Below are 141442 nucleotides of genomic sequence, written 5' to 3'. Positions count from 1 at the left end.
ATAGGTCTCAGGTCTTCCGTAGTTTTGCACATGGTTTTTCTCTGTTGTGTTCACTTAGATCTGAGCGTGTTTTTTTCTTGGGAAGATAGTGCGAGGGAAACTTCACGGTCTTTTGATGTTTTTGGCGTTTTTTAGTGTGTTGTTGGTGGATATAAAATACAAAATACGGCAAATTGACCTATGTAAAATCATGGGTATTTCTGGGGTTCAACAATGATGGTGGAGGATTATTGGAAAATGTCGCATTAACTTTGTTTGGCTAGAAGATGTCTACCATCTCTTTTTTACTTCTCCTTCACATTATGAGCATTTACTTCTCATTCTACAAGTTTCATAGAGTTTCTGTTTTACTTGGTTTCACCGCTTGTAACAGGTCAACCAATTGAGTACTTGTGAAACTTTACGATATTTCATTATACAGCACAAAATAAACTCCCAGCTTTGTTCCATTTGAGAGTCATTTTTACTCTAGTGTGCTGTTGTAAGAAGCAAAAGGTTGTCTTGTTGATGACCAGCTATTTTGATGTGCTATTGTGCATCTGAGCATTAATTTTGGAGCTTAAACTGCTTCGATGGTAGCTGACATAGTGGTATTTTTGTCACAGATAAGATGATGCCAGAAGATGTTGGGTTAAGCGAGGGTCATTTCGCAAAAAACAATAGGCACGTGAAGGGAACTCCAAGAGTGACCTACGTTCACATATATGAGTGTGAAAACTTTTCGGTGAGTATGCATCACGAAAGTTCACAATAAATGTTTGGCTGGATATCTGTCACTGTTTATTGTTACTGAGTTTTTTTCATATATAATGTCTTTTCAGGATTAGCTGCAGATTATACAATTAAAATAATTGATAGCATTGTCTTACACACACGCACACACACGTAGACACACAAATTGGATACGGTTCCTTCCAGGAAATCGAAACTTTCTGATCCTTTACATAGTTGGTAATGTTGTACTTGTCTCTGTTCCTTGTAACCCAAAACTGATCCTCTTTAGTGCTATTAATCCTGGGTGCAGATTGGTATTTTCTTGCTCCCCACATCAGGAACTATACCACTTCATAACCACCCTGGTATGACTGTCTTCAGTAAGATTCTGTTTGGATCAGTGCACCTCAGATCGTTTGACTGGGTTGAACCATTTGAGGGGGAAGATAGCCTGCCTTCCAATGGTGAGTATAAAAATTGATTGCCAGAGAAATGTTTTTAGTTTTACTTGCAAGCAATTGTGATTCTGGAGGTTGGAGATTTGACAAGGGTAAATTTTGACAGTGGCACTGGCAAGACTGAAGATTGACAATGTCTTTACTGCCCCTTGCAATTCGTCTGTGCTCTATCCGGCTTCAGGTGGCAATTTACATTCACTGCAAGCTGTAACGCCGTGTGCAGTGCTTGATGTGCTTGGTCCGCCTTATTCAGGCACAGAAGGGCGTGATTGCATGTACTATCGTGAATTGCCTTATTCGAGCTTCTCTGGTTAGTGAATAATACTGCCTGAATCTTCAATTTCTTGTGTTTTCAACTCCAGTAATTTTCAATTTTCATTATATACCAATATGCCATACATTGAAGATCTTTATCACTTGAATTATTTTCTTACCCTCCAACCTTCACTGACTGTGATTTGCCTGTACTGATACTTAGGAGGAAGTCCTGTCGATGGAGACACTAGCTGTTATAGATGGTTAGAAGAGATCGAGCCGCCCAAGCCGGAAGATTTCCCTGTGGATGGCATGAGATATGCAGGACCGCAGATCGTTGAGGGCTTCTGATGTGGTGTTCTGAGTGACCGAGCAACTGATGTGGTGGCTGCATTGACTTTGCTAACAACAGCAGGCACTTGTCAGGATTTCGACTACCTTTCTTTCTTCTGATTTTCTCCTTCTGTAATTTCACGTTTTATTAATTCATGTAAACAGTTTTTTTCGCCTTCATATTTTTAATTGTTTGAGCTTCATGTTGTTTATTTACTCTCTCAGAGGCGATCTAGTTAATGCTAGGAAATTTTGTGACCAATGTTGATGAAGGAAACTTCATAGTTAGGAGTTGTCTTAAAACGATTAACTGAGAAACCAGTCATTCCATACTGATGTTTCTGAGCCTAGGTCCCAAAGGAGTTCTGTAAATCATGATCCCGTAAATATCTCATTTAAGCCCAAGTCTGCTTGCTGCTTGCCAACTGAGGCATCTTTTTCTCATGTATATTTTTTCCTGTCACGGTTTCCACTGCTGTACTAATCATATAGTGAAAACAAATTTGTCCCCCTTCTTGTGCATTGATTTGCTCTTATTGAGACGTCGCGTAATCTGCAATTGCGCTCATGCTACTGGAGTCTGATCCTGGCTCCTTCCATCTAGGCCTTTTGGTTCCCAGCTGACCGCAGAAGTGGTCTTCATGGTGGTTTCGTTTAGGATTGTGAACGAAGTCTCTGTTTCTAGGAGGTTACATGTAGATAGGTGGTCGGTTTTCATTTCAAGTTTTCGATGCAATACAAGTTGAAGCAAATACAGTTGAAGCAAATCCAAGTTGAATGTGGTCAGTCTTCATTACAAGTTTTCAATACAAAACAAGTTGAAGCAAATACAGTTTGAAGGTGGTCAGTCTTCATTATAAGTTTTTAATGCCATTATAAGTTTTCAATGCAATACAAGTTGAAGCAAATACTTGTCGAAGCAAATACAAGTTGAAGCACAATAGGGCGGTATTTCGAAAACTGTCAAGGTATTGAAAGTGGTTCTTTGCTGGTAGGTGGGACTCCACTGTTCACTCGGAACATTGAATCAGAAAACGGTTCTTTTCAGCGCAGTGAAACGCCCCTGCTCACTCGGAACATTGGACCAGAAAACTATGTAATCGAGATGCATATCGTTATTCCCATATCTGACTGTTCATGGTGAACACTTGCATTGGATTCCTCAAAATCAACTACCTTTCATGGTCGTTGTGGGAGTGCTCTGTGTATCAGAACTCTCCACAATGCTGCATTTCCTTAAAAACCATTTGCAATTGAAGTTGGCGTTATTAGCATGTTGATCACCACATCAGACGATGCGCAGTTAGTACATCAAGAGTCCATTGTAAGGCTCTACTTGGGAGCGTTGGAAAATGGGGAGTTCATGGACAGGGAGGAGAACCCTCCAGTTACTGCAAATAACTGTTCGTCTTCCATAAGGAAATACTGGGAGGACAGCTCCTGATTTTCGTTTGTCAGAAAACAATGTTTACGTGAAAGAAGAAGAAAGGATGCCGCCCATCACCCTTACAAGAACGAGGCTCTGAGGCTGCACATAACAATGGGGTAATTGCAGACTAAAACTTGACAGCGTACAAATAATACAAAAACTAGAAACAAGATATACAGATCTAAAGCAGCAGAGGAGACATGAGAGCATTGTCCCACGCCTTGTCTATGCATGGACTGTTTATGTCGTTTATTTGGAACAAGGTTACCGCACATCAACTGAGGACCTGTTGAAAAGATGGGTTTTCTGTTTTCGAGTGATGAGACGCCACTTTAGCTGGAAAGCATCTGAAACCAGCAGCCATCCTTTCCAAGCCTTTGTTGGTGGAAATTATGAAAGATGGGATCAATATCTTTAGTAAAAGGTGCAATAGTTCCGTCCGTGCTTAGACTGCATGCAAGTGGTGGTACTCCGCTCGTTCTAAGAAAGGATGGCTGCACTGGCGGAGCCAAAATTTTTTGGCTATGGGGCACTAGTACATAGTTTGTCAAAAAAAATTTCAACTGAACTACTTTGATTCAACTACTCTTGAATGTGCTTTATACCTTATCAGACTCTACTCACTTTATGATGAAAAAAGATATCCTTGGTGCATAATAGCATTGCCTTTATAACATAGCAAGATCAAACATATTAAAATTGATTTTCATTTCATTAACAGACAACTGCAAAGTATATTTCTTGTTGAAAAACATAAAACAATAACATAAAAGAACTTAGGAGATTAACGTGGAGCATATTTTCTTTACCCACGGAAGGCCATCGGCCTTGACATTGACAAAGTATGTCAATCCCTTATATAGGCATTACAGATGAGATAACTCCTTATTTTAAGGAGTTGTTACAAGATATTCATTATCAACAAAACCGTTCCTTGATTTTTGCTGTAACTATTTCTATAATCCATCACCTTGATTTTTGCCATGATCCTTTCCAAACGATCCTTACCATGATGCTGGCATCCTTATCATATGTGTGTGTCGTTAACCATCATTCTTTTCATTTCTACAATAACAAATTTCATATATCATGTCAAAAGCCATTTGGGTTGCATTTTTTGGTCGAATGACCATAGTTAAAGGATTGCATGAATAAGAGATTAAATATCCACACATCAGATGCCACATGGGAATCTATAGATCAAACGTGAAGTCAGTCGTAGAACAGAGGAAGTTTCTTGAGGATTTTTAAAATTAAACCTGTACAATGTCTATTGAGCAGTGGGCATACTGTCTTTTTTATGATGTTACTTGCAGAAATCAGACATCATACTGTAAGATGTCTATTGAGCAGTTGACATCCAAATCTGTAAGATGCTTAAGGTAAATGACTAATGATATGGGGACTGGGGTTCATATTTGGCAAAGTTAGGGCAACTCATGTTTGCATCAAATATCTTAGGAAACAGAGACGCATCAAATATCTTGGGAAACAGAGACATTTTCTGGCGAATTTAAGAAGAAAAGGCCCCTGCCTTAAAACAAAATTTCCCCACCAACAGAAATGAAAAACACCTGATGCCATCCGAGTCTTATCTACAGCAACCTTTTCGTCTGAGTTTCTACTTTTGGGTGAAATTCCAATGGGCGAGTGACTGTTTTATGTTTTCTGGAACTGGATCGCTGTGAACGGCTGAGACCCGATCTGTTTTGGCGTGGGCGGGCGTGAGGCTGGGTTGAGGCTCCATTTGACATGTAGCTTTCTTTGGCTGGCGTGGGCAGGCGCCCACGCCTGCCCCACGCTGGCTCCGCCACTGGATGGCTGATGCGATGCTGGTGAATTTGCTTCCAGACTGCAATCTAGAGGTTTTGGATGGCTATAAACCCTAGGTTGATTACATGGTGGAGAGACGGCTCGGCTTGAACACATAGGTACCAAAATCTGGGCACACTGCATTGATTGCTTTATGCTCAGGTTCAAGGAAAATTTCAGGGATTGCAAGGAGTTTGAGGCGTGGTTAGCTACTCCTTATGTGGTGGATGAGCGGCCGAGGATTCCAGATAAGGACCTTTGTATTCAGGTGGCCATGCGAGTAGGGAGGTGGGTGGTATTTGCTTTTAGGCACGGCAGTAACAAAACTAGAACGTTCCAAAGACTCTACAGCTGGTTTAGACATGTTGGATGAAGTCATTATGTCATTTTCATGACAGGTCTGACATGAACATCTTTTTGGCTTTTAACAACAAATTTTGGCTTCGTCGGCTGTGGAGAATTCTGGAAGATAGTGCTTCTTGCCAATCCAGATCGCATAATCTTTAGGAAGTCAGCATTGGTTTTTCTATTCTCCAAATCAACCACACCCTCAATACTGTTGCTGTCCTTTCATCTATGTAAATGCCTGCCCATCGTGCTTCCATCCCTTGAATAGCAATTTTTGTACGTTATTTTTTGCTAATAAATGGTTGGTGGTCTATCCTCCAGTAGAGTTGATATTCCGAGATCAATATCCTATCCTGACTGGACTCTAACCAGGTGCACATAAGGCTCATCTCAACGCGATCTGCTCCTTCTTGGGCTTCTATAAATGTTAGATTGCACAGCTCTGCGTTTCGTTCCTCCAAATTCAATATCCTTTTAGCTTTATGAGGCCAGAGCGTCTGTCCCCTGTATTCCAGATTATTGCTGCTGCATATTGGCCCATGTATTTCCAAGCATCAAACAGTTTCTTTTCCTCTTCATGTAGTTGTCGAGTTTCAAGGCAAGCTTTCTTTATCAGATGATGCTGATAAATACGTGAGGTTATATACAGGTTGTAACCGTAAAGAACTTAGTGTGAACCTGCTGTATCCCACTGTGATCTTCTGTAAATATCTATAATGTAGTCACTCGATTATTCACTGAACAAATGCAATATTCTTCACCCGCAAGTTTCCCTTGTCTTCTTCCTCAAATCCTCTGTTACGCTTCCTCCTCTTCTGCAGATTCTAGAGCTTATGCTGTCTATTGATATGGTATCACAGCCAAGCAATAATTGAAGCTGATATCCACAACGTCAAAAGTGCGTGAGGTTGGTGGAATCTGAAGGTACATCATCAATGAACCAGAGAATATGGGTGAATGTAAAGGCAATAGTAAAAGAACCAGATCCTTCACTGAAGATCATCACGATGTCATTGAACAGTGTGAACTATGTCGTATGGGCAAAATCAGCCAGTCTATATCTGTGCAGGAAATTGAAGCTGGGATATGTGAATGGAAAGATCTGACCTCTAGCAAAAGAAGATCTCAACTATGCGGAGTGGGATGCCAACGACCGAATCATTATGTCGTGGCTCTTCAACTCAATGGAGCCTGTAATAGCAGAAGGTTTTCTATTTCTAGACTCAGCTAAAGAGTAAGGAGACTCCCTTGCAGAGATCTACGGGGAGAAGCAAAATCTGTCACGAGCGTATCAGCTTCAACATGACATGTCCAAGCTCGCTAAGGGAGATCGCCCTTTCCACGTATATCTGTGCGGTTTCAAAGGGATGTGCGACGAGTTGATGCAGCATCATGCACTCATGTTAGATATTATAGGTCTAAAGGATGCACTCAGAAGAAGACAAAACCTTCAAGCTTCTTGCTGGCCTTTAGGCAAGGCTGTGACAATCTTCGAAATCAAATACTAATGGCATCTCTCATGTCGTCTACTAACAATGTCTGCATCATAGTTCAAAAAGAGAGGAAACAAGGCTAAAGGTAATGATTGGCGAGAATTTAGCGAAAACTACACGCGTTCAAAATAAAAAACGTTTAGCATTCAAAGCATAAACGAAGGAAAATGTAAATCCAAATGAATTTGAAGACACGTACATGGCAGTATGAAAATCAAGTGTGACAGTAAAGCTGGAATGCACATATGGAGTAATCCGGTTTTCGACTAGAGGACAAAACATATCGAACTGGGCTACCACTTTATAAGAAGAAAAAAATCAATCAAGTATGACTCACCAAAACAACAATTAACAGATGTTCTCACCAAGGCATTGAGTAGAGAAGCATTCAACAACGTTACAGTCAAGTAGGGCCTGTATGATAAAGGGCAGCCAACCTGAGGGGGAGTATCAGATCCAACAAGAGAGCAAAAGATCCTCCCCTTTCCTTCATCCTTCCAAGGTACGAGGCCTGCCTTCACATCTCCACTATGTTCCAACTTATCTCGTTCTGTCATGGATGTAGCAACAAATTTTTTGATCCATATTACTTTTGATGAAAGAATACAAAGAATGGCAGAATTTTGATCGAGATAACTTCCAGTGGCCTATATGAAATTAAAACCTTTCAGCACCTCTGCAACCAAGACAACTTTCATTCTAGACACCAGAACCTGGAATTCCTTGGAAAATCAACCGTGGGACTCGCAGGAGGCCAAATTTGTAGCTTATATCAGAAGGTCGATTGGAATTTTTTGCCTTCAAAATCTATATTTGGAATATATTATACGAATTTATTTGATTAGATTGATTCAACTAGATAGTTTTGTTGTCCTTTTGGATAAGTTTGTAGTTTCTGTATATGTAGAGTATAATGAACTATACTTATAAATCTCTAAGTTTTTTCGCTTTAAATAATGTCTTATTGATGTGGTCGCTTTGTTAGTTTCAACATCTAGATCATGTGATCTTTCGGATGTTGAGATCAATGAACCTAGAGATTTTAAAATGAACACATGCATAAACTGCCACCTGTTTCAACATCTTAATATTTTATGCATCGATCACCACGGTACTTATTACACTATCATATGTTTTTATGTGCACTCCGTTTGTTACTTTACTAGCTTTTAGACCAACTTATTTCTTTTTGTGCGTGGATTTTAATGTTCTAAGCACCTAATGTTGCTTTTTTCAATGTTTTAGAGAAATATGGGAGCACATAATGAAGATTTTAGGCCCGATTGGACTTCACAAACAGAACCTGATTTTGCATAAAACTCATTACTCAAAACCCAGTTTTGTAACATCTTTTTATAGAACTTTGAAAATCCTGATCATTTTAACTTTATTTTGACTGTAGAAAGCCAGAAAAAGTAATCCAAAATGGGGGCCTTTGTACTTGAAATTAATAGTGAGTTAGAAGACACTTGAAAGGATTGTACTTACGAAAGTTTCAAATAATGTTGTTTGCGGGTGTTTGGCAATAGAAACGCTAACATAGTGTTGGATGAATAGGGAAAATTTGCGGAACCCTGGAATGCATTGCTCCATGAATCCATGTCAAATAATGAATTTTATCGGGGTTTGGCAAAAGGAACACTAACATAATGTTACATGTACCTGTGCTAAAAATTCGGACAAATTCATGCAACACTGGATTAATGCAGTATTCTAATGTGCCCCAATCTTTAAGAAAAATTCATACATCATTGTGTTAATATTCGTATTGCCAAACACCCCCTCATGACACTGAAATTCTTGGTTTTTCCTTAATAAAAGGGAGGTGAGTCTCATCTCCCAGCAGATTCGTGTCAGAATATAAAAGTTTGGCCCTGATATTGGTATAAATGAAATTTTGGATAAGATCCAATATACACCGGCACATAATTTTGATCGAATTTGAAGCAGGAAAACTTATTGAATCTAGGAGTTCATAAACCATTTTGTATAAATATGATGTTGATAGGCATTGTTTAAGTGGCTATGCCTTGTGAAGATGGCATATGCATCAAGTAAAAAAAAATAGATGAGCCACAACTAATCATGCAATCACGTGGTCCATAAAGAATTTAAATATATTATTGGAGGACTACACTCTAAATGCGGTCTAGCAGTGAGAAACAAGAATGCATGTAAGGCTAAGAGAATTAACTTAAGTGCTTATAAACCATAATGAACCATTTAAATGGATGCCATGCTTTTGCAAAAGCTCTACAAGAAAGATATCCAAGTAAGGGATTCACATGAAACAATAAGAACATATATATATATATATATAATTTTATCAGGCCGAATTGTTTTCTTATATGTAAAATGGACTAATATGAATGTGCATGGTCTGTATGTAGGTTTTTAGTGCTCCACAAATTTGTCCGAGGGCGTAGAAGGTTGGCTTGAGTGTCGTGTTGACAACATGTCTTGAGTTCAATTTTTTTGAGTGCTATTTTTTTGAACCGTAAACGGTGACATGCACGACACTGAGTTGAAAGGTGTACTATAAAATCAATTAGGTCCCGAAGCTGCTCTAAATCTTGGGGGCGGGGAGAACGGAGGTGGCTTTACATATCGCCAACCACCATTACTCCACGAATTAAAAAAAAAAAAATTGAGTGCTGTCACCAACCGCATGCAGAAGAATATGTATGAAGAATATGTATTTTAAGTACAGATCATCTTGGCGAGTTGAAGATTTGGGGGACCCAAATCTTCACAAAGTAGGCGCTCATTTGAACAGTGCTATGTGTAGAAGCTGTAGGCACCGACGGCACAATCAAAGAGTATTCAAGGAACTATTGCACGTAAATGAGATTTAAATTAGTGTACAGTCTCGCAGCTCTGTAAATAAGCGCCTCTTCTTGCTCAGATTCCATATCAAATGGTATAGGAATGGAGATTGAAGTTTCCTGAAGGATCCTAAGTTATTGTCGATTGTATATCATTAGTCACAAATGTCGTTTTCAAATTTTAAATGATGAGGTTTTATATGGGCATAAAACATGAAAGTTGTTTTTTACAGAAAAAAAGGAGGAAATTCGGCAAATTTTAAACAATTCATCTTTCAGCAATAAAAAAAAAAGTTGGCCTCAATCTTACAAACAAAATGCGAAAATGTGGAAATAAAAATGTGGTAACTCAAAACTGGAAAAACGTGAAAATTTGAAAAAACACATTTTATTTTTTATGCGAAAAAAAAACACATTTTTTCATGTTTTATTCAGTTAACCAGTTTTTGATGCTTTTAATGCGTTTTTTGAATAATACGTTTTCTGTAGCTATAGAACTTCAAATATAGCTTTCCAATGACAAGATGACTAGTAGTGAGTGATGTCGGACTATTCCTACTTCAAGGAAGGCACCAATGTTCTAGAAGAAAGTAAACATCACCAACCCATTTCTTCTCAGTTTGGTGGTTGATGGTTGAGGTTTGATTCTCTGCCCGTTTGATGGGCGGTTGAAATCCACCAGGGGAGGGAAAATTGGTGCGGGCGGGTGAAATTTGAGCGGGTGGAATTCCACCCGCTACAAAGTCCGAGGTCGGAGCTCGGACTTTTGAGCGGGTGAAAATTTCACCCGCTCGTTGTTTCGGGCGCTCGACTTCCCTCCTCAGCGCACTACCTCCTTCCGCAGCTCACATCACACCTCTCTTCCTCCCTCGAGCCTTCTCACATCGCCCCAAAGTGGTCGCACCGCCGTCACCGCTGCCTCTCCCCTCCACTGCCGGTAAACTTTTTCTCTTTCTCCCTCTGATTCCCTCTCTTTCTCCCTTCTTCTGATGCCCTAAATGGAGGAGGAGGACCGATATCTCCTTTTCCCATCGTGCAGCTTCTTCCTTTTCCCCTTTCCTTCTTACTCACCAACATCATCTCATTCTTATTCTTCCGCATTTCCTGCTGTTTTGCTTTGGGGGTCATGCACTTTGTATGAGTGGGCATTGGGCAACCGCTCATTCGATTCCCTCGCCTTTTCTTCCTTCTTCTCGATCGTCCGCTCCCCAGGATTCCATTCGAGTCAAGCAGAGAGAGAAAAAGTGTTGTGCGAGTTGACATTGCCGTCATCACCGACTTGCCGTTTGCCATCCGACATCCACTGTCGCTGCACGGTCGGTCCGCCACCACCACCGCCATCGCTTCACAAAACGGTGCATGCCCTGTAGCTGCGAGCCACCACAGTCCACCATTTCGACATCCACGGTCTTTTTTGGTTAGAAAATGGTGATCTAGGTCTTTTTAAGGACGGAATTTGCTTGTTGCCTCTATTGTTTTGCTGTTTAGTGCATGAATTTTGTTCTTAGTTTATGGAGATCGATCAAAATCGTAAACTTTTTTTTGTGATTGATTGTCGAATAGATCAACTTGGGTTCTGTTTATGGAGCTTCTTCATGGATGTAGTGATTTACTTCGTCTTCATTTTTTGCTTCATTTAGATTGCTGAGATGTGCAATTTAGTAGATGTATTGGTGTTTTTTTTGGCTGGATTTTGTCTCCATTTTGATGGTTTTCTCGCTTGCTTAGTTACTGGAATTGAGAAGCTTGTTATTCTAGGCGAGTTGTGTTGTGCTCGTAGGTGATTGTGGGCAAGTGGTGCTCGTATGATAGGAAAGCTTGATTGGGTAATAAATTTGATATATGTTGTCATTCCTTTCTAGTTGTCTTTTTGGTGTAAATTAAACGTGCTCTCTTGATCTCTCTTAGCCTAATAAACGAGTCCATTTGTTTGAGATTTTCCTCCGCTGAGCTCGTTATATTTGCCAGTTTGTGAATTGTATGTTCAGTTAATTTTGATGGCCTAGGTTGAAGAATTACTGTTTCTGGACTTTGATTCATGAATGAATATGTATTCTACATTAACGTTCAACAAAGGATCTTGATTCTCTGGAAATTGGTTTAGAATATGCTCCAAGTTTGAAACTGTGTAGGATGTTATGGTTTTAACTGTGTTTTGGAAGATCATCTTCCAATTTCTTTGCACGTCATATTTGGCGAGGAGAAGACACAAAAAAAAACAATATTTACCAAGTTCAATTTTTAAATTTACCAGGTTAAATTCTTCTTGTGCATCAAACATGGTTAAATTTACCACGGTAAATTCTTCTTGTGCATCAAACACGACTTCAAATTGGAAGAGGGAGAAATTTCAACCTGTAAATTTTTCCAAAAAAATTTACCACGGTAAATTTACCGCGTTAAATTTTCACCTGCCCATCAAACGGGCCCCTACGTACAAATCTTTATTTTAATTGATAGATGTTTCTCTCTCCGCTCACGTCCCAAATCTGTTGTTATAGTTGACGGGTGTCCAGCTCTCCACGGAGGTCCCAAAGCAAACTTAAATCTAAGCCTAGGCATCGGCCCGGCCACGCCCAATAAGAAGTCAGGCGCCAGCTTGACAACTGAAACCCAGGCCTGACCTCGGCCCGGCCAGGCCCAATAAGAAGTCAGGCTCGGGCCAGCTTGACAACTGAAACCCAGGCCTGACCTCGGCCCAGTTGAATTATAATATATATATTTTAATATAAAATAATATATAAATATTAAAGTTATAATAAAAATATGATACTTATATATAAAATAATAATAATAAATATATTAAAAAACTGTTATCGGGCCCACCCAGGCTGGCCCGATAACATTTCAGACCGGCCCAATAACTCTTTTTCTGGGCCCGAGTCGGGCCAGGTGTCGGGTATGCTCCGACAGCCCAACCCGGTGTCCAGCCTTACTTGAACCCTTAAGGCAGAAGAAAAAAGAAAGGGCCTTTGGTCTCTTTGAGGTATCCCTTCAAGCTAAGGCTGGAGCTTAGCCGAACTGTATATGAAAATCATCTTTTTGCTATAAAGTTAAGACATTCATGGTTGAACGTGTGGGTTGACAACCTTGACGAAGACGATTATGATAACTTTTTTACCTGTGATTAAAAAGGGAAATAATTTTTATTTATTCTTTCTCCATAACCTTAATCGAGTTTAACCGAGTTGACTCTCTAACTCAAGCTCGACTCATTAAATAAAGCGAGTTCATTTTTTGACTCCAACTCGGCTTGCTTATTAAAGAGTAGAGTTTCACTGGGTGAGTTCGAGGCTCAATCATTAAATAAAACGAGTTCATTTTTTGACTCGAACTCGGCTCGTTTGTTTAAGAGTCAAGCTTGGGTCAGTTTGAGGCTCCATTCGTTGAACAACCCTATTGAGTTATATAGAGAGGATATCTTGAACAGGTCCAACCCTGTTAAAAATTTTGAACGCCGGCCCTGATTGAGAGAGCAGAATAGGCTTCTTTAAACAGTAAGTACAACAAGTTGGCAGTAATCTGCTGAGTTCACTATAGGAAATATCATTAAACAAGGAACAGTTCCACTTCCACTTATTAGTCCACGATGTTACCTTAGATCCATCTCTTATTGGCCAACTTACCTCTTCCCTACCATTCCGGCACAAGCTGCTCTAGAAGACATCTATTTCCTGAGAAAACTACACACAAAAACGTGTGGCTGTTGTTAACTTCTAGTTGAAGAGATTCAAACAATGTTTCTTCAAGTTTTTTCCAGGAGAAGAGAGAGAAATAGCTTATTCATCTAAATGAAATAATATATATAGTCTTGAGAACATCTTGCCAGGGTTTAGATTGTGTGGACCATCTTAACATGAAATACTTTTTGGTTGTTTGCCTTCATCTATGCTTCAGTTTGCAGCCTGCTTTTATTGCTGCAATTAATTTATTTGTTCCTATCTCCTGACAACTTTCACTATTGGTGGTTTTATTTGAAGATTTTTTCTTAGAGAGGTGTTCCAAAAATCCAACGGGTTGGACTTGTTATGTGACACGTCTCGAGTTCGATCTATGGAGGCTATGCTCTTATACCGTAAAGGAGAATAGGTTTATATGTACAAGTTACAGCATATGGAGAGCCCATTGCCGAGTATAGGCTTAGTTCTGGATCCGGGAGGCAAGAAGAAGAGGGGAGAGGGTTTCGGCTCTCACTCGTATGGTGGGATTGATCTTCTTGCTCACCTAATTCCACTGAAAACACTTACAGAGGAAATGCAATAGTGATTTCATTTATGGAAATTGTTGCATAGCTGCAGTGGACTTGTGCTTGCACAACAAATGGGTTTGCCATGAGTTGTTTATAAATTAGCAGAGTTTGAGTTTACAAAGATACTCAAAATGATAAACGAGTCGAGTTCGAGATTCAGGAACTCGGCTCGTTTATACTCTACTCGATTCGTAAACTGGTACTTTATATAATATTGTCAAAACTGATTTACTGATGAATCACTGGTTTTAACTTTTAGGGCAAAAACAAATTTTCACAAGCTACACAAGTTAAACGCTTAGAGGAGTTAATGCTTACACGAGTTAAATAAGTTAATGTTTATACGAGTTAAATAGGTTAAACGAGTCATGTTAGAATTCGATTTTGTGTAGTCAAGTCAAGCTCAGTCTTTCTATATGGCGCTCGACTCGAGTTTGAGCCGAGCTCAGGCTCGAGCTTTTTTTACCCGAGTCAAGCTCGAGCTGGCCAAGCTCTCGACTTGGCTAGTGTGCAGCTCTAGCCGGCATGACTTGGTTAACAAATAATAGTTTTCGCATATTTGGTTGTTTAAAAACGGTGACTTGCCATGCATAAAAAGCCAGCGGGTCCAAAGTCTCGTGATTATTTTCATAAATATGAGCGGAAGCATGAATATTTTTGACAAGTTAAAAACATTGTTGACGTTTATGCAATCAAATTCAGTGAAATTATTGTCTTTTAGCCGGCTAGGGGACACAATGCGTGTGCTCGTCCGTGTCAAATGAGCTTTCTTTTTTCTTGAAAGAAAAATCCATGATTCTATCAGCTAGTTGATTCGCATCCACAGCAATGCATCAGAGAGATTGTGTCTGTATGTGTTCATCTCCATTACTCTGACCAAAGACTGGCTTTAACAATTTTATATATATATATATATATATATATATAAAAGTTAAATCCTTTTGCATTTAATCTTGAGAATCTGGCATCTGAATGTCTCTTTTGTATTTGAAAGGTCAGTAAGGGGAGCCCACACCAGTCTTTCAATGTTTTATTACTTTTATATTAATATTTTCGAATATTTGTTCGATTGTATAAGTAGTGCCCATTTAGATATAAAAATCAGACTGAGTGCCCCTCCAAAAAAATATAAGATAGGGAGAGAGAATGCATGCATGACTTGTTAACAAATAATAGTTTTTGAAGTAAATTTTGTTGTTTAATAAACCAGAGGATCATATTTTGTTTTCATAAAAACGTCTGGAAGCATTAACAAGATGAAGACATTAAAGCTTCTGTTGCAATCAAATTCAGTGAAATTATTGTCCTCTAGGCGACAGGATGCGTGTTTGTGCGTGCCGAAGGCATTTTGTCTAAGAGAAATCCATGATCCCCACCTGCTAGTTGATCGATTTTTTCAATTAAAGAGTTGGAGAAGATCAAAACATGCATCCAAGAAATAAATTTGGCATATCACGGGAGCTCCTGTTGTGCTCTCCCGCAAAAATTAAATTTTTTGTTTTTGACTTGCTCGGCTTTCTCTACTGTGGCAGCAGTCAATTGTAGTGATGCGTTCAACGAACGGTGCAGATGCGTTAAAGTTAGCCAGCAACAAGGTGGGCAGTCTGCAAACACGGCCTTCAACAGACTTTGACATGGTTTTCTGCACTACTGTACTCTCTCTTTCTCTCCCCAAGGGAAAGAGGGCAGTTTGACCACACAGCCTTTAAAAGAGGTTGTCTAATGAGTGGAGGATTAATCCTACCATCCCAGCAAAGCGGCCAGTCTAACTGCACTGCCTTTGAACCAGGTTGCCAGATGAGTCGGAGAATTAATACCACCATCCCAGCAAGAGCTGATGCTCCCCTCTCCCTTTTTAAAGCATTGTCGATACTAGACGGTGAGAGGGTCCCATCTAGGGGTGGGCATTGGGCCGGCCCGGCCTGGTAAAACCGGGTTCGGGTCGGCCCATCTGGCCCGAAACTCGGGCCCGAGCCCAGGCCCAACCAGACCTGTTTAGGTTATATTAAAAATATATTATTAAATAAAAATAAAAACCCTTTTTAATGTTAACAGGCCAAATCTGGTCGGGTCGAGTTTTTTCGTCCCAAACCCTGGCCACCGTTAGCAGCCCAGCCCAACGCCCACCCTTAGTCCCATCCCCCTTTTATAATACAAAATATATAGTCCCTGGTGGGAAGAACCGAATACATGCTGCATAACACGTTATGAGCGACGCCCGTTGGGGTTTGAACCAAGTTGAGAAAATATTATTTATTAAAAATTTAAAACAATCAAAATTATTATTATTTTTACAAGGGGTCATAGTACACTGGACGGGGAAGCGGCTCACTTCAAAGGGGCCTGAGATTCAAATATTGTTGTCATTGTCACTATCATGTAAGAAATTATTAGTCCCAATTATCCAACTTCCTCCCATCTATGATAGAATCCCTTTTGAATATTTTACAAAATGGTACCTTTATTTTAATAAGTTTTAAAAACCTGATGTTTGCATGAGGGTCAAGTTTTTCACTCTCTTTTGAAAAAAAAAAAACAGATTTTGTCAATACTGGGTTTTTCTTAGAACATATCGCCCAAATACTTGAGAAATGCTGTCTTAGAGGGAAATTTTTAGGTTTCGCCTCCAAAACAGTGTTTTAGTATGTCATTCTTACGCCCCTTTAATGAATAACAAAATCATGCTTAAGTGACAAATTTTTCATTTGATATGTTTTTTTTTTTATCCATACAAAAAATTTCAAGCGCCCAAATGTAGAATATTCAAATATTGGAGTTTCCTTGTAAAGTTTTAAATGCAGTTTTAGTTCCACTCCCAATGATAACGTATTTGCAGTGAGGATCTCCAGCTCATGATTGGTGAAAAGGTTTAGAATTTACTTTTTTTTGTTTTTTGTCTTGGTAGACAAGATGAAATAGTTTTTTGATGCTTAGAAATGCACGTAAGGATAGAAATATATCCGATTTGAATCAGATATCCAAATGAATTGTTCCGAAAAAAATAGGATGTAAGAAAAAATTCAATATTCCGATGGAATCAGATTGGACTCGGACTTAGAGAACGACATCTGATCGGATCAGATTTGGATTTGGATCCATATAAACATTTCGGATTCAGATCATATTTAGTTTTAGATTCATATTTTATATCCAATACTCTTATATTTTAAAAAGCGGCTGAGTTATGTTCAAAATTCGGATTCGGATTGTGAAACCAGATTTCGGGTTTGGACTCATATATTATTTATCTTCATTCACATTCGAATTCAAGTACATAAATATTCAAAGAAGTGGATATAAGTGTGTATCCGACTCAAATCTGGAGTGTGACTAACTCTCATGTCCGGAGTGCTACTTTTCTGGATAGAAATTTACAAAAAAAAAAAAAAGAAATGCAATCTCCTATTCCATGTTTGTGGTGAATTGACATGTGGGTTTCTTTTTTTCTTAACTTCTGTAAAATATATATATATATAAAGAGAGAGAGAGAGAGAGAGAGAGAGAGAGATTTCAAAAAATAAATGAAGTGAATATTCAAATTAGTTTAAAATAATGAAAACTTGACAAGTGGTGCTCTTAGATTGGCCCCAGACCGATTCAATTCGGATAGGCCAATTCAGGCTGATTATGACAACATTGATTCGAATTACATATTAAAATGATCTAATGCAATAATACTCGCATTCGTCCGATCGGGTCCTGCCCGTACTCGTACCCGTATTTTATAACACAAGCTCCCTTTGCATAAATGAACAACCCAGTGGACCCTGGTCTATTCAAGCCCCCAATTATTCGGATCCGAGACAGCTAAGTACAGTCGAGTTAATAGTGGCAATGGGACAAAGTACAAAGAAAATATGACAAACGCTCTCGTGCCATATCTGACCCACTTGGAGTCTTGGGATCCACAAGATTTGGGCAGAGTTTGAATGAAGAAATTTAGTGACCCACGTTCAAAGGGTGGACCCAAGATGCCTTTGGGCTCACTTTTGAGCACTTCATCGGAAATTGAACTCAAAATGATCTTGGATTCTCTTTTTTTTAGGGCATTGAGTCATATTGGACTTTGGTTCCATAGATCCGTATTAAGATGTTGCTACAATTGGTTTGGCAAATCATTAATGATGATTTTTCCACTTAATTGTTTGCTTACTTTTCTCTATGAATTTTCACTGTAGTTATGTTCATCAAAGAGGCCGTTTGGTAACAAAAACATATTATCACCATCAAATGGAGAAAGTTTATTGTAACTAGATATACTTGGCTAAAAAGGTCACATAAAATTTTGAGGTTCAGAGAGACAAAATGTTTGATATTCAACGCATGGTTTTGGTGAACCCTAAACCCTAATTGTTTGCTTAATTGTTTGCTTACTTTTCTCTATGAATTTTCAACTTTTTTAGATCTACCATAGTTATTTTCATCAAAGAGGCTGTTTGGCAACATAAACATATTGTTACCATCAAATGGGGTAAGTTTATGATATAGTAACAGAGTGTTACTATTGCCAAACAACCCCTTGTAGCTAGATACATTTAGTTAGAAAGGTAAAATAAAATTTTGAGGTTCAAATAAGCTAAATGTTGGATATCTAATGCATGGTTTTGGTTAAGTCTAGCAAGTTCATCAAATACTACTAACTTGGGTACTTTCCATAATCTTATGTTGCATATGCAGCACAATTAAAGGATACGCACTGTTATCATGAATTTGCTTCAAAAAATAAAACAGATTTGTGGAACACTTCATATCAGAAAGTGTGATTTTAGTTAGTCTTTCACATTTATAGTCCATTCTAGTAATGATGCCTCATAAATACTTGTTTGTACCATCATCATGCAAACACAATAGAAAGTAACACCATCTCTTTTGAATTTCTCATAATTTCTTTCAAATTTTTTGTTGCAGTGCTAGAGGGCTTTCATAAGAAGTACATTGTATTCTTAGAATACTTATTCACATAATGTGTTTCAAGAATATCATATTTTTACCTCAGAAAAAATAGTATGATTATATCAACATTTAATCCTGGCATAGAAATTAACGATATCCATATATAATCATATAATCTTTCTAAAACAAAAGTATGGGGCTTTAAATTATATATTGTAAAAACATGTGCTTCAGTACCACAATGTTCTTTTTGTCAAACACCTCATTAAGCCTCAAGACATTTCGCTTAGAGCATTTTTCATCATTATTCAAACAGTTCTCAGATGACAATCTTGAGCACTCAATTAATTAGATTCCCGTTGATGCCATGTTTTGTTTAATTTTGCAACTCCAAAAAAAAAAAAAAAAAACTACCAACTAAGAAAGATCGCCGACAAAGGGACACACATACTACTTATAGTATTTATTTCATTTCGTATTTTAGATTTGTAATGTATTCGATAATTAAGATCCACGGCAAACTAATAGCAAAAAAGCTCCCAAAAAAATTTGAAACCCCGCTGTCTTTTTTTAGGATCAAAATAAGAACTGATACAAAACTTAGAAGAACATAAAAGTGACCAGATCACAACGAAATGTTGGCCCTAAGGGAATATTTGGATTAATAACAATGTGTTACTATTTCATATATTTATCAAAAAACGTGGAGCAGATTCATGGGATACCTTTTGAAGTGTCCAACTAACCTAACCAATTTTTTGGTCAGATGCATCTGTTCCCTAACATCTCCTAAGACATCATTTCGAACCAAGAAGGTGAGTGTTCCATGAATTTATCCTCAATACTATAATAGGTTCATGGAATGATAGTTTTAATGTCTAATAAACATGTCCCAATTTTGAAGACAGATTCACGAGACATTCACAAAGTGTCCCTGATGTCAAAGATGTGTCAAAATGAAACTACTTCAATTTTAAGATAGATTCATGAAACACTCACCAAGTTCATAATGCCAAACCTTCTCTTTGGGTTTTTTTTTTTTAGTGATGCGTTGTAATCCTCTCACTCACCTACCCAAAAGAAATTACATGTTTATCTTAATAATTAAAAAAATACCAGACTTATCTGGCAAATTACTTGAAACACAGATTGCCCATGCTGCACTAATAATATTCTATGAGCAATAAACCTAAAACTTGAAAGCACCTGCCACCAACCAACAATTATGAGGAATTGGCAGGAACTATGGAGAGACATATTTCATTAACGAGTTGTCGAAGTTTGAAGGTGAATTGTAAGTCAGAAATGAAAGTTGGGATTTTTTTGAAAAAAAATATAGAAAATTGCATAATATAGTTAAATAACAAAACACCTTTCAATTTTTCAAAATTAACAAATGGGTGCTTACCTTTTAAGTTCTTTTTGCCCGGGTTGGGCCGAGTTCGTCCCTAGCCTATAATGTCATCAGCTTTGTTACCGTTTGATAGAAATTCATTGATTTCTGATATAGAACTTAGTCCTTGAGTGAAGAAGAAAAAAATATTTCAATTTCCTGTTTCAAACTTCCATCATTTTCCTCATTACTCGTAAGATATCAAGATTGCTTTGGATGCTTTGAGGTGGCACATTTAATATGTTTTAACTTGTATATCAACGTCTTCTCGTGTGAAGTCAGACACTTGAAGAACTCAAAACAATATTGACTGCCTACAACACCTAACCCATCCATTGCATCAACCCCCATAAAATGTGTTTGCTAACTGTAAAAATTAAAAGTGATTTAATGTTTGCTTTTAAATATTTTTGTTTAAAAGATAAACATAAGAACTATTTTGAAGCATTCAATTAATTTGACCTCAAGAAACATAGCTAGTCGAACAAATGGCCTATAAAAAGTAAGTTATGGGGTCGTAGTAAAAGGTGAGATCATGACATTTAAATTGAAAAGTGTATCGTATCTTACTCAGGTCTCTCTTAAAAGATTGAAGACATGAAAATGGAGTTCTTTGAGACCTTAAAAGATTGAAGACATGAAAATGGAGTTCTTTAGGTCGTTTCATGATTTAGGCAAAGCCAGGTAGGGCCTACATGAGCCCTTTATCTCACCTTAATATATATATATATATATATATTAAAAAAAATTACTGGGTTTATATAAAAAATTTGAAAAAATTATTGTGGCAATAGTCACAATTTAAAAACTTTGATTCTGCTATCCATGAAAAATTCTTGGTCATCCTCACAAAAAATTTTTTTGCTCCCCGCCTAAAGATAGTCTGTTAACTTCCTGTCGTTCAATTGAACTAATTTCATTTATATTCTAATAAAACTATGGATTTGGCTGATTAGATTTTATTTCCAGACATTTACGGCGTTGAAGTAAAGTGCAAGAATGAATGACGAACTAAGAATGAATTCGCTTAGAGCAGTGCGAGTGAGAAGGAGAGAATTAATGGCCAGATTCTCAGAAGAGGAAACTGGAAAGCGAGTTCAGTTCCTTCTCGGAGGCTATTTGCTTACCGCTGGTTGCTCGCGACTTACGGCACGGGGCGAGCGCACCCAACCTTTCCTCTTTACGAGCTGAAAGGAATGCCAACGTAAAAATGTCGCCACAGGTGGAGACGAAGGTGGCGAGTTGCAGAGAAAGCGAAGGCGACCTCTTTCAAAAGGGAAATTAAAGACAAAAGAATAGAAAAGCAACCGCCAACTCATGAGGAACCCTGTTTTTCTCGGACGTTCCCGCCTTTTCCAGAAATTTGGTAGCTACAGAGCCTCTAATTTCTTGCCTTTTCCGGAGAATTCATTCCTTTTCACCGCGAAAGCGGAAGCGTGAAAGCGACTGGTTTCACCTCACCGGGCTTCTCTCTCTCGCCGCGCGCTCGGTCGCTCGGTCGCTCATGCAGAGAAGTGGAAAGCAGAAAACCGTAGCTTTCTTTTTCTCCACTTTCATTCGTGGCGAGAGGAAGTGCGGAGATGGACCGCTCTCAGAGGAATAAAGAAGGGCGGGACGAGATCAGAATCTTGCTTTTCGCTCTTCTCCTTCGGTGGGGATGGCCACGGAGAGGTAGAAGAAAAGGTGTAGACGCGAGAGAGAGAGAGAGAGACAGAGAAGAAGCGATTCTTTGCCCCGCGTTCCGTCTCTGCTGTGTGCGCTCTGACGTCGTCATCAGAGGCTAGTGGGAAAGAGAAACTAAGGTACGATTTTGTCGGCTCCTTACTGCTGCTCTTTTGTTCTTACGCTTCTTTTTCTATCTCGTGAGTGATGGGATCATAAGAGTGTGGGGCTTTGTGTTTCCTGCGCTTCTCGTGACTAAAGAAGCGAGATTTTGTGTCGTTTCCTTGCTTGGATGGGGGGAGTATTTGAATGCAGGAAAATGGGGGTTTCTTGGTTGATTCTGTGCTTCTAATGAAATTATGAAGAAGATGAGCCCCAAACGTAGTGTTGCGCACGTTGGTTTTGGTGGTTGGATGGAAATTTCGTTTGCTCTTTTCATGGAGAAAAGAAGCTGCTTTTCTCAAAGTTATACTCACGTAGTTTTCTTTTCCCTTTTGTCCACTGGTGTGTGAAGCATCGGACAAGCAGCAATCCTGAAGCACTTATTGGCATGATTGAAAAGGAAAGATTATTCAGAGAGATCGTTGTGGACTGAATTTGAGGGCGCTCTCGCTTTGCTTCTCTTCGAAAAGAGTGAGAAACAAACAGGTCGATTTGTTCGCTTGCATGGTCCTGCTAGAGCGCTTCGGACATCGACGTCCTGCTCCTGATTCTTCAATCCACCGCTTGGACCAAGCAACAGAACCACGTTGGTGGTTTGATCATGGAGGAAATACCCCAATGCAGGGGAGCCCATTGTCTGCGTGTGGCCTAAACGAGAAAGCTCTTGGCTTTGGAAGCACGCCAAGAAATTTTATCGTCTGGCCTTTTGGTGATCTGTGGGCCATTTGAGTTCCATGGAAGTAGATAAGGTAAGCCCCTTCTTTTGATTTTGATTGTAAAATAGTAAACTGCTTTAAACAGGTTTCCGATATGAAGCGAACCAAACCTGTGCCTTCCCATTAACTTGCAAATCTTCTTGGCAAAATGTTGCAAATGAACTGCATCCGAAGACTTAATTCGCAGATAACAGTAAAAGGGATGAAATGAACCAGTAACTCTTCTAAGTTCTGGTTGAAATCCAAGAAGAAAGTAACCTTCGGTTGCCTTCCAGTAGACGGGACTACGCAGCGGACAGATGTTAAACAATTATAAGATACACCCCGAGAGAAGTTTCTTTGATGGTGATGACCACTAACGAGATTGAAACTTACAGATTAATGGTGGGGACATTGATGGTATTTCCAAATCTTCAATTCTGCACTGTTCACGAGTCCCGGTCAGAGTAACACTAATTGCATGAGGGGCATCTGACAAAATACTCCCAGCTGGATCTCTTGTCTCTAGATCGGTTCACAAGGAAATGTTTCTTTTATAAGCTTTGCTAGGTGATGGTGCCTGGCCTGGGTGGCCCCTCTCCCACAAAATATAAAATGCTTTTCCTTTTACAGGCATGGTACACCTTTCTTTTCCGTTGGTTCAAGCCTCTAACTTCGAAGTATTGGGTAAACAGCAGAGTTGCAGTGATCTGCAAGGGCCACTCCACTGCTTCATGAGAGGGCTTTGAAGTCCGTTATGATCATCCGACGACTTGTGCGAACCTTTTAGAAGTTTGTCAATCACTTTTTGAGACTGGTGGTTTTCTTTTGCCTTGCGAAGCTGGCCGGATAGAGATAGAGAGAAAGGGAGAGAGGTTTCTTGCTCTCGGCTTGCTGTTGACAACCGCAGCTTAGCAGAACTCCATGTGGGGTGATCATCATCGGGTGGTTTCTTTTGTTTGTGAAGTTTCAGACTAATGAGAGAGTGAAAAGGAGATATTTTCTTGCGTCCAGCTTATGATGATGACCAAAATGGCACCATTCCTCATTTGGGTGATCATCGCTTTATTCTACCTTCCTTCTACTCAGCAACTACAATCATCACAATCTCAAACGCTGCTGAGGATCAAAGGACTTTTGGGGCTTCCACAAGCATTGCAACCATGGAACATCTCGACAGACTTCTGCAGCATCGAGCCTTCCCAAACTCTAACCATCGTCTGCTACGAAGATAGCATTACTCAGCTGCATATCACGGGTAACAGAGACCCCCCGCCTCCTGCACTAAAGTCGAACTCCACAAATTTTACTGCTTCAGATTTCAAGCTATTGAGATCATTCTCTGCGCCTTCCTTCTTCACTACTCTTGCCAGACTTCCAAATCTAAAGGTTCTTACCTTGACTTCCCTTGGTCTTTGGGGCCCTCTTCCAGCCCAGGTTGCTCATTTATCTTCCCTGGAAATTCTTAACATTAGCTCAAATTTCTTTTATGGTCGCATACCGGAGGAGATTTCTTTGCTCAAAAACCTTCAGACTGTTATACTTGATTCTAACATGTTCAGTGGCGCTGTGCCCGAGTCTCTAACCATGCTTCCTGTCTTGGCTGTTCTGAGTTTGCGGAACAATTTCCTCAATGGGTCCCTACCCTCTTCTTTAAGTTCACTGGAGAATGTCCGGATTTTGGATCTGTCCAGCAACTTTTTATATGGGAAAGTGCCTGACCTTAGCAGTTTGACAAATCTGCAAGTGCTGAATTTGGCTGACAACTATTTCGGACCGCAGTTTCCTGAGATTGGTAATGAGCTGGTCGTTCTTGTACTGAGGAATAATAAATTTGCCTCAGGAATCCCGTCTTCCATTAGTTCTTGTTATCAATTGCAGACACTAGACATATCTTCCAATCGGTTTGGGGGGCCGTTCTTGCCTGATCTGCTTTCGTTGCCTGCCATGCGTCATCTGAACATTTCTGGCAACAGGTTAACTGGGATACTTGCAGAAAACATGTCTTGCAATTCTAGGCTTGAGAATGTGGATTTGTCTTCGAATCTTTTAACAGGAAGTTTGCCTAGCTGCCTAGTTTCCAACTTGCAGAATGGAGTTTTCTTTTATGGAAGGAATTGTTTATCCAGTGAGAGCCAGAACCAGCACCCATACGCATTCTGCAGGACTGAAGCATTAGCTGTAGGCTTGTCGTTGGCTAACAAAAAGAAGGAAGCACCTCGGAAGATGGAAATCGCATTAGGTATATTGGGGGGTCTTCTTTTAGCTATCGCTCTTTCCACTGTCTTGCTTTGTGTGCTTCTTAGAAGATCAAGGACCAGAAGCGCTGTGATGAAACCTCCAAGAAGGCTAGTTGCAGAAACAGTCACAGCTGATCTCTCCTCAAAGCTTCTTACCAATGCAAGTAAGTTATCCTGTCGTTCCATTTTTTATGTGCTTCTTATTCATAAATTACTCTCTTTTTTATTTTCGATTTACTGGTTTCTTTCCATGTTTTGAGGATCTTGGTTGTTTGTGGTCACATAACTTTGGCATGCATCTTCTTGTACTGGTAGGGTATATAACTCAGACAATGAAGTTAGGAGCTCTTGCACTTCCACCATATCGAACGTTTGCACTGGAGGAACTTGAAGAAGCGACTAACAACTTTGAACCATCTTGTCTTATGGGTGAAGGAGCACTGGGACCGGTATGTCATGGCCTGTGTCTCATTACACTTTCTGTTCTGTGTTTCAAAATGCGGTTTGTCTACGAGATGATAGAATCTTTTGACCAAAGGAAAAGAAAAAGAAAATGATAAAGATAAGTTCATGGTAAACTGAAATAGCTCTTCTTAACGAATAATTTTCTGGTTCCCATGATGTCTCAGATATATCGCGGTAGATTAAGAAATGGTTCTATGGTGGCCATCAGATGCGTGAAGGTGAAAAAGAAGCAGAATGCCCACAATTTCACAAACCTTGTCGAACTAGTTTCAAAACTCAGGCACCATCATTTAGTCAGTGCTCTTGGACATTGCTTTGAATATTATCTTGATGACTCTAGCATCAGCCGTCTCTTTTTGGTGTTTGAATATGTGTCCAACGGGACGCTCAGAGAGAATATTTCTGGTATTACCATCAGTTGCTTCCTTTTCTTTCTCTCTTTGTTGGTTGTTTAATTAAAAGGGGCAAATAAAAAGACACAATTTTCTCTGTGGGGAACATATTCATGGAAAATTTTCTTTCTAAAATATTCTTTTTCTTTATCATGGAAAAGCAGGAGGAAACCTTAATTGGACCCAAAGAATATCGACTGCAGTCAGCATAATGAAGGGTTTGCAGTTTTTGCACAATGGAGTTGTACCAGGAATTCTTGGAAACGAACTGAAAGCCACAAACATACTTTTAGATCAAAACCTTGTTGCAAAAATTAGCAGTTACAATCTGCCTGTATTGGTGGAAAACACAAGAAAGGAGGTAATGCCATAAAAGATGATTTTATTCTGAATTGCTTTGTCATGCACCTTCCTGTGGAATTTTATTGTTCCTTCGGAACCAAATAAATTTTAGCCTCGGTTGGCCTCACACAGTACTCTGCCACAGGTGGCCACGGGATTTCTTTCACATGGATCAAAAGAAGCTAATGCCGTTAGGTAGGAAAGTTCTCTTTCTATAAATTTTGATTTACAATGCAGGAAAGGTGGACAACCTTTTGATGTACTGTGTGCTAAATGTCCCATTACTTGTCGGAAATTAAGTATTCTTAACCCTGTCAATGTGCTTGTTGCTGCCTATTTTACTTGCTCATAGTCTGTTTATTTCAGCTTGTTCTTGGAAGATACATGTCTCGTTTCCTGAATGATAGTTATCTTGACTGCTTATTGCAATTGTCACTCTTAATTCTTTTGTAGATTCTTTCATAATATTATGCTTGTTTCTGTTATATTTTATTGGAGCTTTGCATCGTTAGTGTTTTCTAAGCTTTGTTATATATTTGATTTTCCTCTTGAACTTTCAGACTTAATTTGTAATGGAATATGCTGTCTTGTTTACGTATGACTGTAGGCAATAAACTACTAATTCTCTGCTTGCATCACCATTCAGGAACAAGCAAAAGGATAAGATTGACATTTACGACTTTGGTGTTATCCTGCTCGAAATCGTTACAGGAAGAGCCATTTCATCACCCGTTGAGTTAAAAGTGGCGAAAGATCAGGTAAAGGCTAGTTGTGTTAAGTGTCCTTCGGTATATCGACTGACTGACTTGCATTATAATAAATTCGATTATTATAGTCAATATTTGTTGTCTATCAGCTTTCCATTTCATTAGGCAGAATATAAAATGCAAATGGGAATCGATAAATAAAAAACTAAGCAACAAGAAGACAAGAAACCCCTCTTTTGCAGATATGTTTGAGAAAAATTCCAAATGCATGACATGAAAACAAGTGTCAGCTAATTTGCAGTGTAGGGGGAGAGAGAGAAAGAGAGAGATCAATTATTGAATCCTGAATTTCCAAAAAAAACGATTGAATGAACAACCTTTGAATTGTGAATTGTGATCAGTTGTACCATCCTGCAAATTCCTACCGGGACCCTCCCATTTTTAGTCTAATTGTAAAGGAAAACAATAATAGCAGCTTCCAAGTTGCACTTAATCATCAGTAAAGGTCTCCATAAATAGAATGGGACAAAGTTCCTTTTTGGAATTAACCAATAGCTAGGGACAAGCACCTGCTGAGTGTTTTTTCTTGGTTGGTTTGATGAGGATCTTGAACCTACTTTTAAAATGTATATCACTCGTGAGATACCTATAAATCCAAATTCCCCACTACCTACTTCCCTTTTGCATCTGCATGAACTGCTTTCTGCTACAAATCAATTTCTCAAGTTAACACAAGCTGGCTATTGTCTTTTTCTTTAGCTTCCCACCACTTGATGTATACCTTGAAAGGACCCTTAAATGTTCCCTGGGCACTTTCCAGCACGTTACTATTTCATGAAAGCATGTTATTATTTCTTGAAGGCATGACAAATTTAGCTAATGACCTATATGTTCGATCACCATTTTCTCTTGTTACTGTGCAGGTGCTTACGAGCGTAACAGGTGACCAAGCCGGTCTGAGAAGCACGGTTGATCCACCCATCAGAGATGCCTGCTCAGAGCAGTCACTAAGAACAGTAATGGAGATAGGCGTTAGATGCTTATCTGAAGAACCTACAGAGCGGCCTTCAGTTGAAGATGTTTTGTGGAACTTGCAGTTTGCTGCTCAAATTCAGGAGGCATCAAGAAGTGATGGGTCGCCGGTTTCCTTGCAGTAACTGGATATACTAGTTCCTGCAGATTTGGAGTCCCGCAACCGCAAGTTTTTTCGTCATGTGTCGTCTATATTCAATAATCTTAGATTGTTATCACGCACGGGTGACTTCTGTATCGAATTGAAGATCTGGAATAGTAGTACTGTATGTTTTCTACTCGATGTTAGTTTGTGAGAGAAGCGTCTTGAGAATATTGCAACCTCTAAAATTGCCAGCTGATCCCCATTTGCTTAAGGGGCCCAGTTTGTGGCTAAAAGTTCCTTCTTTGAGGTTACAATTTCTAAAATCACAGTAATTGGTTTTCTTTTCTACTCTTTCTAGTTTTTCACCATTTCACAGGGAAAAGCACGCTTGATTTACCTTGGGATCAGCGATGCTCTCTCAATTGATGGAACAACAAAGCTTTTCGCTTATGTTTCACAGAAAATGACTAAATATTAGCAGTTTCACGGGGAAAAGAATCAGATACCTACATAGGTGGCGTCTAGCATTTTAGTTGTTTTCGTTATGTGGACAAAAAAACTCCAGCACCAAGGGCTGCCCATTTTTTATTTTAACCAATGATTCCAACAAGTGGAGGGTTTAAGTGGTTACTGTTACTGCAAGAGGAGGGTTTAACTGGCGGTCGCTTAATCTGAAGAGGAAAAAGGGCAGCCGTTTTGAGACAGAAGGGGCAGCCAGACAATTAATATAATATTAATAACCTACAAGTTGGCAACCGTTTCATAAGCAACCCTAAAAATGGTAGGGTTTTTTTCAATGGTTGTACCAGGGTCGAAATTTGACTCAAGGTATTCAACCTGACACCGAAAAGCCAGTAGACCCAAGCCTGCTAGCGAATGCGTCCCAGCTTTGGAACGCCTGCACTCCTTTAATTTAAAGGCCTTCACTCAATCTAACCAGCACAATAATTTTTCCAGTAATGGGACTACCGACCTTCTTCAGTTCTCCGACTTAGGGAATTCTTTCTCGAATTTCTCGACGCATATCTTTCTTCTACGTCCATTCATTGCTTCATTCACTTATGGAATCCCAGGTAAAAGGCTGCAAGCCACTCGCAACAGCCTCAGGATTCTGGTCCCTAGGTTTTGGGAAAAGTCAAAAGTGGGGGAAGAAAAAGGAGCCGTTAGAAGCTATCTTCTCTACTTTACATATTCAACGGCTAGTTGTTATTGCCTCCTCTTGGTATCTTATCCTCGCCTCGGTTCTGCTGTTCCATAAAACTAAGTCAAAAGTAATTAGGCCCACAAGAAAAGGCAAATAATTCAAGTTCATAATGATTAACTCTGTCGTACGTAGATAAAACAGCAATCACCAAAACTAGAAAATGAATTATTTCTTCGTTTTCCGTTACAAGCTTCAGATAAGCAGATTCGTAACAGATAACACGAGGTCCAAAATAGGCACCTGTGTGCATGCAACTTCCTTCAGTTTGAATGTCCCAACGAATTCACCTAGCTAGGTATACAAACCTCTTGTTAGCAATAAGCTCATTAAGTAGACATTTAAGAAATACAAAACATCAGCTCCTTAAATCCTATAATTTTCAGGCGATATGTAGCAATTCAAAGAACAAACTAAGATTTTAACATGTGCTATAGAATGAGGCGTCCAGGAGAAGACAGACATGAATCCACAAGACCAATTATGCCAAGCATAGGAATAGTGTTATCCATTTTTCAGCAAATCAAACGTGAGCATTACAAGCCAGAAATCGCATATTATACACAAAATGCCAAGATAATTGGAGAGACCCATTGTAGTATAGTAGTGGTAAAAGTTGGAAAAGGTGCTAACTTTTACTTTAGACACTCCAATTTTTGTATAAATGACATTTAATCTGCTGTCCAGCTCTGCTCAACAATCTCCCGCACTCTCCTGTTGTATTCACGCTTATTCTCGCTGAACATGCGAGCTGCCTCAGAATTTGCTGGTGAGTTAGGATTTGGATCGCAAAGAAGAGACTGGACCAAGATAAGATGAAGTCAGTATTATAATCTTAAACAGAGCATAGACAATCTGCAGTCAAAGCCAAATTAACAGAAAGATATCCACGAACAATGTCTGGAGGCACCTAGCAACACATTTTGAGCAAGAAAAATTTTAAAAAAGAAAATCATTAATATAAAAAGCTGCTTCTGCTTTAGGTTTAGCATTGGCTTTAGCTTTTACAAGATCTTTTTTTCCTCTTTGGGCAGAGAAAAATGATTGTGTTTCAAATATCCGGGTGATTTAACTCACCTCAATATCTTTCCACTTTCATGCTTCTCATCTCCTACTAATAAAAAATGCAAAGGACAGAAAAAATGGTGCGCAGAACTCTTGCAACCATTTTTAAACGCCTTAGTCATTGTAGCTATCACTAAAAAAATAATGATGGATCTATGACATCAAAAATATTCACAATGACCAAGTGACAATGGTGCCAGCAATGTGCTCCTGACATGCAAAATGCAAACAAGGGCCAACTACATTGACATGAACTGAGGATGATATTCATCAAGCTATTGTGGTGGTGATGGTGGTGGTGGTTGTAAATGTGAAGGCAATGAAGGTGACATTACACAAATGAGGATGTGACTGCAATGTTAATACTTACATGACAATCTAACACGAAGAGGACTGTGATGCAATAGATGATAATCATGAAGAATGATGAAAAAAAAATCATAGAAGATGGCTGCAAGAGCAATGATGCTAGAGGCAGATGGCAGATGGAAAGAGATACGATAAATTGTACGATGATGGATAGATGTGGACATGTGATTATAAAATTACAAAGATGCTTATGTAGTTAAACGGTCAATAAGATAAACTCCATTTCATTGAAAATCTGCAACGTGGATATTTTTTCCATCAAAGATTTCCAATATAATCTCAATTGCCAGTTTGAAATTTGGTCTTGAAAAAGCATTTCCAAATATATTTTTGATGTTAGAACATCCATTTCTGAATACTTTCATCTAATGTATTGTGCCTTCAGTCTTGAATCTCACTGTCAAGAATACAGCAATGATGAAACCAATGATGTTATTGATTATGACATAAATATCTCTACCAACAATATACTGAGAAAAACTAGAACCAGCAGCAGTGCCTAAAGAAGAGACTTCAAGCTCATGTTTACAAGGTCATTACTTCATATTCAACAAGAAATAGAACCAACAAGCAACAGCCTCCTTTTAGGAACTAAAGTTAAGTAGTGTTCATGGCCAATGCTGAGCACTCAGCCAAATGTGAATTCATATCTAAATTTTTTAAAAGAGAGAGAGAGAGAGAGAGAGAGAGAGAACGAAAGGCTCATCTCTATGGAGCAATACTGTCAAGTCAAAATGTCAAGCTGCTCTACATCCTAACGGGAATCAGGTAACTACTTGTTCCATGCAGAACCTCCTCCAAACAAGACGCTTCAGAACAAAGACTAAAGAGGTCAAGTTCAAAATGAATCAATCAAATGCCAAATCATCCCAAGACCACCAAATCCTGCAACTTTTAAAATGAATAAAATGACATGAGGCAAAACTGAAAACAACTAATCAAATGCCCAATCACCGGAAGGCCACCAAATTCAGCAATTTTTAAATCAACAGAATGACATCAAGACAACGAGCTAAAAACGAATCAATCATTTGCCAAACCATTCCAAAAGCCAACCAACTTCTACATTTTCTAATATGAATATAATGAATAACACCATTCAAGAAACTCATACCTGGATAGATGTGAGAATTGCTGCCACATCGTAGATGGGACTCCACTGATTCTGCAAAATGTCCAAGCAGATGCTTCCATCTGCATAGACTATTGGTACCACATTCCAAAAAGAAAGACAAGGCATTAGCTAACAAACACCAAATAATGCACACATCATCCAAAAAAAACATTTATACAAAGGGTATGCCTCCAAATGCACCACAAATTGAAGGTTATTTTGAACTTACTATTTGGATGAAACATTCGAGAGACGAACCGCACAGTTGGAGGTTTATTGGGATAGTCCTCTGTGAACTGGAGGGTTAGCTTAAACGTGCCTGGGAAAGCCCACAGAATTAGTTAGACAACAAATGTTGATTCATTTTCAAGAGGAAAAGAGGTATCCGTTATCTACCAATTGAACCAGTGCAAAAGGTAAAAAAACAATAGTGTGATTGATAAAGCTGCTCATCCATGAAAAAAACAAAGTACTTTAACATGTTTCTTCTTCTTTTCATGGGAAAGAGGAGCATAAATATGAAGGCCAAGAAAATACTTCAACTTAGATTCGGACTCATTTATGTTGAAGAAAGAAGGAGAGGTTAGGGGTTCAGGCATCACTTTTCCAATTTCCACTTTTCAGAAAAGTGAGGGGGGCCTAATCAAATAGTTTCATTAGAGGACCGGGAAAGCTTCCAAGGTCTCATTGCTTTGGTGAATCACCTAAACCTGATACATTTTCAGTGCCATGGAGCTAGACCAGTGAGCTATTACGTTTTCTTCAAAGGACCACCGGGTGGTGAGCAAACCAATGACGACACTCCTTGGTTGTGGTGTAAGTTTGGGTGCCGCATCAGATGTCAAAGGTGTTTGAAGAAGGGTTCTAATGGAGTTTCACAGTCAAATTCGATGACCGTAGGCTTGTCAACAAGATGATCGAGATACTACTTGACAAGAAAGTCCATAGTCACAAAAAATGCAATATTTTCAAAAAAAAAGACGAGTAAAAAAATGAGATTTGGTTTGTAGAAAAAAAACGCCAAAAAATGTGTTTTTTTTTAATAAACGGTCGCAAAAAACGCCTTTTTTCTTTATGGGCAGACGGTGGCATCATTTGTAATTTTTGAAAAAAAATTAATGGTAGATGCGGAATAAACTTAATAAAATTTAAAAGTTAAAAAACATTCATCGACAAAGAGGAAATCAGTCGACGAAGAAAGGGTGAAAACTCATCGGCATTTTAGGTTAGGTAAATTTCTGACTTCTAGCAAGCCTTTCCGACGAAAAAACTCACCGGCTTTTATCCCTTGGGCATTTCTGGCAAGCCGCAGCCACAATGGTGGTACTTGCCACTGGAAGGGTGTGTTTTCCAGCACCCAGCAGACCTCCGACCAGCAAGCAAGCAACAGCAGTAGGATTTGATTACAAACAATGGATTTTTCAGTCTATTTGCATTGAATTTTTTAGTCTATTTGTAATGAATTTTTTAGTTTATTGTGTGTTGGCTTTTTGTTGGTCGTTTTGGTTTTTTTAAGGCTTTTAGCTACGCACTCTGTCCATCAGAAACTCTGTCCGTTAGAAACTCTTTGGTTTTTGTTTATGGATTTTCTGTCTTGGAATAGTTATTGCGTTATGTGTATTTCTAATTTTTTTATTTCTGTGAAATCCATATTTTGTGCATAGCTCTTCTGCTGAAGACTGGTTTTTTAGTTTGATGTTTTGATTCTATAGAAGGGGTTAATATAGTATAACACTATAACTTAATAATAATTCATAGTTCATACTTTATAGACGTGTGAATCAATGTTTGGAGAATAGTATGTTGTTGTGCATAGCTATTTAGATAAGGCCTTACTTTCAGTTGTCTTTGTCTTACTTTTATGATTTTATCATTTATGAAGTATGATTTTTTTAAGATGAAATGAGATTTATGATGTTACGTTATGTCCTTTTTTAATGTTGTCTCATTTCTTTTGTTTTTTCCTCATTCTTAGGAGTTTTTAAAATTTTTTAAAAGTTGACCGTATTCTTCCTTTTTTTTTCATTTTTTTCAATCTCGCCGTATTATACCCAAGAAAAACCTCGTCGTTTAAAACTCCAAAACGTTATTTGTGACTATGCAACAAACATCCGGATCATTTAGTACTCTTCATGTATAAAGCTATAGACTACAAAACAGCAGGCATTTTGCTTTAATTTAACAATGTTTCTGCGGCAAAAGAGTTAATTTTCAACAAAGTTTAATTGTTCTTTGCATCAAATAAGAACATAACCAAATGAAGATTAGCCCAACCGTAAATCAAGGGGTTGACAAATTAACCAATGTGACCATCATAAATATACAAGTTACCAAAATTGATAAGGCTTCCTCAAGAACCACGAAAGGATTCACCAAAAGTTAGAATTTCAAGCATATATGCTATCATCACTAAAGGTTCACACTGAGTTTTGAAAATTGAACCCATATAATGTGAAGTCCACCGTTTACCAAGAAAAAAATATGACAAATGAGAGAGAAGGAGCAAGGAGCAAAGAAAAAACGAAGGTAGCACAATATGTTAAAGGAAAGTTAAGTTATAGAACTCTTGCAGGAAAACTAGGATCCAAGGTGCCCTGACTAGAGATTATAAAGAAAATGACTTGTACATGACACAGAGAAGCATAAGCAACATAGTTGTAGACGATCATAAAGTTAGAAGAAACCACCGAATTCTATAGAAGCTACAAACATCAGCATGCATAAGCCTAAGACAAGCATCAAGTAAATATTTCTTCCGAACAACAGAGAGCATCAGGACGATATAGAAGCCAGATGTCGATTAACAACAATCAAGAAAACAACAAGAACAGCAAAAGTTGGAACCACTAAGACAAGTCATCGGCACGAAGAAAGTAAATGATGGAGAAACATAATAACTCCTAACAATTATTGAGCAAGAGACTAAGCCACCGAAAGCAGCATTCCAGTCCTCAAATCCCTCTACAACCACCAAGTAACTGATTCTGTTGAACATCAACACAAAAAAAGGTTCTGAGGGGCATATGAGCTAATATATTATCGAAAAATAAAATAACGAGAATATCCACACCAACAACAATCAGACCCCAGAAAATGGAAACCTTCAGGAGATACGAAGGCCCTACCCCTTCCCTCCCCCCCACCCCCCAATAAATAAAAAGGGAAAGCAAACATCCATCTCAATTCCAGAGTAATGAGCGGAAAAGAAAAAACAAAACAAAACAAGGAAGAACGCTCACCACCATCCCAAGGAGTATCATCAGGGCTGCAACCAAAACCACGAGGCCAAAAGAATCACGAATCGACCCAAATTTTAACTAAAAATTGAAACAGAAAACTTTAAAAAGGCGTGAAAATGTACCCGAAAATCACAGCGTTCCACAGCATGATGTTGTTGTCCTGTGGGGCGCCGCTGATTCCCGCAGGAGGATCCTGCTGCAACCGCTTGAAATCCCTCATCAGTCTCTTCCTCGCAGGAGTCGACATCCTTTTCCGCTTTCCTTTTTTCTCCCTTCTTTTAACCTAACCCAGGAACAAACGGAAAAAAACAACTGCTCCTTATCCCCCAGATGAGCAGACCTGAAATCTCAGACGATTCCTTTTGTATGGGGAAGAAAGGAGAGAAACCAATCTGAGACTGGACGGGAAAACCTCCCCCGTTGCCGAAGATTTGATAGCCCCGCTCTCTCCCACCCCACTTTTCCCAGGAAGGCTCCCCGCGAGCCCCAGATTTCGAGAGTGGGGAATCAGGTGCGGTCTCCAATTTATAGGGGCGAATTGACCAGGGCAGTGCGCGTCATTCCATGAAATGACGGACATGTCTCCACAAATGACCATAATGCCCTAGACACCACCCCTTGAACGGGTAAATATCGGGTCCAATTCGTCCGACCCAATTTGAATCCGCTGAACTGAAGTACCGTAACAAGTAGAGCGTCTCGTCCGATACGCATCCTGTTGCCTCCTACCGATACGATGCTGGTTGATATAAAATTCTAATTTTTTAAATTTAAAAATAGTAAATTTAATATATCTAAAATTACACCCAAATTTAAATGGTTTAGCCATATGCTAGAGCATCAAACTTGAGCATAAGACTTTTATATGGCCGTCAAATCTCACCTCAAGTAGAGTTGGTCAGATTAGTGAAAGTCTGGTCTTCAGTTTGATTTCGATTATCGCTATTTTTTTGAATTGTAATTGATCAAATGCATGTAGGATACTTTAGTTTAATGGGTATGCCACTTTCGTGCATATCATATAACAACTAACCACATGCGGGTTTGTATGGGCATTTGCCCACACCAGCTTACAAAATTTCAAGATTTTACATATTCATATCTGCGGCAATTTGCACTTTTATATATATCTTTTGTCCCTAAAATTTAAAATTTTATATTGATGCCCTTCAGAGGAGAATTTTTTGCTCTAGCAGTATGCCATGAACTAGTATTTCCTTTTTATACATAGTTGAATGGAGGTGAAGGTGTTCATGATAGAAAATTAAACAGTTACATATAAAAATGTGGCTATGGAACAAAGTGGAAGAACTTTATAAAAAGTTTTGATTATTCTTATCCCATCACCTTTTCACGGGTCTGCGTGTGTGGAAACGATGCATGTTGACGAGATGCTATCCATTTACATGGCTACCATGCCTCTGACAGTTGATTCTTTAAGCAACGCGTGAGATATTTTCTTTGGCTCCACTACAAATGTTTGCTTCTTATATATATATATATATATATATATATATATATATATATATATATATATATATATAAGTGTTCATGTTTGAGACCTTGTTTGGGTGAATTTTCTACAATAAAAAATTGTCAACCAAACAACCTAAATAGATGTTTTTGGAGTCCTATTTTTATGAGATGCCATTGTTGAGAGAATGTTATATTTTTATGGTTAATATTTTCCCCTTGTTTAATTAAAAAATAATTCAAAATATTTTCAGTGATTAAAAGAATAAAGAATCTACACCAATTATGTATCAGCGATATGGAATAAAATTAACAACGTTGGCGAATGGTGTCTGATTTCTAATTGAAGGAAAGCCATGTTCACTGCTAAATTGCTTTCATGCACTTTACTCGAAGTTTTTAGATTAAAAGCAAACTTATTGGAATGTTGTTACATTTATACACCAAAAGGCCCGTTGGGTAACTGTAACAAATTGTTATTGTCTCGTAAAATTGTTCCAAAAATTGAGGCAGTTTCATGAAACTGTGTAACGTACTGTTCCAAAAAATTAAGGAGGGATTATGATTGTGGGAATTTTCCTTCTGGAATCATATTAAGACCGGCCGGCTCCAAAACTTTTCTAATTTCAATCAAAACAAATGAAATAACACAGGTCATTCTTTAGACTAAATCTTTGAAGTACCATCTTAAATAGTTCAGTAATATTTGTAAACTAACATGTTTCCATTACTAGATAGAATTTTCATTTTAGTTGATAAAGAACCAAAAGGCAAATATGATCATAAATTGTTACATAATAGGTAGAGAATGATTGAACATGTATAGACCCTTGGTCTAAACACCATAATGGCATGCATTTAAGGCAATGAAATATGACAAACTTTTTGAAGGGAAAAAGTAAGACAAAAGATAGAACTGATACCTTTAGTAGTGGACGAGGCCCTGATTCTTAATGCTCACATACATACTGGCTTTTACCGGATGTGTAGTGAATCTATGACTTTTCCGTCTCTCAATCATAATTGGAAATCCTTGAGATTTGATATCCTCTTTCAAATGAGTAAATCTTAAAATTACTCATTTTATATATATATATATATATATATATATAATGCATGAACCCTGACTCCTAGGTTCACAACAAATTTTTCCTTGATGTCTTTAAAAAAATTTAGAAATATTGCCATTGAGAGGGGTGATTTTATAAATTATTCATCTAACTTAACCCTTTTTAATATTTGAAAGAAGTGATTTGAGAATTATAGGGATAACTTAATAGCCAATTTGTTAGGCTCAAAAGTTAAGCAGTTATTTGCTAATCGCCAGATATTGGGTGGTTTTTAATTTTTTTTTTCTTAGTTTTAAAATTTGATGTTTGCTGACAAAAGCTTTGCATATTTGGCAGATGCATGTCATGTATAAGTGTCTCAAAGTTTAATGGTTGCAACATTTGGATTGAGTATTAATTGCCTCTCACTTCTATATTGTTAGGGAGCTAATCAGAAATACAAGTAAATAAATAGTTGTTTATGAAAGAGCAGGAGGTTAACAACTAACTACCTAAAAAAAAGAAAAAAAAACTTGAAGCCTCCCTCAATTTCCCTCTTTGGCTGTGTATGGGACCTCGTTAAAGTACCGTATAATTACAATCCCACAGTTTGTAGTTTCAGAAGAATATCACCGACAGGAATCAAACCGATAACCGATAACTCCTGATTAGCTACGCTATGCATATTGAGGCAAACCAATGATTATTTCATTCCTAAAATAAAAATTGCAAAGAAAAAAAAAACTTTTTCTCAAGGGTTTTGTCCTTTATATCTGTACACATACAATTAAAAAAAAAATAAAGACAAAAAAAGGTTGCTCATGGTAGAGCCAAAAATTTATAGTTGGAGGCACTATTAATACATCAAAAGCTGGCAGTCTGTATATAAGAATAAAAAATAAATTATATGGGCCGCTGACGGCAATTACCTACACCAGCCCACCACAGTGTTATGAACCAACCATTCACAAGGATTTGTATATTCCCCATTATTTTGGGGATTTATGCTTCAGAGGAATCGTTCTCCTACTTTTATTTTGGTCCAAACAAGGTACCAATATGCTTTACTAGTTGAACATTTCAGAAGAATATGATTACGTGAAGGAATAAAAAGGACCATTCTTACGACTCAATTGTTTGCGTTTCACCTCTAGCATCCTCATCACCCAAAACAAGTAATTAACTGATATTTTTTGAGTTTTAGTGCATGTTCCAGTTAACCACGAGTTATCAATTTATCTCTCAAAGATAAAATAGTTGTTCATAAAAAGGATAAAGCGGTGTTCTTATAAAGAATGTATTTTCTTAGACGTCCATATGCAATTTTGATTGTGGAAAAAAAAGGGCGAGAACATTTTATATATATATATATATATATATATATATATATATATATATTATATATAGAGAGAGATATATATATACACACACAACAGAATTTATGTGAATGAATATCTGAACCATTGATTATTGGTGTTAAGAAGATTATACTATGAATATTAAATTAAAAAAAAATGGAACCTTGGTTGTATTTTAAATAAGAAATCTCAATTAAGAAAACTCATGAATTTGTTTCTTCCATTGAGAGGTATTTTAGTCTCTTAAAAGTACGACTAGATTTTCATCTTGTCTAACTCAATATCCATCATCAAATCTCTTTGAGATCAACAACCCAAACAATTTTCATCTAATCTGGTATATGAGGATCTAGTAGCTACACATTATATATATATATATATTGGAGGAGGGAGAGTGATGAAAACCCGTCGGCTACGGTGAGACAGAGTTAACAACTCTTGACAAAAATAAAACATGAGACTTGGTCAAGTTGCTAGAATGGAAAAAGCTGGTAGCTGCAGATGGACTTATAGAACAAAGTATAACAACAATGAAGAAGTTGTTGGATAAAATGCAGTGGAACATCACCTATGTTCAGTCCTTCGTTTTTGCACAGTAGCTTCTCATCTGGCATCTCGCTCAAGAAAATGGCACCTGAAACAGATAGAGAATAGGAAGAAGAGAGATATTACGGGTTTCCTTCTATGAGGCACCGTCTAGAGAAATCGATCGATTCCACGCTAGATCAAAGAATAGCTGGGTATATATAATGCCGCCTCATAGGTTTTTCCTTAGCCCAGCGGACAGTTACAGCGAGTGAGAGATTTTAGGAGAGAATTAAAGTTCGTAACTGCAAGTGGGCTCCCTTGCAGTTAAGAGATGAATGGGTAGGGCTCTTGGCCACTATCCAACAGAAATAGGTGCTACAAGGCAAGGTTTGTAGCCAAAAGGCATACATAGGTCCAAGCAATAGATTATCATGAAGAGACTTGTATAGAGCTCGAAATTGCATATAATTCAACATTCACAAACAATTATAGTTGTTTGTATGGATGATCTACTGTTGACTGAGGATACAAATTTTATTGACAAAACAAATGAAGTATTGAAAAAAAAAAATATACTTGGAGACCAAATGCCTAGGTACATTACACTATTTTTAGGCATGGAAGTTTCACACTCAAAATAATGATTGCTTGTTGCCAAAGAATGCATGTATGAGACTTGCTTAAGGAGACATTAATATTAAATGCTAGAGTAGTTGATATGCCTATGGAATTAAATCTGAAACTATATTGCTAGAAGGTGAACCTGTAGCAGAAAGAGGATGCTTCCAAAGACTGGTTGGTAAGCATGTATACTTAACAACTACTAGACCAGATATTACCAATTCATTGAATCTATTAAGTCATTTTATGTACTGTTCAAGAAAACCACACTTGGAGGCAACAAATAGAATTTTAAGATGCTTGAAGAAAACTCCAGGTAAAGGAATCTTGTTCAAAATAAGGAACAACTTACAGATACATGGATGTGCATATGCAGATTGCGTAAACAACCCGAATGATCGCCGATCCACTATTGGATATTGTTGGTACAAGAAATAAACAGTGCTAGCACAAGTGCAAAGATCGAGTACAGGTCACTGGCACTAACAATGTGTGAATCACTGAGGATTACATCAGTAATAACCCTGTGTTTCATGAAAGAACTAAACATATCGAAGTGCATTGTTACTTTGTAAGAGAGAAAATACAACACTTATTCATTTGAGTCCAACACATTAATTGTAGACGACAACTTGCTGATGTATTAACAAATATTGGGAGTAAAGAGGTGTTCTACAAGCTAATAGACAAGTTGGGTGTAACTATATTATGTGTACACAATATATATATATATATATAGGAGGTGTTCTACAAGCTAATGGACAAGTTGGGTGTAGCTATATTATGTGTACACAACATATACACATATATACAAAGGAGTGAAGAAATAAAAATTATATTCACATCTTTCAAATTATATGTTCCCATTTCTCTGGGTTGCTTTCCTCTTTCCTGTAAAATCTCTGTAAAGTGTTCCTCTTTTCACAAGGTCTCTGAAACCTAACAAATGAATGTGTTAAGAACATAAAAAAACAAGTCAGCCTAACAAAACAAAACAGTAAAAAATGCCCTTAAAAAAAACTAAAACGAGAAGAAAGCCAAAAAAAACACATTTTTTTGTTTTTGTATTTCAAGTGTTTTTTCATATTTTTTAAATGCAAAAAAAACTGATTTTTCTATTTTTTATTTTTATTTATTGCTTATCTATTTATTTTTTAATGTTGTCTTATTAGTTTTTATTTATTTTATTTTCCATAATTTTTTTTACATTTTTCTATTTTTTAAACCTTTACCTAAACGGTATCTGTGAATATGTTTAGATACGTTTAAGCTATTGTTTTGATCCTTAACCTTTTGATGAGACAAACTCAAGAAAAGTCATAGGCAAATCCACCAGACCAGACATTTTTGAAAACAAATCATGATAAAGCATGTAAAGAAAGCAAAAAAAAAAAAAAAGTGTTACCTAAAAACTAGAGAGAGAAATTTATCATGTTTCTGGTTAAGGGGCATTAACAGTTCAAATTTTAAACTTTAAAAGGTGTCCATCTGTAAATAAATAAACAAATTTATCATGTTTCAAGGATACGCTAGTGATTTTTATTAATCTAATGAACTGTTTAGCAAAAATATTTGATATTAATTATTTTTAACAATATGAAACTAGGTGTGTTTTTTATTACTGTTTGTTCTTCTGAGCTTGGCTTTAAAAATTTCCCTAACTAAAGCAAAAATTCTTATCAAGGTAGCTGTTGATAAAATCTGAAGCTGCATTAAAGAATGTGGTTTGAAAGATCTTCAGTAGATTTTAATCTTAACATGTTACATGTAAAAAATCATTAATTTAAATTAAAGAGGTCAGAGTTAACTCTTAAATCTACGGATCTAAAATTCTAATGTGGGATCTTTGATTCCGCTAACAGTTTCAAACAAATTGAATCTCAAACACAACCGGTTCGAAATAAGGTCCGATCCATTTGGCAGGCGGACACTCTTTCTTCGTGACTAAGGCGTCGGAACTCCGGTGACACTGGAGACTTGGGACTCTCCCGCGCGTAAATGTGAAGCACAGGCACTCGTGTGGGCCAAGTCGGCGCACCAATGGCGTCTGCTGGTTTCTCCATCGTCGTCTTCCTCTTCCTTTGTCTTGCTCCCTTGGGATTGCTAGCCCTAGCAGACGACGATATCCAGGTTGTTGGTGAGTTTCCGACTCGAATTTTCTCATATAAATATCTTAAGCGCTGGTCGAGTTAGGGTTTTATGCATCCTCAAGGATCATAGTCTTTGATTATGTTCATGTTCTTCGAGTTTTTTTTTCGTGTTTTTTTGGGGGTTATAGGAGAGTTTTGGGTTGATACATGGGGTTTAGGACTTTGCGTCTCCTTATTGGTTGGGAATTTGGTGCGTTCCTTGGAAATTTTTTTTTTCCCTTGAACTTTGGGGTCTCTTTTGGTAGCTGTATAACACGAGATTGACTAGTGGGGCCTTCCTTTGGGGACGGTCGAAGCTGGATACTGCACGGAGGGACCTCAAGAAGCCCACCCAAATGCCATGTTTTTTCATTTTGCCTCCGTGCACGCTTTGGATTCAGCGCCTCCGTTTTCTGGTGGTTGACGTTAACCCCGTACTTAAAATTGAATTGTTATTGAGAAATCTATTCCGCAAGGATCGGGACCTGGTTATTGTCTGCGCAACTTAACTTTCTGTTTCATTTGTTCAAACATTTGGGACGAGACGTGCCAATCTTTGAGCGTTAAAATTTTCGTTTCCCATTTCTGGAACGAAATTAGTATGAGATTTTTTGTGGGGAACGGTTTTTTATTCTTGAATTGATTAACTGGTGCCGGGTTCTTCACGTGGAATGTGATGTTTTTTTAGATGAAGCGCTTGATTTTAGATTTAGTGTGCGACATAGCGTACAGTTTTGAGCGAATGAGATTGTTGGGACGTTGAAAACTAGCACTAGGAATACAAATAAATAAACCTTCATGGTTCATATAAGAGAGCAGAAAATGTGGTGTGACTGTTTAAGGAACATTTGAAAGGAGTTAAGCTTACGCTTGCGTTGTGGGGGTGTCCCATTTTTAGTTATTCTGTATCCTATTTTCTTTGCTTCGATTTTTCTTTTTGCTATTTTCTATTTCTATTTTTTTGGATCTCAGAGATTCTCCTTCTTTCTCTACTTAAGGGGTTTAACTGCCTGCTGTAAATTTATGCCGGTAAGGTGTTTAGACAAGTCCTTTGTTAGTTGAAGTACTACTTTCCTTTTGCGTATGAGTTGTGTTTGTGAGATTAAAGTCGATACTGGAGGCCCATCTTTTGCTCTTAAGTGTGTGATTGTGAGTTGAGGTGATTTTACTCACTTTTTTTGTGCACCCACAACCAGTTAATGCAGCTTTTTCATTACAGTTTCGACTCTTTCTATCTATGCATGGTGCAGTATTTTCTCTTGTGGATGATGGACCTTTAGTTAGTCTGTTTTTGTTACTCAAGCTTTAAAGAGTAAGAAAAACATGAATGAAGGTGGAATTATGCTTGGGTTTGATTTGTGTATTATAGATGTTCGCTACTTAAGTGCAATTGTGCAGATAATCACAAATAAATGCAATAGTACTAATGAGTAGTTTGAGGTTTTATGAGGTGGCTTAACATTGCGCCATCTTACATCAATTAGTGGTAGAGTTACTGCAACGAGTGTTTGTGTCTCATGTAGGGTAACCCATTTCCTTAATCTATATTGTTATTTTAACTGCAAATAAATTTTTATACACACAGTCATTGGTGCTTCAATAATGCCTGCTTCATGATAGTCAGGTAAATGATTAGGTCTTGTGACTTTGTAATTAATTAAATCTTTTGCATTTGATGGTCGCGGATTTATTTTATTGCAGGCATTAGCTTGGAGAACCCTACTGTTCTCTTGGTCCCAACTGGTCAGCCTAAATTATTGCCTGGTGGCAAAGCTGGTGCTTTCTCTGCATGTAAGCGTGCCAAGGTCTCTGGATTGTCAAGAACAAATATCAGAAGGTATGCAAATGCATTCCACATTGCGTTGAAGCCTTCAGAAGGAATACCAGAAAAGAATTATGGAAAGATTGGTGTATGTCTTCACAGGTGAGAGTGGATATTTGTTTAATATAATGGCTCAGTAGAATACATTTTCTTAATGTAGAGGTTCTGGAGACAACTCAAGGTAATTCTGCAGTTTGCCTAAAAAAAAGGAAAAAAATGCTTGTAGTTTTCTAAGGGACTTGGCTTTGTGAAAAGATTTTTAATTGACTAAAATAGAACAAAATAGGCAACCATTCATGGGATTTAAGGACAAAACTTCAATGCCTAGACCTATCCTTTGCCATATTTTTATTTCTCCATTTTTCATCCATTTCTTTTGTTTTATTTTATGGATCTGGGACACACATTTTGTATCCTCAACTGTTCTCCTAAAAGCTGTTCCTGGATTACCATGCATTATCAATTTCTATTCAGAATTGTTTTATGAAATTGATGCAGAGAATGTTTTCATGGGAGGAAAACTAAATATGGTTGCACAATATGCACAGGAATGCTTCTGTTGCTCATTGTCAATGCCCAGAAAATGAATGGAAGTCCATCCAAGATGGTTACTGGAGCACTTTTACATCACCTTATAGAGAAATGTACATAGATGTCAAGTTCATGGATGGATTAACAGGCTTTATTACCATTTCTCTTGAAGAAGGTTGGTAGGAATGTCTTTTACTGTAAATTTGACTTTATTCTTGTACGTATGATGTAAGAGTTAATTGGTATTGCAGTTGTACAGCAATGGCGCTTGCTTTTCCTTGGTCTTGGGCTTGTCATATTGCTTTTGGCACCAGTGGCCAGCCAGTGGGTGCCGTTTTACTATAGCACTTCAATGTTCCTCGGAGTCTTGCTTGTCATTCTAATACTTCTCTTTCAGGTACAAATTATTTCTTTATATTGATCCTCATTTCTAGTTTAGTTTGTGTTGATAGATTGTGGGTTTCGGGTCCGGATCCATACCCGACCCGCCTTGTAGCCCGTTTTGGGCTCTACTTAAGTCATGTAACCCTAATCCTTAAGAGTTAATGATAATCTTAAGAGAGAGAGAGTCTGGCTGCTAGTGGGCACCAACTCCTCCTCATTCGTGGTTTTTTCTCCCTCGTGTCGAGGGTTTTCCAGGTTACATCGTGATCATTGCTTCTCTTCCTCTTCTTCTTGTTCGTATCTCTACATGGTATCAGAGCCGTGAAGTTCCGGCGTTTCTGGTTGTCTTTTGCCCGTGTTAGAGGAGAATCGCCCGGCACTGTTCATCGTCTCGCCCGTGCCCGACGCTCGTGCCCGAGCGTCGTCTGTCGTCCCGCCGCCGTCTCCGCCCAGCGCCGCCCTGATCAGCGCCGCTCAGGAATCCGCTACTTCCGCCCAGCGACGCCCTGCCCAGCGGCGTTCCCGTTCAGCCGCTTCCGCCCAGCGTCGGCCTGCCCAAACGACGACCTGTCCAGCGGCGGTCTTTTTCCGCCCAACGCCGTGTCCTTTTCCGGCGCCGTGCCGCTCTGCCTGGTCTGTTTCCGCCCAGCGCCGCGCCGACTGCCTGGTCTGTTCCCGCCCAGCGCCGCGCCGCTTTGCCTGGTTCCGTTTCCTGCTCTCTGTCCGTTTTTTGGTGTTGTATCGTGTGATTGCTTCCTGCTGCCCTTGCAGCCTACTGGTCTGTGATTATGGCAGCCTCTTCCTCGTCAACCGTCAACACCAATCCCACTGAAATAGGGGCTTTTAGAACTGAGAATGTTCCCATGCAGGTCATCACTCTTCGCCTCACCAAGGATAATTATTTCTCGTGGTCGCCTGCTATGACCATGGGGATTGCTGGCCGTGGTCGCATGGCCTATATTGATGGGAGCAACCCCGAACCAGCAAGAACAAGTGATGTGTGGCATACTTGGTTTCTTGAGGATAATCAAGTGAAAACTTGGATTGTCAATTCCGTTTCCGCCGATATTCAGCCCCTTATCCTTCGGAAGAAGACTGCTAGAGACATGTGGGTGGTCCTCGAGCAAATGTATGGCCAAAAGAAGACCGCAATTCGTACTTACCAAGTAATGAAGACAGTCTATGGCATTCGACAAGGGACCTCGTCTGTTGCAGAGTACTATGGGGCTTTGAAAGCCAAGTGGGAAGAGCTTGACTATCATTCTGATATTCCTTGGCATTGTCCCCATGATCAGGCGCTCTATGTTGCTCATGAATGGGAAAACAGGGTGTTTTTATTTTTAGCAGGTTTAAATGATGAGTTTGAAGGTGTTCGAAGTCAGATTTTGAATTCAGGGGAGGTGTCCAGTATTGAAGATGTGTACTCCTGTGTTGAAGCGGAAGAACAGAGAAGGCTTGTTACAAAAGAAGGGAAGAGGGAACTTGTGCCCTATAACGAGAGATCTGCTCTCGTGAGTCGTGGTCTTGGCGGCCCATCTAGGTCTCTTCGCCGGTGCACTCACTGCAAGAAGACAGGTCACACTGTGGATTATTGCTGGGATCTTCATCCAGAAAAGAAGGGGAACAGAGGGAGATCTTTGACTGGGAGAACGCCCGTGTCTGAGGTGCAAGCCTCTAGTGGAGAAAAAGTCTCCATTTCTGCTGACCAGCTTCGTGAACTAAGGGCTTATTTGGGCAGGCTCGATGTCAACAAGACTGAGACCTCAGAGGGAACTACAGCTAATCATGCTCTTGCAGCTATTGGCAATCAAGGTAACTCTTCTGTGGGGGAATGGATTGTAGATAGTGGTGCTACTCATCACATGACAGGTAATCCAAAATTGTTTCATGAGTATAAGTTGTCCTCGGGAAGGGAACGTGTTTCTCTTGCAGATGGTTCCTCTACCTGTGTGGCAGGCGAAGGCACTCTGTCCTTGTTGGACAAATTTCATGTGCAGGGCGCTTTACATGTTCCCCAGTTTCCTTTAAATCTCTTATCAGTCAGTAGACTTACTAAAGAATTGAATTGTGAACTTATATTCTCTGCCGATCGTTGTGTTTTGCAGGACTTGGTGACAGGGAAGAGGATTGGGATTGGTTTAGCTTCTGATGGATTATATCGTCTTCCCATACGTGTGGCTACTGCTCTGTTGACAGCGATCCGCAAGACAGATAAGAGAAGAGAAGATTGTCTTCAGTCTTTTATGTACTGGCATGAACGTTTTGGGCATTTACCTTTTGGGATTTTGAAACATTTGTTTCCAGACTTGTGTTCCTCCTTTGATGTGTCTTCCATTTCTTGTGATGTTTGTCAGTTTGCCAAACATGTGAGGGCTTCATACCCTCTTTCTTCTAGTTGTGCTAATGAAGTTTTTTCTTTGATTCACTCTGATGTATGGGGACCTTCGGGCATTCATACCCGTCAAGGTTTCCAGTATTTTATCACTTTCATTGATGATTTCTCTCGTGCTACATTTATATACTTGTTAAAAGACCGCAGCGAGGTTCCTCGAATCATCGAGACATTTATTCTTCTTGTGCATACCCAGTATGGTGCGAATGTTAAAACTTTCAGGTCCGATAATGCCCGTGAGTACATGTGTCGGCCTGTTGAGGAGTTTCTTAGACAACGGGGGATTGTTCACGAGACATCCTGTAGTTACACCCCCCCTCAAAATGGGGTAGCTGAAAGGAAAAATCGTCAACTTCTTAATGTCACCAGGGCTCTTTTGTTTCAGAGAAATCTTCCTAAACACTATTGGGGTGATGCAGTTCTTACTAGTGCCTATCTTATTAACCGCATGCCCAGTCGTGTTTTGAATGGTAGGACTCCCCACTCGTTGCTTCCTGGCAGTCGTCCACCATTTCCTCTTCCTCCTCGTGTTTTTGGTTGTGTATGTTTTATCCATGATCACAGTCCAAATGTCAAGAAACTTGATCCTAGGTCTATCAAAGGTGTCTTTGTTGGATACTCCCCTACGCAAAAAGGATACAAATGTATTGATCCTATTACTGGTCGAGCTTATGTTACGAGGGATGTTACCTTCTTGGAACATGCCTCTTACTTTGGTGCGAATCCTCTTCAGGGGGAGCAGCCTGTGGGCAGGGAAGAGTATTCTCAGAGACAGGGACTTCAGTTTATAGATTTTTTGGACTACAAGAAAACAGAATCACTTAATACTGTTGATGTGCCTGAGAAGGAGGAAAGGGGTGACAATAGCATTGAGAAGGAAGGCCCTCAGTTGTTTGGACAGTTCTACTCTAGACGAGGTACTCGGACAGAGGTGATGACTTGTGATGCTAGATCTACTTCCAATCCCAATGCCACTCCTTTCCTGGATGAACCAAGTCCTACCGAGGAGACCGTGGAGACCCATGATGAGGTTGAAAAGAAGAATGACGATCTTCCCATTGCCCTGAGAAAGGGTGTCAGGTCATGTACTCAACACCCCATTGGTAATTTTGTTTCTTATTCCAGACTTGGGAAAGATTACAAGTGCTTTGTTTCTACTCTTTCTTTGGCTGTGATTCCCAGGACTGTCGCTGAAGCTCAAAGTGACTCCAAGTGGGCCGATGCAATGAAAGAAGAAATAGATGCCCTAAGAAGAAACTTGACATGGGAAGTGGTGAAGATTCCTGAAGCCGCTCACCTAGTTGGATCCAAATGGGTGTATACCATCAAGTACAAACCAGATGGGAGTGTTGAAAGATATAAAGCTCGACTTGTGGCCAAGGGGTTTAGCCAGAAATATGGAATTGATTACTTGGAAACCTTTGCTCCTGTTGCGAAAATGAAGACTGTGAGGGTGGTTATATCCCTAGCTGTGATGAAGGAGTGGAAGATGTATCAACTGGATGTTAAGAATGCATTCCTCAATGGTGACCTCGAAGAAGAAGTATATATGCATATGCCTCCAGGATATGAAAAACCAGAAATGTGTTGTAAGCTGAAAAAGGCATTGTATGGCCTTAAGCAATCGCCCAGAGCGTGGTTTGAACGACTGAGAAGAGTGATGATACGTCATGGATACAAACAAGGAAATGGAGATCACACTCTGTTTGTGAAGAAGAAGGAGAGCAAGGTTACTCTCCTGCTCGTCTACGTAGATGACATGATTGTTACTGGAGATGATGAGGAGGAGATTATCAAGCTAAAAGGGTTACTGGCTACAGAATTCGACCTCAAAGATCTTGGAAAACTAAGGTATTTTCTTGGTATGGAGGTTGCTAGGTCTAGTACTGGTCTTGTACTAAACCAAAGGAAATATACATTAGACCTGCTGGAAGAAACTGGTAAATTGGGATGTAGACCTACTCCTACCCCTTTTGACACTGGGCACAAGTTGAGTCTTAGAGATGGAGAGCCTCTCTGTGAAGAAGACAAGGGAAGATATCAACGTTTGGTTGGGAAGCTAATTTATCTTATCCTCACGAGACCTGATATCACCTTTGCGGTGAATGTTTTGAGCCAATTCATGCATGCGCCAATCGATGCACATCTGAAGGCTGTGGACAGAGTGCTATGCTACCTGAAGAAAAATCCTGGTAAGGGACTCCTGTATGTGAAACAAGAGACTGTGGAAATCGAGGGCTATTCTGATGCGGATTGGGCAGGTTGTGGTGATACCAGACGATCCACTACAGGGTACTGTGTCTACTTGGGAGGAAACCTTGTTGTATGGAGGAGCAAGAGACAGGATGTTTGCTCTAGATCCAGTGCAGAGGCAGAATATAGGGCAGTTGCTATGGGAGTGTCAGAGTTATTATGGTTGAAGATATTGTTGACTGACATTGGAATAGAGATTGAAGGACCTATGAAGATGTATTGTGATAACAAGTCTGCAATCAACTTAGCCAACAATCCTGTACTTCACGACAGAACAAAACATGTTGAAATTGATCGTCACTTCATTCGGGAAAGGATTGATGCGAAAGAGTTGATCTTACCTTACATGAAGTCTGAAGACCAAACTGTTGATGTTCTGACGAAAGCTCTTCCTTCAGCTTCATTTGAGAGGAATGTATCCAAGTTGGGCATGTTTGATATGTACGCCCAACTTGAGGGGGAGTGTTGATAGATTGTGGGTTTCGGGTCCGGATCCATACCCGACCCGCCTTGTAGCCCGTTTTGGGCTCTACTTAAGTCATGTAACCCTAATCCTTAAGAGTTAATGATAATCTTAAGAGAGAGAGAGTCTGGCTGCTAGTGGGCACCAACTCCTCCTCATTCGTGGTTTTTTCTCCCTCGTGTCGAGGGTTTTCCACGTTACATCGTGATCATTGCTTCTCTTCCTCTTCTTCTTGTTCGTATCTCTACAGTTTGAGTAATTTGACTAGAAGATCTGGTCATAGAAAGCATGGTCTATTTGTCATATAACACCTGATTTGAGACAAGGGCTTGAAAGCTGCTTGTCATATAGCCCACATACCCGCTCTGGCACGCCGACATGCGGATATGGGTATGGGACATGGGTGGGGACACACCAAAAAATAAACTATTTATTTATTTATTTTTTCATTTTATCATTTTTTTGTGATGCATCCAATTATTTCCATGAGCAATCCTTTCAAATACTCAACACTTTTGTGATAAACAAACTTTCTTACCATATTGTAAAAGTGAACTATTAATTTCATGTTTTTTTTTTTTCATTTTATCATTTTTGAGAATATTAAATTTGCCATATCCGTGTATCCAAAATTTTCAAAATTGCCGTGTCCGTACCCGTATCGTACCCGCACCCATGTGACATAGGTGCCTTACTGCTGCCAACTTCCACCATTCATGGCCAGTCGTCGTCTGCCGATGAGCGAGGATCCTGTCTCATAGATTCTGGTGGCCAATTTTTATGCAAAAGTGAAGGTGAGAAACTCGATAGAGCAAGGGGTAGGAGTCGGGGGATGCTTATTTATTAAATTCATATGTTTTGGATCTATCCAAAACGTATCCAACTGTGTCGCTGTACCTGCTTCCTGGTCGACATGGGTACGTGGGCTATTTAGCTGTAACACAGTGACCTAGCTCAGCAGGGGTCGAGTCAAGCTGAGTCAACAAGTTGACTCATCGAGTTTTTAACCACTGATGTTACCAGCTTCTGAACATTAATGGTGAGCGAATCTCCAGCTTCAAAGCACATAATCTTTGTTGAGTCTTCAATAAATTAAGGTACTTATGAAGTTTTTATATAAATCTTATTGTTAGAATTTTCATTTTGAACCAATCAATTCTAAAAATTTGTTGCTGATGAAGAAAAGGGTCCTGTGTTTCTTTATCTAAACGTGAGTGCATTAGATGTTAGCAACACGGTGAAATCCTCTAATTAGTAATTATTTTATTAACATGGTCTAAAACATTAAACCCTTGCTGCTACTTTAGCTTAGTCATCCACCTGATGCAAACCATTTGAGATGTCATTCCTTTTGTCTAACTCTTCAGAATATTCATCAGGAAAATCTCCATAGATTGACATGACTCTGAGAATGGCCTCCATCTGAGTAAGCATCATAAAGCAACAACTACCAGTCTTGTGGACAGTTCATCATAGCTATTGAAAATCAATGAGCTATTACTATTGAAAATTTTCAAATGTCATTTGGTTCATTTATGTGAAATCTCCTAGTCTTTTACTTTGGGGAGGCATGAAAAAGTTGGTAGTGAATGGGAGTGTGTTTTTTTTTTTTTTTTTTCTTCTGGTCACTTGGTAGTTAAGAAGGGGGACAAGAACCTGCAGAACCAATCTTTCTGGGTCAGGTGGTTAGAAACCAGAGTTTTCTGAATGGATGTGAAACTGGTTTTTTCTCTCACAATTACTCATGATAAAATAAGCAATAAGGGGGAACATGTTGGAGGTTTCTAGTCATTTTGAACATCTGTTTGCTTATTTTCTTGGGAACAATTTACTAAAGCATGCTCAAAGATTGATCCTTTTACAAAAGTTGCTTTTGGTTTTTCTATATGATTGGAGCTATATAGCTCTATCCATTTATTCACTTGACTCAACTATGAATGAATTTTGAACTGCTCTTTTGCTAAAACTTGAGCGGTTTCTTGAAAACTAGCATTTTTAAAATGAATCATTGTTGGATCAAATTATAGCGAATCCTTAAGAAGAAATTTGTTTAGAACATGAGGAATAAGAGTACTAAGATTCTCATGCATATATTTCCTGGAAAAAGGATGGGTAAGTACACTAATTTCTATTTAGTTTAGATCCACACTTTTTCCCGCTTTAGTTCAGATGCTGGTAGTTGGTGAGTGGCAGCTGAAGAAGGAAAAGGGTGATAGGAAGAAGGGGAGGGATATCCTCAATGTTGTAGATGTTAACCCCAACAGGCACTTATGATTGAGCTTTCATTTGTCTATTGAGGTTTACCTACTCAAATATCTGCTTGACTGTCACCAGTTGAGAACATTCCTTGCTTCTCTTTCCAGAATCATGCTTGGATTTTCCTTCATTATCTTTTATGTAATTGTTTTCACCTTTTGATGCTTATCTATGGACAATGAAATTGATTTAACTGTGTAATCAATAGCTGTTGTGCAGAAAGGGTAGAAAATGTTAAAAAAGAGTGAGGGTATAACACTGCTTAACATTTCCCAATGGTGGCCATCTTTGAGGTGGTTTTTTGATAAATATTATTTAGGAGGTGAAATGTGATTTTTTTTATTGTCAGGTGTGATTTTGTAAAATTATCAAACATTGGGTTGCTTATTTTTGAAATTTTCATTTCTTTGCTTGTTTGGGACAAAAATCTATTTTGTATCCTTGGACATCTTCTCACATTTGGTGCTGCCTCTTTTTATGAGAATAAGTTAGATTGCTTCTGTTTAAATCACAAACTACTTCTAAACACTAAAAGTATAATTATTACATATCAATTATAAATGCAATTCTAATCTTTGTTTCGTCTCAATGTTTCTCCTCGCGATATGCCAAGTGTGTGATTGTAACAGGAAATATCTTAAACTTTAACTGATTGACATTCATGTGTCTCATGAACAAGCCTTTTGATATTGGCACCTCATTCCTTTGTAGGGCATGAAGTTGTTGCCAACTGGTAGAAAAAGTGCCTTTTACTTGGCTATATATGGATCTTTGGTAAGTTTGGGTTTTCTTGTATACTGCTGCATTTTGAATTGATTTCATCATGAATAACTAATTATGCATTGTTAATTTTATCAGGTTGGCATTGGATCTTATATTGCACATTATTTTTCCATGGTTGTTAATTCCATCCTTGAGAGTTTTGGGCTCAGCCAAGAGATGCATAATCCGGTAAGGCTACAGAATCATGCAAGGTATAGTTAGATATGTGACCTTGCCCCAGGTTGATCAGCCTTTTTATTTGTTTGGTCAATTTCACTGGCTGATCTAATTTCTATAGAATTTTTTATTTGAAAAGTTATATAGGTTTGGTGAAAATTCTATGGAGCAAATGATCCTAGTTTCATGTTTCCGAGTAGAAGAAGAAACAACACGAGTCATTGCCATTGAGCTTACTATATTACTGGGTTACGTGATTCCTCTACTTCCTTTGTTTCAATACGGAATGTTGCAGATGCCAGCGAAGGCATCATTGGTTTTAGCTGAATGTGCTTTTGGTCTGGCATGTTTGTCATGGGTTGATTAAACCATCTATCTCTTTTGACAAATGATGTTGAGGAATGCATCATGCTTCCAATCATTGTCACAGAAAATGCGTATTAGTCAAAAACACACACGTTAAATACACGAAAAATAAGTCAGCCGTATAGAGCAGCATTTAGAGTCTTAGACTCATCTTTTTTAGGAAACGCAAAAAAAAAAAAAACGTACTATACGTGTTTTTTTCGTATTTTTATTAATTTATTATTTTCAGGATTTATTAAATGTTTTAATTTTTTTTTAAAATTTGCTAAGATTTTCCCGAGATATATAATTTTGCCATATTATACCCGAGAAATTCCTTGCCGTATAAATTATACCTGTACACGATATATATGACAATGCTTCCAACCTGGCCAGAATATTGTTTTTGTGTTTGGTGCATGTTTGTATATGTGTTTGTTATGTCTTGTTGAGTTTAAGCAAATGAATGCATCTATGTTTGTGGGGACCATTAGGGACTGAACAGAGACAAGCCTGGTTTGCATTTCATGTTGGTGGCACAATAGGTTGCCGCTGAATGTTTATTAAATCTGTCATCTTAATAAAGAGATGGAAAAAATGGACAAAACCCCTAGGCTGGTAAGTCAGATTGGATCCATTTGTCCTTAGTATGTGTGTATGCACTCACAAGCTTTAAGGATTTGCATGGATTTCATTAATATGTCAAGTTTACCCTTTTTGGCCTTTTCACAAGTTTGTATTTCTATTCATGCTTTATTGCTTTGTTTTGAAGCAACACTATTCAATTGTTGCTTGTTGATATTTCTCCTCTCACTACAATTTACAGGTATCATTGTTTGTATTTGTGGGAATTCTTCTCGCAGGAGCTGGATTGGGTTATTGGGGTGTGCGGAAATTTGTTCTCTCATCTGATGGGAGTGTTGATATTGGTGTAGCTCAATTTGTGAAATGGGCAATGCGAATTATTGGGGTGCTTTTTATTTTTGAGGTTTGTTCTTGATCTGTGTTTCTTTGCGTTGCATATGTTTTTGAAAGGCACCTAACTTCCATTGAAATGACCAGAGCATGTGTAAGTTTCAAAATTTTCACATGAATGCTTATTTTGTAATTCAAGCGTCTAAATGTAAGGTATTCATAATTCATACTTAAGCGTCTGCTGTTCATTCAAAAGTTAAGTGTGGCTTTGGGAATATTTTAAAAGTACTGTTTGTGTGTGTCTATATGAGGTTTTATGAAATATTTTGAAATTCTCTTTGTGTGTTTTGTTTGAACACCCAATATTTGGTTCCATGTCTCCATGCCCATGCATGCACTTCTCTGTGGTGTTGTGTTGTTTTTAGATGGCCATGCTGCAGCCCAGCTCTTGCTTTTCTGGGTCCATAATGATGTTCAAGTTGTTTCACTGGGCTGCTAATACCAATAAATAGATGAGTACAAAGCATGCCTGTGTATGATTATGCATGCCTGTGTATGATTATCAACATTTTGTTCTTTGACTGCAAAAAAATAAAAAACCATGAACATATGTGTGTCAGCTTTGTCTTGTCCTTTAGCTTAGATTAGATTGACCATATTCTTCTGTTGCTCCTTTTTTCTGCCAGAGTTCTTATGATACTCCTTTAGCACTTGCAGCTGTGGTTTCTTCTCTTGCTTTGTGCTTGATTATTTCATCCAAGGCAAAGAAAGGGTTAGTAATCTGATGTTCTTTTCAAGTTTAATGCTTCTTTCTTATTCTTATTGACATTGGTAACTGTGGTTTTCAGGTCACAAGCACGGTTAGCAAATCGCAGTCTGTGGCGCCCAGGAGTAAAACATACATCTCCATATCAAAATCGAGCAGAATTCCTCAGCAGGCCATCAAAGCTGGGTTCAGGGGCTGGAAAAAGTGTGACACGATTCATCAGCCATCAGGAGAGCATGAAGTCTCCATATGCTTTGTCTGACTCTCCTGTTAAAGGTTTACTGTCTGCCTCATATTCTTTTTAGTTTCCTAGACATGATACAGGTTCTTTTTTTTTTCCCACATTAGCATGTCAGACGATGTCTTTAGCCTGCTTTTATCATTTGTCATGAACAACAAAGATGCACTGAGTCTTCTGAATGTCAGATTGGTCCATTTTTACTTTTCTAATGGTGAGCAAGAACCCCCTGTGCTTGTGGTGGGTAGTTAGTTGCCTTAGACCCTGATATGGTCTGCAACCAATCCATCCTGGCCGGAGGATACGGGGCTGGCTTCAGGTCATGCAAATGCTCCCCAACTGAATGCAACTACTTGCTATCTAGTCTGCGGCTCAAGGTACTTGGTGTAAATATGGGGCCTTCGAGCTCCAAAGACTTACAACGTGAGCTTGAACACAGGAGATGGTTAACAGTTATGTGTTATTGCATCTGTATTGGCGTGGACAAAATCTATGTTTTATAAAATTGGACACCCTTGTCTGGGTCAGAGTTGTAGTTAAAGAGTGCTATTTATTTTCTCACCCTTGTGCACATCTGATTTTTTTTTTTTTTCCTTCTCTCTCTTTTCACTATTAAAGGGTTGATATCGTCATCATCATCTAAGAGCACAAGTCTGGTCGATTCCAGCTACTACTCCACTTTCCATAAAACTCCAGCAAGGAAGAGGTTCTCAAAGAAAGAATGGGAGGATTTCACGCGTGAATCAACAAGAGAAGCCATGAGAGAGTGGGCTTCTTCACCGGAATTTTCTGAATGGATCATTGAGAATGCAAATCGAATTCAAATTATGCCAGAGGACAGCCCAGAGGAGAGTGTAGGAAGCGGGTCAGATTCATCTGGAGAAACTGCAGTTAGCAATAGTAGAGTTGGCTTGTTCAGATGGCGCTAAGGCAGAATGTGCATGGCAGCTACACTAAAATAGTATGCAAGCCTGTGGCAGAGGGTGGCAACATGGGTATCGCCACATCATGTTTTTTGTTGGGAATTATCCATGGTTTTACCATGAATATCATTACTCCTACCTGTTAATGGGATCAAACTCGTCCGACATCTAATGTACTTTCACTAACATAGAATGTAGAATTCAGTTTATGGGCTCATGTTCTTGTACTCCACCATTTTTCATTTTAGGACCGTTGAAAGAGGAAGGTGCATGTACTTGCGGACGGAAAATTTTGATAGGTTTGTTTTATGGTATGGGGATCTATAGATGATGTTTGTTTGATTAGGTTCATTATTCTCGTTCTGAAGTAGAAGAATTCATCCTTTTTTTGTTTTTTGTTTTTTTTTTTTGTAAATGCACGTGTATATTCCATCAAAGAAACTGATGATATTTTTTCTAACCTTTGGCCGTATAATGTGTGCGCACCTGCATGATTGATAAACGACTTTAGAGGTGGAAATCTCTTTGCATACAAAGTACTAGTAAATGCAGCAATCATGGTCTTGGAAGGGGTAGAAGCGACGATTGTTTTTTAAGTTTTAATTGTTCTCAGCTTTGATGTCTACTCGATCTTTATAAAAATCTGGTATGCACATTTAAGAGCAGATATTATGATTTCTTGTTTTCTGATTCTTAGTTTTTGAACGTGGTTTTCTTATTGGATTCGCTTGTAAAAAAGTTTTGAGGCTTACAAGTTCAGAAAAAAGAAAGCACTGCAGTTGAGAATATCTGTTTCTATTTTGAACGGGGACATGGCGTTCTGTGAACGTTGGAAGAGTGGTAACAAAAAGTACCCAACCATGACCGCCTACAAGAAATTATTGCCAAGAGCTGAAGCTTAGAACGAAAATTTTCACTCGACGGCTTCCAGGAAGGTTCTTCTGATCCACATGCTTATAAAGCAAGGAAAGATTTCTTCGAGAATCGACCTTTTGCATTTAATTTTGTGGCAAGTGCTTGCCATCCCTGGTATTTAATGTGGTGGCATTAGAGAAACTGTGGAATGGGGAACCTACTTTTAATTAATTGCCCATTAACTCAAGTTTGTTCTCTTCTTTTTTAGATTTGAACAAAGTAAAATGAGCATGTTATCTTTCATCATTAATAACAAATGCTTGTCTTATTGAGTCATTTTCTTCCTTTTTTTACCTATGTTGTTTGTTACTTAGTATAAAAGAGTTAGGCCGTATTTGAGTGACACCTTTAAATATCATTTTGGAGGCAAAACGTCGTTTCCCCATTAAGACAGAATTTGATTTAAGCCTTCAAAGTGACATTTAAGGTATGTTTAGGTGATCTCTGTGAAAACCCAATTTTAACATAATGATGTTTTCAGAAAGATGTAAATAACTTGCCCCAAACTGTTTACAAGAAAAATGTTGTTTTAGTCATACCACTTAAACACACGAATCAGGCATAGAAATTCGTTGAAAAAAAAAATCAAATTTTCACAAAACTTGATTGTCGTGAAACAACTTCTAGCCTTGTTATTTTCTGGACTGGATGAACTATTTGGCAGAAAAGTGTGTGATTTTGAGATTTTACTTCGATATCTTGAATCTGCTGTGTTACCACTTGCGTTTTACTCACAAAAAGTAAAGTTTCAGAAAAGTATTTGGCACCCATCTCAAAATTCGGAAAATTTTGCGGGTTTTGAAGATTAGCGGTGAAGAATTGGGGCTCAACAAATACCGCCATCTTTTTCCCTGCAAGTAAGACACGCCATCTTCCGCTCTTGCTTCGCTAAAGTCTCTTCTTTTTAAATTGCTAAGAACCAACGCCTTTTCCCTCATTTTCACGAAGAAGACGGAGAGAGAGAGAGGGAGGAGAATTCCGGTAGAAGCGAACGAGAGGAACCGTGAAATTTTTCCGTCGATCGCACGCCGGAAGTCCCCAAATTTCTGTCGGCATATCCCGATTCACCGGATTCATTTCCCCCGGAGCCCTAAACGGGGGCGAGCAAACGAGGGGTAGGGTTTTCGCGTGATTCTGCGCTCGGTTCTTTGTCAAAACCCTAATTTTCCCCGTTCAACGTGTCCATCGTCCTAGCGGGGATTCTTCTCGCAAGGGAATCGGGGTCTTCGCAGCCGTGTTCGTGTTAGGGTTTTGCGGACGATGCGTGGACGCCCTCTCTGGGAAACCTAATTCTTGCCTCTTGCACGATTGATCGCTTGTTGGAAGAGGAAATGCCTGACGGCACTCTGGAGGGCCTGGCTCTTTCGCCGACGAGCTCCCGCTCGGTAACAGAGACGATCAACGGGTCGCATAAATTCGTCATCAAGGGGTACTCTCTGGCGAAAGGGATGGGCGTTGGGCGCCACATAGCGAGCGATAATTTTACCGTTGGGGGTTATCAGTGGGCGATCTACTTCTATCCCGACGGGAAGAACGCCGAGGACAACTCCCTCTACGTCTCTGTGTTCATTGCCCTCGCGAGTGAAGGCACAGATGTCAGGGCGCTCTTTGAGCTCACCCTTGTCGACCAGAGCGGGAAGGGAAAGCACAAGATTCACAGCCATTTCGAGAGGTCCCTTGAGAGCGGGCCGTATACGCTGAAGTACCGCGGTAGCATGTGGTTGGTATCAGGAGTTCTGCTAAGGCTTTTGTTTGGGATATCTGCTGTGTTTTCTAGGCTCTATATTGTTGTTCATTTATATGTCTATTCGTTTTCAGAAGTCTGTAATGAGATTCTTTCTGTTTTTTTTTGGGGTAACAATGTTAAAAATTCTATTCACCTTGTTAGGCTTCGCTTCGCTTGCCTTTTGTTATTGCTTTGGTTAATCTTCTTGTTTGTTATGTTATTTCTTTTTCTGTAATCTTTGAAGACGACTTGCTTCACGTTCAATTCGCTTTGAAATAGTTGGTATTGCATAAAATCACTATTCATACAAATCATCGTTTCGGTTTATCATCTTTCAGAGTTTTTGTTAACTTCTTTGCACACATCTGCTGAGAAGCTGTACATTGTTGAACGTTGTTGGGTTCTTTACATCTGATGTTTTTGATTCATTTTTCTAGGGGATACTCTTTCAGGGTTTCATGGCATACCTTAAATTGTCAAGAACTATTCCAGTTCTGGGATATTAGTTTCTTTTTTTGTTTGTTTTTTTTACATTTAAGTGATTTTTAGAGGGAAGGTATACTGACCGTCTTATCTAATATGAGGGCCATTAGGTGCGATAATTTCACTAAGGCCTTTCAATTTGAAGAAGTTTATGGATTCTGCTTTAGGTGATCTAAATCCTTCTCATTGCTCATGGTTATAAAATATGCAAAGCTGGTCACTAGCAAGACGATGTTTCCTGCGTGTTGTTGCTCAAATTGAAACTCCACACATTTTTTTTTATTTGCGTGAACTTGAGGACAACCTGCACCCTGTTCTCTTGGACTTCTACAAGAATATACGCATGCTTTGCTGTTCTATTTATTCTTTTTCCACGCATCACCAGCCTGACGTCCCTATGATATGGAAAAGTTTACTGGGTGGTTGATAAATGTAGAAGGGAATTTTTCAGTTGTTGTCTAGAACCCGTGACTAGCTATAACAAGAAAGCGTGCTGAGAAGTAGGTCTAATCCTGGTAAAACTTCAAATTCCTGATGGCTAGAACGGGACATCATCCTGTACCTGGTGAATTGCCAAGAGGCACAGCGGGAGTGTGGACGTGAGGAGATTCAGTGAGTTGATCAAGAGATAGGTTCTGACTTTTGGCTGATCGAGGAGGATGACTAGCTAGAGGATTGTGGTCCTGAGTGCGTCTCTGAACTTTGCAGCAGCAGGTCCAGTTCCAGACCTGAAATTTAAATAGATCCAATTTAGAGATGCATCTTCATGTGAGTTCTTGGTAATACTATAGAGAACATGTGCAAACAGCAAAAATGATTGGATTTACTTGGCATTCGGTGAATGTTGGTTTGAGGCTGTTGCAAACCTGAGAGAGTTTTGATCACGTAACATGACCAAATGTTGGTTTGAAGCTGATGCTGGACCCGATGAGGGTAACTCACTAACTCTGATTCAACATGTATATTGTAAATTGTAATATAAGATTGCTATCCAGAAATGGCATTGTGGGATTTATTTGAGTGTCCAAAGCATTTCATTTAGTTCTAACCCTACAAACTGATCTATGCTTCCATCTTGTCATTTGACAAACCCGCCTTTGAAATCTTTCAGTTGACTTTTCAGAATTCATTGTCTTGTTCATCATTTTTCTATATACGTTTGATCATAATCCAGAATATGACATTCTTGAATTATGACAAAGTTTGGTTAACTGCATGATGTGGGGATCTGTTGTGTGCTTAGATGACTGAGAGCTGAAGGAGTCCTTAAGCATAATTGGTGAAGTCATTTGGTGATGGACGTTGCAAAGTCTCTGTAATTTCAACAAAGATTGAGTTCCTAAAGAGGATTGTTTGGATGGTAGAACTAATAAGGAGGTGAACCACGGAGTAATATGTGGTTGAATTGTAACACCTTAAGTATGGGAAGAAGGACTCAAGAAGAGCCTTGTGTCGAAGTTTTTTCAGAAATGTTCAGTGCTTTATATACATGTGTTTGTAATTTTTTTTTAGATACAAACTGAAGCGGGTAAGCTGGGAGGTGCCAGCCTAGGGCACACAGGTCAGTTTTAGATCAAGTCCTTACATGGATGATATACTGGTAATTGTGAAGTGGGAACAACAGTTCAGTCAGATATTAAATATTCTGGTAATTTCAAAATGGGAACAACAGTTCAGTCAGATATTGAGTATCTGCTTGAATAGATTAGCAAATGACTGCCTGAGGGAGTGAAAGGTTGTGAGATAGGCTGTATTTTGCTTCAGGCCAATTGATTTAGAATACTAGATACTTTCATGAACTTGCTTTTGTAAGGAAAAGTGTGAACCTAATTCCCTCCTTTGAGATGCTTGTCTCTGTGCTGTGGAACGGTATGCCTGGAATATGATAATTGATAAAACATGAAGCTCCCCAATAAAAGCACTTTTCTGATTTGAGGAATGCAGTTGTTTAGGTAACTTGAGGGTATCTGGTGAAATATTTCCAAGAATCTGTAAGCCCTCTTGGTTGGTACAATTGGCTTGCATGTGCATATTGTTGGTGTACGTATAGCTTAGGCGTTCTTTGCCCCCAGATAAATGCATGTTAGTGGTGTTACTGTAGATACATGAAGCCTAGGTGGCTTTTGCCTCAGGTTTACCTGGATGTTCACTGTATGCAGATTATCTTGTTAGTGCATTCGGCAGAAGCTTAATGAATTTTGAGTGCATGGTGTATATTACTCGATCTTTAGAATTTATGATAAATGATCAAAATAGACTCTTAAGAAATATCTGTTAGACGAAAAGAAAATATTGATCGTTGAAATAACATGCATAAATTTCTTGCGAAAGATATCATGGGTGCTTGGACTTGGACTCATAAGGATATAAATGTACTATATTAGAACCTGAGACTGAGAGTGTATGTAGGTGTAATAAAATATTAATTGATTCTGGAGTTTTAATTGCAATTACTCAGGCTCACATGCAAGCAACTCTTGAAAAATATTTGAAGAGTGTGTGCGCCCTCACAATGTGCTTGTCTGCTAATTTAACATGATTACTGCTACTTAGCTCTTTGCATCAACTTATTTACTTCGATATTTTAATAAATCAAACTCACAATGAAAAGAAATTTTCTGTGTAGGGGTTACAAGCGCTTCTACAGACGTGCTATGCTCGAAACTTCAGATTACCTGAAGGATGATTGCTTAAAGATTAATTGTACAGTTGGTGTGGTGGTGTCAGCTATGGATTGCTTCAGGTTACATTCGATACAAGTTCCAGAATCTGATATAGGCCAGCATTTTGGTGTACTTCTTGATAATCAAGAAGGATCAGATGTCAGTTTCAATGTGGCCGGAGAAAAATTTCACTCCCATAAACTGGTATTAGCTGCTCGATCTCCTGTATTTCGAGCTCAATTCTTCGAGGAGCTGCAGGAAGACACCAACGAAATTGTTATCAATGATCTGGAACCAAAGGTTTTTAAGGTGAAATCCCTTTTTTCCAATGCCAAAATATTCTGTTATTGCAACTATTTTGTGTTCTTGGTACGCCCCCCCAGTAATTGGTAGCCAGTCAATTTTCCTTGTATTTCAGTGATACTTTCTTGACTTGTTGTCCATGTTGGGCAGGCTTTGCTACATTTTGTATACACGGACACTCTGATGGAGGACGAATTAGCTACATCATCAAGTCCATCCTGTTCATCTTCTGTTTCTGAAACACTAGCTGCAAAACTGTTGGCTGCTTCAGATAAGTATGGCTTGGCACGCCTTAGGCTGATGTGCGAATCCTACCTATGCAGAGACATCACTGTGACTTCAGTTGCTAGCATCCTCGCATTGGCAGTTCGTTACCATGCCATGGAGCTAAAGGCCGTTTGCTTGAAATTTGCTGCTGAGAATCTTGCAGGTTGGTCGTGATATTTTGTTTACTTCAAATTTTCATTGGTTCTGCCAATTCCTGTGCCTTAGATTTCTCTTTTCTTGTTTCTCTTGCGATCCTAACGAATATTGCAGAAGTGATTGTTCACCCCATCTGTCATCTCACTAGATTTCTTTGCTATATTTCCTTTATTGGCAACATATTCTTTCAAATGCGAGATGTCTGAATGGTGTAAAACCTTCAATGCAGCGGTAATGTTGACGGAGGGTTTTGAGTATCTCAAGGAGAATTGCCCCTCGTTGCAGTCCGAACTTCTGAAGACGGTTGCCGGATGTGACGAGGAGTGCAGCAGCCAGGGGAAGAGCCGCAGTGTTTGGGCTCAGCTCTCCGACGGGACGGACACTAACGGGAGGAGAGTGAGGCAACGAACCTGACCAACTCCTGCATGCTTTTTGTTGTAAAATGGCGATTCTGTCAAAAGGATACTGACAATGCTAGAAAGACATTAATCTGATTTTTTTTTTCCATTTTATTGGTTCTTGCAGTTTTGGCTTTTTTGACCAATCTTTTTTGTTCAGATTTGTCATGTAAATTTCAGGGAACTCCTGCTGTCTGAGCATGGCTGTTTGATCATTTCCCCGAGTCCTTCCATCTCAGTGCCATGCAGGCCAGGAGGACCTCTAATCACAGCTGATAATAACAAAATGATCTTGCTGGATGTGCTCAGACTTGTTGGCCCATCTTTATGGAAAGTCGAGCTACGGTGAGCACGCTAGCTAGTTGGTAAGCCCGTTACGACGTTATTCGAGACTAGAATTATCGAAAGTTATTAACCTTTGTGGTTACTTAGTTCCAACTAATCCATTACAGAACTTGAATTCTCAATTTATTTACTGGTAATATGTGCTGACAGCCTGACAAGGTTTAGAAAAGAACATTTAACGTTGAATCCCTTCAACGAATTTCTACTTCATCTCAAACGAAAGCCGAGGTTTTATTATGTAATGTATCTATCTGCTCATTGATATTGGCCCATATGGTTTATGAAAAATATGATATTTTTAGATGAATTTAAATTAGTTGAGATAAAAAATGGGGAGTGGCGTGATCGGGTCGATGCTATCCAACTGATGCAACCTGATATGCTGTATTTGAGTCGGCAAGTTGACACGCGGCTGATGAACGTTGACAACAGCGGTTCACATTTGTTTGGCTGGGGTTGGGGCGGACGACGGACGTGCCCACCATTCCTTTCTGTGGCCACCGCAATTCTTTCTGCCAGGGCAGCGTTTCTCTCATGTTTGACTCAAAGCGAGTAATTTGAACACCAACTCTTATAATGACAACACGGTGCAAGTGCTTTATAGCACGAGATGAATGTCAATACTTCTGACTTAGATTTCATCCTATTTAGATCTGATATTTGATCGAGCCATTTCGAAAAAGGTCGGACATGTAATTTAACAATTTAATATCTGATTAAAAAATTGGATCAGATCTAGATATAAGAAATAATATATGGTCTTAGATTTGATATATCGATTGAATTTGGATTCGGATTTCAATCATGTTTAATTAAATTCGGATGCGAATTAAAAAATTGGATATAGATCAGATTTGGATTGTGAAATCGACGCGACTTTTCTTTGTGTATATTCAAATTCAAATTTAAATGGATAAATTGGTTAAGAGTGTATCTGTTTGGAATTCAATCCCATGGACGTCCCTACTTGGAAGCCACTTTGGATTGGGTTCGGAATGTAGTGTAATCAAACCATGAGCCAGGACCACTCAAAATTCGAGACTTGACTTTCAATTTGAATTGTGTTCCTTTGCAAGAGAGTTGTGCTCTTGGATTTGGATATCAGTCAAACTCGTTAAGAAATCTTCCGTAGCAAATTTGAATTCAACTACTAATTAGTCACTGAATGACCAACTGGGTTGGGATAATCTTCTGGTCCACCAAAATGATTCCCACACCTATCTTCGTTTGTCTCTCTGAAGACATCCGATAAAACTTTTGCTCCCCGTTTGAAAAATAAATGAACAAGTGGACCGTTGGATACAGCCATCCGACGGCCTTACTGATTTCCAATAATTAAATCTTATTTATGACAAAGACCAATCTAGAGAAAAATGCCGTGAGATTATGTGAATTTTTTCTGATTAAAAGATGTTCCCTCATTCTGAACGATTATGGCAACCTTGTTTTGGAACATTCCAACAGGTGAATAATTTACAAGTCGATTCCCAAGTTGCAGCTCAGAAAAGATCAACTATAATGAGAACTTGACAAGCATCATTTTTCAAATTGTAAATTTTTTCAGTCATCGTTTTTTCCTCAAAATACATTTTTGAAAACCAGGTCAAGTGGGGCAAGTAATGGCTGTCAGATGGGGAGTCTTAGTTCAGTTCCCATGGATACCACTTATTGCTAAGCCATAATTGGGCCTGTCTATCAAGGATGAAGAAGACCAGTATGGTCTACTACAGCTCTTGTGAAGGTTCGAAGACCGGGTTCCATTGACAAAGAAATAATTAAATATATAGCCAGAGCAGCATTAAGGAACATAGTATAACTGGTCGATTATGCATGAAAGCAGGTCTCTAGCTCGATTCCAATGGTAAAGATAAGACTTCACATTTAGATTTGTCTGGCACCAAAATTAGCTGGTTGGTAAACATGTGGACTCCTCTTGCCTTTGCTGATAGCTTTTCCGTTAATGCAGTTTCCTCACAAGAAATTGATAGACACTTGATTGTTTCTGAGTTAGATCCCTTCACATCTTTGGCATCCACTCAAACTTCAGAACAAAATGTCATCACTTCTCATGAATTCAGTGATAATGAAATTAATGTAGTTTATGGTTTCCACATATTTTGGTTCCCATGAATAATACATGGCAGCATCTCTTATAGTTTTTCTCACAGAATTTGGTTGAAGACTGCAAAGTTATGGCGTGCAATATTGTAACACCAATGTCGAGAGCTTCTAGCTCTAATACACTCCGACTGCCTGCACATAGTGGAGTGTGATGGGGATTCCTCATGCATACACAAGAAAAGAATATGCTCTAAACAGGATCATGCTCACGCTAAATCATTGAATTGAAATTTTAACTGTAGCGAAAGCGTACTCGAATCCATCTGAACGGTACAGATGGTAGATCGCAATAGAATCTTCCAGAGTCTGTGCAGCGCACGTGCGATCTCTCTCAGATGAAAGAAGAGACAACCCTATAAACAATGTTTCAAGCAACCGTTGCACGACACAGAGACCACTATCATTTTATACTATGAGTAATTACGGATTCAACCCATCAAAGAATCCATAATTGCATATATGTATCTATACATTATAAAATTGTTTCATACCATATAAAATGATGTAATATCTCAAAATGCAATCACTTTAGCAGATATTTACATTAAGACAGTCATAATGTCTGAAATTCTTCATTGACATATGCCGGCCCACCAAATAATCCTTACAGAGTGCCCTTAAAAAGGAGAAGGGGTACCAAATAGTTGGCTTGAACTCGTAGTGTAAGCTATTTGATGACATTTCTTGAGGTGGAGTCATTTGATGACATCAAGGGAACCGTCAACTCACACCACCTCTTTTTGAGAGAACTTGCCTGCCATCAACTGTAATGATATCTTGCTGGTTTTGTGCTGGAATCTACAACTCAATTCAAGCTTTAGTCATACTAACAGTGGTTATTAGAGGCACATATTTGATCATTTCCAGCAAATCTTCAGCGTCTCCTTGTTTATCCTCAAAAGTTAAGCAGTGATTTCAACTAAGTCCCAAGTCAAGCATGATTTTTTTTTTTTTGAAATCTCTCAATATCTTCGTCATCCACCAGTGGCAGAGCCAAAAAAGTTTTGGATTGGAGGCATCATGGCAATGTAATTCTGAATTTCTCCTGCTCTTATTTCCGCCATTAATGGCATCCAGTCAAGCTTATAACAAAACCTGATCGCTTCTCATGAATGATATAGTGTATGGCCTACATCGGAGGAGGCTTATGAGTTTCAGAAGCTTAAATTGATGATAATGCCCTTGTAGTGAGGGAAAAAAATGTCGTTAAGGGGTCGTTTGATATATTGAAAATATAGAGTTGGAAATAAGTTTTGGTAAACTTAGTTCAGTTCAAGAAATGAAAACAAAATCCAGATTTCCAAAACCCCTTTGTTTTTGCTGGACTTGGATTTATGTTTTAATTTGAAAAGAATGAAAGATGAAGAAAGAGAATAGTTGGATTAAGGAATGCTTGAGAGTTCAACGGTTATTTGTTTCATCTTAAAAGATTTTTTCCACCCTTGAGGGTAGAAAAAAAAATTGGAAAGACATTTATGAAAACCAACTTAACAGTTAATTTTTTCATCCCAAGTTTGACGGCGCAAGAAAAATTTATAAAATTTTGACTACGGGAAATATCTTAAATTGAAATAACGAAGAGAAAAAGGATGTTTGTAAATGACTAACATACCCCTCACAAAAGAACGTGTGAGGGGGCCGAACATGCACGTGGGTGTTCATGTGGTTCTTTTTGCATCTTCCAGCCTACATGTGCACGTGAAAATTATGAGCTGGTAGACGAAGAATAATAGGAGCAGAGCACCACACGTCGCCACAAAATTTCATTCCGATGAGACTTATAAGTAAAAAGTTAAATAGATGACAAATAGATTTCAGGTGAGCAAGGGGATATATTTCACTCCTCGGGCGAAAGTCAAGTCTCTTTCTTTTCCTATCTTTTTCCCTCATGGTCTACTAGGTCTTGGGTCTTGAATTAACGACGCACACATCAAGTTCGTCTGTTTGAGCTATGCTCCAGTGCGTCTTGAATTAACGATGCGCATACCAAGTTCGTCTGTTTGAGCTATGCTCCAGTGCGTCTTGAATTAACGACGCGCATACCAAGTTCGTTTGTTTGAGCTATGCCCCAGTGTGTCTTGAATTAACGACGCGCATACTAAGTTCGTCTGTTTGAGCTATGCCCCAGTGAGTCTTGAATTAACGACGCACACACCAAGTTTGTCTGTTTGAGCTATGCCCCTTGGGACAGTAGATTACGTTATTCAAACACAATTTGTCATATTATATGATCTTGCCAAGTCCAAAATGACAGAAGGATGGAGGAGGGACATTTATGATATTTCCTCTGAATGACATACCTTTCCTTTTCAAACTAAAACAGATATGCTTTTCGTTTCCCTCCTCCACGTTTTCATTCAAACACGCTCATCGTCCTTTCCTTTTCTTCCATCCAAACACCTTCATTGTTCTTATTCAAACAGGCACATCATTCTTTCCTTTTCTTCCATCCAAACACTTTTGTCTCTATCTAGGGATACAGTTAGAAAATTCTGGCTAAGGGACACTAGTTATATAATTGTAAATTTTTAAGGGATAGCGATGTATAAATGGAAAAAAATGCTATGAAATATCAATATAAAAATAAACATTTTTTTGTGGGTCTATGTGGGCAATTGCCCACACACCTGCCTCTGCCTTCCCCCCCACATGTATCCTTTCCTTCCATTTTCATTCATCCATGCGAGATTTTTTTTTTTTTTTTCGAGAATGAATGCAGATATTCTTACCCTTCCCCTCCTTTACATTTTTATTAATATTTATATATTATTTATATTAAAAATATATTTTAAATTTAATCAGGCTGGGCTTGGGCTTTCCGAGTCGGGCTGGGCTCGGGCCCGGTTTTTGGATGTCGGGTTAGCTTAGGTCCGACTCGTTATCGGTCCGATGCTTAGGCTTAGTTGTCCAGTTCTCCACATCTCATTTCTATGCAACTCCCAAGTATCAGTTCTTCAATTTTGTCATATTATTACAATAAGATACTCTTTAGCAAAGTATTTCTAGCTTCAGATGGGACTATCATACCCTAGATTAAAACTCCCTGTATTACCAATGCACATACCTCAAAATATTAGAGAGGGTCCCTTATCAACCTTTTTAAAAAATATTTTTCAAATTTTCATTTTTAAATATCTTATACATTATTTGTTTGTTTGTTTTTTTTTTTTTTAAAACGATTTTGTTAAAAACTTATGGCATATTACCAAGTTTTTAAGAACCAATTTTGATAACGCTAGTAGCAAGTAGCAGCTCCCATCCATCACATCATTCTACAACCAGAAGGCAACTGACTTTCTCTGGATAGCATGATTGGTGGGGTTGTGTGGTGTGTATTAATTATGTATTCGTTTTCATTCAATTCTAGAGACCGCTATCTTGATAGCATTAAAGAATATTGATTTGGGTTGAAGTTGACATTTTTTAAGTTAACATAGCCCGGGTCCCACTCCCCTTTCTCTTTTCTTTTTCTTTTAACACGTGTATATACAAACATAATAAATTCACAAACATAATAAATTCACAAGAAGAGATAGAACACTACCCAAAAGAAGAATATCATAATAAACTGACACCATAGTAAATGAGAAAAAAATATGACAGTCGAGATTAAAAACAAAGTTTACTGAAAAAACAATTAAACAAGGAATTTTAAATCTTGATAATACTAAAGAAATATTACAAATATTATGGAAAGCTGAAATAAGTAAACAAATTACTGAAAATAAGATCGATATTAAAACGGTAGTAACATACATAGAAAATTTATTTGTAGAAAATGTGTATTTATGATTCGAACAACTAAGAATCATTAAGAGCCGAAACAAATAGCAAATGTACTACCCCAACAAATCCATTAGATATATCAAAAAAATATTTAGGATCTATCAAAACAGAGCTTGCACATTCGAGTATAGATAAGATATATGAAGAACAAGGTAAAATAGAAGCTAATCAACACCTAATGAATCTAACAATATGCGACATGTGTTTAGTAGAACAATATATAGAGCTATTCAGTAGATACTATTACCAAGCAGGACTAACAAATGAACAACCAACTAACTTAATTTCATGGAAAGCAAACTTATTTGCATTGATTCGCATTATTTGAGTTGTAATGTTGATGCATCATGACTAAGAGCTCAATAATGTAAACCCTAACTTTGTAGGGCATGCAATAATGGTATAGGCCGACTTCTTTTTCATAATATCACGTTATATAACTTAGATACGCTCCAAGAACACTTGGAAGAACTTCTATGGCTGTCCCTCTCAGTTTTTTAAATTTTTTCTTCCATTTAGGGTCTTAGCTTCAATGGAAAAAACTATATAAAATTACAAAACGTCGTATTCTTTTGGGGCCACCAAACGTCCATTCCTCCTCCGAAAGGCCAAAGATATAATATCAATTTTGAAAAACACGGACAGTTTTGGGCAGCACAGCAGATCAAATGTATGTGGTTTTCCTTGGGGGAAGCTAGAAGGTCGCGTGCTAACAAGGAGATAAAAAATCTGAGGATCGCTTTTTGGTGGGTGAGATTTTCTTAGAGATTTTATCCAAGTTCGTTTGTCTTTGGACTCTGAATCACTATTTCACCTACGTTTGATTTTCAATCACCGGCCATCCTATCAACTTAGTGACATTGACAATTGGGAAGTCACTGCTACCATCTAGAATACAAAGGAATCTTGTAGCCGCCCAAATAATGTAGCTTGACCACCCACTCTTACTTGAAAGTAACTTTTTTTTAACACCTAATATGGATGATTTTTTTTTTTAAGTGCAACTTCTCATGTTTTTGTTTCAAAAGTCTATGAATGATGAATTTTAGCTTCAATGTCAATTTCTTAGGATGCTATGCTTATTCGCTATATCGCCAAGTTGACAAATATTTCATTTCTTCGTTAAACCTTGGTGTAGTCTCGAACCTTTGAGGAAGAGAGGCAAGAATTTTTTGCTAAAAAAGCTGAATTATAGTTTTAAAATTTTAATAGGAGTTGAAATATAACTTTTTAAAATTTTTATATGAAATAAATTTTTAAAATTTACATGTACTATGATTTCAAAATTTTAAGTATTTTTTTAAAATTTTTACATAAGCTAAATAATTTTTTTAAAAAAATACTATATTTAAAAAAGAAATTAAAAGGGGCAAAGGCCCTACCGGCCCTTGGCTCTGCCCTTGTCCTTATTTGAGAAAAAAAAAAGTTATTTATGATGACAAGGACAAAAGGTCTCGGGATCCTAAAGTCGTGACCAACGTGACCGAATATCCTTAGTTAATTAATCAATGAGAAATTTACAAAAATGCATCGCGCATTATCATCAAATTTACTTGAGCTGTGCAAGGCTTTTGACTATTGCATCTAGCTATGACCTTTTTTTCATTCTGGGAAGAAGACGAGGCTAAATTCTAAAATCGTGCTTGACTGACTTTGTTCAAATGACTTGACCGATCAAAACTTCAAAGTGAACGAAAAGGCGATCCTGGAAAGTAATCAGGCGGTAGATTGGAATTTCTCAGACACCTATTTTATTTTTTGGAGAAAAGTTTTCACGTAGCATCCCCTCAAATCACGTGTTCTAGTAAGATGATATTCACCAGACAACCAATTCATTTTTAGAAACAAAAATATGGCATTTTTTGCTTTAAAATATACGTTAAAAAATACAAGATCATAATGCGTTAAAAAATATATATTGTTCATCTTATCAAACACATTATATAATTCCCTTGAATACTGCTTATGAAAGGGTTTTGTATATTTTTCATTCACCATTGTGATCAACTCGTGATATAAAATCGTGAAATTGAGGGTTTTGTGATTATTAATATTGTTAATGTGTCTCGTTATTTTGAATCTAACTCTTGCATTATTGCATCGACCTAGGACAATCTTTGAAACATATGCATGAACACTAGTTTTAGCCTTTTATGGTAGTGTTCCTACTAGCAAACAACCCCATGAAACATTCCCAACACAGCCAAAAAGAAAAAGATAAGTTCGAATCGCCTCAGATTTGCTTGTCCACTTTATAAAAAGAAAAGTTCGGACATGGCAGATTTCAATTTTGGTCCAACAAATCCTCACAAATCATGTTTGTGTCCTTTTCGTTTGAAACTACTCAATCGGCCCATAGTTAGCTGACCCGGCTTGCCGGGTTGGCAAGGGGATCGTTCGAGCCTGGATCTCGTTAGAAAACCTAGCTACGAGTGAAACTTAGCCTGATTCACCCTTGACTCGGCCCTCACTTGTCTGAATTATATTATTTTAAAACTCGATTGAATCGATGAGTCAACTCGCTGATCAGATAACTCGGTCAGCTATCGATCTAAGTTCAAGTCATGGGTTTACCAACTATGCCGCAATCTTGGTAGTCAACAATAATACTTTTTTATGTTAACTTTCTTTTTTTAGTGCAAACGCCTTTTGGGAGCACCATTAATGGAGAGGATAAGCATCCTTTAATTTTATAATTGAAAGAACACTTGTCCTCTTCACAGCCATGCAATTTTTTTTGCATATTATAAGTTTATGGATTTTGTGACTATAATATTATTGAAAGTATGATTTCTTACAAGGTGTACAATCACAAACAATGTGAGATCAGCTTTTGAATTATTGAGCCCTGACATGGATCAAAGCACTCACTTTACAAATTTATAAGTTTTGGTTGTTATAATATTAAACGTATTTAAGAAACTAATTTATAAGTTTTGAATCGTTTCAAATTACAGACACAAAGAATTGGGTGAAAAGCGTTGATGTAAACTAACATTACTCTAATTCGACTGTTCTGGACCAAACAGATTCATAATTTGACTCAAAGAACCATACAGCGTTATTTGCTATTTTTTATTTTTAGTTTTCGTTTATTCTTATTTTTAGCTTTAAACTAATAATACTAATACTTTTTAAATAATTAAAAATAATATTCAATATTTTTTTAAGAATAAAAACTAATTTGATGACAACTGAAGCAAGTTATATATTGTGGTTCTTAAACAAGATGCAATTGCTGCGGCTAATTTTTTTTAACAATATAAAATTACCAAAATACCCTTACAATAAGAGATGGGAACACGCCTTCTTTCCATGTTATCGCGATTACATGGAAAAGTGCGTTCGTTTTGCTTTTGCCTTTTCCCGTGCGGAACCAATCGTTCTAATGCACACAACTTTGGATCAAGTTCCATGTAAGGCCCCTTGACTTTTGGTTATGATAATAAGAAGGGCCTGGAATTTCTGGTTTTCCAACGCAGCGCCTGATCTCTCTTTCTTTTTCGTTTTCTAATAATTTAAAAAACATGATCCTTTTTCATCAATTTCCAGAAGCACTTTTACGACCTGCTTTGGTAATGAACGGGACTGTACATGGAATTCAAGACAATTGCTTCTGTTGCTTATTATTATTATTTGCTACTATATTTTTATAAAAGCATCTTCGTTTTATTAAAATTTGAAGAGCCCACAAAAAGTTAGCTTGCAAATACATTTTTAAAAACCTGTGAAAATGAAGAAATATGCACATCTAAGTTAGTAGATAACGATATTTGAAAGTAAATTTGAGCTAGTTTTTCAGTTAACGGGTGTTCAATTTAAGCCCTTATTTTATATTTCGCGGTAATTATTAAAAGTATGTTTTTAATAAAAAAATAGCAAATGGTGTTTGCCTGTTTATATCGAACAAGACGAAGGTTTAAAGGGCGTGAATTATTTCATATCTTGTCAGAAAAAAATAATATTTTTCCCAACAGTAGGTAATATAAAAGTACCAAAGATGAATATTCAGCACGCAGTTTTCTGCAATCAGGGGAGGCCACGTATTGTCGTGTGTCGCCCACAAGTTTTGACCTGGATCTGAATCTTATGACAGATTATCGGGTAAGCGGTTGGATCCGATACGCAAATCGGGTTTAAATCCGTATTGGATCCGGCTCCAGAAACCCATATTCCCGTTGTAGGCGGCTTTTACAGGTAAAAAAACATTGGATCAAGATTTGGATCCGATCCATGATCCGGTGTTTAGCTGTCCCAAGTAGAAACCGGTTGATCTTTATTTGTACCACCCTATTGATCCACTATGACAAAGCAGAAATGGATCTGAACCGGTTCGGTCTCCACATTGGACCCGTCTTTGAACACATGGGCTGCTGCTTCCTGGTGGACGTCCCGAACCGGCGCATGTTTGTCGCTTCAAGAAAGGAAAAATTTCCTTTTTCAACCAGTATTTCATTGCATATACCATATCAGACTTAGGTTCTTCAACTTTTTAAAATAAAGGCATAATAATATCTCCCTCGAATCCTGACTTTTACCCCCTCCTCTCTTTGGTTTTGTTTGTTTTATTGGGGATATATATATATATATATATATAATTTTAAATCTAAGGAATGTGTTGATAAAATTGTAAAAGAAGAGAACCAAGCTGCATCTATTCACGTTATAATTTTTGTTGAAATATTTATTTCCTGACTTTTACCCCCTCCTCTCTTTGGTTTTGTTTGTTTTATTGGGGATATATATATATATAAAAGGAATGTATTGATCAAATTATAAAAGAAGAGAACCAAAACTGCATCTATTCACGTTATAATTTTTGTTGAAATATTTATGTACCTTGATAGGAAGGATCTTCCATTTCACTAAGTGGGACATTTTAGACATTTCCAACCTATAATGCATGCTCCTTTGGTAAGAGTTAAAGCCATAACCGTAACATATAACCTGTTCTATTAAAAATGTATGCATCTAAAAAACTAAAAATATTGTGCCTGACATAGAATTTCATTAGAAAGACGATCTGTATTAAGAATCTCTCTCTCTCTCTCTCTCCCCCTTACCGGGCAGCGCCTCGATGCGGCTACGGGCAGGCGGGCAGCAGGCGTTGATAAATTGGAGAAATACCGTCAGCATCTCCTTGCGTTGTCCTCGATCCTTGCGTCGTTCTCGATCATTGTCGCCGTCGGAATCTGCGGGAAATTCCCTTTCCTTCCCTCTCGTCCGCTGCCTTCTCGCAGGCGTCCCTTGCTTTCTCGGCAGTAAGGGAATTCTCAGGGCAGGGAGTTGTTTGTGGGGAGGGAGGGAGATCTCCTTGACAGTTTTCATTTTTCTGTTTCTACTTTTTTTTTTTTTCTCTTTCACGTTTTGTTTGGAGGTGAATTGTTGGTGTTCTGCTTTACTGGGAAATTGTTTTCCCGAGGGAGTTGTGTGTTTACATGGGTTTCCCTGAGATCCATGGACAGGGATGGGGATCGTGGGGGCTTCATAGCTTGGTGCGGAGGAAGCAAGTGGACTCCCTGCATACCAAGTCTGCGGGGACTCAGCTGGCCAAGGACCTTTCCATCGTGCAGCTTATCGCCATTGGTAAAGCATTTTAGCGGTCTTCTCCTGAGCAAAGTGGTTGGACATATGCATTTGTGTGGTTAAAGCATTTCATTGGTGCTTCTCCTGGCCAAAGTGGTTGAACTTGAACATATGCGTTTTTTTTTTCCTTTTTTGCTTGTTTAATTTGGATGCCAACTTGTTTTTTTAATAATTCGATGCAGTTTTCTGGGTTTTCTTCTGTTTTTAACGATTGAATTTTGAATGCGTTTTGTCACCATGGATGATTCATTAGCTTTTCTTTTCTTTTTCGTGATTTTATGTCAACGATCTGGTGCGAGATACTGTTTCTTTGATAATTTTAATTTTCGTTCATCATTTGTTACGCGGGGTTCTGTATTTACAATGTCCTCTTAGTGGTTAAACATGGATGCTGATAATTTTTTCTTTCTCCTGTTCAATTAAAAGGAAATTGTTTGAAGAGATTATGTTGGTGCACACGGACCAATTAATATAGCAATTGAGAAATTTTCTGTTGTTCTATTCAGGCGTTGGCGCTACCATTGGAGCAGGGGTCTATGTTCTAGTTGGAACAGTGGCAAGAGAACACTCTGGACCAGCGCTTACAATTTCTTTCTTAATAGCTGGAATTGCAGCTGCCCTCTCTGCGTTTTGCTACGCAGAGCTCGCTAGCCGTTGCCCTTCTGCTGGAAGTGCTTATCATTATTCGTACATATGTGTGGGAGAAGGGTAATAGATTATATCTCATCTAGTTCATAATCTTTGCCGTAGCAACTCTGTTCTCATTAGACTTTTTTGGATTTTAGGCGATTCAATGACAACTAAAGGAATTGTTCTACGCATTTTCTTTTATTTTTTGAAAAAGCGTTGATATAGGTAAACTATGGATTTTTTTTTTCTTTTTCTTGTTTGTTATCCCTTTAAACTGTGAACATCTTACATTGTCCAGAATCCCTTTTTGTCTTGCGTCTTTCTGTTTCCGTATAGAGTTGATTGTGTCTACAAAATTCTCCGTGCACCGTCCCTACGTGTATGCCAGCATGCTTTTAGCCGCTTGCATCTTGGTTTTGCCTTCAAATGTGTTGCTGACATTGTTGGGTCATCATTCTTTTTCAGCATTGCTTGGATTATTGGCTGGGCTCTGATACTGGAATACACTGTTGGTGGTTCTGCTGTTGCACGTGGGATATCTCCAAATCTGGTTAGTGGGTGGCTGTAATTTTAAATATGAGAAATGTATGTCCGTTTCATGCGGGTTTATGTTGGTGGTATAGTTATGCTTTTACTTTGTTATGCTTGTTTTAGATCTTTTATGCAAGTGTGCATACATTTATTTTCAAACCACATGCAGATGATAGTGTCGAGCATATAAATGTATTCCCAAGTGTGAATTCACAATTTTTTCCTGTATGTTCTCTATTTTCAGGCACTGCTTTTTGGAGGAGAAAACAGTCTACCAGTTTTTCTAGCTCGTCATCACATCCCTGGTCTTAATATTGTTGTGGACCCTTGTGCTGCTGTTCTTGTTTTTATTGTTACTGGCCTCCTGTGCTTAGGGATCAAGGAGGTAGGGTTAGTGCTTTTAGACTTTTTGAAGTTTGAATGAGCCTTTATGGTCTGGCTTGGCCCTAATTTCAACTGCCTATGCTGCAGAGTACTTTTGCTCAGTCCATTGTAACCAGTGCAAACGTTTGTGTGATGATTTTTGTCATCATTGCGGGTAGTATCCTTGGATTTCAAAGTGGATGGCCTGGTTATGCCCTTTCCAATGGGTAAGGCAAAAGTGCACTCTAGATGGTTATGCACGTTTTACTTTTTCTACTATATGCATTGGAACGATTTTAATGAGAAATTCTCAATTCGTTTCTTGGTTTTGTTGAAGGTGGTTGAAGCTGGAGATTTAATCTATGTTCTTGTTGTGGTTCTAGGTACTTTCCTTTTGGAGTTAATGGGATGCTCGCTGGATCCGCCACTGTTTTCTTTGCATATATAGGCTTTGATGCGGTTGCAAGCACGGCTGAGGAGGTATATTGCTATTTACGTAATTATGAATGCCATTCAACCCATTTTTTGCTTGAGTCCATGTGACAAAAATTGTTGAAGTTGGATATAACAGAAACAATTCGTTATTAACTTTCATAGGCACTTATTAGTCAAAGCTTTTATTGTAAATATAGCCTGATATTTGTATCAGTAGTCACTTCATGCTTGATGCTCATCCTATCTTGCAGGTAAAGAATCCACAACGTGATTTGCCATTGGGAATTGGAATCGCATTATCCCTATGCTGTGTCTTGTACATGCTGGTATCTGTGGTTATAGTTGGTTTGGTGCCTTATTATGCAATGGATCCTGACACACCAATTTCATCTGCTTTCTCCAGCCATGGGATGCAGTGGGCAGTGTAAGTCAGCTTCAATGGAAATCTTGTTGTTTTTTGTAGGTTAGCCAGATGACTTTGGTTGGCTTAATTCATCTGGGTTTTGTTTTAGGTACATTATCACTGCCGGTGCAATTACTGCTCTCTGTGCAACATTGTTGGGTTCAATCCTTCCCCAGGCAAGTTCTTTGCAGCTTGGACAAATAGTTAACCAATGAGATTGCATACTATTGCAATTATTTAGAAATCATGAATTTGCTGGTTTTTTGTCCTGTACATGTAAAAGCATGTGTTGGAAACAACGTTCATGATGTGTGCCGACTGTTTTCTAGTACATGTTCCTTATTTTTGTTATTGGTGAATTTTCCTTGGTATCTATACCTATGTTGATATGCTCTTTCCAATCTTTTGTTAGTTATGTTTTCACATTGATAGATCTTTTCCATGGTCGTCTTTCATGCTTTCCTTGTTACAGTGAAATGGTTGTTGTTGTTTCATGCTAGTACAGTTTATATTCTGCCTTTTTCATTTTCATGAAACTAGAAATTAGTGTCCAGGTGCATTTTTTGAAAGTACATCCTATGTGTGTGTTTATGCATTCTTGCAGTCCTCTTCAAAAAAATTTTCTAATTGTTTTGTTAGTTTTTCTGTGGATTTTAGTCTTTGGTGGTGATTCATTAGTTGCCTCTGCAGTGGAGGAACTGCAACTTGTCTTTAACCAAACTGTTCCGAATTTCATCTCTTTAATTACTTGTAGTGCTACTTTGAATTTGTATCTTTAAATTTGATGTCGATACTCAATGTTTATCCTGCTGAAATAGATATATTTGTCTCCGTCTATGTTCTCAGCCTAGGATCCTAATGGCAATGGCTAGGGATGGGTTGCTTCCATCGTTCTTCTCTGATGTAGATGAACGAACACAGGTTCCTGTTAAAGGCACTCTTCTGACAGGGATTGTTGCTGCCACTCTGGCTTTCTGTATGGATGTCTCCCAGTTGGCAGGAATGGTAAGTGTTTTATTTTCATCAATTACAAGAACTTTCAGCCACGTTGGATTCCCAAAATTTTGACTTCTAACCAGAAACAATTTGACAGTGAAACTGCATTATATTAGTGGGATGGTGAATGTTGAGCTTAATTCTTTTGGCTAGCTAAAATCATTTTGTATTATTCAGTTCATGGTGACATTCACGAGTCAAAAATTTTTCTTCTCCCTTTGTGCAGGTCAGTGTTGGCACACTACTAGCGTTCACTATTGTTGCAATTTCAATTCTAATACTTAGGTATGTCCCACCTGATGAAGTGCCTCTGCCATCATATCTTCAAGAGACAATAGATTCAGTATCGGCAAAGTATGGTTCTCAAGAAAGTGAGGAGGAAGATCTTGAAGATGCCGACAAAATATGTAAAGCTTCTCAACAAGTTTCTGAAAGTCATGCATCTCTTGGTGCTGGTGCATCGGTTGCTTATCCGTTAATTGAAAAGAAGTTCCAACCTGAGGGTAATTTGCGTTTGGTCTCTCGTTTTTTTTTTTTTACGACTGTTTTACATCATCAAATGGGTTCTAGCGACTCCGGAGAAAAGGAGGAGCTTTGCTTTATGAAAGTTTTCCCTTCTGTTTTTATATTTCATTTTAAGTTTATTATTATTTTTTTCCATGCCATAGACAAATCTGATGACCAGAGAAGGCGCAAAGTTGCAGCTATCAACATCACTTTTGTGTGTATTGGAGCTCTGCTGCTTACTTCTGCTGCTTCTTTTGTATCTTTACCTGGGTAAGTTTTTCAATTCTTTTATCTTTTGGGCGCCAATCTACTGTTGTAAGAGGCTCAATGCTGTTATGTTGCATGGCCTAGATTAAGAACGAGTTTTCTTTCTAACAATTTTTTCCTTTTAGATTTGTACGATTATCTATGGGTGGTGTTGGTGTTGTGCTTCTGTGCTGTGGCCTGATTGTCCTTTCATGGATTGACCAAGATGATGGAAGGCACAGCTTTGGACATAGTGGAGGTTAGATCTAGTATTCCATTGGCTACAGAAGTTTAGCAATCAACGGTGATTCTAATGTCATTGTTCTTCTATGCAGGTTTCATCTGCCCTTTTGTCCCTCTTCTGCCTGTTTGTTGTATTCTGATAAACATTTATCTGTTAGTAAATCTAGGGTAAGTTGCCCACATTTATAACTTGACACATGCATGCACATACACAAACACACGTGCACGTACAGTTTCAGTGTGGTTAACTCTTTGGTCTCTTCAGTGGTGGAACATGGCTTCGCGTGTCTTCATGGCTCTTAATTGGAGTTATTATATACTTGATATACGGAAATGGCCACAGTTCCCTGGCAGATGCGGTCTATGTCCCAGCAGCCCATGTGGATGAAATATACAGGAGCTCTTCAAGGTTTGTGGAGTAAGAATTGCATTTGCTCTCTGCCCAGCAGGCCATGTAGATGAAACATGAAGGAGCAAACAAGGATAGTGAAGTGAGAAGAATTGCAGTTGCTCTTGCTCTGGTCTGCCCCTGTATCATCCCATTTCATTCTTACATATCCCATTACATGCTTTGGAGCCCTATGGCCAAGTTTGTATTCTTCTTTAGGGACCCTCTTTCCATTAAAATATCTTGTTCTTTGCAGTCTGTGGAAGATGGAAAGTAGGTCACTGTCTTGTTGGTTCTTTCTCTTTGTAATGCCAATGATTCATGGAATGTAGATCGCTATCTTAACGGTTCTTTCTCTTTGTATATAATAACATTTTTTAGTTTAAACGGCGGTCGTGTGCGTGAGATGTGGAAACTGCATTGACAAAATCACGTTTCAGTTTTTTACTATGACAACCTGGAAATAAAGCATGCCTGATGGCCGATGGGGGCCTTCCCCGAGCAATTTTCAGGGTAAAGCATGCGTTATTGGTGAATACAATCTTTTGTGGAACAGGCTTTTAGCATGTTATACACATCCCTTTCTTACTTTACTGAATTGCAGATATGACTTCTTAACTAGGACACTGTGAATTGCAAAACACCAGAGTACACTCCGAACCTGATGCGAATTGGGTATCTATTTTCATTTAGAAAAGGATCAGAGAGGAACTTTAGGAACTTCATAGTGATCGCTTGTTTGCAGCAGTTACGAGGTTAATTTTGAGAATTTCCATAAAATTTTTTATGAAAATAGGATTAAGATTTTAGAAAGATAACTTTGTGCATCACCAATGCAAGAACTATACGTGACGACTCGTACTTTTCATGTGTTTGTCCTTTCAGATTTCGGTGCCGTATCAGCGCCTTTTTGGCCAATATCCATGGGCGTGTATTGGGTCATTTTTCATTTCTATTTGGAATGAATTTATAAATATTTTAAACATTTTAACAAAACGAAAATATTTTAATTATTAACCCCTCTGTAAGCCAGTATCCTGCCGATTTGCTGCCTTTATCTGCCAGTCTTGATAAGACTCGACTTTTTAGACTTTGATAGGAAGGTGATTAAAACCTTTATCATATCTCGATGATGTTTGCCGGTGCTCTTAGCAACTAAATGATCTCTTTCAGTTCAACATACAATGAGATTGTTTACAAGGTCGGCAAGCCTTTGTTAAGGGAATTTCTTCTTTTTCAATTACTGTTGTGGCCTTTTCTCTTCTTCTCAATCACCAATAAAAACAATAAAATCCCTTATGTTGAGACTTATAAACATACAAAGCATTCCGCCTGTAAAAAATCTGCCAAGCTTTAACTTGAAAAACGAAAAGAAAGTCTTGAGTTTTGTCTCCTTCAAATTTATCTACCTAAATGGACATCAGATACATAAATGGATTTATATTCAAGGGGAGGATGTAAATGCTTCACAGTTAAGATACATCAAAAACCATAATCAAGTTTTTTTTTTCCCCATTCAAGGCAAGGATGTAAATGGTTCACATTTAGATACATAAAAAAAACCTTAGTTTTTTTTTGTTTTCCATTCACATCCTTACCTTCAACATAATCCATTTATATATCTATGGAAACCAGATCTCAATCCTCGTGGAAGCAGCGCTAAAGCAGGAAAATCATATCCCCGCAGTGGTAAAATCATAGCCAGTTGAGCTCAATACAACAAAAGGAACAAGATTTCAACCTAGCGTTTACTCCCTGCTTCTTGCCAATTTCGACTGATTAGAATCAGTTTCTGTCTCCATTGATATAATTGGATGAATTAAATTCGCATGTCTGCACCCTCGGCTGTGACCTACACCAGAAGAGGAAATAGTAGCAGAGAATCCAACAAACGGCCCTAAAGAATGGTACCCAAGCAAACAACGCCTACAAATGTGCAGTTGGAGCAATTTGCGAGTCAGGAATCTTTCTTTGTCTAATTCAAGCAGCTCTATGTAAAACATTCAAACACATGGTTGATTCTATTGCTACACTAAAGATTGGCGTGCTTAATGTATTTGTTGTCAATTCTTTGAAATAACAAACAATCTGAAAGCTAATGGGTTAATAATAATTCCATAATCAGACTTTACATATGCATGGAGAGCATGCTTGCATGGGACCAGAGGATTCCCAAACACAGGCCAAAAGCATCCAGCGGCCCCTCATGTTTTTTAATAAAGATGCATACAAAGTCCAATGAGCTCCCTAACAAAGTTACTTTGGCATACTGCTGTCAAAGTGCCAATCCACAGAAACTAAAATTTTAGTCTGAGGCCAAATTTCCACAGCTAAATAAAGAAAATCTATCCTGTCAATATGCACACTCATCTCATCGATCAAATCCATGAAGCAGTGATCTGCACATGTCGTGTGTGTCCAAAAAGAAAGGGCACTTTGCCCAATTCCATGCTTGGTGCTACAAGATCCAGTCACCAAAGGCCAAATTTGTAAGTCTGTACCGTGCAGTATATTTGTGAATATGGAGGAGAATGTAAAAGAATGAGAAACAAAAATGAGATCAAGACATAGGACAATTAAGCACAAAAGCACATAGAGAATACTAGCTTTGTCCTTTCTCCTATTACCCTAGAACTTATAAAACCCTAATCCCAAGGCCTGTTTGTCAGAAATAGGAGTATTGCCATTTTTATGAAGTTTCCACTGCAACCAATATACAAGGTAATATGAAGCAGGACCCAAATTGGAGCATCCATGCAATAGCAAATTGTCCATTCTACATTAATCCCATGCCTAACCATTGTTGGCAAACTTGGAGAGTAGACTTGGGAATTGCAGGAGTCGGCTTGGGATCGTCCTCTCACTGGAATGCTAGTCAGTAGCCAAGCGAGTTAGCACCAAAACTCAGGCAATTGGGCTAAGAATCAGCTGACTGGAACAGTGACTCAGATCGGAATCCCCCGAGCTTGGTTCTAACTGCTTTAAAGTGTAAAATTTCATCTTCATTCTTAAGTTCTTAACTATTTGTTGTTTTTTTTTTTTTCCTCATGAAAACTTTTATCAGGGACATGAAAGGAATACTAGACCAACCATTTGCAAACATATTTTCACCATCAATTTCTAAATGTTTTAGAGGCTCATGAAAAGTCAGGTGGCTGATACGAGAGAGATAAATACAAGCTAAGCAAGTGTTTTAGATTCATGGCCTCCCCTTCATAGTTAAGAGTTATTGACAAATCATAACCAAGATCATGTTGCTCTATGCTGGTTGGGGAGACAGTATATTACAATAAAAATACACTTAAAATTTAAAATATATGACCTGACCCAACCAAGTCACGAGTCAACTTGCTGACCTACTGATCGGATCGTTTATCGATCTGAGTCCGATTCTCGGGTTTGCCAACTATGGGCCTAACCACAGACAAATGAACTTACCCAGTCATTGGATAACCAATAGAAAAGACTAACCACCACTTTTAGAAAACCCATCCTACTGGTTCTGACCACTATGCAGCAGATCTGTGCAAAATTTGACCAGAATTCTAACAAAAATAATTGAATTGAAGCAGACAGAACATTGAGGACCTACAGGCTACAGTTCAAAGTAAAAACTTATGGATGCACACATACTCCTATCGGGGCAATCTTTACTTGTCTAAAACAACGAAATCATACAATTAAGAAAAATTAACATGCTTCATGTGCACCATTCCCTTGACTAAACCAGCATCATTGTAAGCAAGTTCAAGCTTCGTATCAATATAGAAAACTCACCGCCGTAAGAAGTTGATCAGCCAAAGGAGAAAAAAGAGAATGCAAAGCCTCACGGAGCAATGAAAGTTAACATTGCACAAGTGTCATAAAAGAAATTGTTAATAAATGTGCTGACATAGAACAGATCCTGAAAGACCTTTGCCATCTTAAGATACAATCGTACTTTGCTAACCATCCATCAGCTGCTGCTTAGTAGTCAAATGAGCAAGGCGAAATGCTAAAGTGGCTTCTTAGAAACGAGATATGGAGGATATTATTCCATCTCAAGTTAGACTACTGTAGCGAGTTGAAAGAGTGGGTGCTTTTGGCCGGACCGGCTTCTGTTATGGAGATACATTTACAGGGGAAATACCTATCCTCTAGAAGCTCCGTACAGCTCAAGGACAAGGGGAACAGAAGTGTGATGTAGCTAATAGTAATAAGCCTCCGGTTACAGTGTGACACTGTGGACAAGCATGACCACCACACCTGATGGGCAAGAGATAGCTGCTCTAACTAGGAAGCAGAACCATATGGTGGCCACTTTTGAACCACCTTATCTGTCCGTTAACGGGACCCCCAGTCCTTCAATTTCTTGCTTCCTTTCGGTTTGCTTATTGGTGCACTCATACCAGCCATCTTTGCATTATATTTTGCTCGAAGAGGATCATTTGCCATCCACCTAAAATGGATAAAAGGAAAAATGATACTTCAGTCGAATGCCTTAACTGAAAACAAGGAATACAAATAAAAGTACTGAAACAAAAAATAAAAGAGACTGAGCCTTCCAATTGAAACAAATACTTAATCAAGAATCATGAACCGGGACAACTCAAAATGTAAGACAAAGCAATCCTCAACCAATTCAAGAGAAAAAATGAACCAACATAAAAGTGAAGGCAGGAAAAGAAAAATTGATTAGAAGTACAGAAATAAGAGAAAATTCGTGCAAGAGGGCACGTACGGGTTGTTCCAATCGGTTGTATCCTCTGCAACAAGATGGGTCCACTTGGTCCTCCCACTGCGGCCAAAGTGTTTCACCTGCATCACCTTGGGCAGGTTGGTCTTATCGAGCTTGTCCTCTCCAGTTGGAGCTGAGAAGTCACGCGCGTATATTTGTTGTGCTCCAGCAGTGCCCGTAAGATCATCTGCATCAGACTGGAAGAAGGCTCCCTTGTGGTAGTACTTCTGCATGAACTTCCACTTCTGTTTCGGCGGAGGAAGAGGCTTCGGGTTCTTCCTCTCCCACTCGCGCCGCTCCTCCTCTGTCATATTCCTCACTTTCTCGACCTCCTCCTTCTCTCTGAGCAAAGCCTCGCGGCCCTCGCGGTCTCTCCTGATTCTTGCAATCTCCCTCGTCTTCCACTGCTCATACTCGTCAGCCTCATTCACCTCATCATCAGTATCAACATCGGCAATATTTCCGGCCTCTTCCTCTACATTCTTCCTGATTTCCTCCTCCTTCCTGATCTCCTCCACTACTATCTGCTTTGTTTCTATCTTTCTCTCGCCTAGCCTCCGCTTGGCAAGCTCCTCGAGTGCCCTTTCCTCAGCCTCGAGCCGCTCTCGCTCTGCAATCGTGTCCCTCTCTGCCTTCGGGATGAAGACGGGCTTTACCATCGCCATTCCCGCCTGCTCCTCCTCCGAATCTGTCTCATATTCAGACTCCTCTTCCTCCTCTTCCTCTTCTTCTTCCTCCTCCAATTCTTCCTCGGCTGCAGCAGCTGCTTCCTCCCTCTGCCGCTGCAGCAACCTCTCGCGGATCCGCCGACGACGCTCCTCCAGTGCGTCCTCATCCTCCTCCTCTTGCTCCAGTCCTTCCTGGGCCCTCTTCTCCTCCTCCTGCGTCGAGATGATCTCAGCCTGACGAATCCGGCGATGCGTTGCGATCGCCTCCTCACGGTCCTTTCGGCTCTCCGCGAGACGCCGAAGCCGAGCATCATCCTTCGCCTTGGCCTTATCTTCATCTTCCCGGGGCGGGAACGCCTTCTCGAGCGTGATTGCTCCGGTCGTCCGGATATCGCCCTCCTCCTCCGCGTCGTCGGCCCATTCTGGCGCCCTTCCAGGCCAATAACGCTTTACCTTCGTCTGGCCGATCTTCCCCCGGAGTTTATCCCGGATCGCTATAACCGTGTCGCTCACTCCCGCTGTTACAGACATCGTTGCCTATCACCGAAGATACGAAAAACCCCTAGTCTCGGATGCCGAATCGGTAAGGGAGCACGAACGCCGTCGGCAACGGCGACGAAATTTATTGGAGGATCAACCCCTCTCTGGTTCCTTCGCGTCTGAGCCTCCCAATAGTTATTCGATGAAGCTTCCCAATCCAAAGAAGTGTAGGAAAGAAAATAGCCCCTAACAATGAAATCCGCACACTAAGCTTAGTCGGTTGCGCGCAAACGCACACAGACACACAAAGCTCAAACAAAAATGGAAGAACAAAGACGCTGGCTTACCAGAGAAGAAGGACAAGCGGAAGTACCAGAAGCTCCCACGGCAACCCTAATTTATCGAGAGAGAAAAAAAGAAGAAGAAGAAGAAGAAAAGGGTGTGGGATGGAAGAGAGGAGCAAGGGATTTATTGCCTCGTGTTTGGATTGGGGGATCGGAGAGTTGGTTCCCGCGGTCGAGGCGATATTTCTGTTGTTTGGAAACGACGGGAAGGAGCTCTTAATAGGCCTCGCATCTCTGGTCGGCCCGACGCTCTAAATTCGGGTTTGGATTCAATCAAATGCTTAAAATCCGAGATCTAGCTTGACCCGGCTCTGTATGGTTAAAATAAAAAATATTTTAAAATATTTTTTATAATATTTTTAATAATAAAATATATTATAAATTTTTTTACTAATAAAATATATGTTGTTATTACTTGCAGCAAGTGCAATCCAACAGGTTCTGGTAATGGCGGAACGTCTAAGATGCTTGATTAACAGTAGAAAGAAAGAGTATTCAACCATCGTTTATCACACACTCCAACTTGGCGTTGGTTCACGGGGGAAGTTGGTTTCAGTGGAGACTTAAGCCAAGAGAGCTGCTTTATGAGATGTATTCCATGACAAATGCTAATGCTCCTACACTTTGAATCAATCAATTACCTATCAAGATGTGGAGAGGAACGGAAATGAGAAACAATATCCAACCAAACAAAAGAATGTGAACAGGAAAGAAATGAAAAGGTCTAGGAATTATGAGATAATCAACAGAATTACTGTAAATCAGAAAGTTGAGATAGACACCATAAGATGAGAATCATGGTAACTTTAAGAAAAAAATTAAAAAATCCTAAAATTACATAGATACTAATAATAAGGCATAATAACTGGACAAAATAATAAAAACAATGTTTTGGACCTTTATTGATGATAAAAATGGTTATGAACACTTTAATTTAAATTTAAAATTTAATCCATGATGATATTAACATTAAAAATGAAAAGGAGTAAAGGATTGCCCAAAAAAGGTGAAAAAAAATGTGCTAAACTTGTTTTAACATTTTTTTTTTCAGAAAAACATGTTCACAATTTTGCCATTTTTCTCTTTCTTAACGTAATGTTGTTTTTAGAAAAAACGCAATTTGTAACAGTGCTTCATATTCACACATGCACTCCACTGATTTACTTTCACCACCGTGCCTATTTTTATGAAGCATCTCAAGAAACAAAATCGCACCTTCCACCCTTTCACATCCGTAACATTCTTGTGGAGTTTAGCAAAAACACAAGTCCAAGTTAGAGGCAAAAAACTTACAATGCGCCAGAATACTTGGTTGGAAGAGGAGCAACAATAGACTTGTTTATCTTATTGATCAATGATTGCATATCCTGCAGACAATCACGGAAATTCAAATTGTTCATGAGGAAGGAAAGCAGCAATAGTATGCCAAATAATATATATATATATATATATATATATATCCTGGAAGCATTTTCAATGGCAGGTGCTTGTATCAGTAAATGGCGTAGACATGAAGTATAGACAATGATGCAGAGAATTAACACGTCAAAATATACACAGCGACCAAATATCAGACTTGGTGCCATATGGAATATCAGCAAGAAGCTCTGGGCACATATAGCTGGGAGTCCCAACAACCTAAGACTAAGAGAATAAGTATAAATATAAAGGAAGAAAACAAATATCAGACAAGTATCAATTTCACCAAGTCAGCAGAGTCTTCTGTTCTGTTCTGGTGAAACACTCCGCTTTGTTTGAATCAAACGAGGTACCACATTTGTACCCGATACGACTCGATACATTTAACCGAACCAAATCCGAGACACTTGCCGGTCCGCCATAGTACCGCGTAGCCTGCTTGTTTACAAGGACTTTCATCACCACACAAACTTAATGTCTTCACAAAGGGCATTCACAAAACCTGAATAAATGGATGGAAGATGCAACATTCTGTTTGATTGCTTTTACAACGTTCTCTTAAAAAAATTATTTCATTTTCAACTGAAAACCCTTGAATTTTGACGCAAAATACTGTACGTTGGTAATGTTAAACACGGAGGGGACATTAGAACCATGATCATCAAATGGGCACGGTGGGGTCCAAAACCAGAATTTGGTAACAAGAACACTATGTTCATTGGAACCCCGTGTTTTTATGATTTTGTGGCGGTTTTCAAGAAATTCAACACTACTCATTGGTTAGTTAGAAGTTGTTTAGTTTTAAATACAATATGTACTTGTTTCATGAATTTACCACAAAATTTAGAGAAATTAATATCTTGTTCCTAAGGGCCTGTTTGATTGTCGGGTGAAATTTAACGTAGTAAATTTACCATGATAAATTTTTCTGGAAAAATTTACAGGATGAAATTTCTCTCTCTTTCAATCTGAGGTTCTGTTTGATGCACAGGAAAAATTTAACGTGGTAAATTTAACCATGTTTGATGCACATGAAGAAATTAACATGGTAAATTTAACTATGTTTGATGCACAGTAAGAATTTAACGTATTTAACGTGGTAAATATTGTTTTTTTGTGTCATATCCTTTTCAAATTTGACGTTGGAATTTAACGTGATAAAACAGTACATTGAAAGGACAAGAGCTAAAGGCTTGAATTAAAAACATGAGGGAACGCAATTTTACCTGTTCATAAGCATAACATAGACAAAGCATAACAGCAATGGGGGACTGTGCGAAAACCACTAAATAAGTAGTGCAGGATCATGGCATCCCCAATCAAATAGGGGATCATAGCTGCACCATCAGTGTGATATTAAGGAGAATTTGGTGGATAATATGCGGCTCCACCCCACCATCTTCATAACACAAAATAAAGGTGAAGAAGAATAACAGTACCGCAGCAGTGGCAAGCTAGCCGCCAGACCAAGCACCAATTTCCTTTGGCTTCCAAAATTAGATTATTATTATTATTATTATTAAAGCCTATGGGCCTCCACACAAAACCTAAGACTAGTTTCCAGATCAGGCACCAATTTCTTTTACCTCCAACACTAGATTATTACAATCAGAGGCAAACAACAGGCAAGGCTAAAAGCTTGCTGCTTAAGATGGAAAGGAAAAACAAAGGAAGCCATATTTTCAGCTCACTGCATCAAGAGCCTGTAAGCATCATTTGTCAGCTCAACAGCATACTCATATCCGAGGTCATTAGCACGATCCCTGAATTCGTCCATGTCCGGACCTGGAATTTGGATGCCCACTAATACATTTGCACCCATTTCACCCTGTAAAGAAGGTAAAGCAAGGTAACTAGTTAATAACTGTGAGTTACAAGTGTGATCTCCACTGGGTCAAAGATGAGAAGCAAGGTAACCAATTAATCAACTGTGAACTACAAGTGTGATCGCCACTGGGTCAAAGATGAGCTAGTGACAACTGAGCACTTTAGGACGAGGGTCAGCTGAACAGAAATAGCCCTATGGGCCTCCATCATCGACATAACGAGTAACTGGATTCTCCATTGACATTGATGATTTTAAAATTGAGATACAAGAGAGGCTAACCAATGAATCACCACTTCATATAAAACGCACAAATTGTTCACAATTATCTAAACTTGGTCAGGTTGGAGAAATTATGATCCACAAGCATTAGAGGAAAACCTGTGCTCGATAATGGAATAAACTGATATTCCACTGTGGGCTGAACGTGTTCAAGAATTTTATCAGAGCACCAGGACGCTCAGGAAACAGAAATCTACAAAGAATCTCGTTTGTCACATTTGACCGACCTCCCATCTAGAAAAATACAAACAAAATATTACTGTGTTAGACTAATGTCAATTAAAGTGGTAAACCACAGAAGCAACATACTTACAAGATGGCGTAGGTGATCTTTAGCTAAGTCATTGTCCGTAAGATCAATAGTTCGTAGCTGAGAAGATTCCAAGCGTTCAACCATTGCTTCAAGCTCACAAACTTCATGAACACCAACACTGTAAACAACAAGGCCAATGAAGGAGAATTCAGTAAGAGTTGTATTTCTCCCGATTCAAGATAGCATTTTTCTGTAACTACAGAACATATTGCTAAAAGTTTGTTTCATCACACAGAAACTGATGGAGTCCAAACTCTCATTTATTTCATCAGCAAATTTGGCACATGAAAGAATACACCATTTTCTTGTACAAACAAGCAAAGGAAACAGTAACAGCCAAGGACTTTATACCTGTACAAGACCAGCGCTTCCTCTCTAGTGTTATCATATCTGTATTTGAACTCGGTTATATTTATTGGGCCAATCTAAAAATGGACAGGTGACAATTCATTATTGATGCATTACAACAAGAGGATAGAAATGCACAAACAAACATCTCTTTTAAAAGCTAACCAGGTCACAGAATCTTTTAAAGCTTCCTTTTTCCTCAGGCATGAAGGTAGCCAGGACAGCTTCTTTTTTCCGACCAACGTCAGCAAGCTCAGTCACAAGCCTTAGCCTATCAAAGTTCATGTTTGCTCCACTGGTTATGGCGACCACAGATTCACCTTTTAGCCCATAGTACTTGCAGTATGCTTCTGCTCCAGCCAAGGCAAGAGCACCTGCAGGTTCCAGAATGCTCCTCTTCTCTTCAAACACGTCCTGCAACACGAAGTTGACAGAGACAACATATGATTCAAATGGTTGCACTTGCAGAGATCACACGGATGATTCGACATAAAGGAAAATATCTGTTAGAGTAAGGATAATTACATATAGCAGCTGAATTAATAATTCTAGATAGAAAAGGTAAATAAAACATTTTACCATTTTCAGAAGAAAAAGTACAGCACCTATTTACTGAAAGCACTATATAAAGCAAAGAACTGTAACCTTGATAGATGCACATATGGCATCACGATTAACAAGAACCACTCCATCCACCAACTCCCTGCATAATCGAAAGGTCGCCTCTCCAACCATTTTAACTGCCACACCATCTGCAAAACCTCCAACATTCTCCAATATAACCCTTTGACCGTGATGTAAGGATAACGCCATTGCATTTGCATCAGAAGGTTCAACACCAATTATTTTTACCTGCAGCAAAGCTCACAAAAATTAATAAACTGAACATGATGATTGGCTTAAATTATAGCCCCACTAAATAAATTTTATATTTTTCCACCTCTGGTCTGACATGCTTGATATAAGCAGCAATCCCAGCTATCAGTCCACCACCACCAACAGGAACAAAAATTGCATGTAATGGGCCCTTTGCTTGTCGAACAATTTCCATTCCAATAGTCCCTTGCCCCACTATGACATCTGGATGATCGAATGGATGTATGAATGTCCGCCCTTCCTGCTCACACCTCTGCTTAGCATATGCTTGTGCTTCATCATATGAATCCCCAAAAAGAACCACAGTTGCACCTAAACGTTTCACTGACTTCCACTGAGTTCAGGGAAAAAGAAAGAGAACCAAGTTTCAGATTTCAAATGCTTAAGGTGGAAAACAAATGTCCAATCAGGTATCATCTCTGGTATAACAGAAATTTGAGAGGTTTAAACTGCAATCAGAAATGTGGTGAAATGAATTTAACACCAACTCAGCAGCCCCTGTGTCACCTCAAGGTCACTCTTGGAACCGGGTGATTCATGTTGCCGCATCCAGAGTCAAAACCTTGGTTATGGTGATGATCCTCCATCACAAGATCAAGGCTTGCCTTGAGTTTAAAATGATTGGATGCCTTTCCAGTACTGGTAAGACTTTTAAAATAGATGCGCACCAAAAATCATGCCAAGTACTAAAGTGAAAGCAAATCCCACAATAGAGCATCAAAACGCAAAAGAAAACCTTGATTTCTGGTGTTGTTACGGGCATAACAATCACTGCATGACAATTCAATCTCTGTGCAGCCAAGGCAACACCTTGGGCATGGTTTCCAGCAGATGAGCAGATAACTCCTCTGTCCAGCTGTTCTCTTGAAAGCCCGGCCATCATGTTATAGGCTCCACGAAGTTTAAAAGAGAAGACCTGTAAAGCCGCACGAAAAAATACCATTGGTAAGAGATTATAAGCCTGCAACTTAGGATGGTATAACAGGAAGAAGTCTGTTCTTCCGTGAACCACTTTTGCTAGAATGCAGGTTCCAACTGTGTTCATTAGCCCAAGCATTCACCTTAAATTGTGCGTCTAAACCATGAACTTGATTTGATGAAAATTCCCAACTTCGATACTTAAACAAAACTTTGACATTAACATGTTCGTCTTAACTATATGTATTCTACATTCTCATTTCTTTCCCGTGGCTCAGAATCAAAACCAGATACCAGGCACCGCGTTCCTTTCCCACCATCTTGATCCGGATAAATGAGAAGAAGAAGCAGTTCCAGGCGTTCTCCATGACCCACTATTGATTCAGTAAGCTGATTAAATGAATAATCTGAGTTCTAAATAGGACAGCCCAACGGTGCTTTGAGTTCATGGATCTTAAATATGACAAAAGCCAACTACTGAAATTTTAAAAGAAATAGCAAGTTAGAGAAAATTTGTATGGGTAAAAATCGCTTCTTCTGAACGTTCTGAAAAAACAACCACACAGAGATTTATGGTAAATATCTCAAACAAATTAAAAAAAAATGATAATAAATGTTAAGTAGTCTTAGTGAAAACAAGATTCGTAGAATGACAAGGCATGGCTGTTGTGGTACAACCACAACAAGGAGTATGTAACCACAATTAATTAACAAACGAGGCCAAGAGAGAGGGGGTGGCGAGAAACTAACAGGCTGCAGGTCCTCCCTCTTGAGCCAGATGTGGACGCCGGTGCGCTCGGAAAGCTTCGTCGCGTACTGCAATGGAGTTTCAATGGCGACATCGTAGACCCTGGAGGAAAGTATGCTGGTCAGGTAGGCCATGGCGCTTGGCGCACTTTCCTCCTCCTCCACGGCCTTAGTTCTCTCTGAAATCCCGCCCAAGTACCCACTGGAATACTGCAACGACTCAGAAGACACCTTCTTTAAGGGACTGGAAGTTACAAGAGGCTTTTCCTGAGTAAGAGGTGCCGGTGATACGGCAACTGGAGAGAGCTCCGTCTCTTTGACGACGGCTGGCGCCAAAAACCGGCGTTTCTCAACGTGGGTGGCGCCAAAAATGGCGTCTTTCGACGTGAGGAGGGAGATGTTCGAAGGAAAACAGCGGCGAGGAACGCCATTTTCGTGGTAGATGGAAAGGAACTGCTGATGGAGAATGCCAGTGGAAGAGAGAGCCTCCATTGCTACACAGCGAGAGAGAGAGGGAGGTAAAGGTTGCAGGAGAACATGAGGATTTAAATAGGCCTGACCTCACCGATTCGAATCGTACCGGTTACAGCTGATAGGAACCAACGGGCCTTGATCAGGGGATGAGGACACAAAATGCCAATGTGATTCCTGAAAATATCTGATTACAATGAGTCAGGAAACAGCAGCTCGTGTTTCTCAAAATTGTTTTGTTTCTTATACTGATTTAGTAAATTTCTATTGTAAATCTATGATAAATTCAAAAGATAATTTTCTTGGGAATGTACAAAGAAATGTCTTTTGTACAAAACACATAAAAAACATGTAGTTTATTCGCACATATTTTATTTTATGTGTTCTGTGTACTTGATATAAATCAGTAGCTATCAAATGTTGACTAAATATTAAAAACTATCCTCAAGATATTAACAACAGATTATTACGTAGTGATGATATATGACATTTTAATGAATATTATTATATTTTCAACCGTGGTTAAAAAAATTAACTTTTTGACAACTTCCAACAACTTGGTAATTCCAATATATATATATATATATATATAGCCTTAAGCGCGTCTGCAAAAATTTTCCAAGGGCGTGTTTGATTCGCTAGCATGAAATGCACATCTCCTCTCCCATAGAGTAGTAAAAGTCGACACAGTAGTAACTTTTTTGCAAAAAAATGTTTGTTTGAAGAAAAAAGTGGAAAAGTTTTCTACGACAAAAGACACCGAAAGGACTTCTCAAAGGCGTCAAAGTGGACTCTAATAAGAACACGTGAATATGCTTTCAGCAAAAAATTATTAAAAATAATTAACGTTAGGGGAAATGACAAATCAGGCTCCCAAAGGGGAATTCGCAAATAAAAAACGATGATTTTTTTATGCAAAATGAAAATTGCCTATCATAAAACACATTGATATTCGGAGAGAGTATTTTTATATTTTTCATATCAAAAGTTAAGGATATACTGTTTGGGTGACCCTTTCAAATTTCTTTCAAATTGTTCATTAATTTTGAAAAAACGATAGTTTTTTATTTATCGTCACGTCACGTTCGAATCAAACAAATTGTCTGTGAGAAGAAACAGAAAAATGAAAAGCCATCTTCCAAACATCAAATATACAACACTTTAAGTGGAACACGTGAATATTTGAATAAAAAATTTATAAAAACGGAGTGGATATTGGATAACATGAAACCGGGTCTTTTGGAAACCGAGTTTTCTAAACCAAGTTTTAGAAACCTGATTTTCCTGTTTGGGTGAAAACAGGAAGTGAGAGGTTCATTTCACCGTTCAAAGAGAGGCCCGAAGGCCTTCCCATTCTCCTTGCTTCTGGAGTCTTGAACCGTGTCGGTGTCAACAATAGCAACGGTGCACCATTTAACTTGAATGTTGTGCCCTGCTAACTTAAAACACATGAACATAACACCAATGGAAATCGAACTATGGACATGCCAACCCTTAGCTCGACCAGCTACGCGTCGCCCCTTGAGGCAAATCGACAATCTTGTTAACAAACATTGTTAGCAAACATAGCCACCATATAAAAATTGAGAAATTCAATCTAATAAAAAAAAGGAAACGGACATGGAAAATACAAGTGCTTCATCTTTTATGTGTGAAGCAGCCATGGGAAAATTGTGGACGTCGACGTGAAGGCACAAAGGCGTTTTCGGTGAAAAATCTGGGACCAAAGAAAACCAAGTTTTCACTGAAAGCCTGGTTTCGGTGACGCCCAAACATATGGAAAACGATGTTTGGCCTCTGAAAGGCCGTTTAGCCGTGTTAGCCAAACACGGCCTGAGTCTCTAATTTCTAAAAAAGTTAGCAAAATTGGTGCTCAACTGATTTATAAGATATTAAATTTGAACAAATAAAAAAAAAATAAATGTGCAGAGAATCACTTTTTTTTAAGCCAACAAAATATATTTTTGTCACTTAAGAGTGGTTATTTTGTTATTTTATATAAAAAGTATAATTTATTTTCTACAAAAGAACACACATATATATATAAGATTCATATTAGGATGTCTTGCCATGAAGGATATTAGTATGTCTTGCCATCAAGGGTGGGCATCTGGCCTGCCCGGGCCCGAGCTCGAGCCAACCAGCTTCATTTTTAATAAAAAAAAAAATTAACATATAAAAAACTGTACTGAAACATGGGGCCCAGTTAGAATGTCCGCGCTTCCAGAACAGTGGAACGCCAGTACGAGGGACAGCCCAGGGAATCTGGTTCAAAAAGCCCATTGCCTGCTTGATCTCCGCCGTAGATTTTCGAGATGGACGGCTGCATAGGCAAGATTAAAAACAGGTCGGTCCCACCGTTGCCCTGTCAGCTTTATTAATTTAAAGGTCTTCCGTTTGTGTCCGTCACCAAACGAATATTCCGTCTTTTCCTGTGGACCGCACGCAAAAGGATTAAAGTGGAAACAATCTTATGATTCGGGTTCGATCTAAACCGGTCTTTCCATATTGTATCGGAATTCGCTAACTGGCTCGGACCCGCCAGAGGGTTGCCCTTATCTTGTGGCCTCCTCGTTGCTGCGGCAAGTAAGCGTAGGCATCAAAAGAAATTTAGCAAGAGAAATATCGTTTTTTCTTTTTTAATGTTAGAAATTTATCAAGAGAAATCTCATTATAAATCGACACTTTCATGATATTTCTTAGCAGGTGAAAAAACTTATTTTTAATAATTAATTTTGACGAAATAAGAATCTTTTTATTAACTGTCAAAAAGACAGATTTTCTTTTTTGCAATAATATCAGAAGGCGAGGTCTACTTTTTAGTATCACCAAATCCTTGCGTGTCATGTCTTAGATTTATAGAAAAACGAGGAACACCTTTTAGGCTTAGGAAGTTTAGAAAATAAAAAAAAATATTTAGGACGGAGTTTTGTAGTTCCTTAACAAATATAGATATATATATATATATATATATATATATATATCTTTCTCTCTCTCTCTCTCTCTCTCTCTATATATATATATATATATATATATATATATATATATATATATATATATATATATATATATATTTTCTGTCAAAAGTTTGAGCGAATTTCAATTTTGGCATCAAATTAGAATTAAGTCCAAATGGTTGAGAAAATGTTGAGAAGTAATGTTCAAATTGACTCTTGAGCACAAGGAACCGTGTGTGCCACGAAAACACTGCCTTGAGGAGGTATCAACAAGTCTTCCCCTAAGTTTGGAGGACTTGCAATTATACCTATAACGAGGTGAACACGAGTCGAGTCGAGCTCAAGTCTAGTCAGCTCAAACTCGGCTCGACTAATGAAACCTCGAGCTCAAAAATAGCTCGACAGAAGTGGCTCGAGCTCGACTCAGCAGTTTTGTGTTGAGCTCGAGCTCGACTCGATTAAGGCTCGACAAACTCTTTTGAATAGAATTGCTATTCATAGTTATGTGTTGAGCTCGAGTTTGACTCTATTAAGGCTCAACAAACTCATTTGAACAAAATTGACATTTATCGTTACATGTTGAGTTCGAACTTGAGCTGATTAAGGCTCGACAAACTCATAAACTCATTTGAATGATCGACTAGACTCGAGCTCGACAAACTTGGTTAAGGCTCAAGCTCGACTTGGTAGTTACATGGTGAGTTCAAACTCAACTCGATTATTTGAACGAGTTGTCTCATGAACTCGAGCTTGACTCGTTAAGCAAATGACTTGGCTTGAACTCGTACACGAGTCGAGCTTTAACGAGTCGAACTCGAGTAGCTGGACTCGTTGTTCACCCCTACCTATAACAGCATATGTAACTCCGAATAGGAGAAAGAGTTGCTAAAATATGAGTGAGGACATAGAGTACGTGCCAAGGTAGAGTGGTGAATGATCATGAGGTAGGTCGAACTATTCAAATCCTAAATTTCAGGAGAATCATCAGTTCTGTATGGTGGAAGGATGAAGAAAACTCCTGCATAGTGAATTCATTAACAGGGGTGGAAGGACATCGTCAATGAAGCTCTTGGAGGACAGGTTGTCCTTCAGAAAAGGCGGAGGAGCATAAGATCATTATTGTCACCAACAATAGTAGATGGAGAAGACGCATGAAAGATCTTTTAGAAGGAAGGTTGCTCTTGGTGGGCAGAGAAAGACGAATATAAGATGGCAGAAAGAACATTACCTTGTCAAATCCTGTTTTTGGTTGTTTCTGTTTATGGGTTCGGATGGTTAAGGCAACAAAAATTATGTTTGCCAAGTTTTGTTTTGATTGGTTTAACGCAATGGATCTTGTAAATGTTTCATTTGCTGTATTATGTACACAAGATTCATGGAGGGGAGCCTATCGATCAGCAGCCTTTCATCCACACTGGTGCACAAAAAGGATTGCACCAATAAAACTACAGCTTTCAATGACATGGTCAAACTTAGTGTCGATGATGATTTGAACAACGGCCGTATATCTCCCACGTCTTGTTTTGTTCTGTCACGTCAGAGATGCTTCATATATGCATTGCTTAGACTATGAGAATAAAACTCTTAAAGACTCCTTCGTTCCAACTTGGAAAAGCCAGAATGAAAATAAGGTACCATCATCAGGGTATGATAACTAATTTGCAGATTTCTTCTTGTTAGTTTCTCACAAAAAAAAACTATGAATGGTTCATTCCACTACTTCTTAAAGAGATGTTACTGTTCACTCTTGTACCCGCCCTCTTAGGTTCACAGAACATGCTTCAGCACCTTTAACGATCCAAAGGTGGAGCGCACTGAGATGTAACAGCGACCACTCCATGATTCAAATACGAGTTCTTATAGAAGGTGAACCACCTTGCCACCCAGTATACTACCAGCCATCGGGGTAAGAGATTTTGTCACAACTTATTTGACATGTGTAAAACTCCAACGCAAGCATCCACCCCACCCTCCCCCGCTCTCCGAATAATCATGGGGAGCTGCAGTGACACACTATCGGACTGAAGGCCAAACACCCCACCACCCAATCTCTTGTCTCCCCAAGATATAAGGCATTCTTTCGATGCCTCACACTGTTATCTCTGTCATACTTCAACTTATGTGTTGATGATCATCTTTTTAAAGCATAGAGGGTTGATGCCCCAAGAATTCAAAACAAAAACAGGCTACTTACCAACCCCCCTTACCATTTATTGCATCGACTACATTGGGAACCCACTCCCCTAATAATCACAAGGCCTATGTTTATTTAGCTTGTAAAAAGGGACTACTTAGCGAATATGATAAAAATATATGACTCTATAAATCTAGATACAAAAATGGATATATTCATGAAACAATTTGTTCACTGCTTCATGAATCCGTTCCATTTTTATAATCAGATTCATAGAACAACATGTAATTGTTTTAGCCGCCGACTGCATACCACTCCAACCAACCTGCCCAATCCGAATGCAGTAAGGCTAAAAGCCCCTTTAGTCATCATGATATCTTCCATTTCACTTTCTAGCTTTACTCTTATCATTGGAAAACAAAGTTGGAAAGAAGGCAAAAGGGGAGAAAAAGGAATCAGTAATTAAAAGGGATTAGCCACATGGAGCCAACTTCATCGAGAAAGGAGATGAAAGCATATGAGTGAGATAGGCATGATAACAAGAAAGTTTGGCATGTGAAAGAGTCTAGGGTTTCCGGTGAAAACGTGGAACCATAGCTGTTTTTAGGGCACATGTAGAATATGACGCACAAAATAATGGAGGGTGGAGACACTCTTCACATGGGAAGCTTCATTTTCATGTTTTTCTTTCTCGTCTCATCTTCCCTACTTAAACTCTTCACATGGGTTGTTGACTACGTTTATTAGGTCGTATATGCTAAAAAATCCTAACGGTTGATTGTTAAACTCAAGGGGTGTAGATAACCTGGTAGCAACGGGGTTTACATTTATGAAGTTCGAGGTTCAAATCTGATGGTCGCTATTGCATTCTGGTGTATTATTCATACGGGCTGCAAACTGTAGCAAGCACGACACTTGAACGATATACCATAAATTGACTCGGATGTCAAAACAAGCCAAAATCTTGGAGGCATAAAGGTCCGGAGGTTTTATGCCAAACATAGTTTCCCCCAAGTAAACATAAAAAAAAAGATCTTATTTATACACCCTAAAGTTGCCATTTTTTTATAAAAAGTTATTGTGGTTTGATTATGAATATCACATCCATACAGTTGTAATTTTGCCAAAATAAATAAATAAATAAAACATACAAAATGCAGCCATTACTGGCCAATAAAAAATCATAGCTCGATGCTTCTAGGTGCGTGTTTTGCAAATCGTAGTGCTATAACAGAAATTACTTTTTGTATTTCTAAAAAATGATATTGCCAGATGACTAAAAATTAAGTATACATTGCTAAATAATGTTTGTAGGTATGGTTATAGTCCAGCAACAATGGTTCCTCGTGTTTTAAGATTTTTAATCACCGCATCGGGCAAAATTTCTATCCTCCCTACAAATAAACCTCAACCTTTTTGTCCCCCTTTTTAATGGGGCATCCATTCCCAAAAAAGTCTGGTACAATATGTTCACCGTGGAGGTTTCCATACAGCACAGAAACTCTCTTTGCTAGTGCAGTGCAAAGTAGACACGGCGTTTGAAGGATGAACCCTTTCAGTTTTCCACTTTGTCCTTATAATGGGGGGCTCTTCCTTTGTCCTTCTTGTTAAGTTCAATCCAAGACTATTCGATTAGTACATTACTGAACATGCAACCTCTTGGCGCTTTCTCCTTCTATTAGCAAAAGATATATTCATTAGTCGTCGTTGTTTCTAGGGTTTTTTTAACGAATGAAGAGGTTCCATCCGTTGTGCTTATTAAATGAGCTAAAAAAAGTTGATTTCATTGTCAATGCATAGTCTAAGTTGCTGAAGCCTGATCTCAATTGGCTTATCTTACGAAGAAGCTCTGTGAACTGACGTGCCTCTTGGACAACTTATTCAGGATTAGTTTTACTTTTCTTATGCCGGAAAATCATTTTAGGAGAAAAAATATGCAGCAAACCTCTCCAGAGATTGAGAGAAGAATGTGGGAAGGGGGACATCATTTGCCTGCACGTCCTTAAGTTCTTTCTATAAAGTCTATGCACACAAAAGCTGTAGCGAAGCGCAAAAAAGAAAAAAGGTTTCAAACAGAGAAAAGGGGCTACTAGTCAAATTGGAGTTCAAAGGAGAGAGATTTTACAAGAAACCCACAAGATGCATGTGTGTGTGACGTGGAGCAAGTATTGACAGAAACACAGTATATGATGGAGCGCCTCAAAACTTCTCACAGTTCCAAGTTCGATGCATGTGTGTTTGTGGAGCAAGTACTGACAGAAACCTGTAAAAGAAACATTAATTTGAAAAGAAAAATCTTAGTTACTTAAGATAGCTGCCCATGGAAGTCAACGCTTGCTCTCAGAATCATGAAGAGAACAGTAGGTGCCATGAATACATGATACGAAAATTGCAGACAGAAATTTAAGATAGAGGCAAAATGATGATAGCACAAAAAAGAAAAGATTACAAGTCCATGTTCATACATGCAGCGGCAACATAGCACCTGAGGTAGAAAAAACTGTACAGTTGACTTCCGAATGCTTGGAATTTGGGAGTCTAAAAACATTACGCTGCCCACAACCTTACATGACAAAGCTGCAGAGCAGGCAATAAGAACACCCAAGGCTTCCCTGTTGAAGCTTCGGACAAATAAAGGATGATTAGGCAATATCACAGACAAGGAGCAGTGCCTCTTTCAAATATACTCCACCGTTGGCATATCAAAAGCTTCCAAACATCGGCCACAAACTCCAGCATCTCAAAAAAGTTCACAAAATGATGCCGCCTTAACATCAAAAGTGAGAAAACAGCATGTGAATCCAGAAACTGAAAAACCTGCATGATGCAACAAATGAAGAAAAATTACAAAATGTAAAAAATGTGAAGAAACAGCCAGTTGGATTATGTTTTCCTCAAGCACTGATCACAAACTATAAAATCTAAAGATGGTATTTGAGCAGCAGGATAAGGGCTCCCAGTTGCGGTGTTGTACAGTTTGTGCATTATACATCCAGAGGGACTATCCAATTTCCGTGTTTCCCAGCCCAAACAAACACCATGAGGGGTGTAGCATAGCTGGTTGGAATGGTGGACCAGTGCAAATCCGATTGTCAGTTCAATTCCCATGGATGCTACTTTTCTAGACTGCAAATGGAAGATGTGTGACACTCTACTTGACAGATGTACCATTCCCTACCTAGGTCCCAAAGCAGGTCTGGATCTCAAGGGCAGAAGGAAAGGAGAAGGGGCTTCAACCTATTCAGGGTACCCCCATGTTTCACAGCCAAAATACCAAATATCAGATCATGTGATTGGTTACTTCTCGTTCATTAAGGCGATGAAAGCATAACATTTACATAACGTCAGTTTGTCATAGAGAAAGGATGTCAGATTAAGCAATCATTTAGCAGACAATTAAAGCTTGTGAGAAGGAGAATGGATCTTTTGCAATGAATTGGTGATTACAGGGTTTTTGACCATATACAGTTCTCACCTCTAAATTGACCACATGCATCACAGAAACCAAGGATACAGATTTCCCTAGTCTCCATTTAGCCCTGGTCATACTCTTCTATTCATTACTTACATAGTTCGCTACTGTAACATGAGAGTCAATCTGGTCAAATCCTCGAATTGCCAGTACAATTATTTCTTCAAACATTGGCATAATCCAGAGTAGGGGACATAGGAAGAGCAATGCTTTATGGCTTTCCCAAATATATACCATAGCACCTTTAAGAGGTCTCCTACTCAACACACTTTTGTTATTTTTAAGGTCCCTATCCTGAGCATCATACAATGGCTACGACCATAGATATCCATAAAATCCATGAGAGAACAGAATGCACAACTGTGAAGACAGTAGTTTGTACATCATACCTGGAATTTTCACAATTGAACGAAGGATTTCCTTTTCAACACCAGTTGGGCCATCAATGATTCAATGCATATGGCAAATTAAACCATTTTCAAAAATTTTCTAACTCATTCTAGTCTCTCCACTAAGTACTGTGCCATCATCTGCAGCAGTCGTAGCAACATTTTTACCGCTACTTTTCTTTGGCCCCTCTTTATTAGCAACAGGCATATCTCGCGAACTGGATGATCGTCTATAGACTTTGCTATTTTTGGGAGATTTAACAGATCCATCTTTAGTAATTGGTCCATCTGCTGAGCCACGGATCGGCTTTTCCAAGGTGATGTCTTTGCTTAGGGGTTCTGCTTTACTCTTTTGAAGGGAACCATCAACAGACACATCAGAAGTAGCATCAGCATCGCTGGACCCCTGTTTACTATTTGCTTTCTCTGTGTCTTCATCTGGCAGTAGTGCTCGACGACTTAAACGGACTTGACCTCGTTCATTGATCTAATATCAAAAGCATATAACTATTAGTAAACTAAGCGCAGAAAATGTGGACAAGATATTCATTTCCCTTTAAGAATTTGAGTGATAAGCAATCTTCAGCTTAACTGCCTATTCAGATCACACAGGACATATCAAAGCATGGGAGGAAGAAGCTCCCAGAAATATCAAGCAGCAAACTCTACTAATGAAGCACTACTGATGAAACACAACCTCAATAACTTTCACATCCACACGATCTCCGACTTTAAACACCTGCATCCCAAAGTGGACGATTCAAATTTTGTATCACATTCCAGCATTTTGACGAAGAAAATACTAAATGTTGAAAAGGAAGATACACAATTGAAGAGTGAAAAAAAAAGTCTAGACACTTACATCTTCAGCCTTCGCTAGCCAACTTGATGTCAGTTCACTAATATGACAGAGACCCTGAGAAAATGATAAACATAATCATTAAGAAAGCTTCATCTTTATGATCATGAAGCTAGATTTCATGGCATGATAAGAGAGCCAAATCAACCACTTCCAATATAAGATAATATTTAAAGAGATATGTTTGCTCAACCATTCCCATATAAAGAGATATTAGGCACCTTTGAGAAAGCAATACTTTCTGGTTGAGAGATATATACAGCATAGACCAAAAAATAATAAATCAAAACCTTATTATTAGGGAAAAGTTCACCTCACGACCAGGAGCAATCTCCACAATAACTCCAAAAGGTGCAATTGATTTTATCTCACAATTCCTGTGAATGGAATGCATTCGTCAAATAAATTTTCTATAGGTCCTTGTGTTCAGTCATTACAGTGAAAGCCCCTTGATAAAATGAACAACTCTTTCTTAGAATATATAGCAATTTTCCGCATGAATCTACTATCATTAAGTAAAAGGTTAACATCATGAATTGACAGGAAATGGTGACTTTGAAAGCCATTATTGTCCATCTCGTGCAACGAGGCAGAAGCTGGGTATCTTAGCGGTAGGCAAGGAGGACCTGGGATTTTATGCCACGAAATGCAGCAGGCAAGTAGGGTTTCTCCTTTACCACCTTTCCCCACCCTTCCAAGAAGGGAAAGAACATATCAAGCCAAAGATTGCAACTCAAGCCTAAATCAAAACTACAAAAAACCTGATCAAATGGAAAGGAATTAATTCTCAGCAGTAAATACACCTTGGACCACGTACATCTGAACAATGTGTAAAATTAAAATTTACAAGCACAAAACATTGGATTTCTACTACATTGATACACAAGAGAAACAAATGGTTCTCCCTATAACTTCATAGGAGTAAATAAACAAGGAGCTCATAAGCAGTCCGACAATCGACCAACATTAGTCAAAAAGTATAACTTGAGCAGAATGGAGCGTCTAAATGCTTTTGCCTGTCTATTGAAAGATAGTGAGAACAACCATACAATCCTGATTCTCTACAGGCAGAGGACCTCTCACTGATTTTTTTCCAAGTATACCAGAAAGATTTTTTTTTTTTCTCGAAACAATTCCTTGGTTGCATACATAACTCAAACCTGTTCTCACCTCATTATCCAGTAACCATAAACTTTTTTCCACAATCTAATGCCACAAAAATTTGAAAATTGAGATTAAACACATGCCACTTGCTCCTGAGAATGAAATTCTAACAGAAACTATGTAATGCAATCTGAGAAATAAACCTGCTCTGCATTTAATATCAGTACGAAAGACTAAAGGCCCTGATGTATGACATATCGTAGAGGATAGAAAAGGTAAATGTTTGATCAATCTCATAATTTGAACCCTGAAATAGAAGAGAAAAAAACAAACCTGTAAATGTCACCAACAGCGGGAACCATTGTTAGATTAGTGATCATGACTTTCGATTTCTCCAAACTTGTTAAGTCCTTGGCAGTTATTTTGACCTGTAGGACAAAGTGTAAAATGGATTAGTACAAGGAGAAAACCAACAACATAAGGAAAGGTGACTCTTACCAGGCCATTAACTTCCGTATCTATATTTTCCACTCCAGACTCTTCAATGATGCTTTTCACCTTCTTCCCACCAGTTCCAATGATGATATTCAGTTTTTCTGGTTTAACCTACACAAAAAAGTTCAAAGTGATTTAGTGCACAAGGATCAGAGAAAAGTACAAGTTGCCAACTTCAAAATAAGACCTAGTAACATAGCTTCTGAGTATTGTCAAACCTTGATCACATGAATTAGTGGGGCATATTTGGATAATTTCTTGGCTGGAGATGGGGAGCACCTCAACATCTCAGCTGAAAGAACATGATATTCAATTAAATTAAATTGCATTATTGAAATAAGAAAAAAAATCAAAATTATACAATTCAAAAATCCCAAAGATAATGCTAAATTCATATCTTCGAATATGAATAAGACTAACCCTTTGCCATTTTGGAAACTTAAAAGTCAAAATCATATATGTATTGTTGAGACTTGAGAGAGCTCGCATTGAATCGACAACATCTAAAATAAGTGTCAAATAAATGCCTCCCAGAATAAAAGAATGGCTAAATAAGATGGAATATTACCAAGAACTTGCTTCCGTCCATCCCTTGCCTGCAGTAGTACTTTCTCCATAACAGGAAGAGAAATTCCACCAACCTAATATAAGGAACAAATATCAATTGTGGCAAAGCACATGTTATGTGATACATATGGAAGTGAAAGAGTACAGTATATGCCATAAATAGAACCGTGTGAACCCTCGCAATTTATACGTAACATAATAACATCATTAAAATGACTAAGAACCTTTATGTCCATCTGAAAAGCAGTGATGCCATTCTCATCTCCTGCAATCTATACAACAGAAACAACCAAGACTTGAGCAGAAATTTCACTAACCAATAAACATTCTAGTTCTAGGGGCCACAGTGTAAAAAAAAAAACAAAGGGAACACAGCATGATCTAATAAAAGCATCAATTGCACCTTGAAATCCATATCACCAGAAGCATCTTCAGATCCACTGATATCAGAAAGAATAAGGGGACTTCCATCTCCTCCAAATTCTTTTGTATCCAAAACCATGCCCATTGCTATCCCGGCAACAGAACGCTTTATTGGAACTCCAGCATCTAGCAAAGCCAAGCATCCGCCACAAACTGATGCCATACTGTTCATAAGTGAAAGTAAAAAAGTTAAAGAGGTTAGAGATGTTTCATATTGCTGGTCACATGAAAGGTGAAACAGATATCTTTTACATTGGACTAAATAAACTATGTGGTGTTTCAACAATCAAGAAGGATTTCATCTCTGGAAATAAGAAAATGTTCACCTTGAGGAACCATTGCTTTCTGTAATAGTACTTTCAACACGTATTGTGTAGGGGAAGTCCTCTTCTGAAGGCAAAATAGGTTCCAGGGCTCTCTCTGCAAGCGTTCCATGGCCAATTTCCCTTCTACTAGGTGCTCCAATTCGTCCAACTTCTCCAACACAGGAAGGAGGGAAGGAGTACTGAATTTACCAAGCCTAAGAAATTAAGCATTTAACCAAATATTCTCAAAAGAAAAGAATGTTTATATGGGCAACATGATGCATTGCACACATACAACCAAAGTCCAGTGCACAGAAAAGGAGCATCACCTGGAGATAGAAGCGTTTTAATTCATCAGAATCCACGAGGTTATCTATTCTTTGAGCCATTTGCTTATCACCAAGGGTGACAACTGCAAGTGACTGAGACCAAGAGGTTGTTAGGAAAACTGAAGAAAAAACATGAAGTTCAAAGATAAAAACAAAAGCTTTCCAACTACAAGTTAAAAGATTGTAAGCAAGACCGTTTATACAATCCATAATATTGTATTGACCATAAGAGATCAGGTACAATGGATCTCCAATCGCTAACAGTACTAAACATACAGAAATTTCCCTGCTCTAGGGGAAACAAAAAGCAAAAGCTAAATGAAAAGGATAAGCCTGCTACCAGCCAGACAAGCTCAGCCAGAAAGTGATACCCAAGCAATCTGAGAAACACATTGACCATGTTCAAGAGTTTTTCTGCCAATTATGAGATCCAATACTGGTAAAAAACTCTTAATAAAGCAACATTATTCAGGCTTTTTGACTGCCATACTTTAGACATAAATACAGAATGCTGTTGGTGAGCGATGACCTTGTTAAGGAAACCTAAAAGTCATCCAGAGGCCTGGGAGTTGGGAGTCGCGAGTTATTCAACAAGGACTTTCAATGATTGAAAAGTCTTAGTGAGAAGCTTGCACCATCAATGGATTTTTAGCTTCGTAGATTGAATCCACTAAATCATCCCCAAGGAATGAACTAAACAAGGAACCATACAAAATCTGAATCTTGATTTCATTGCTCATAAAACGTTGTGCAAAAACTAAAACGGCCATCCAAATACTAAGATGGAGATGCTGTATCACCACGGGAGTTTGCATAAGGTCAGACCTAGAAAATAGTTCCACAATTCGTTATTTGTCATCTTTCCTCCTCAAAGGTCACTTTCCAAATAGAAATTTAAAATAAATATTCATGAGATGTAGTAAAAGTTTTTTTAGTTCAAACAACCCAAAAGATGTAGATCCAGGATCAGCATAAAACCATAGCTAACTGAAAAAAGGGTTCTCTCTCAGTTCCAGGACACAATGGACATCACACTTTTCTTTAGATTCCTTTGTGATACCTTCAGTTTCTCCTCATCTATTATTTCCCCTTTCTTATTGTGCATGTCCATGCTTCTTTCTATGTTTTCTTTCATATCCCTAGCATGCTTCCCTTAGACTGGTAATAAGTTCCCAGGTTTTTAATTTCTTCATTGACACCAAAAACATGATTTTCAGGGAAAGCATTGCATTTTTAGGTTCCAACTTCCCAAAGAAAATATCTCACCAATATCACTTACTATTATCTTAAATCAAATTGGTAATTGTTAAATCTCTCATATGGAACAACTTTTGTACTATCTGGATATTGCATGAAAATTTATACATATTTTCAGTTACTAAATGATCCATTAAATGTTGCTCATAGGATCCATTAAATGTTGCTCATAGGCCCATAAGTGAATCTTGTCAAAAAGTTGCATACAATATGTTATCCTCAGACTGCAGAGGCTTCAAGTTCATGCTTCAATCTGTCAATGAAGTATATGATTCTGCTAAAGACATGAATGTGCACCACTTCCAACTTTTAACCATGTTTGTCAATTTTAGTTCACTTCTAGGTCTCTCAGGTTTCCCCACTTTCTAAAATTTTTAAAACGTCTTTTTTCCTGCTTATACTCACCAATTACTTGGTTCAACTTCCTAATCTCACTACTTTATGTCAAGCCAATTATTAGTTTGTCAAGAAGTTTTTGTAAGTGGTATATATATCTTGTTTGATTCATATCAGTAGCATTCAAGAATGCAAACTCGGACAGAGAGATTTTACCATATCATAACTTCTTAATCTTTACACTGTTATTTGTATACAATATACATAGGTTACTGAGCAGTATAATTTCCATCCTACAAGGACCTTGAACTATTGTTTCTCATCAAGGTGAACTAGTTCCTCTTAGGCATCATTTATGACAGTTCAAAGGTGTTATCAAGCTACATATTGAACAAATACTCCATTTTCAGGAGTCTTAATGACATCCATTCATGGGTATTCGGTATTTGATTGTTCCTTGTCCAACAGAGACTATTCGTTCTTTGACCAAGTTTTAGGCTGCTTATAGTTGCCAGTTTGCACAGAAACAATTTGATGTTTCACCATGAACAGTTCAGAAACACATACCAAGCGGTGACTTTGAAGTGGGACAGAACAAGTTCCTTCAGTAAGAATCCGACTCTGGTTCTAAAGGTTACAAGATAGAAGAATATATGTTCTAACTTCTAAGAATGCCAAAAATTAAAAGATGACCAAACTAAGTACGATGGAAGAAAATACAGAATACTAGAAAAGTAAAACCACCATGACACCAGATACCCTTTCACCTCCGATAGGGACAGAAGTTTCTACTGCAATTACCTACCAGGTCCTGAAAGGAAATAAAGGAGAGAACAAAAGGCAAATATTTCCGTTTTTCCTAAAACATTGTTCCACTTATCTTTTACAATAGAGAAGGCATTGTTGAAAATGAATACCATGAGCCACCAATCAAGCATAGTTCTAAATTTCTAGTATCAGTTGGAGAGTAAAATAAAGAGTCGGAATTTTTTCTGTAAGTCATTTAAACTTGAACCTTTTCCTCCTCTGGATGGGAAAATGTTAACTGATTCTCAGTTTTCTTTTTGGTTAATGGCTGTGGTGGTCTACAAATCATAATGTAATCTTACTAATGGAAAATTTTCTTCCATCAATATAATACTTTTAACGAGATAAAATCCGAAAAATAGTAAGACGCTAAGATGTGATAAACTCAGTACAAGGACAATATAAGCACAAGCAAGAATTGCTTAAAGAAAAGGAAAATCTGTTCAATGAGAAGTGATAGGAGACCTGTGTTTCTCCACGTGTAAAAAGAGCACTTCCATGAGCCCTTGGAAGCAGTCCACATCTTGAGTTAATCAAGCGTATCTCTTGGTGATTTCGTCCATCACTTCTTTTCCCACCCTTCCAATAACGAAATGTCATTAGTTATAATGTTATTTGACAAAATGCAAGCACCAAGCAACCAATAGAAAAGGAGAAAAGAGGGAAATTGATAGCATCCTAAACATAAGGCACTTGGTCAAGCACACTTTATCTGTTTCATTACGAACTTATAAAAGGCAAAAGCACATAGTTTTACATAGTTTGACATTACTAGTTGATGTTTAAATAAGTTGGTAACAACTGATGAGAATAAAGAAATAGTGATACATGGACCAGTTAGGCAGGTTTCTAATTAGATACATATCCATTGTATCAGGGGATTGGCATAGGAACACAAACTGGGGCAAACCCCCTTATGTCGTGAATGTTGGATGTAAAATAGGCCTTGGAGGAAACAGTCCCTTGAAGAGGAGTAACTATTCTGTTAACCTCAACTCTAAATTCTTTTTTTTCCTTGTTCAAGTCTATTATTCCTTTGGTCATTTGTGTTATAAGAGGCCCCACCATTTGCTGGTATTAGAGCCATATCGACCATATGTCTGCAAGGAAGCAATGTCAGCAACCGAGGTTGGGTTCATAGATGATCTCATACCTAGTAGGCATCTATAATCTGATACCTAGTAGGCCATCTTTCTGCATGTTGGGTTCAATCAGGCAACAAGCAATCAATGAGTTGGGTGTGACTAACTAATAAAGAACGAGACAAACAAATGATGGAGAAAAAGAAAGGAGAAAAATATATATGCATAATGTAGACATGTGTATGTCAGTTGGCATAATTACAAGATTAAATTACCTCTACTATACGCTTCCGCAGAAACTTTGATGTTACCTCCTTAAATACAAGCTTCACATCAACCTCAGAAAATTTCTGCTAATAAAAAGAAGTTTGGTAAGGATTCATGGTATAGGAGAAATTAAGAAAGCACCATAATTAGAAACATCCATTTCATGAGTTCTTCAAACTAAACAACAGAAGACTTGAACAACCATTCTCTTATGCTTAGATAAGAACAATCATAAGAACAAATTCTTAAAGAAACAAAGAAACAATACCAAACAACATAAATTAACCAGCTGGTATTTCTAAAATCTAAAGTTGCAAGTTCAATTAGAAATACTCCACATAAAACAGACCAATCTACTGGACTCCTTCCATCCAAGCATTCCTCCTTTTTCTTCTTCGACTAAATACCTCATGCCTTTGTGAAAAAAAAAATAATGAAAAGAAATGGAAACTTCATAGCACAAATATTAGTCATCATATGTGAACCAGTTCTCCAAGCCCTTCAATAGTTTTCACAAGTGTGACTAGCATATTCACCTACATGAATCTTACGACCAAAAGCACTCAAATACCACTTAGCCTCAAAAAATAGAAAGCCAGGGACCAAACATGGTAGCCAATTTTGCCAGTATTTCTTCCACATATATAGATATATATATTAAGCAGCACAAAAAAATATTTATATTGATTATAAAGTTATATAATATAATGGTTATATTGAGGAATTATGTCCAGACTAGTAGTTTAACAATTCAACATGTTACTTAACCAAACAACTTAATTACAAAACTAAAATGTACTTCAACCTGTTTTGGCAACCGTACTAGCAACTGGATAGTAATTAATGTAGTTACACATTTGAACATCCTAATGGTCAAAATTTGACAAAGATACACCAGTACTATTGTCACAAAATTCCACTCTTGGTAAGATTAATACCTTAAATCTTAACATTTTGTCGCAATGTTTTGACGGTATCTACTTCTGGCAATACTTTGAAAATCCTGTGTTCTTGCCCCACTTTAAAGAGCTTTTTAGTTTTTCCTTCGTTTGGTTACAAAATTGTGATACTTTCAAAATTCAAAATATCGGTGATATTTGTTACTATGAGGTCCAGAATTTATGTGTCGCAAGGTTACCATAGAGGTGGGCATCGGGCCAGCCCGGCACTATAAGAACTGGGTCCGCGCCGACCCGATGTCCAAAAGTTGGACCCTGTACCCGAAACCCGGTTTCGAGCCCGGCCCAGCCTGGTTATAATAAAAAACTATTTCTAAAATATAAAATATTTTTTTAATAATAAAATATTGGGCCCCTGCCAGCGGCCCGCTCCGGCACCCACCCTTAGGTTACCAACATGCCCATGTAGCCTGTCCTTTTGTCCTAAGACAATCATTAAAAAATCCAAAAAAGGCCCTTTGAGTGATCGGAATTCACTAACGTCATAGATGCAGTAACATTTCAAGCAACAAATTACATCTAAATTGCTGAAAAGCAGTCAAAATGAAATTGGGCAACTTGATAGTAGTACTTGATTGCACTAAAGATAATGGAAAATGGAAAAACTAGAGTAAAAATTTGTATCCTTTTCATGTGCGGAATTTAAACTCACAAAGGACAACATCAACTTGATTGTGGCAAAAGAGTAAAAAGAAAAAACAATATATTAAAAAGTATCTCACCAAGGCCATAGGCTTCCTTGTAACTGGCCTTATATGGACATCCCCTTCATCTACTTCCCCATCTTCAACAATAACATCATCCTCATCTTCATCCTCATACACCTCAGGGACCAATTCAGCAGGAACATAATTCTCATCCTTTGCAATTAAACCTTCTTCGGCAAGCACAGACAGAATTTTCTCCTCTAATGCAGCAAGAGCTTTTGATCTAGGTATTTTGCTTTTAATTTGCAATGTCCTTACAAGCTCGTCACCAGCAATTTCCTGAGTTGATACTTGATATGTAACCTCTCCAGTATCATTCATGCAATAGATTCAGAAACAAGCAACACAAAGAATTCATGGAGCTACTGCAAAGTAAACTAGTGCCTTATCCAGACTCTTTTTTGCTTGCAGGGTTCTTAAATAAAGTGAGTTGAAAGCAAAATATTCCAAGCACATATCCGAAGGGCAGTAGTGATACTAACAAAGAATGTGGTTCTAAAATCTAAATAAGCTATCAAACAGATGAAATAAACACTAAATTACAAAGTATGGTAGCAAAAGGATGAAATCTATGGTGTAGGTGAATCCTCCATCTGATATGAAAAACCAGTGTTGTGCATATTGTAGGTTACATGTACCATAACCATCACCTTATACACCTGTAACTAGTTATATGGGTGTACATCCCATAACCATCACCTTGTAGCCTATAACCCTATAACTAGTTATATGGGGGTACATCCCATATGGACCCTTATGATATGATATGGAAGTATTGGAAAAAAGGGAACTTAAAACGGCAGTTTTTTACCCTTCAGATACTACTCTAGGTTCTAAAGCAGATACTTAGACAACTATGTCCCCAAACATTTGGTGGAACAAGCAAATGATGCAATGAGGAGATGGTTCCATGATGCATGTGCTCCATTTATGCGCAAAAGAATAATTTCATTTACAGGCTATGATAGGTGCAATAGCTTCTATATGCCCTGAATGTAAAATGTCCTCTTACCATCAATTGAGAGGAAAAATATTCATGCAAATGTTAAATAAGTAAGAACATATTATGATGAAGAGCTAGAAAGAAACAGGTGGATGGATAGACATGAGGACAAGAACATTAATCAATTTTCTTATACTTTTTGTCCTAAAGGTATTATGTTTTTGAAATCTGCTGTTTTAACAGCTATTCTAAAAGACTACCGATTTGTTTCAGGTTTCTGATGATATTGTGAAAGAAACAGGCCTGATAATATCAAATAGTACATGACAGATGATGTAGCAAATTATAGAGCAACAGGTAGAATGTTCGCTTCAGAGCATGTGCAATTCATTGCATCAATCTTATGCTTGAAGATACTGGCAAGATGGATGAGATGAAGTCATGAAACCAAATGTTAAACAATGTCAAGAGATCACAAAATATATACCACATTTATACATTGAGTTTGATCCGAAAATATACACATGAAAATAAATTAATCCCATTTATACAAGGTGATAAATGGTTGTTTATCTGCATGCTCATAATAGGAAGTCCAGGAAAGTTGTGGATATTGTTTCCAACAGTCAATTTTGAAAGTCAAGTATTAAATTATCAAAAATCAGCATACTGATGGTTAAAGTCTTTAAGATTGGTTAAAAATGAAGATAAGCCTACCATCAGGTACCTCTTTGGAGTTATGAACAAAGCAAAAGAGGTTATAAGAGAGACGCTCAAGGTAAAAAGTTATACATGCTCCTATGGCAGAGTATAAATGAGAGGTGAATTCGGCAACTTCATTAAGCTCTTGATGCAGCAACATACTGTTAAGTCTGTACGCATCAATGTAAAGGGATCGGGTTTGGATCGGGTCTGTTCAGACCCGATCCACTTCGTTTTTATGTCTTCACGTCTAAGTGGTGGCACCTCTTGTAATTACTTCATGTTTTATTCCTCTTTTTGTTGTAACCTAATTAGGTTTATGTTTTAATAATAGAGATCAAGCATAGTGTGGCTGCATTGGCCGCCGGTTCTCTTACCTTCATTGCCTTCTTCTATTCTCTATTCTCCATCCTCCTTATTTTCAGACGGAGAGACATGATTCGGTGATGTTTTAGTGAAGATTCTCACATGGTATCAGAGCCAGGTTACATCGTCCTCCGGTGAGTGATTTCTTCTTGGAGTATTCTGCCCTAAATCTTATTTTCTACCGTGGTTATCCTCAAACTCTGTTTCTGCCCTTAATCCCACGATTTGCCCTAATTTTTGTTGCCCTAAATTCTGTTTTTTGCCCTAAGTCACACGGTTTGCCCTAATTTGCCCTAATTTGCCCTAATTTCTATCGTGACCTCTAAAATTCTGCCCAAATCGTCTGTTCTAATCCTCTTTTTCAATCATGGACCAGCCAGCTCCCTCTCTTCTATCCTCTAGTTTTCTCTCACAACTCATCTCTCAAAAACTGAACCATAGTAATTATTTGACTTGGAAACGTCAAATTGTCCCATTTATTAAGAGCCATAGACTGTATGGGCACATCGATGGGACTACTCCAGCACCTCCAAAGTATGTTAACCGTGAAATAAAGAAGACAGTCGTGGGAGATAAAGGTGTTGGGGCCTCGGCTGGAAGTGAAATCAGTTTTGAATATGAAACTCTTCCTGAGAGCAATCCCGAATATGAAGTTTGGCTGGCTCACGACCAGTCTCTTGTTGCTTATATCACTTCTACCTTGTCAGAAGAGGTATTGGGAGGTATTGATGATGATTTAACTGCCCTAGAGTTGTGGTCTACCCTTGCTACAACATATTCTCAAGTCTCGGAAGCACGTTTTCTACAATTAAGAAGGCAATTTCAGGATATCAAGCGTGGGACGCGTACAGTTTTGGAGTATTTGAATGAAATCAAGAGTGTTAGTGATCAGCTTGCTGCAATTGGACATCCCGTCAGCGACAAAGACAAAGTCCAACAAGCCTTGAGTGGACTGGGAACGGAATTTGATATTTTTTGCACAGCCTTGGAAGTCTTACCTGTTCTCCCATCTTTTGAAGATCTAAAGGCCAAGCTTTTTCAACATGAAGCTAGTCGAGTTCAACGACATAATCTGGTTCCTTCCAACAGCCACAATGTATTGATCACAGGAACTCACGCACTGCAAGGAAATCGCACTCGTTCTTGGACTCCTCAGACAGGCATGGGAAGAGGGATTCTCCCAACACCGCCAGGCATGAATACTACCTCTGCCACATCTAGGAGAATCCCGACATGCTTCTATTGCAACAAGAAGGGGCATGTAAAATCAGAATGTTGGCACAATCCTCAGAACAAGAATAGTCAGGTCAGGCGCGAGAATAGGACAGTAGCGGGGTCAGCTCCATCCTCGTCTGGATCAAATCCAACTTCAAAGGTTTCAGCAGACGTGCAGCAACTTCTAATGACAGCCTTATCCAAACTTAACTTGAAGCAAAATGAGCAAGGAGAGTGGTATGTGGACTCTGGAGCAGCAGCCCACGTTACTGGTGACACAGGTAATCTCTCTAGTGTTTCCCCTTATTTAGATCAAGGCTCAGTAGTCACGGGAGATGGTTCCCATCACACAATATCGCACATTGGAAATGCACAAATATCCATGGGTTCTTCTTCCATTCCATTAAAGAATGTCCTTGTTGTTCCAAGTGTCAAGAAAAATATTATCTCAGTGTCCAAACTTATTGATGATACTCACTCCTCTGTTGAATTCACACCATCTTCTGTTTATGTCAAGGATGCTCAAACCAAGAAGACATTCGCTGAGGGCACTCGCAAAGGAGATATGTATGTCCTTGAAGAAGCTCCAAAGCTGTCCAAACCTCACCCTCCAGATTCATGTTCTTCAAGTCATAATGAAGTCAATGTCGCAGAATATAATAAGCCATCCATTTGGCATGGTCGGTTAGCTCATTGTAGTCAGTCTTTTGTTCGAAGTCTTGTTGCAGACGGACTCTTAGATAAGTCCAGTCTGAGTTCAGTCAGTGAGTCCAGCATGTGCTCGAGTTGTCATCTTTGTAAGAGCCATTCTCTTCCTTTTCAGTCAATTAATAAAATAGCTTCAAGGATTTTTGACACCATATATTCTGATGTTTGGGGGCCTGCTCCAATTCCCTCTTCTTCTGGGAGTAGGTACTATGTCATTTTTATAGATTCATATTCTCGACATACTTGGATACACTTCATGAAACACAAATCTGAAGTTTTCCGTTTGTTTACTCAATTCCATGCCTTGGTTCGAAATAAATACTCCAGTAATATTGTGCATTTTCAATGTGATGGTGGTGGTGAATTTATTTCTAATGAATTTACTGAGTATCTACTAGATAATGGGATCACTAGACAGATTTCATGCTCACATACTCCTCAGCAAAATGGAATTGTTGAACGGAAACATAGACATATTGTTGAAAGCGCGCTCAGCATGATGCATGACACAGACTTACCCATGACATTGTGGACTGAGGCTTTTCATACGGCTGTGCATGTTATAAATCGACTGCCATTGGCTTTGCTTGATGGCAAATCCCCATATTTTTTATTACATCAAGAGCAGCCACGCTATGAGGAATTGCGTGTTTTTGGATGTGTTTGCTATGGGCACAATACGTGTGATTATTTCTCTTGCAGTCTCATATGGGTGGCCTCTTTATCAGTTAGATGTCAAAAATGCTTTTCTACATGGGATTCTTAAGGAAGAGGTATACATGGAGCAACCTCCCGGCTACAATACTCATGATCCTCAAAAATGGGTTTGTAAGTTACACAAGTCTTTATATGGGCTGAAGCAAGCTTCTAGATCATGGTTCGATCGGTTTTCTCATCATATACAACAAGCTGGTTTTCTACGAAGCTCTCTAGATCATTCCTTGTTTATGTATCATACCGAAGAAGCTACCACTTGGTTACTTATCTATGTAGATGATATTGTTATAACTGGGAATTCTTCTTCTCATATATCTTATGTTAAGGATCTGTTGCAGCAAGAATTCAAGATGAAAGATCTCGGCGAACTTCGGTACTTCTTGGGTGTTGAACTTGATAGAGCAAATGATCGATTGACTCTTACGCAGCATAAGTATACTCTTGATATTTTGGACAGGGCAGGTATGATTAATTGCAAACCCATAACTACTCCTAGTGTTCTAAACACTAAATTGGCTGCCTCTGATGGAACTGCTGCCTATTCAAATCCTACCTTCTATCGCAGCATTGTTGGTATGTTACAATACCTTACCTTTACGCGCCCAGACATAGCCTATGCTGTAAATCAGATCTCTCAATTTATGCATGCACCCACAGAAGGACATATGGATGCTACTAAGCGGATCTTACGGTATCTCAAAGCTACTCTTGGGGATGGATTGATCTATACAAAGTGTCCCAATGTTTCTCTTGGACATAGCATATATACTTATACTGATGCAGACTGGGCAGGAGATCCTGATGACAGACGCTCAGTTTCAGGTTTCTGCCTTTTTCTTGATTCTAATCTCATTTGTTGGAGCAGTAAAAAGCAGCGTGCCGTTGCACGATCTAGCACTGAGGCAGAGTATAGAGCAATGGCTGCAGGGACAGCTGAGGCATCATGGTTACGACATTTGCTTGGAGAGCTTCATCTACCTATTGTTCAGTCCTCATTGCTATGCGACAATCAAAGCGCCATCAAAATTGCCTTCAACCCCATTTTGCATAATCGTACCAAGCACATTGAGATTGATCAACACTTCATTCGTCAGAAGGTTGAAGAAGCCGAGATATTGCCTACTTATATATCCACCAGTGAACAAATAGCGGATCTTTTTACCAAAGGTCTTACAGGGCAGCATTTTTGGGATTTGAAAAACAAGTTGTGCATGATCAAATCTCATGCACAACTTGAGGGGGGCTGTTAAGTCTGTACGCATCAATGTAAAGGGATCGGGTTTGGATCGGGTCTGTTCAGACCCGATCCACTTCGTTTTTATGTCTTCACGTCTAAGTAGTGGCACCTCTTGTAATTACTTCATGTTTTATTCCTCTTTTTGTTGTAACCTAATTAGGTTTATGTTTTAATAATAGAGATCAAGCATAGTGTGGCTGCATTGGCCGCCGGTTCTCTTACCTTCATTGCCTTCTTCTATTCTCTATTCTCCATCCTCCTTATTTTCAGACGGAGAGACGTGATTCGGTGATGTTTTAGTGAAGATTCTCACACATACTACTTAAGTCCTGCATCACAATATTTTGCAGCATTTAAAAAAGCCAAGAAGTGATTAGGATTTATTAGACTGCAGTGAGTGAGACTTAATCACTGAGTTTGACATACAATATGTCATTCATCATGAGAGGAAATATATGACAATTGCCAAGATGACATAGGAAAAAGTGCAGCCATTTAGAATAGAACAACAACGAGTCCAAGTGTTGCACACAAAAGTTCAATTTACTTTTCAAACCATAATTTAGTTATTTTATTTGTTATTTTCCATAGTGTTTCATTTCTGGTTGGATATGCTGTCAAACAGATTTAGGAGTGACTGCCCAATCTTTAAAGGTTTTGCGAGTCAAACATAAAGTGCAACTGGATGTGAAAGAAATAGGAATATTTTTTGACAAATCCACACTAAGAAGAAAAACGGGCTCGAAAATAAAAGACTGATGACCTTGGTTATGTGCAAGATAATATATAATCCGAGACAAAAGTAATAAGCTAATGTAGACTTGTTTTATAAGTTAACCATTGACATACAATTATTTTACAATATATATTAACAACTTCTGTTTATTGATTTTAGGCAATTAGAAGAAAACCTCAGCAGAAAAGCACAGAAAGCAAGTTGGTGTATCTGCTTGAGCACTTTGATGTGGGATGCATGCTGTGAAGAAGAACTGCCACCATATTCTTTGGATGGTTCAATATTAAAGGAGCAAGGGAGGTTGATGATCAGGAGCCTACATATATTTCGATTTGAAGGAGACAATTGAAATGAAGATGTTGCATCATCATATTTTCATCTGTCATTTATATTAAACAAGATTATTTCGTGATTTACAAGGCTTTAAACTTATTTCTTGATGGGTTACGACTTTACGTGACATATGAAAGTAAGCTGCTTAATTTTCATTGTTATAATTATGTGTGACAACTGACCTGTTTTTGTAGAAAACAATTTTTCTTGCCTTTTCCTGATTTTAAATGTAAGATATTTCTATGTTCAGTTAAACTAAGTATCTAGCTATTGTTTTGACTGATACAGGGTGTGTTACACACTCTAGAACATTGTTGAAAGCTACATATTCCTATTTCCCATCTTCTTTAGCAAACAAGATCCAAGAGGCAGAACAAGCTGAACAAAAAGGCACAATAACTATGTAAATGATACAGTAATTATAGATATTTGATCATCAAACCAAAAGAATAATTTATTTCACCACTTTTCAGCTTGTGAGAACCTGCAGTCACAACGCATAAGGATGTATAAGCTGTCATGGAAGAGAGAGAAAGTGTAGGTTAAGGTGAAGACTGAAGTGAGTCTAGGTGTTCAAACTAGGCGTAATACGTCTTTGTCATTTGTGTGGATGATCTGCAGATTTCTTCAGTTGTACTTTGCACAATTAACAAAAATGTTTTATTTTATTCATTTTACATTTCCCTTTTGCTGCCTCTCCATATGTTTCATACCATGAATCATGGCAGGATACATATATAAGCAAAACTATTGAGATCCCAGTATTCTCATGCTTTTCATAAATAACACATAACAACGTAATATTATAGTAACAAATATCTCTCAATATAATTGCCATTTTGAAGCCACCCAATAATATCACAAAAACATTGTGGCATTTGATAAATATAAGAAAGAATAAGCATCAGAGTATTATTGCAACAAGGTCATCATAATTCCCTTTTTTATTGCAATACAGTTGCATGCATATATTCCAAGAATATATTTTTTAAAATGAAAACCTTTTAATGTTTGACATTTTTCTAAGTAGTAGATAATAAAGGACTCATGATTTTGTGATTTCTTCAATATCCTCCACATTTTTCATAAGATTTTTAAGAGAGAAACAATTTTTTTCGAAAAACTTCTGAGAAAAATGTACCTTTTTGAGAAATGTCAAGAACAATATTGATTACTATCACAACAGCTATGAACTTGACAATTTATATCAAGAAAGTAACAGTGCGACTGAAAGTGAAGCAGGTTACAACTAATTACCAACATAAATTGCAGTTAGGGAGTGCTGGACTTGGAACTAGCAAATTAAAACCACCTCAATAAAAAGATATGTAAGAAGTGCACCATACTTCAACATGCCTATATAGCTCAGGCGGAGGAAGCGTGATCGCTTCAATCATCTTGGGCTTTCCGCACCTCTTGACCAAATCCTGCACCTCCTCACATATTGTGCGCACTGCTCCCTGATATTAAATTTTAAAATCCACGTGTACCATAAGTAGGCATCTACATAGATTCAGAAGACGCTGGCAGCCATTCCGCCAGATACACATTAACATAGAAAAAAAAGTAGTAAGTTTATTATTTAGATAGGCTGCATCTGGTGCAACTCATGCCAAACATAAAAAATATTTTCCAACAGTAACTGGGTTTTAGTTTTGCACTTGAATATGACAAGGACTATAAATAGAAAAGAGCTTCCAATATTGGCTGCAGTCATTTTAACAAATTTATTCTCACAAAGCAAATCTCTTGTAAAGCTTCACATATCTGTTTGATGCATTTAAGTCATCTTAACAGTTGGCACTGAAAAGATCTAAAACAAAACCAACATATAGTAACTTGGCCCTCTCAATCACAGATTCCCCTTTTTTCTTTTTGATTTATGCACATGCATTAAGTATGAGTTTTTTATGGTCCAGAGAAAATTTCTCACAATAGATCTTATAGCTGGAAGTGAAGAAATGCTTGACAGACATTCAAGATGAATAAAATGTGCTCAAACTGAATGAAGACTATATTGAAGATACAGCAAACATCAATATTTGTATTTTATGCATAAGGTGCCAAACTTTGTTTAAGACAAGCAACATGAGGGGAGATATAAGAGTATTCTAGTTAAGGTTAGGCTACACCAAGGACCAGCTTGAACCAATATTTGTGCACCTATATCACACACAAAATGCCATCCTGTACTCAACCCATCATGGCCATATGACTTGTGATTGACAGCATAATCTTTGATTAAGTGTACCTTCATATGGTGAAAGTTTCTGCAAGAAGGAAGTGTGTACCCCATTCTCAGGCAAATCCATAGTGGAGGTAGGCCAGTTTGTTCTTTTTTCATTCATCTTTTCGTGTGTGTGTGTGTGCTTGGCATGAAGGAGAAATTACGAATCAGAGACGGCCCCTGCAGGCTCAGTCAATGATCCATCAGGATTAGGTCAAGCATTGCAGCTTAAAAGTGCCATGGAGTTCGGTAGTTCTTCTTGGATGGTCAAGTGCTGATAGCTTAACCTTCAAAATTTAGAAACTATAACTCCTTCCCAGATACCAATTATCCCTGTAAACATTGTTTCAAAAATAGCCCTATGGCAGACATTTTTGCAAAAAAACCCGAAGAACTCAAGCTTGAGGATTGGCTGTCTAGCTTGCACATCCATGTCAAAAGGATGATGTAGTCATCTTGTATTTCTTATCACAGGTTTTTGTTTGACAACTAACTGCTATAGCATCTTTCCAGGCCATAAATGTGGATGAGGGATCTCCCCCTCCCTCACCATAGGAATTGATAACCTCTTGGCCGGCCTGTGAGAAAATTTTCTAGTGCATTTATCCTCTTCAAGAGATATTTCATCCTGGAGCATTCCGAAGGATGGAAAATTTTAACTGGTATTAGCAGTGTGTTCCTTATTATTTGGCAGTTAAGATAACCCACTTGAAAAGAGACTCCAGCTGTTCAGCATGTCACACCATGCATGTAATTAAAATAAGAAAAATTACAGTGTGAGCCATACTGTAGTGTATATAACTAGGCACCAGACACTAAAAAGGCTTTAGGACGGACCTATTGAGTAGGGCCAGTTTTTGTATACAATCATATTTTATTCTATTGTTCTCTTGGTTATCTCCATCTTTGATTGTAGCTAATCATCACTTATTCCTTCTCATTAAATATTGTCTACAAGACTTCAAACCACATACTCCCTCATTTGTCAAACTAAAATGTATATATAAAAATTAAAAACTGAAACCTTGGAGAAGTATAGCTAAGAAGGATAGCAAAAACAAGAAGAATATGTGCACTAACATAATGATAAGATAGAAATGATGTCATAAGTACCCTAGAAGTCACCGTAAATGAAAGAATGAGCATGAACCTAGGGTATGTTCGATTGCCAGGTAACCAGTCCCAGGAAGAGGGATGTTCACATGGTACAATACACCCAATTCAGATACAATTGTAGAAGTCAAACTCTGTATATGTTATCCAGGTTTAATAAACAATGTATTTGAATTTTCTGGATTCTCAGCTGGGTTGGGGCCAACTGAAAATTCAAAATACATCCAAATTTATGCATCCAACAAAATTTTTCAGGCAACCAAGCATGTCCTTAATGAGAAGGCCAACCATGATTAATAATCATGAAGAGAGTCTGTGGGAGTCTGAAGTATAGAAAAGCCAACAGTGTCACTTCTAAGTTCTAAGCTTAATGCATGCACATGCACACACATATTCATATAAATGAAGAGAAAACCGAAACATAAGTCTCATAATGAAATTCTCCACAATTAAAGACGAAAAACAAACCAAATATTCAGCATGAAGAGAAACAGGCTCTATAAGAGTATAGCAGTGAGAAGTAGATCAGTGAAGTAAAACCTGTCCAAGCTCCACAGCCTTCAACAGCATCTCCTCTGTGAGGAAGTCACAGTAACCCTGCAGAGACATGTTTGTTTACGATTATAGCAATCATTTCAAGTCATAGTATCATTTTATCCTATTAAATCAGAAACAAATTAAATGGTGTGTTATGTACTAAACACTACAGAAATAGTATGACATGCCAAAAATAAAGCAAAAATTAAGAGAGACAAGTGCCATGGCCAAGACATACAATGAAGTTAAGTTGACCAACATCAGATAAGCAGTTCTGTTCAACAACAAACATAACAGCAGAATGTGATATGAAAGTTGAAACCATATAATTATGAACTTACTTATAGCTTTCCATACATTGATGTTAGACCTATCAGACAATGTGGAGCTTTTCTCCTTTAGTCACCGAAAAGGCATACCATAGAAGAATTCAAAATTGCAAACCATCAGAGATAAACAAACAGTAACAATGGCTTTGCTCTTAAGTTGCAGAAGGGTTGCATTCAAAGATTATTTCCTTTCTTTTCCAGTGAAGGAAGCATTTGAAGATGATAACCCTCCTCGACTTTTCTGAAAAGAAAGATCTATTGCAAATGGATAAGTCACATGACAGGCACTTTACAATGAGAAAACATGTTTGATCATAGGTAACCCATCAGAGTTTCAAGTGACTAAAAAGGATTCCCATACTTGATAGAATTGATTGACACAGAATTCGGCACAGAGTGACATATCTATGGGTAAACCATATGGCATCTTCAAATGGAAGTTCTCCCAGAATAAGCATCAAAGGCTACCAGAGATGCAATGAGCAGGTCAACTTGGAAACAAAAGGATTGGTGAAAAGGACCTGTCTTTCTTTTTAAAAATTTTGCTCTTGATGCAATATGCTTCACAGGCTTATCAACAGGTAGGAAAGTAAAGGAAAGGGCAGAGGTAAGTCCACATTGTACATAGCTCAACTATATTCCTGCTGGGAGGGTATTTGAATTTTGAACCAAGCACTTAGAATTTTTCCAACAAAAGAACGAAACATTGAAACACTTGTAAAATCCAGGAACGATAGTGTAATGTTCACTGCAACTTAAGCCTCCACCAGCAGTGCAAGTGTGCAACAACTCATTGCATCCTTACTAGGCTCTGAATAGCCATAGCTCGCAGCCTAGAATGTAGGCACGCAATGGTACCACTCCTAGCCCAGATGGAAGCTCCGTGTAGCAAACTTAGTCATTCCTGTGAAAAAGAGCTGACGTTTTAAAGCAACAAGTGTGATTGGTCTATGACCAACACAGAAAGCAAATGACTCCATAGCATAGTCACGAATATCACTGATATTCTGGAAATAATGTGATATTGTTGTCTCAGGAAGTCAGCCAATAGTATCAGGAAAACATTGCAATGTTTTTAAAACATAGCGAGCAATAGATATTGTGATATTATCGCAGTTACATCACTAAAAGAATTTGTCAATAAGACCTTTTAAGATATGGCTGAGAATGACATTGATAACTATGCTCTAGATAAAGTAAAAAGGTGGGAATTGCTTGTCATAAAAGAATAAATTTTTACATCAAAAGTACAAGACAAAGACACATATGCTGTCTAGGCCTACCCGTCCTCCTTCTTCTTCTCCTCATTTTAGATGCTGGAGTAGGCCTATTGCCACCGCTGCCACCATCTTGCTGGAAGTCAAAGGAGTGCCACTACCCTAACTGAAGCTAACACAAAGAGAGAGACATGGAGGGAAGCTCAAGTTACCCTTCTGTACTTTTTTTTCTACTTTCTGCCATCAAAAGAAAATGGACTTTCATGGTCTTGGGATCGAGTCAGCCACACCCATCTTCGGTGACCATGGATTTTGCCAGACAACTCAGGGTACACAACTATCTCATATATATAACACTAGAGTCTAGACCCCAGCCAAGTGTTTGCTCAGCTGCTGTGGGCCATCCAATTGGACAGCCTAGGTTAGCTTTTATTAAAAAAAAAATAATCAGGAAGACAATGACAAATCCCCTTGCCGAGGTCAGAGGGAAGGGAGAGGCTGTCGCCTTTGCCCACCAGTGACAGGAGGTGGGCGGGAGGCCACTGCCAAGCCCCAAAACTCAGAACTCGGCAAGGAAGAGCTCCACCTACTTTTTCTTTTGAGTTTCTCCTTTTCACAATCATCCTCTCCACTCTAGGATTAGTAGTTTCCTCAAGAATCAAGATAGATCATCAAAGTATTTCTTGTGCAATTTAACCTTATAAATATGACCTTAAAGAGTGATTTTAATAGGACACATATATTAAGTTATTTTTTTTATTAAAAATGTATTTATTTAACCATTAAACATTAATGCCTCTTATAGTTATCAAATCTTAATAGTAAAAAATCAATAATTTTCATAAAAAAACTTGAATTAAAGCATGTTTTTTAACAAATTAATATTCAAAAACATGTTAGCATGTGTATATTTTGTTTAAAATCTATGTCACACAGACACGGCAAAAAGGCCCAACTGTCCGTGTCGACACTCGACACGCGGGTGCGGGTGCGGCTTGGACACGGCAGAAAATAAAAAATTAAAATTTTAATGTTTTTTTTCATTTTATCAATTTTTTGTGATACATCTAATTATTTCCATCAACAACCCTTTCAAATACTGTGATAAATCAAACTTTTTGTAAGATTGAACTATTAATTTGATGTTTTTTTAATTTTTTAGAATATTTAATTTAGCCGTGTCCGCGTATCCAAAAAATTTGAAAATTGCCGTACCCGCACCCGTATCCCCGTATCCGGACCCGTATCGCATCCGCACCCGTGTGACATAGTTTAAAATATTGTTTAAAAGCTGTCTGCTTTTCATCCTTGACCTAAGTGGTCAGGATCCACATATCTACTGTTTTAATCTTTTACGACATTTATCACTCATTTCATTGTCTCTGCTACTGACACTGTTGTCAGTGGCCATGCAACATCGCATATGTGGATGTGCAACATCCTAGCTGCACATGCATAAAAAGATAACCATCTAAAACTACATCAATAACTGCGCCAAAAGGTGTACAGAATCGATAAACCATTGATGCATGGAGGAGATTGCAAACAAGGATTTTAAACTTGTTACTTTGAATAAGTTTGAGAATTTAACGGGCAATGTTACAATCTAAGTTACATTAAGCATGCACATAAAGATTTGTATCCCCTAAACTCTACATGCGTAAGACTATAGATGCATGAAGGAGCTGCAAACGAGCATTCTATACTTGTTTTTCTGCTGATAAGTGCAATAATTTCATACACATCATCATGACAGTCAGCTGTCCCAGCATTTCAAATTTATCTTAACGTTGCTCTGGATAGTAAGATCCAAGTATCCAACCATTAAAAAGAACAAGAAAATCCTCAGTGTCAACTTGTTGATTTCTGACCATGATACTTTTCAAAAAATTCAAAGATTTTTACATGTTTTTTACATTTCTGTCTTTACTTTTTGAAAAAACCTCCAACATTTTACCTAGGAAGCAGTCAAATATTAGCTAAATCCACTTTTAGGATGAAGGCAAGATGCATTCGACGCTTGCTCCACGAAACAATAGCTTCAGGCATTATGGTGATGAGCTGAAACTCACTCATCTGGAAACATGGTTAAACACATAATCTACTTCATGCAATCTAACATTCTAGAAGTGCAGCATATAAATCTGAAAAGTTAATCATTTTGGATGAGAACTATTAGAATTTCATGTAGTAGGCAGAAAATAACCTCAATCATCAAAATGGCATCATCAGTGCCAGCAACTAACATGTCTAGCTTAGAGTTCTCCATCTCTGTAGTAGTTGGATTTATAATAAACTGATCACCAACCAAACCAATTCGAACACCAGCAACTGGCTTGGAAATTGGGACTTCCGAAAGAGCACTGCACCAGTTAAAACAGGTACCAGAAAGTTAGACAATAGAAAAGTAACAGAATAACAGACTAGAGAAATAACTCAAATTAAGTTCCAATACCAAATTAAAAATATTAAAACAAAATAATGATTAGGAGGCATGATGTAGATACTACTTACACCGCAATTCCAGCTGCTGTTATTGCCAATGAATCAGGGGGATGCAAACCATCATAGCTCAAGACCTACAACATCACATATTTTTGAAGATCTTTTGATTTCTGAGTCATTTCAGGAAGTAAGTTTTCTGAATATTTGATAGTCAATAACCCTTGTACAACAAAAATATGATCCAGTAAAGTCACATGCTTTCAAGTTATAACTTTTGACCAAACAAAACTTAAGGGAATGGTCGCCTCTGACATACATGACATTGTATTTCCAAATTCTTGCTACTATCTTATTCTAGATGGAAAACATAAACTACTGCGCGTTCTTTGAGCTTTATAGCACAAGAAAATGACCAATTAGGTTCTGGACAGAAGCCAGGAACATCTAATTCAAATGAAGAGACTGAATAATATAGTGCTTCCAAACAGCAGTATCACAATTTAGTTCATTAGTTAATGTCTCTAAACCTTAAACTAGCTCAAAATGAGAACTAAAGTTACAACATCACAAAAATTCCTAAATCAATTCTAATTTCCATCAAAAAGCTTGAAAATTAGGACGGTGGTCGTAACATGTTAGGACTGACAACAAAGTCAGTGAATCCCATAAGCAGAATGAAGATTCAAAGTAGCCAATCACAAAATCAACTGAATTTCACTTGGAGAGGCTAGTACCTCACTAAAATGATCTTTATAGTTATATTTAGAATATAAAAAAGAATTAGAGCATTGAACAGTGTTATCACTGTTGGTGCATATAGCCGATATGCATTGTGTCGGCCAAGCCACTCAATAAAATGATGCAGATACAAATAACAAAAACTTCCAAACACCGGCTGATACAATGTCTCAATTGGTAACATTTGCTTGAATCAGCTTTTTTCAATTAAAGTAATAGCAATCATTTATTATAATTATAAGTGAAATACTTATTTTACATCAAGAAAATGGTCTAAATAAAGCCAATATTTTCAACATCGTCATTAAGTAATTTACTCTAAGCACATTCAAAAATCTTGGACCAACTACCTGAGTTGACATACATATTTGCATCTGAAATAAGCAGCCAAGCACTTTTTTTTGTTGATAAAGTAAAGTTAGTAATACAATTAGACCAGCTAGATTTTCCATTGCATCGACTACAGCCAGGACCATCAACAGGTCAGACACGCATCCAGTCCAGCAGGGATGCCAATGGTCTGTTTTACTCGCTGATCTGAGTCCAGGCTTGTTTATATAGGTCTAGTTAAGCAAAAAGAACCAAGGTGACAAGATTTGTATTCAGTTTGAGTTTATGTATCCTGGATACATGTTCATGATGCAACAAGCATCTCATCCCCATGTAAGTTTTCGAATTCAACCCAGTTGAACTAGGATTTAATTTCAAAATGTAGAACCATGTTCTCCCCTGAATCTGAACTAAGTAGATTGGACATGGTAAATCCAATCCAAGTCTAACCCATTCATATCCCCAGGATTCAGTCAGTCTGGACTTGGGTTTCACTCCACTTATATTAGGTTAGGACCCAGTTGACTTGCTATCACAATGCAATACAGATCACCCTTCATAAAGTAGTCACCATAACCTTTGGAAGCTAAAGATAACTTCCTCACTTCTGCACATGCCAGTCACTTAGTCTTGTCTGCCATAAGACTGTATACTTAGAAGTAACATTTCTTAGGCCAGCCCATCCAGAACACTGCTCCTACCCTCTCACAAACAGAAAGACGGAGAGAGTCACAAAGGGAGGATATCGTTGACGTACGCTTCTCAGTAAGCATGTGATCTCATCCAATAATTTAGATGCCACTAGGCACACTTACATAATGCGCAACAAATGGATAAAAAACTTGTAATAAAAAGGCACACTTACATAGCATGCAAATTTCACATGTGTCAAAAGTAAAGAGCTTTTTGTATGTCAAAAAACGTGCTTTTATGAATAAGATGAGAATGTTATACCCATGACAATATTTGTGTTTCATGGTAAAATCCCTTCAACATTGTGGGTCGCAAAGGCCTGTCGATCAATCTGCATACTAGAACCTGGAAACAGAAAGGCATCTCAAAATTGAATCAACTAATCAAAGCTTTCAGGTTCAGATCCATCCAAAAAGGTCTTTTTGGGGGCAAATAATCATGCCATGTCATGAAGGTTGGTTCATAATAAAACTTATAAGCAGGACTTATCCTATTTATACCAATATCAAACCCATACAAAATGAAGCTTTCAAAACAAAAACAACATTAAAACAAATTGTACATAATATATCCTAATCCCAGAAAATGAACATTGATAGTTATATACAAATAAGAGTAATGAGGGTTCTCCAGTTTTCAAGTTCGAAGAACAAAATAAGTAACTGGAATATGATTCTTTAACCTCCAATTGGGTAGTTGAGTCATTGTCATCCTTAGGTACTTAGAACAAAACTAGAATAAACTAAAGAGTATCATAGAATAATAGTGATGGATGCAATGAGAAGAAAAAGTACCCACAAGCAAACACATTTTAGCAATTATAAAGAATGTAAGCTCATATTATGGATAACGTAAGGATAATTTTATGCACCTCATGATCCTTTGTCCTTCCTTCTCTTTTGAAAAACCCACCACTGCAATAATTTAAAGAAAGAAATCATTGTTCTGAAATAAGAGAATCTCATGACCAGTCCGTGGAACGAACAAAAATCCCAACAGTAGATACCTAGTACGCCCTGCAGCTGAAAAACGTTCTTGATAGGTGACAGATAAAGGGAAAAAGTCAGAAGGCTCACTGGGAATATCAGCCAAACAGACAGATGTATAGATGATCTGCAAAAGGAAAAATAGTGGGTCCAAACATAGTCAATAGGATAAAAGAACTTTCATTACATTCCAAACATAGAGAAATGCATCTCCAGTAATAAATGCTATCCTTGAATATATTATATGTGCAGATTGAGAAGGAAGGATACAATTAAGGGATACAGCCTGTTGCATGCACAGAGCAGCAACAAAAGCTCTATGCTTAAGAGATATTTTACTACAATTACTTGACATACATGAACCAAAAAAAAAAAAGTTAATGCTTCCATCTTAGCATCTTCAAGAAAGTATATTGATCGGCAAAACAAGCCCTGCAGCATTATAGTGCAGAAAGGAAAAACTTTTTTATTGTACGAGGAGGAAAATTAACATCTAGCAAAAGACTCCAAGAACTATTAAACTTTGCAGACAAAAGAGACCGGCATAGTAACATATAAACGATAACAGAAAAAAAATGAGGCAGCATTTTGAAAATCGAATCGACTAGCATATATCAAGGTCCAAAGAGAAGGACCAGAAAGCATATAACTCATCCAGATACAAATAAAACCGACCCTCCTACATTTGTACAAGAATGACGTGCTGAGTCCGTGCTGAGCAGGTATATAGTCCTCATGACCCTTTAGAGGCCATCTGAATCTCCAGGGAAGGTCAGAGATCACCTAACAAGCACACGCATTCTGCAGTAAACTAATGCAGCGCCGCCTGTTTATCTTCTTAATCCACGGCATATCTGGAGACGCCTACTTAGCAAGCCAACTAAGAGTACATAAGTGCTGGATAAGACACCACAATGACATAGCAGAATAGTAACTCCCGACTCCATTGAAAAATAAAAGACCCCATTCACAATTGTGGTACCACAAAATCCTACACAAGGAAAAGCCAGGAGACTTACAGTTTCACCATCCGTCACCGTAACAGATCCACTGGCTTGCCTCCCAATAAGTCCAGTCTCCACGACAATCTACAAATTCAGTACCATTTTAAAATTATAAACTGCAACTAGACAAAAAGTGTATGAATTTCGAGATATGATATCCAGGACGCTGCGGTATTAAACGCAACATATTCTCATGTGTGTGTGTGTGTATATATATATATATATATATATATATATATATATATATATATATATTGAGTGTGTAATGTTAGACACTAGAATTTCCTAGCTTTAGAGCTGTTTTAGAGAACGCCGCGAAGAAAATATTAAACGTGAGACAGAAGAACAGCAACGTCTTCCACCTATCTTACTAGCGGGATAGTATATGTGTGTATGTATGTGTGTGCGTACTCTGGTCCTGCCACTCTTCAAGATGTTGGACATGGACTTAAATAGGAAGGAAACTAACACAAGTTCTTGAGTTAGTCGAGGACGCGAGAAAGCGCCAAATACAAGATGCTAAAAAAGAATACGACGTCAACAGTAGAAATGACGAAGCACTAACGAAGCATGAAAGATGCGATGATAGATGCTGACAGACACCGAGGTATCAGGCACTACAAAATCGTCGCGTAAGCCAAAAAAAGAAAAAATAAAAGAAAATTCTAAAACCCGCGGGAAACTCACATGCCGATCGCCGACGGGGATTCTGACGGTGTACGGCTCGATGGAGAATGGCGAGCGCTCAGAACTCGCGGCAACAGCTACCGGAGGCACGAAACGCAGGGATCCAGGGCGGCATTTATTCGGGTTACCGAAGTAGGTGAGTGGCGAAGGGAGGACAGGGAGTCGAGAGAAGTTAAAGCACCGAGAGAAGAAGGCGGCTCGGCGGGAACGGAGAGATTGGCGGAAAGGGAGAGGAGGAGGCGGACTCCTCGCGTGATGTATTCCGATCATTGGGTTTTGCTCGGAATAAGCTTGCCCGGGCGACGCTCCGGCGAAACAGAAAACAGAAGGCGCGGGAGGGCGCGTCCCCGGGCTTTATCCATTTACTAGAGCGGGCTTCTATTGCTCTGAGAAATTACTAAAATGGGCACACGTATTTTATTTAAGGACGTTAAAGGACCTCAAAATGATTCAGATTAAATTCGCAGAATCGCCGACTGAAATGTAACCAACGGAGTTAGTGCAAACGGGTTGAGCTCGAGTTCATGACATTTAACTAATCGAGTTGAGTTTGGTTTTATTGTTCAAAATGATGTGTAACGATTTTTTAAATATCCAACTCATTTTTTAATTAAAAACCTGGTACATTGATGTTAATTAATTATGTAAGTTACAAAAGCACAAGCCAAACACGTAACTCAATTCGTTTTGTCAAACTTTAATCGAGTCAAGCATGAGTTCAACACATAACTGCTCAGTCGAACTTTAGCTCGAGCCCAACTCAAACTGACTGAACTCAAGCTTAACTCGGCTTGTGTTCACCCCCTAAATGTGTATCAGTTTTTGTGAATTTTGCGACTACTGACAAACTCTATGTTTTATTCTTTTGACCAATAGCAAGCGGTACATTTAAATTGGAAAGTGTATTGTAAATGTACCCACTTAAAACCTTGAAAGCATAACATATAGTTTTAAGTTGAAGACGGTTTTTTTAATAAATATTAAAAAACTATCAACCCATAAAAAAGTTTTCAGTTATTAACAAAGTTTTGAACAGCCTTATTAAAAATAAAAGAATAAACATTGCAGATGGCCACTTAAAAAAGAGAACGTGTCACACTCTCATCAGGTACTTTTTCTAGACCGCGTTGACGACTTGAATGCGTTTTCCTGCTTGACAACGATAGAAAAAGTAATTTCCTCTTAACATCGACTTGTCTGAAATGTCATTATCCTTGAATGGTCATTCCTTAGATTACTTTTACAAATTCGCCTATGTTTCATGTAAGAATTTTTAAATCGAAAACTTTCAAATTAAATAGAAACGTTAAAATTTGAATATTTGATTTAAAGTAAATATCTAATGGAGATTATATAAGTTTATTTTTATCAAAATTAGTTTGCAAGGAAACTTTATTCATTTTTAAGTAGTTATAAAATTTGTAAAATTTTTCAACTACAAAGGCACACTTGTAAAAGTACTTATAACACAAAATTGAATAAAATTTGACTTATCAAGATACAACATACATTAAATGTTGTTAGGCATTGATGTGCATGTAGTTTCAAAATGTCTTCTACAAATAAAACAAAGTGTTATACAACGCATAAAAAAGGCTTGGCATAAAAGGCATCCATTTGAATGAGAAACTCACCAAGTATACCAATATCTTAATTAAATTATATATGGTAAGTTATAAAGCTAGTTTCCAGTGTTCCAAAACATATAAAATAATGATATAATAGTATTCAACAATTTATACATTCCTACTCTGCTGGGGGTGCATATGAAACCAATTCATGTAACTGGATCCAAGTAATGACAAACATGTGTAAGTGGGATCAAAACCCATAGATTCAACTTTTTCTCCATTTATTGGGCCCTATGGTTGTTCTTATAATAGAGTTCTGAATATGAGAAATGAAACCATTTGCTTAGTTATTTACTTTACTTCGTGCTTTATTTTTCAATCAAGTATAAAATATGAAGCTTTCCAATTACAGTGAACACCATCATGTGTCTTGATGACAATCGCAATAATAGGTGCCATGGATATCAAGAATTTCACTTAAAATTTTCACATGAAGAAAACCATGTTAAATTAATACTGCCATTGCCTACTTTCTCTGTTGTTACTTGTATTCATCGTGACGTAAACAAATAAAATTTGTAGTTTTTCGGGAGAATTTTGATTGGTAAATCCTGGCTCTCCCAGTGAATTACATCAGTTATTCTGTCAAAACAAATATGGAGAATTTTAGATTTACTTTCTAATACAAAACAGAATTTGCATTTATTTCATTAAGAGTAACAAGGCATGCATAAAAATAAATGTTAAATGAAAATACAAAAGATAAAGTTACAGTAGATTGAAAATAGCTCTTTCTCTTTTGAATTTAAAAATTGTCATTGACATGAACATGCCAGTCCAAGTAACGATACAACTAAATTCCCCTAATTATATATGCTTGACAATTATTAAGGAAGATGAAAATATTTAACTAATAATAACTTTGTGTGACTTAACTGAAGTGCCAGACCCATAACCATAAGGAATCATATTGGTCATTAAGATTTATAAGATAGATAAATGGTTGAGAGAAAAACAAAGGAAAAAGTTTGTTAATGCTAGACAACCAAAATATCATATCTCCTTTGTTATCAAACATCAATATTGAACAGATCAACGGTCACAATGATTCTTTAAGGAATGGTCTAGTACCTCTTAATCTCTCTCTCTCTCTCTCTCTCTATATATATATATATATATATATATATATATATATATAAAGGAAAAATGGTTGAAGCATACAAACGCACAGCCATAATATTCTTAGCAAACACTAAATTGTTTCATCTACTAATTTTGATTAACAAAATCATCTCACCCGCTAACGATTTTTTTGACAGTAGGTGTTTAAAGAAAGCTGTTATAAATGAAAATACATAGACACTGACAATAACATATATGCTTGATAGAGGCGGCTTCATTCAAAGTTACTAGAATAATAAGAAAACTATTTTGTTTAAGATTAATATTCATTTTCTCAACTTTTAGGAAAGATTTATACAATAGATATAGGTGGATAACGGAGAGAGATAAATAAAAAAGAAAAGCGGAAGATACTAAATCCCTGTAGATTTTGAACCACGGCACACAAGAAAGAAAATAGACAAGCGGTTGGCATTATCAGACAGAGAAACCATGGCAAGAAACAAGCAGATCTTGCCAAAGCGGAGGGAGAAACCATAGTTTTTACAGAAAACAGGTGTTTTTCCTTTGTCGAAGTTGGTGATCCCCGTGCACGTGTGTGTGTTTTCTGCAAGTCGTTTGCACATGAGAAGGATGAGCAAAGACTATAACTCACTTTTAGATTAAATGTGCTTGGCGATAAAAAACACGAACACACACAAAAAGGATACCTTATTCCAAGTGATCAAACATGGGATGCATGGTCCATCTTGGATGAAATGCTTATTGATGTTGATATCCTCAATCAATTATACTAGATTTTTATTTTACCTTAGATAACTGATCCAGGCAATCAAACATGCCTTTAAAGTGAAAATGCAACTAAAGTTGATGGGCAACAAAAACACAAGCTCAGTATAAGTCTACAAACATTATCCTAACGCATATACGAAGATAAGACATGATAAATAGCATACATTAAGACAAGTTTTTGTATGCAATGTTGTCAATATTGAATATCACAAAAATCATTTGCCTGTCCATCCACAAAAGATCAATTTAAAAAATAAAGGAAATTTTTATTAATACTTTACGAATATGCCTGACATGGGGCCATCTGGGCCAAAGTAGCGATACGCGCCCCATGTAGAGTGATATCTGAAAGGTGCCATTTCGGGTCCATTCTCGTATCATTTTGCTCTCAATACAATTTATATCAATTGATATATGTTGGTACTATACGATTCTGATATATCATGTTTGAATCAAGAGATCATGGAGACTTAAAAAAACCTAAACATTTAATCTCAAAAGATAAATCTAGCATCCAAACATGAGCCAAGAGTTTTTACCAACCAGAGGCCAGCAAATATACAACGACACTGAACTGGGCAGGACCATGGCACATTTTGTAAGAGTGTCAATAACAGTTTACATTAAATTCTATCAACCATCAGATCTCGTGGATGTAAGCGGCTTTTATCCAAGCTGACTGGGAGCGACTTTGCGGAGGTAATATCCAACTTGTGCAAGAAAGTTTCCAACATTCAAACACCAAAGTGGAAAAATGTGAGTCATTTTGAATAAGAAAAGAAGATTTTGCATAAAAGAACACAACGATCAATTTTTTAAGAAACTAACCATATAAGATAGCATGACAGCACTGTCAGCTAAGTGCCCTAAGACAAGGACCTGCAGACTCTGTTTTGGAATGGAATTTCATTGGATTCACGATGAACATAAGCCGTAGAATTGCAAAGTCCTACCCCAACTTATCTGATATCTCATTGAAGTTTATCTTTTCCTTCCTTTAGTCAATACCATTTATGGTTGTTTGAGAATGATAGACTGCTGCCATTACACTGGCAGTTGCAGGCGCCTGAAACCGCTGCTTCATTACCACCACTAACAGCATGGCATTTGCTAAACCTAAATGCATTAAAATGAGAAATTGGAAGCAGAAGATGCATCTTCCACACCTCATATATGCTGCATGTCCATTTACTCGAAACGAAAGATGCTGGGGATTCCTCAAATATCTCATAATCAGATCCAAACAGAACTACAAAGCTTCGCTGCAATAGCAAGGTCGATATGGGTTGCATTGGCACTGCAAATAGTCTGCCGTGCCCGGCCCTGCGGGTACAACTGTTAACAATCGATGAATGTCATACTTTATGCTCTGACTCAATTGCATATACAACAACCTTGCCTTCTTTTTTAAATAAATGTGCATTCGCACCTACATCCTGCAAAGTCCTGTGCAATGAGCATACCCCTTTCACTGATGGAGAGCAGAAGGGAAGACAATAAGAACAACATTGTTAGGTAACTTAAAAGTGATACCTGTTGGGATCGAATGAAGTGGCTGGGAAGCCAGGCAGCAGTATCATAATAAAGATTCTCAAGTTTGAATTGCATGGGGTCATTCCCATTATTTACCTTTCAGGTTTTGTGGGATGTCAGTGATAATATGAAATCAAAATCCCGAATCTTCTAGTGTCTGCCAAGAATTCCAGTCAGATCATTGTTTAAAGCAAAGCCCTGCAGACTGCATAAGAAAGGAGCTAGTGAGAGAACATTCAACGACACTGATGACTGAAAAAGATGCTTAGTGAAACTGAAGATGACCCATCTATGCTGTCTAAATGAACATGCACCACAAATACTTAAATACAACAAGAAAGAATGAGCTGAATGGTTTTAATCTATAAAAGAAAAGGAAAATAAATATAGAACAATTTTCTCAGCCAAAATCATACAACTACGCTCCTTCCGATGCGACTCATAAAACTTTCCTTAGCTACTGATACTGCAAGAAAAGCCCAAAAAATCAGCTCTAACAAACCGTATGAGATGAATCCTGAATACCTTGGAAAATCATCAACTGGAAAAATATAAACAGAAATATTCTTCACAGTATGCTAGCAGCAAAAAATGAATGGCAATTAGTTTTCTGCATACAGCTCACCCTTTAGTCCATGACATAAAAACTTTGTCCAGCTTATATCGCACCCACCAGCTTTAGTTTTGTATCCCCAAAGAAGCCGCAAGCACAATCAGTCCTTCCAACACCAACTAGTGCTCAGAAATGAACAAAAAGGTCCTCAGTTCTAGCACAGAAAACGCCTTCCATGAGCCATGACTCTGAAGTTGTAAAAGTGATTACACGAGGACCATTTCACCAGTAATCACCACATGAACAAGATCCATCGATGAAGTGATGAAAGCGGTTTCGATCCCTCACAATAATCTCTCGGGCTTCAATTTTAGAAATTAATTTAATAGCAGAATGACAATCACTACATATGCGAAGATTTTTAACAATACGAATTGGGGTTCCCGCTGCACTATTGATTAGTGCAAAGGCAACTGCAAGCTTCTCACTGTGCCGATAAAGAACAGTCTCTTTGACCTCTTCTTCCATATCCCGCAGCACCACTTCCTTGTGTGGCTCATAGCCAGATTCCTTAAGCCGCTTCCCCAATTTATGCAATATCTGGTTTATCTCACCGAGCTGCGGATGAGAGTTATCACCAGCAACAAACTCATGAATGGAGCCATCCATTTCAAGAACACTGCAACCAGGTTCCTTATCAAGCCCCTTCAACTTCATCAACGTTCTCACACTAGCGACCTCCTCCCACTTGCTACTCGCTGCATAAACATTTGATAGAAGAATATAGTTAGCAGCAATACTTGGTTCCATCTCAAGGGTGGTCTTGGCAACTTTCTCTGCAAGTTCAATATCACCATGAATACGGCAAGCACTGAGCAATGCAGACCACACAACACTGTCAGGAGCAATCGGCATGCTTTCTACAATTTGCAGTGCATCATGCAACCGACCAGCTCTGCCAAGAAGATCAACCAGACATGCGTAGTGCTCAACTCTAGGCTCAATGCCATACTCTTTAGTCATAGATTCGAAGTGCAGAAAACCTTCTTCTACCAAACCAGCATGACTGCACGCGCTTAGCACACCAATAAAGGTAATATCATCAGGGTTGACTCCTTCATTTTTCATCCGACGAAAAAGAGCCAAGGCATCTTTAGCTCTACCATGCAACGCCAAGCCTTCGATCATTACATCCCAGGAAACAACATCTCTCTGAGGCATCTTATCGAACAATCGAACTGCATTTTCAATATCACCGCATTTTGCATACATCTTCACCAGCGATGAACTGACATATCCGTTTGATTCAAAACCATGCCTAAGGGAATAAATATGAAACCAAACGCCTAAACTCAAAGTCCCCAGCAAGGAACAAGCAGATATTGCAGTAACAATAGAAACAATATTTGGGCAGACACCTGCAACCTGCGTTTGGCGGAATACATCTAGAACTTCGTTGGCTCGCCCTATCTGCAAATATCCAACCATCATCGCGTTCCACGACACTATATCCCGCTCATCCATCTCCGCAAACAAAGATTCTGCCGACTCAATATCTCCCAGCCTGACAAACCCAGTTAACAATGCGTTCCACGACACCAAGTCCCTCTCAGGAAATCCAACAAACAAGAGGCGTGCGTTTTGAATCTCACCAAATTTCCCGTACACATCAATCAAAGTATTTCGCACGTAGACATCAGTCTCGAGTCCCAGCTTAACGGCGTGACAGTGAATCTGAATTCCCTCCTGAAAACCCAAACAAGAGCCGCATGCTCTTAGCAAAGCCGTAAACGTGAAATTGTCCGCTCGAATCCCTTCTTCTAACATAAAACAATACAACAAGACCGCATCAGCGCAACTTCTGTTTTTAACTACACGAATCCAAGTTTCCTGGTAGATTCTCGAGTACCCGGCGATCATTGTATTCCAAGAAACCAGACTTCTGTGAGGCATTCGATCAAACAACTCCCGTGCGTCGTCCAAGCAGCCGGAGCAACAGTAGAACTGCAGCAGGCCATTGTGGACGAAGACGTTTTCTGCGAGAGAGGCGTTTTTGGCGATGTGGGTGTGTATCTGCCTGCCCTCTTTGAGGGCCGGGATGGAAGAACAGGCCTTGAGAGCCAAAGGAAAGGTGTAATCATCGGGTTCTACTCCATCAGTAACCATCCGTTTGTAGAGAAGCAAAGCATCTTCATAGAGATTTCTTTCTACGTAAGTTCTTATTGTGGCGTTCCAGAAATATGGGTCTTTCTTCTTCGGGACGGAAACTGAAGAAGACGAACCATGGGAGGGGCTGGGAACGTTCTTTCCTGTCAGTTCTCTCCCAACGTGAAATGGTGACACTGACTGAGAGAGACGGGCAAACATTCTCCCATTGGGGATCTCGCTTTCTCTCTCTCGGTGAGAACCAAGTCTGCCGTTAAGTCCTGCCTTGAAGTGTTGGACTTCATCTTAAGCCCCTTCCCACCCAAAACCTTTTCTAATGACGTAAGAGATTCCAAACAAAATATTAAAAGTCAATAAAACAGACGGTCAATTTTTAGATAAATTATGAAGAGCTGTTTAGGGCTGGAAATGAATAAAAAAATGTTAAATTTTACATAAAATGACAAAATTATGTCTCATAACGGTAGCTGCGAAATGTGGCTCCTCTTTTTTACCAAAGACTAATAACTTTGTTCATATTTTGATCAAAACCTTTAACCATATTATGTGCATTATTTTAAGTAAGTGAGCAAGAGGTTAACAACCCATTATTAGGAAAAACCTTAAGGCGCCCCATATCCTCTCCTTTTGAGTTCCTGGATTGTATCGGGCCTGGGTGGGAAATGATACACATGTTGACTACAGCATTGCAATCTCATTGTTTTGATCTAAGAAAGTAGCATCCATGAAAAATGAATAGGCGACACACCTTTTATGCAGCCACTTACCCAGCCAGCCAGCTATGCTATACATACTCCTTAAGACCATAATATGAATGTTCTTCCTAATGGTTCGTGTAACTATATATTAGTTCATCTCCAGAATTATTGCTTAGAATGAAAAAAGAATCTTGGCCGTGCCGTCAACTTTTCCTAAGGCACATTTCTTCCCCATCAGCTCATTCAGGACAGTATCTTGCTTGCCAATGAGCTTCTTCAACTCTCTTGAGATGTCTGTTTGTTGTGCTTTATAATGGATCTAATCCTACAATTAGGTCGACTGGGGGTTCCCTCCAAAACAGTTTTCTGTATCTTGGGTTTCATCCAAGGATGGTTGAGGGCATGACATGCATTTTCTTTGCTTGCATTGGAGTGAAAGTGGGTTTCCATTTTGACTGTTTTAGAGGTCTTCATCAATAAGATCATTGTCCGCGTATATGTTAATTTCGGTCGTGGAGGTTTTCGTAGGCAAAGCTAAGCCTTTGTCTAGTTCAATCAGATCATGGTCCCCTGAATCAAACATGATTTTTTCAATCTGCAGCTGTTATTTTTTGCGGATGACATCGTAACAAGCAGGGCATGGACATGGGTGCAGGGTTTGGCGGCTTACTAGATACATGGAGTGGAGTCATAGATAGTCTCACGATCAATGGATCGAATTCCTGGAACTTTTTTTTTTCCTGCCATGTGCAGACATGGTAGTTGCAGTCGTTAACGGCTTCCCTTGGTTGGCAGTATTTGGGTGTTCTGTTGTCCACATGCTCTTTAACAAGGATCATGTGCCCAAAGGGGTTGCTGCAACAAGCAGGACTACAGCAGTCTCTCTGGGTTTCAAACTTTTATATCATCAAGTGTCTATGCTATAAAAAGGAAGATACCCATATGCAAGTCAAAACATAACATGGTGTTATGCCACAAGCAATTTTAAACCCGAGGCAATAAAGGGAAGGTTTTCTTATTCAGGAGGATTTTGTTTGATTCAGCATGCTTTCTGCAGCATAATCGAATATGCCAATGCTTTTTAGACTTCCCAGAGGATGTCTTTCTTAGTCATTTAGAGCATATCATGACTGATTTTTTATGGGGCTACTCAGCCACGCAGCACAAGTTACTAGCAGCATGGCCTAATGTGTGTAGACCTGTGGAGGAATAGGAGCTAGGCTCAAGCCCATTGTGGATTCTAACAGTGGGGTTAGTGGGGTTAGCAGCCAAAGCTCTCAAGGATGATGAGGCGGAAGAAATCTCCAAGCGAAGGCACGGAGTGATGATTGGACATGGCATAACATTGTATCGGGCCGGGATAGTAAGGATAAAATTGAGTGGCAAGTGCACAGTGGAGAATCAGTGTCTCTGGAAGGAGGAAGGGGCCAAGGTATTTTATGGAAGAAACTATTTGTGGAGTAGCATCTTGTGAAGTCACTGGCATGAGGAGATGTTCTGTTCCTACAAGAACACACCACGCTGAGGATGAGTTTAATGTCCCCTTGCAAGAATTATCCCTAGATCCTGCTGTTGAAATCCCCCTTGGTGGATACGAGGAAGACTTCCTGTTGATCAGTGGAGTTGGTTCAAGTAAAATTTTCAAAGACCGACATCTGGGAGCTGGTTCACAGAAAAAGACCTAAGATGGAGTGGAGAGGTTGGATTAAGGACCTACATCTGTGCCAAAGATGCCATTATTTACGCGTGTTGCAGCTGAAGGAAGATCCCTTAGCCCTTACTGTGGACGGGCTCAAAGTATATTCGGGTACAACCTGGCTTATCGTTGTCAATTGTGAAGGTCAGTCGAGGAGCCCTCATCTCACGTTCTTTCCGGATGCAGGACCTCGGTGGCTGAAGGATGGCCGCTGCATGGTTTGCTTCTTAACGGCAGGTGCAGAAGGAGATTGTAAAAGATATTCATCTTCTTAACAATGATTTCACTTGGAGAACATCAGGAAGCTTTCTTAGTCACAAAACTAATGGTACAAGGATATGTT

General features: G+C 38.4%; 12 protein-coding genes across 26 annotated transcripts in view; 6 read left to right on the top strand and 6 right to left on the bottom strand.

The window, feature by feature from the left end:
* Positions 1-1972, top strand: part of LOC116249312 (plant cysteine oxidase 2-like) — a 4301-nt gene extending 2329 nt beyond the window's left edge. Inside the window, exons 2-5 of the mRNA XM_031622553.2 lie at positions 606-724; positions 1025-1178; positions 1279-1482; positions 1651-1972. Coding sequence (XP_031478413.1) covers positions 606-724; positions 1025-1178; positions 1279-1482; positions 1651-1778 — 605 coding nt within the window. The 3' untranslated portion in view covers positions 1779-1972. The remainder of the gene's footprint in view (positions 1-605; positions 725-1024; positions 1179-1278; positions 1483-1650) is intronic.
* Positions 1973-21815: 19843 nt separating this feature from the next.
* On the top strand, positions 21816-28177 carry LOC116260818 (probable inactive leucine-rich repeat receptor-like protein kinase At3g03770). Of its 4 annotated transcripts, XM_031639351.2 has the most exons (9): positions 21816-22004; positions 22379-22775; positions 23355-25125; positions 25277-25410; positions 25591-25831; positions 25980-26179; positions 26306-26355; positions 26807-26918; positions 27791-28177. In XM_031639351.2, the coding sequence occupies exons 3-9, from the start codon at positions 23739-23741 to the stop codon at positions 28022-28024; spliced, it is 2358 nt and encodes a 785-aa protein (XP_031495211.1). In that variant the 5' UTR covers positions 21816-22004; positions 22379-22775; positions 23355-23738; the 3' UTR covers positions 28025-28177. The 4 variants fall into 4 exon arrangements, with proteins under 4 accessions (XP_031495211.1, XP_031495188.1, XP_031495218.1 ...); XM_031639328.2 differs by having other exon boundaries at positions 22379-25125; XM_031639358.2 differs by having other exon boundaries at positions 21828-22004; positions 22379-25125; positions 25983-26179.
* A 1489-nt stretch (positions 28178-29666) lies between these two features.
* LOC116259369 (ubiquitin-conjugating enzyme E2 2) lies at positions 29667-35469 on the bottom strand. Its single transcript, XM_031637158.2, has 5 exons — positions 35095-35469; positions 34973-34998; positions 31963-32052; positions 31734-31822; positions 29667-29985 (listed from the first exon to the last, which is right to left on the bottom strand). The coding sequence occupies exons 1-5, from the start codon at positions 35217-35219 to the stop codon at positions 29857-29859; spliced, it is 459 nt and encodes a 152-aa protein (XP_031493018.1). The 5' UTR covers positions 35220-35469; the 3' UTR covers positions 29667-29856.
* A 6480-nt stretch (positions 35470-41949) lies between these two features.
* Positions 41950-56817, top strand: LOC116250853 (uncharacterized). Its single transcript, XM_031624812.2, has 10 exons — positions 41950-42138; positions 43832-44054; positions 44501-44658; positions 44735-44880; positions 52943-53005; positions 53090-53182; positions 54342-54503; positions 55117-55202; positions 55279-55472; positions 56053-56817. Exons 1-10 carry the CDS (start codon positions 42042-42044, stop codon positions 56361-56363), a joined length of 1533 nt encoding a protein of 510 aa, XP_031480672.1. The 5' UTR covers positions 41950-42041; the 3' UTR covers positions 56364-56817.
* LOC126409779 (uncharacterized) lies at positions 45245-47665 on the top strand. Its single transcript, XM_050076034.1, has 2 exons — positions 45245-46679; positions 46973-47665. Exons 1-2 carry the CDS (start codon positions 45656-45658, stop codon positions 47014-47016), a joined length of 1068 nt encoding a protein of 355 aa, XP_049931991.1. The 5' UTR covers positions 45245-45655; the 3' UTR covers positions 47017-47665.
* Positions 56818-58168: 1351 nt separating the features above from the next.
* LOC116250857 (BTB/POZ and MATH domain-containing protein 4-like) lies at positions 58169-63382 on the top strand. The gene is made up of 4 exons (XM_031624827.2): positions 58169-58992; positions 62108-62453; positions 62598-62877; positions 63100-63382. The coding sequence occupies exons 1-4, from the start codon at positions 58604-58606 to the stop codon at positions 63282-63284; spliced, it is 1200 nt and encodes a 399-aa protein (XP_031480687.1). The 5' UTR covers positions 58169-58603; the 3' UTR covers positions 63285-63382.
* An 11276-nt stretch (positions 63383-74658) lies between these two features.
* LOC116246017 (cationic amino acid transporter 2, vacuolar-like) lies at positions 74659-80235 on the top strand. The gene is made up of 14 exons (XM_031617690.2): positions 74659-75106; positions 75613-75814; positions 76202-76286; positions 76512-76652; positions 76739-76857; positions 77014-77110; positions 77317-77489; positions 77578-77644; positions 78315-78473; positions 78691-78967; positions 79133-79241; positions 79364-79476; positions 79553-79628; positions 79726-80235. Exons 1-14 carry the CDS (start codon positions 74959-74961, stop codon positions 79880-79882), a joined length of 1923 nt encoding a protein of 640 aa, XP_031473550.1. The 5' UTR covers positions 74659-74958; the 3' UTR covers positions 79883-80235.
* A 3450-nt stretch (positions 80236-83685) lies between these two features.
* On the bottom strand, positions 83686-86262 carry LOC116267122 (uncharacterized). Of its 2 annotated transcripts, XM_031648705.2 has the most exons (3): positions 86061-86262; positions 84569-85959; positions 83686-84286 (listed from the first exon to the last, which is right to left on the bottom strand). In XM_031648705.2, exons 2-3 carry the CDS (start codon positions 85762-85764, stop codon positions 84172-84174), a joined length of 1311 nt encoding a protein of 436 aa, XP_031504565.1. In that variant the 5' UTR covers positions 85765-85959; positions 86061-86262; the 3' UTR covers positions 83686-84171. The 2 variants fall into 2 exon arrangements, with proteins under 2 accessions (XP_031504565.1, XP_031504574.1); XM_031648714.2 differs by lacking the exon at positions 86061-86262 and having other exon boundaries at positions 84569-86052.
* Positions 86263-88964: 2702 nt separating this feature from the next.
* Positions 88965-93318, bottom strand: LOC116247383 (threonine dehydratase 1 biosynthetic, chloroplastic-like). The gene is made up of 9 exons (XM_031619567.2): positions 92789-93318; positions 91857-92036; positions 91185-91454; positions 90890-91096; positions 90410-90658; positions 90248-90321; positions 89897-90014; positions 89683-89817; positions 88965-89304 (listed from the first exon to the last, which is right to left on the bottom strand). The coding sequence occupies exons 1-9, from the start codon at positions 93275-93277 to the stop codon at positions 89164-89166; spliced, it is 1863 nt and encodes a 620-aa protein (XP_031475427.1). The 5' UTR covers positions 93278-93318; the 3' UTR covers positions 88965-89163.
* A 7431-nt stretch (positions 93319-100749) lies between these two features.
* LOC116261692 (probable polyribonucleotide nucleotidyltransferase 1, chloroplastic) lies at positions 100750-131311 on the bottom strand. The gene is made up of 25 exons (XM_031640489.2): positions 130969-131311; positions 130297-130365; positions 129298-129404; positions 129163-129205; positions 128553-128636; positions 126600-126664; positions 126292-126448; positions 122543-122599; positions 120009-120122; positions 111721-111984; positions 110048-110122; positions 109156-109269; positions 106291-106383; positions 105983-106161; positions 105637-105820; positions 105458-105505; positions 105235-105307; positions 104885-104958; positions 104670-104777; positions 104505-104599; positions 103381-103444; positions 103071-103124; positions 102906-102947; positions 102209-102695; positions 100750-101164 (listed from the first exon to the last, which is right to left on the bottom strand). Exons 1-24 carry the CDS (start codon positions 131236-131238, stop codon positions 102309-102311), a joined length of 2820 nt encoding a protein of 939 aa, XP_031496349.1. The 5' UTR covers positions 131239-131311; the 3' UTR covers positions 100750-101164; positions 102209-102308.
* Positions 131312-134923: 3612 nt separating this feature from the next.
* On the bottom strand, positions 134924-138969 carry LOC116266005 (pentatricopeptide repeat-containing protein At5g48910-like). 8 transcript variants are annotated; one of them, XM_031647054.2, is made up of 3 exons: positions 136612-138969; positions 135282-136191; positions 134924-135163 (listed from the first exon to the last, which is right to left on the bottom strand). In XM_031647054.2, exon 1 carries the CDS (start codon positions 138904-138906, stop codon positions 136822-136824), a length of 2085 nt encoding a protein of 694 aa, XP_031502914.1. In that variant the 5' UTR covers positions 138907-138969; the 3' UTR covers positions 134924-135163; positions 135282-136191; positions 136612-136821. The 8 variants fall into 8 exon arrangements, with proteins under 8 accessions (XP_031502914.1, XP_031502923.1, XP_031502931.1 ...); XM_031647063.2 differs by having other exon boundaries at positions 134924-135519; positions 135620-136191; XM_031647071.2 differs by having other exon boundaries at positions 134924-135899; positions 135987-136191.
* A 2380-nt stretch (positions 138970-141349) lies between these two features.
* Positions 141350-141442, bottom strand: part of LOC116265982 (general negative regulator of transcription subunit 3) — a 16815-nt gene continuing 16722 nt past the window's right edge. For all 4 annotated transcript variants that reach the window (XM_031647008.2, XM_031647017.2, XM_031647034.2 and 1 more), the window contains one exon: positions 141350-141442. This exon is cut by the window's right edge and continues 266 nt beyond it. The gene's annotated coding sequence lies outside the window, so the exon portion shown is untranslated.

Source organism: Nymphaea colorata, chromosome 1, assembly GCF_008831285.2.
Source record: "Nymphaea colorata isolate Beijing-Zhang1983 chromosome 1, ASM883128v2, whole genome shotgun sequence".
Classification (NCBI taxonomy): Eukaryota; Viridiplantae; Streptophyta; class Magnoliopsida; order Nymphaeales; family Nymphaeaceae; genus Nymphaea; species Nymphaea colorata.
Note: the sequence above shows the minus strand (reverse complement) of the source record. Positions and strands in the feature narration are given on the sequence as shown.

What these genes read in the sequence shown, in the direction of transcription:
- LOC126409779 (XM_050076034.1), top strand. Translation starts at nt 45,656, where the DNA reads ATGGCAGCCTCTTCCTCGTCAACCGTCAACACCAATCCCACTGAAATA. An exon ending in TGCAGCTATTGGCAATCAAG is followed by an intron (nt 46,680 to 46,972) that starts GTAACTCTTCTG and finishes TGTGTTTTGCAG; the next exon opens with GACTTGGTGACAGGGAAGAG.
- LOC116250853 (XM_031624812.2), top strand. Translation starts at nt 42,042, where the DNA reads ATGGCGTCTGCTGGTTTCTCCATCGTCGTCTTCCTCTTCCTTTGTCTT. An exon ending in TTCTAATACTTCTCTTTCAG is followed by an intron (nt 44,881 to 52,942) that starts GTACAAATTATT and finishes ATTCCTTTGTAG; the next exon opens with GGCATGAAGTTGTTGCCAAC. An exon ending in GCCAAGAGATGCATAATCCG is followed by an intron (nt 53,183 to 54,341) that starts GTAAGGCTACAG and finishes TACAATTTACAG; the next exon opens with GTATCATTGTTTGTATTTGT.
- LOC116246017 (XM_031617690.2), top strand. Translation starts at nt 74,959, where the DNA reads ATGGGTTTCCCTGAGATCCATGGACAGGGATGGGGATCGTGGGGGCTT. An exon ending in TGTGCTTAGGGATCAAGGAG is followed by an intron (nt 76,653 to 76,738) that starts GTAGGGTTAGTG and finishes CCTATGCTGCAG; the next exon opens with AGTACTTTTGCTCAGTCCAT. An exon ending in TCTCCCAGTTGGCAGGAATG is followed by an intron (nt 78,474 to 78,690) that starts GTAAGTGTTTTA and finishes CCCTTTGTGCAG; the next exon opens with GTCAGTGTTGGCACACTACT.
- LOC116260818 (XM_031639351.2), top strand. Translation starts at nt 23,739, where the DNA reads ATGATGATGACCAAAATGGCACCATTCCTCATTTGGGTGATCATCGCT. An exon ending in GTGAAGGAGCACTGGGACCG is followed by an intron (nt 25,411 to 25,590) that starts GTATGTCATGGC and finishes ATGATGTCTCAG; the next exon opens with ATATATCGCGGTAGATTAAG. An exon ending in AAAGAAGCTAATGCCGTTAG is followed by an intron (nt 26,356 to 26,806) that starts GTAGGAAAGTTC and finishes ATCACCATTCAG; the next exon opens with GAACAAGCAAAAGGATAAGA.
- LOC116259369 (XM_031637158.2), bottom strand. Translation starts at nt 35,219, where the DNA reads ATGTCGACTCCTGCGAGGAAGAGACTGATGAGGGATTTCAAGCGGTTG. An exon ending in TGATACTCCTTGGGATGGTG is followed by an intron (nt 32,053 to 34,972) that starts GTGAGCGTTCTT and finishes GGGCTTTCCCAG; the next exon opens with GCACGTTTAAGCTAACCCTC. An exon ending in CAATTCTCACATCTATCCAG is followed by an intron (nt 29,986 to 31,733) that starts GTATGAGTTTCT and finishes ATCTTGGTCCAG; the next exon opens with TCTCTTCTTTGCGATCCAAA.
- LOC116250857 (XM_031624827.2), top strand. Translation starts at nt 58,604, where the DNA reads ATGCCTGACGGCACTCTGGAGGGCCTGGCTCTTTCGCCGACGAGCTCC. An exon ending in AAGTACCGCGGTAGCATGTG is followed by an intron (nt 58,993 to 62,107) that starts GTTGGTATCAGG and finishes TTTTCTGTGTAG; the next exon opens with GGGTTACAAGCGCTTCTACA. An exon ending in TGCTGCTGAGAATCTTGCAG is followed by an intron (nt 62,878 to 63,099) that starts GTTGGTCGTGAT and finishes CCTTCAATGCAG; the next exon opens with CGGTAATGTTGACGGAGGGT.
- LOC116261692 (XM_031640489.2), bottom strand. Translation starts at nt 131,238, where the DNA reads ATGATCGGAATACATCACGCGAGGAGTCCGCCTCCTCCTCTCCCTTTC. An exon ending in TAAAACGCTTCTATCTCCAG is followed by an intron (nt 106,162 to 106,290) that starts GTGATGCTCCTT and finishes TGGTAAATTCAG; the next exon opens with TACTCCTTCCCTCCTTCCTG. An exon ending in AGATTGCTCCTGGTCGTGAG is followed by an intron (nt 103,125 to 103,380) that starts GTGAACTTTTCC and finishes TCATTTTCTCAG; the next exon opens with GGTCTCTGTCATATTAGTGA.
- LOC116247383 (XM_031619567.2), bottom strand. Translation starts at nt 93,277, where the DNA reads ATGGAGGCTCTCTCTTCCACTGGCATTCTCCATCAGCAGTTCCTTTCC. An exon ending in TTAAAAGATTCTGTGACCTG is followed by an intron (nt 90,322 to 90,409) that starts GTTAGCTTTTAA and finishes GTCCATTTTTAG; the next exon opens with ATTGGCCCAATAAATATAAC. An exon ending in TATTCCATTATCGAGCACAG is followed by an intron (nt 89,305 to 89,682) that starts GTTTTCCTCTAA and finishes CCTTCTTTACAG; the next exon opens with GGTGAAATGGGTGCAAATGT.
- LOC116267122 (XM_031648705.2), bottom strand. Translation starts at nt 85,764, where the DNA reads ATGTCTGTAACAGCGGGAGTGAGCGACACGGTTATAGCGATCCGGGAT. An exon ending in ACAACCGATTGGAACAACCC is followed by an intron (nt 84,287 to 84,568) that starts GTACGTGCCCTC and finishes TATCCATTTTAG; the next exon opens with GTGGATGGCAAATGATCCTC.
- LOC116266005 (XM_031647046.2), bottom strand. Translation starts at nt 138,906, where the DNA reads ATGTTTGCCCGTCTCTCTCAGTCAGTGTCACCATTTCACGTTGGGAGA.